General features: G+C 37.4%; 3 protein-coding genes across 5 annotated transcripts in view; 2 read left to right on the top strand and 1 right to left on the bottom strand.

Moving 5' to 3' along the window:
- The first annotated feature begins 5,510 nt into the window (after positions 1-5,510).
- On the top strand, positions 5,511-52,872 carry ITGB1 (integrin subunit beta 1). 3 transcript variants are annotated; one of them, XM_062568929.1, is made up of 18 exons: positions 5,511-5,838; positions 22,145-22,342; positions 26,690-26,759; positions 27,013-27,098; positions 28,366-28,588; positions 31,083-31,253; positions 31,562-31,800; positions 32,368-32,523; positions 33,801-33,896; positions 34,723-34,812; positions 37,331-37,471; positions 37,589-37,791; positions 39,793-40,031; positions 40,690-40,912; positions 42,117-42,349; positions 44,479-44,645; positions 45,462-45,542; positions 51,644-52,872. In XM_062568929.1, exons 2-17 carry the CDS (start codon positions 22,313-22,315, stop codon positions 45,534-45,536), a joined length of 2,442 nt encoding a protein of 813 aa, XP_062424913.1. In that variant the 5' UTR covers positions 5,511-5,838; positions 22,145-22,312; the 3' UTR covers positions 45,537-45,542; positions 51,644-52,872. The 3 variants fall into 3 exon arrangements, with proteins under 3 accessions (XP_062424913.1, XP_062424914.1, XP_062424915.1); XM_062568930.1 differs by lacking the exon at positions 45,462-45,542; XM_062568931.1 differs by lacking the exon at positions 22,145-22,342.
- Positions 52,873-54,214: 1,342 nt separating this feature from the next.
- Positions 54,215-118,381, bottom strand: LOC134137641 (uncharacterized). The gene is made up of 21 exons (XM_062570861.1): positions 117,839-118,381; positions 113,355-113,603; positions 113,164-113,238; positions 108,134-108,166; positions 107,448-107,626; positions 93,065-93,146; positions 90,581-90,646; positions 80,479-80,554; positions 80,076-80,156; positions 76,658-76,765; positions 75,709-75,825; positions 73,446-73,565; positions 70,515-70,640; positions 67,988-68,107; positions 64,665-64,793; positions 63,333-63,467; positions 62,236-62,325; positions 58,250-58,366; positions 57,673-57,759; positions 56,384-56,421; positions 54,215-54,371 (listed from the first exon to the last, which is right to left on the bottom strand). The coding sequence occupies exons 1-21, from the start codon at positions 118,379-118,381 to the stop codon at positions 54,300-54,302; spliced, it is 2,643 nt and encodes an 880-aa protein (XP_062426845.1). The 3' UTR covers positions 54,215-54,299.
- A 16,350-nt stretch (positions 118,382-134,731) lies between these two features.
- EPC1 (enhancer of polycomb homolog 1) overlaps positions 134,732-144,179 on the top strand; it is a 64,491-nt gene continuing 55,043 nt past the window's right edge. Inside the window, exon 1 of the mRNA XM_062568934.1 lies at positions 134,732-134,845. The gene's annotated coding sequence lies outside the window, so the exon portion shown is untranslated. The remainder of the gene's footprint in view (positions 134,846-144,179) is intronic.

Raw genomic sequence — 144,179 nt, forward strand, 5'->3', positions numbered from 1 at the left:
TAAGAATTAAACTAACTGCTGAATATCAGAAAGTTATTGTACATTCAGAATTACTATCCTTTGGGAATATTTCTAATCCCTCCTAGGCAACTCTTCTTGTATAATTAAATACTGAACTATCTTCTGTGATGTGCAGTCCATCCTGATGTTTTTAAACCAAGTTCTCTAAAATACATATTTTCATTCAAACAACATATGGAGCTGATGCAGAAACTCTCTGGCCTGGGTTATCATCATTGTGTGCCTCCTCTGAACATAAATCTAAAAAATCTTACTCTCTTCACTTAACTCCTCTGCTTGCTTCCTTATTCTGGAATATGAAGTGCCCAAGAATGAAAAAGGATTCCTATATTTTTACCTTGTTTCCCGAGACACAAAATGTTTTACAGAATGTCTACATAGAATAAATAAATAACAATTTATGATATTTACAATGACATAAGATTTCAGGGCAATGGCTTTGGAAGAAGTGTTTGCAGGTGACAAACAACAGTGAATGTGTATGCTGATGGTGGCATACAAATAGAAGCAGCTTGGCTTACCCAAACGTGCTCACAAAAAGAGGAGAGGCAAGCTTTCTGAGTGAAGGAAATGCAGAGAAATACTCAGAGAAAGGAAAGAAGAGCTGCAAGTCCCAGAGGATCTCTAATGAAAGCCACCCTTCAGCCTCCACCATAGCAATACCCTCTCCACTCCTGCAGTGCCCCCAGCTCGCTGCCTTCTCCTCCGCGCCGACGGCCTGGCTCCGGCCGATGTCCGGGAACACGCGCGCAGGCTGCGCGGGCACATCAGCATGCTGTGACTGCCTGCCATAAGGTGCAGGTGCTCCAGCTGCCCTCTCCTGCCCTCTTGGCTGCCAGACAGCCAAACAGGGACAAATTGATTTCTGAACACTGGCAAGCTGAAGGAAGGTCTTGGTGGACTCTGAGCTTGTTAGGGTCATGCTAGATACCAGACTGTTGATTAAACAAAACAGAGAGATCCAAGTGTTGATCGTAAAGCAGGTGTTAACGTATGATGCTCATTGTGGCTATGTGCTGAATGCTGAACGGTCCCCCCAAATGGGATGCAAGTCCAAGGGCTCATTCAGCGCCTGCAAGCAGACACTCTCGGCAAGCAAATGCTTGTCAACAGAGCGCAATCTGCAGCAACCTTCCAGCATGAAATGTCCATGACTCACTTCACTCCAGCCCTTGTTTAAGGCCAGGGAGCCTCGCTCCAATGTAAATGCAAGGCTCTGCATAATGGACACATTGTATGTTGTTGACAAGCTGCCAGGTTAATTGAGGGCTACATCCAGAGAAGTGCTATTTGTGAAAAGAGGAGACAAACAGAGGCTGTTTTCAAAAGTAATTACTGCAGCCATTGAGCACTATCACTTCCTGTTCTAAGTGACCCTACTTTGTAATAATACTTTATATTAATTTTGTGTTTACACCTAACATCTCCTTCAGTCTCTATATTGGAAGACATAGTCCCAGTGCAGGCAAACAGGCAGAGAGGCCACCCGAACCCACGGTGTACCTCCACAGATACACAGGCTCTGTGGGAATAAAATAGCAGCAATTGCTGCCGTTTGGCTCTCAAGGACAGAAAAGGAAAACAAGCATGTTTACAGAGGCTGCACAGTCCAGGTGGCAGCAGCCTGGTGAGGTCCTAGGAGGTTCCTGCCTCTGTTACAGACCTTGGAAAAATTACTTTGGCATTCTGTCCCACCCTTCATCTGTCATTTGTATTTAAACTATGATCCTTCACTTTTTTCCCCCCTAGTTCAGACAGACCAAAAAAAAAAAAAAAAAAAAAAAAAAAAAAAAAAAAAACTTAGTCCAGGAGCATTTTGAAGAGGGAGGGGGAGTGAAGAATAGGGGAGAAAAGACAGTTCTCAGTAATAAAGGATGTTGGGAAAAAAGTAGTAGTACAGATAAATATGCACTGAGGCAGAGTTGGGCTGAGATGCTATCTAGTGCAATATCGAAAAGCAAAAGGGAAAGACTTGTGTTAGTAAGTGGTGAGGTTACAAAGCCGCCAAGTGTAGTAGGAAGCCGTGGTGCATGGAGATGAGTTTGCCCGGTAGTGGGCGTTTGGGGGCTAATGTGCAGCACACCATGCTCCTCACTGTGGCCCTGCTTGCAAAGCATCTTCTTTTAAACCTTTTGCTGAGCTTCAAGGTGGAGGAAACACCAAGATTTTGGTAGGAGCTGGGGCCATGACAGCCTCAGGCACGTGGGCTTTGCTACCCATCGAAACAAATCTGACAGACGTCAGTGTGCTTCCGCTGGGAAACTGCAGCCAAATAAATACCCAATGACACAGACGCTGCAGAAGCTTCTCCAACCAACCAGTTCCTACTCCCCAGGGGCGCAGCAGTCCCTGGGGCACGTGAATGATCCCCCTGTGCTGAGGTTGCTAGCAGGGCTCCAGGAGGGAATGCAGCACTGCAGGGACACTTGGCTACAGCTGACAACCCCCAGTTTAGACAGCTGGCCCATGGGATAGATGCTACCTCTTAACACATCCAACATTGGACAAAGCAAAATCTGATTTGGGATTTTTAAATACATCTATTAAAATTGTAATAAAACCTGTACCCTCAAGGCAAGCTGTAGATACAGACTGATCCTGTATCCACAACACTGCTTGGTCCAGCTGATAATTTCTGTATATTAAAAAAAAAGAATTGACAATAGGACAAAGATTCTCAAATCGTGACCTACAGACCACTGGTGCTCCGCAAAGCACTTGCTGGTGTTCTGTGACACTACGTCCTAATTGTTTGGATTAAAAGATTGCTAGACAGAATGAAAGTGTGCAGAACTTCAAGGTGCTTTTACAGCAAAACTCTTGCTTGTATAAAAGATAATTCCATCTAATTAAATCAGCTGTACCCATTAAATAATTTAATGTGAAAAATACACTGCAGATATTTTCAAAGGAATAACTAAAATACTAAAATATTTTATTTTCATGAGTACTTAAGAAGTCTGAATTTTTCAATAATATGGTATGCAATTAATCATAAAAATATTTTGCTATTTTTACTGATATCTCTGCACACATCACTTTGACAATTCTCCTGGGATGGTATATTAGACAACACAGGAATTTATTTCTTACAGTGTTTACAGAAAATGAACATAGGCTACACATGAATTGAAAGGCATTACTACCAAATTATGGGCTTTGTTGTTTTCTAAATATAACCCAAGTACAAAATACATATAAAAGAAGGAAATGGAATGGTATTTTAATAAATTTAAGTTAATTAAACTCACTGAAAATATTTTCATTCTGGTATTTTTCAATTATTAAGTATTTCAATTATTTAAGTATATTTACTGTAAGAATATATATCCTTTCGTAATCCTGTCCCCAGCGTCTTATTTCCTCGTCCATCGTCCATGAGATGCAAGGATGTGGATAACCAGAACATGCCATTTGGGCTAGTACTAACAAACCCAGCCTAAAAATGACTAGCACACTTCCTAGCTGCTTGCACAAGCCATGAAAACCTGTGGTTTTTTGAGCCCCTTCATGCAAAAAATGTTCAGTCACTCTCACAGATGTCATGTATACCATAACACAGAGGCACTGCAATAAACATTTTGACATCATCTGCAATCGTGTCTGCTGGCTCAGATATCCCAAGCACTTTTTTCTGACATCTTTAGTACTTGTGTTAGGAAATAACAAATGGCACTCATATGCATTTGTACTCTCAAAAAGGAGTCCAGAAAGCAGCCAAATAATTCACTCATCTTTTCAGCAGTTTAGGAGATTTTTCTTGCCAATTTCTTATTGCACAGCACAGGCAGCCGCTGTCAGTTTGACACACCAATGCTTGAGCTCCAGTTGTGAGCAAGTATCTTTGCTAAACATTTTTATTTACACCTCACAGTCCCAGCAATCCACGGCAGTGAGAATGAGCAACATTTCTATCTCTACTTGCTTGCAGTATACTAAAGTACATTTTTACTCACCATTTGCATATTCTGGCAAAGCTTTTTCTTCTTTTTTTTTTTTTTTTCCTCAAATACAGGAGCACAGAAGGAGGCTTTGGCTGTTATTTTTCTCCCCCCCAGTACTTAAATTTCTTTTTTGCAGATCACTGTCTCTCCTGCATTTGCCTTTATTTTGTGTTACATACACTCCACCATTTTAAAGTTTGGCTTTACAGCAGCTTCTTTCCTTATTCCTGGCAGTATTTACGCTGATCTAACTGCAACACATGTACTCTGGCTTCTTTATCTTTGATTCAGAAATCTCTCTCTTTTCCACTTCATTTGTTGTGCTTAGCTTTGATGAAGCTGCTTTGAAGAGCAGCCTATCAATTTCATTTTATACTACTACTAAAACAGTTTTAAAATCACAGTTGTACCAGCATTAAAAGCTTCTGCTAATGCAGCTGCATTAAGAGACTACATCCTGAACAACTGCACTGGACAATGTGAACATGCATTTGAACCACAAGCTGTGCTTGAATGAGATAGAAGTACTATTTTTCAGTGAAACTAATAATAAAACAGAGGAAAAGCTGTAAAATTATTATCGGCTTGCAGCCTGGCTTTAGTTAACCATGCTGAAACAAGAGCAGACACATGCTCAGGTGGTGGGTCAGCTGTAAAGACACGCTCTGCCTGTCCACTGTGGAGGCCACAGATTACATTTCCATTGAGATTTTACATCCAAATAAATATGAATACCGCTGCTTTATTTTTTTTTTACCAGTATATGCCCCAAGAATGTATTTTAAAGTGTGTTTAAGGATTGTTAACAGTACGTGTCCATCAGCAGCAAGCACTGGCCAAGCAGTTCAAGCGTTTCACTTCTTAGTCTTCTGACAGAGCAGCAGCACGATACACATGGAGCGTAACGCCAGAGACGCTGATCAGTTTATTAACTTTCATTCATTTTGAAAATAATTACTGGTTGGTTGGTGATGAACCAAAAGCTCCGCCACGCCGCGGTTCTCCCGGGCGCCTGCAGGCCCGCGACCAGCGAGCCCCACCGCCCCGGTCCCCGGCAGCGCGCCCCGCTCCCGGCGAGCCCCGCCGCGGGGAGACAGGCCCCACGGCGGGCTCCTCGCCGGGCCGCACGCCGGGCAGCGCCCAGCCATGGCGGCCCGCAGCCCCCGGGCGGCCCCTCACGGCTCCCCCGAGGGGCGGGAAAGCGCCTTCCACGCGGAGCCGCCGACCGCCCGCCACGTCCCGAAGCCAGGAGCGGAGCGCTAATAAAAACGCCACCAAATAAGGTGATGAAGGTTGGCACGGAATGGGGAGGGAAGGGGGAAATATATATTTTTTTAAGAAAGAAAGAAAAAAAAAAAGAAAAAAAAAAAAAAAAAGGAAAAGCCCGGAAGGCGCCGCCGCGGAGGTGCGGGCGGCGGCGGCGGCGGGCCCGGCCCCCGCGCCGGGAGAGCCCTTCCCTCCGCCCCTCCTTGCCCGCCGCCAGCCGCGGCCCAGGGCGCCGCCCCCGCGCCCCCGCCCGAGGCTTGACGGCAGCGGGGAGGAATGTGTTTCCGGGGCGGGGGAACAGCGGCCGAGCGCGGCGCGGCGCCTCCTCCCGCTCCGCTCCCCTCCGCCTCCGCTCCCGTCCCGACCCGTCCCGTCGCGTCCCCCGCGGCGCCGCGCTCCCCGCGAGCGGCCCAGAGGCGAGGGAGCGGCGCCGGAGCGGGCGGACGGACGCACGGACCGGCGCGAGGACGCACGGACGGGGAGCCGCGCCGCGCCGCCGCGCCCAGCCCGCGCTGCCGGGACAGAGCCGCGCAGCGGAGGCGCCTCCGCCGGGCGGGCCGCAGCGCGCCCCCTGCCAGGAGCAGGCAGCGCCGCGGCCATGGCCGAGGTAGCGGGAGGACGGGGCGGGGGCGGCGGCGGGCGAAGCGGAGCCTCCGCGGAGCCTCCGCGGAGCCTCGGGGCGGGCGGGGGCGGCTCCGCGCCGGGCCTTTGTCCGCGCGCGGCCCCTCCGCGCCCCGCGCCCGAGTTTCAGGCAACTTCGGGTGCGGGCGCCGCTGCCGCGGAGGGCAGGGCTGGCGCCCCGGGAGCAGCGGTCGGGGCCGGCTTGGGAAGAGATGCGAGCTACGGGAGTAAGCCCGTGGAGGGTGACTCAGTGCAGGAGCTCGCCGCCGCGCCGTCGTCCGATATTTTTTTTTTTTCTTTCGCGACCTGAACTCGAGTATTAAAACGAGCCGTTTAAAGCAGGCTCCTGTAGCAGCTGCAGGATCATGCTGCGCCATCCCGCTTGCTGCCCCTGAATGCCTGCGCGGTGCTGGGAGCTGGCCCGAGCCCTCCCGGCTCGCTGCGCGCTTGCGGGGGAGAGCGGGGCGCGGGGGGCTCGCCAGGCCGCTGCGCGCAGTCCGGCCGCCGTGATCATTTCTGGAGTAGCTTACAGCGGTAGGAGCGCAGCGTTTGCTCTTGGTCCAGCTGATAATTTCTGTATATTAAAAAAAAAAAAAAGAATGGACATGGGAGGGGGAAGAACAGCAGGTTTGTTTTTTTTTCTGGATTTGCCTTTCGTATAATATGACAGTCCATTCATGCCAACATATGCGTATGTGCTTGTCAGGTGAAAATGAAGATTTTTCTGCTAGATTTGCCCTTGTTGTGGTGTTACAGTCCTGTTCGTGCCAACGCACGCGTGTCTTTGGGAGCGAGGCCCATCCCTGTTCCGATCAGTGAAACCGTTCATGGCTGATGCTGAGCACGGGCTTAGGTGTTGAAGTGGAGTAGGACTTTACGTACATGTGAATAGTTGTAGATAATCTGTGCTCAAGGTACATCGGTCGTTCAATAAATGATGGTGGTAGTGTAATAAAAACAGTTTGCTACCGTGATATGAGAAGACTTGGTAGCAACTTACTTTTTTAAAGAAATAATTTGCTACTAGAAAGATGTAAATTAGGTAAATTATCCAGATTTCCAAAGTAATGAAGACATTTTAGCAGAGGCACAAGGTTCACAACCACACTGATGATGAAACTGGTGATACATTCTGTTGTCACAAAAAAAATTACTTGCCTCTGGCAAGTGATTAAATAGCTTTTTGCAAGCTTGCCTAAGGCGATATTATAAGAATCATAAAAACAGTGAGCCGTTGGCAATGTGTAGGCAAGATGAGGCAAGTTTACGATGAAGACGTCTTAAACTTTTGCCCTTTTCAAATATGTTTAATAAAGTCAAAGGTGCAGACTTGACAACCATGGAGAATAGAATTCTATTCATCAAATTTAGGACTGGTAAGTGCTGTACCTGTTGGCCATCCATGTGATAAATCAGTCCTTTTTAAAAATGAAATTTGAACAGTTAAACTGCTGTTCATTTTATTGCTGCTATGGATTTTCTCTCTGCAGCTGGGGAGATCGGTCTGCTTTTTTGTATATTTGAGAATATGATTTGCATAATGCTCCTAGTTATGCCCCCCCTTTATGAAGAACTGATTCAGAAGGATGCAAGTTTCTCTAGAGAATTCATGAATTTCTGATACGAGAGCATACTTTTACTGTTTGTCTTGTCTAGTTCTAAGTGACTCAAGTGGGTTAATCTTCCACCACTTCCTTTGGGAAGTGATTCCCACAGCTGAATACAAACTGTCCGGAAGCTTTTCCTGCTGTTCTTTCTTCCCGGTTCATGATTTCAGCCCTCTGCTCTTAGCCATCCCCCCTATACTTCTTTTAGGGTAAACCTGCGAGGACGCGGATTTACAAAGAGCACAGTGCTATAACAAGCAGTTCAGGCAGTAGATAGGTAGCAAAAAGGCAAGTTCAGAAGGAGCTGCACAAATACAGAGTTGATGCGTGCTCTATTTTATGTTGACCTGAATGTAATTCCCTTGCTGCCTTTGGTATGAATGCTTTTCAGTTGTTTGTAAATATCTGTCATGCCTGCCTTTCCACCAGTCTTGATTTAGTTAACTGATGCGATGCACATCCAACTCTTAAGTCTTCACCAAGAAGGCAGTTCTTCCAGCCCTGCACTCAGCCTGTTACAGCCTTCCTGGCTGTCAAACGTCTTGGTAGTAACGTGGCCTTTAGAAATAGTTCGACTGAAATATCTGCTCTGCGATGAGACCCCTTCTGTAAGTCATGAAAGCTTGTCATTTTGAGCAGGCTCTTCTGTTTTTCCTTTCTTTCGGAAATACTGACGATTCCCTGGTATTCCTCTTCCTGCAGGCCTGAGCTTCCTCAGGAAAGGCAGATGCAGGCCTGCTCGTGATGCCCGGGTGCAGCTTTTGCTCGTGTCACCGTGGCAGATAGGGAGTGGTGGCTGACCTGCACTGCATCTTTTCCCTGTTAGTTCAGAGAGTGTCGCGCTCATCACGTGGTTTGGGATTTTTATTTTTTTTAAGGAAGGAGCAGAGGCTGAATGAGGCTTTGCTGCCAGTGGGTATACCCTCACCTCTTCCCTCCGCCTCACCCTTTCCTCACGTATTTTGTGCTCCTTCTTTGTGCGTACCTCTGTTACTACCACTCCTGCACTACAGAATTGGTGTTAGAACAGGAAATTTTTTTTTGTTACCCATATTAAGTGTGGCAAGCTAACTAGCTTTAAGATGCATTGTTCCTTCTCACATGGCACTTGGAAGGGGCATTGGTTAGACCAAGAAAAAAAGAGAATGCAGGCTTGGTGGTAGTGGAGCCTCTTATACTGTTGTTTTCTTTTCTGGAACTTCAAGTGTGTGTTTGTTTAATTTAAGGGTGGCTAATTCTCCCAGGCTTGGGCATCTTCCTAGATGATGCAGTCTGTCTTTTTTTCTCTGATAGGGAATAAGTGCTTTTTATGTATGTGTGTATGTGTTTAAGTGTATATTTTACACACCAACGTGAGCTTCTCAGAATCTATTGGCAGAGCTCATAAAGCAATTGTAAAAATTAAATAAATCTTTAAAATGTTACTAAGACAGCATGTGATCAATTTTTTTTGTTGTTCTTTTGGAAGTGTTGTTAAAAAGTACTTGTCAGCGTGTGTAGTGTTGCCTGATATCTAGATTTTTACACCATCCACCACATTTTCTGCCCTTCAGAAATTTGCTTGTCTCTCAGTAGCAGAAAGCTCAGAGTTAATCAGTTATAGAGTGTTTTTTTTTTTTTTTTTTTTTTTTGGTACATCCTTGGGCCTCACCTTTATCAGGGACTTAAAAAAACAAAACAAAACAAAAAATGGCTGTTAGCAAATAAAAGAATTAGAGCCTAGACCTTACACCATCCTTTGCTACCACTGATCTCCCATCTGTTCTTATATTGCTGGTTCACCTTCTGCTTCTGTCCTATAGCATTCTGATTAGCAGTTTTGACATTACAAGTTGGACAGTTTTTCAGCTTCTTTCAGGCTTTTCACTCAGGCTTCTGCTGGTGTCTTTTTGTATGTACTTTTTACACAGACAGCTGTTTGTGTACAGGCTTTACAGGAAAATGAGACTCTAGCATGAGGGAATGTAGCTGTTATTTCCGAAGAGAATACTTACTATTTTTCAAGAATGAGTGTCACATCATGAACTTCCAAGAGAATGGTACATAAACAGCTCTGCAGCATGTCTTTTGGACAATGGCAATATCTCTGTCTGATGTAAGATAGCCTTTGCAACAAAAAGCTGAAATTAGTTGGCTTGTTTTTATGCTGGATAATGCTTGTAAGTGGCCAGTATTGTCTCCTTGCTTCTTTCAAGTTCTTCTCTCTGTGTTATTCTGTTGTTGTGTGTTCTGTTGTCAACTTTCTGAAAAAAAGGATAATGTTACTGGCTATGCAATACCCACAGCCAACCACAGTATTGATCACTGTTGTCTCTCAACTTTTGTGGTTATGGAGATGATGGGGTGGCCTGCAGAGTCGAGTCGTTCGCATGTTTACCCAGAAATGGGAGGAGAAACTCTGTCCTCCGCCCCTTCGCAATTTGTCCTTCATGGGCAGGATTGGTAACCTAAACTGTTACAGTTGTAAATCAGGATTTGTCTATGATGAGACCTCTGTCTGAACTTTCTTTCCACCCCCCGATGCATCCCCATAGCTGTATAAGTCCCAGTAAAATGTAGGCGTCAAGGGGAGGGGGACAAGCTCTTTTCAGTTGTCCCATGTGACAGGACAAGAGGTGATGGGCAGAAATTGAAGCCCAGGAAGTTCTGCCTGACCGTGAGGGGGAATTTCTTCACTGTGAGAGTGACAGAGCACTGGACCAGGTTGCCCAGAGAGGTTGTGGAGTCTCCTTCTCTGGAGATCTTCAAGGCCTGCCTGGATGCAACCCTGTCTACCATTCTCTAGGTGACCCTGCTGAGCAGGGAGGCTGGACTAGATGATCTCCAGAGGTTCCTTCCAACCTTACCCATTCTGTGATTCTGTATATAATTTCATTGTAAGGAAATGAAATTCTTAACAAGGATGTTAAGAACATCTTTGTCATCGTATACTCTTAACAGATTGTATGGCTTTCTAGCCTAATTTAATATGTGTATAAGGGCATATTTAAGCTCATATTGAAAATGTCATGCAGAGAAAATAAAAATTCTGACTTCTGTAAATGAGACAATTCCATTATGTATCACTAAATAGTAAGGATGTATTTTTTTAGTACTATAGGTGTTCTATTACACAGAATATTGTTATTTAACACACTGAACTTTTATAATAGCCACTTTGTTTTGTTTTTCTATCTAAATGATCAGAGTGGTTCTTGTAGACTTTCTAGTCTATTTTATTCTCCCATTAATAACTTAAAGATGTTTTAAATCCACAAAGTTGGAGAAGCTACCAATTCAGTGCAAAATTTGCAGTTATCCAAGCAAGTGGTAGGGAAATTGTCCTGGTGAGTCTGTAATATTAATGTTTTATGTTGGGAAAAGTAGTGGGATTCCTACCTGACTCTGTTAACCTGTTTGAGATATCACTGAGTAGAGGCAATTTAGTACATTAGAGTAATCTTTAGTCATATCTTTCTCAGGTGAAGAAAGGGTTATGAAATATATTTTCTATTTTGAAAGCAGTTTTGTTTGTTTTCTTTCTTCACCAACAGCAGCAGTGAAATATTGTTAGTATTCTTGTGTTTTTTATTAGAGGAGGAAGTTTTAAGGAATAAAATCAGAGATTGGAAAACCTTTAGCATTGCTAAGAACAGCTATGACAGCAGTTGGCTGTTCTGTAAAGATTGGTGGCTTCTTACTATCCTTTCCCTCCTTTTCTTTCTCCCAAAGAAAAATATCTGTATCACTGATGAATGAATGCAGTTCTCAAATTCTGCTGTAAATCAGTATTTCTCTGTCTACAGTCATTTTCCCTAAACTGTTATGATTTGTGAGACAATGTTTAAGATTCTTCTTAATCATGAACTGTAATGTATTAAATATCCAGTCCAGTATTTAATCAATGTATCTTCAGCTTATTTTTTTCTGATTAGTGTACAGGATTTTTTTAAATGTTCAACTTAGTTCTAGTTTTGACTTAGCTATCTTAAATTTAACTTTATTCTTGATAGTTACTGCATAAGCAGGAAGGAGATCATTATTGATATGGATTCTTAATGTACTAAATTATAAATTTCTGTGTAACATATATTCTGAGTATTCACATGTAGTCATTTTTTGTTATGACTATTGACAAATAAATTTTTTACCTACAAAGTTATGCAAATAATTGCACTTCTGATGTGGGATCTGAGCTGAAAAAGTGAAAGCTTGTTTTTTTTTGTGGTGAAATGAAAAACAGAAATTGTATATTGGACAAAACTGAAACATTGAACTTGCCCTCAAGAAAAAATGACTGATCTGTGGTTAATTAAAAGAGAAGAAAAATACTTCTATTAGATCAATTTAGAAAGAGTCAGTACTTAATTTAGAAAATTGTAGTATTGTGAGTCAGAGGTAGTATCTTGGGTATTCTGCATATGAGTGTGGTTTTGAAAAACAAACCTGGGACTGAGAGGGCTGGTCTGCTAGAACCTTGACCTCCAAGTAAATATTGAGATCAGGATGCAAAGCCAACCTTTGGAGAAAAGGAAAAAGAAGGATGAATTGTCATTCTGTAGTTTGTTAATTTTCTTTAATGGAATTGTGGTTAAATGCTTCTTAACATATTGTTAATTTAAGACATTGACATCAAGACATCTTTCTTCCATGCAGCTAGCTACACTGTGAAGCTACTTGTTTTGTCCTCCTCTGTTCTGTGTCTTTGTATGACTCCTGGGGGGATATTCTCTGGTCTTGTACTGGCCTGAACTAGGTTACTGTATGATTCTCCCAAAGGTAGCATTGAGATAACTTGAGTGTCACGAGTGTGTTAGGAGCTATACAAAGTCACTTGAAGGACCTGGCATTCGGATAGTTTGGCCTGTGCCTTTGCAAATTCAGTTGCTCAAGTATTAAATTGGGCGCCATCCAAGCAGCTATCTAATTTTATTGATCTTAGGTAGAAAGGATTATTGTGAAGACAAGGGTACAGGTGAAAAGGAAAGTTTATTTCTGAAATGAAGATGGATACAAAAATGTAATCTTAAAATAAAAAGCAGTCTCCCAAGGATCTAAAAATGACATCTAAGCAGTTGTTTATTGTTAAATTTAGATTAAATTCTGCAGCAAGATGAGTTCTCTTATTATTACCAGATCTTTGATAGTGGGATGGCTGAAGACTTTGCACTTGTCTAGTGGGCAGGCAATACATTGCTGCATTGTATGATAAAATGGAGGAGTAGGAAGAAGTTTTTGTTAATAATGAGCAACAGGATTAACTAGAGTAAGAGATTCTGCTAGCTGCCTTTGCAATAGTGTGTGTTGGGGTTTTTTTGTTGCTTTTGTTTTTTGGACTAATAGTCTGTTTTTCTGTCTGTTAGCAAATTACTTGTGATGGGCTATGACATAGCATAAAGTCAGAATTATCTTCTCTGAGGTTCTTACATAGGAACATAGATTGGTAGAATTTAAGATGCTAAAGAGATACTGAAAAAACTTTTGCAAAATTAGTTTTTGCAAAGGATGTATTTAGTGAAGGGCTCTCCTTCACTTTTCTTCTAGTATTTGTTGAAGATTGCCTAGATACTGAGGGAATGATGTAGCTCATCTCCATAAAATGCAATAATTGAACATTTTAAAAATGTTAATTTGCCGGTTTTGAGATAGAAATTTACCCTTTAGCTGTGCATGAATATAACTTACATGCATTTACAAAGCATTATAATCTGCAAGTACAGTATTCTGAAAGAACATTGGTTCTTTGCTTTTATTGCATGGTTCAGAAATGGAGCATAATTTTTGTGTCAATCATTGTTAATTATTCACTAATTAATGACTAACTCATTAATCACTGTTTTAGTCAGTTCTATGCAAATCTGTGGAAGAAGTGGGTGTTCAAGGATTTCAGTGTTTAATTTTTCTTGGGTGTGGACTTCACACCCAAGAGTGTATGTAGAAAGGAAATGAGTGTGGAAGGGAAATAGCAAATTTCCTTTTTCAGAAGAATGTGCTATACATATCAGCTTTAGGTTGTTTATCAATTTTATAATGCAGTTTGAACAGTGATGAACATCTTTTTTTCCTGTATGTTCCCTCCCTCCAGGTATGTGGTGGCCAGTTGCTTAAATAACTTTTCAAAGGTAAACTAAAATGGTATATATGATATTGCTGATATCAGCAGGTTTTGTGGAAAAACTCTTATTATTAAAGAGTAACTATATTGTGCAAGATTGCTGCCAGAATTTTTATCACTGCCAACTGACCATTTTGGAGACTGTTTAAGTAGTAATAAAAAAGATAGCACAGATACTGCCTCTTTGGTGCATAATTTACAATGTAGTTTTACTTTCTCAGTGAATGATATCTATACTTAATGTTTGTAGCTGTGAGCAGTTTTAGCAGTTTGTCTCTACAGAGTTTTTTTCATCTCATTAATGGTATCTTAATACAGGAGACAAATATTTTTGAAATTTCTGAATTTCATATTTCTTAGAATGTTCTGGTAGACATTGATCCACGAATTCAACTAAAATTACGTTTTCTTTTCTTTGGAGCATGGCTCTGCAGAAGTTTATGCCGATATAAGTCATGGCTGGTATTGGTCATATGCTACTTCCCAGTCTTGCCATTCTCCTTTCATCAGTGGTGGAAAGCATAGTGTTGTGCAGGTTTTTTTGATCTGGTTGAAAAATAGCTTGGTCAAAAAGATTGTCCACAGTTGGTGCTCAGTAGAGAAGGGTGGGCAGTGGGGCCGGGAGAAGTGGAACCATCTCTGTTCAGTAGCAGCAGTCCAGTAGATCTGCTCAGCTCCTTTGAGAAACTTCATCTTTTGTTATTTATTGAAAATCCCTTAGAAGTAGGGTGTGAACCCCAGGCTTAAAATCCTGCTCTAGTAACCTGCATAAGTATATGAATAAATAGCTGGACAACTTTGTTTTTGTTGATGTTTTAACAAAGCACCTTGTGATACAAAAATGTTGTAAAAATAACTTATTTTAAGGCTGAAGTTGGTTTTCCCTGTGACTGTTTTTTTTTGCAAGTGCTCAGATTGCCCAGGATTGAAATCTGGGAGGAGTCTGCTGTTTCACTGCGTATTTAAAACTGGCCAGTTACCACCACTGCGTTAGTTACTGTCATTAGACATTACTTTTAGAATATGAGCAGCAGTTTCACATGCTAATTAAAATTAGGAAGCTGAGTGTCATTTACTGACAAGGTTATTCTGAGGTTTATATATATGCTTTATAGGTCTGAATCTATCTATTGATGTTTATATGTAGATGATTTTTCTATTATATTTCTGCATGTTCATTTTTCAGGCAATTTGCCTGATAATGTGTTGGGAATGAGTGTTTTTTCAATACAAACGTCATTCTAAATGATGTTAGAATGGTGACTCTTTAAAAAGTAGCAATTAAATATATAGGTCGTACGTACGAACCTTATGCTATGTACTTGTCATTAGAATCTTAAAGAAATAATGGGTTAAATAATTTCAGTGCTTTGTTCTTCTCAACTGTCTTAATTTTTTAACCAACTAATTTAGTCTAACAACTGATTAAAGAAAACCAGCTTACTGTTTAACAAAACAGAACCATTACATAATCAAATGTGCTTTTTCTTAACATCCTTCATTGTACTTTGCTCCCTACTCAGAGGCTGCCTCCACTGTACTGGATGCTGGGCAAATACACAGTTGAGCAGGCTTGCTATATTACGGGCTTCAAGTATTTGTACTCTAGTATGAAAACCTTTGTAGACCTTTTCTAATCTTTTGTTTGGAAGCTAGATATATGTGCTAGTTAGGGTTTAAGAATCATTTTAAGACCGGTAATTTAAAAATACTTAAAATAGATTTTCAGTTCCAGAAATTCCTGTTAACATGCTTCGTAATTTCAGGACTAAAGTTCGGCAGAGATGGTGGTCAAGTGTTCTCTGAAATTACATGGAGTTTCTGCAAACTGTAGCTGAACTTGCTGACTGCCATCAGTGGAATTTGTAGTTCACATTGTGTGTATTTTTAAGTTTAAAAGTTGGTTAAAATCTAGTATGTTACATCAGCTGGAAAGAGGGAGAATATGGATTCTGCAGCAGATTAAATCAGCCTAAGTTGGGTGGTTCTGGTCCTGCTCTACTTGCACATTCTCTTTCCCTTCCGTTTTGCGTTAATGTTTGTGCTTGTGCAGGTGTATGATAACTAACCAGCTCTAGGAGCTAATCTGTCTGAAAATGAATTACTGTTGTTTCGGCTTGCTTTTGAACAAGATTAGCTCTGCAAACTGGGTCACTGTTTTACAGTGCAACTGCAAGCAATTTGTCTAAGGACAGCAGAGGAGGCAGGTGGGTCCAGGACAGCCTGGATTTAGATTGCTTTAGCAGTGCCAAAAGAGAACAGTTTAGTTTCATAGCTCTGAAAACCAGCTGTGACTTTTTAAAAATTGTTTCTCTGCCACTTGCCTGCCCCTTTGGAGGTCTGGTTCAGCTCGCTGAAGCTTACGAAAAACTGATTTAAGTCATGAGAGGGAAGAAAGATTTAAGTTATCCTTTGGCCAGACCAGGAAGCTGCACTGACTTTCAGTGTTGGTTGGGATCCAAGAGTGGGAGCATGGGGCAGAGGTTGCTTTTGGGGGTGAAGATACTATAGCAGTCCCATCGCTTTCAGTAGCAGTTAGCCTTTTAGTTCAGTTTTAGTTGTTGAATCTGCGCCTTGAGAGGACACGTAACTGTTAATAGTAGTTACTGGTGAGTGAACGCTGCCATGTAAAAACTTAAGTTTCTGTTGGGTTTGTTTGTGGTATGCCAGCCTGTGGCTTCCTGTAGCATCTGCAGTAATACTGAGTGAAAGGTTTTCAAATATGTTCTCTTAAAGAAATAGACAGCTAATAAATCTTATTCACTGAAATTCTCTAGCTTCTTACTTTAAGAATGTACATACCCCTGTCCTGCTTTTCTTTTAAATCAAAACCTTGAACTAACGTAAGCTTCGCTAGTCATTATGACAGTTGTGGAATATTACTAAGGCAATACAGTCTCAGAAGCAACAGTTGTGGTCAGCTGTGTAAGAGCTATATTTATATGTTTAACTAAACTTTTCCCCATGTTTATGGATAAATGTGAGGTTTAAGTTGCACAAAATTAAATAACTTCTTTATGGGAGAAGTAAATGCAGAAATACAGAGTATATGGAAATTTAATACTACCACAAAGAGCAGACACCCATGCTCTTTACTAGAATACGTAAATTGTTATGTAGCATTCCTAATTTTAATCTGTTGGAGATAGAAATGCTAAATTAAGCTGAGAAGTCTAGCAGACTAGTAAAGACCTATGTAACAAGCTAAATATTTAATTCAGACATCCCACTGCCAGAAAAAGAGTGCCATATTTAAACAACAACATAGACTACCATTTTGGAACATTTCCTTAGGAGGAAAGGCTAGTAATGCTACAATGAATGGCTGTGGTTTAAATTCACATAGCAAGTTCCTTTCTGAACTGTGATTGAGTATATAGTATTGTAGTCTTACAGAAGAGGTTAAACTATTATGGCAAAAATGATGGGTCTAAAAGCATTTGAAAAGTGATGCAAAAGCAATTTTTTTTGTCTCTTTTAATTACTGTGTGTAGCAGTACTTGTAACAGTGAAATTTTAAAGTATATTTTGGAAGAATGGCTACTGATAACAGTGGAAATGTGTACAGTGAGATTCTTGTAAAATGAAAAGTTCATGCTTTGAGTCATTGAAGCTGTAATAGACTTGAACTGTTAGAAACTTCTGTTGGCAAGAGTATGGAAAACAGATATTTATGGCAGTAAAGCTTTTTATGAAAAAAATATTTGGAAAGAAAGGAAGTGTGTTTTGGTTCTTAACACATTGATGTGCTTGTTAATATTGACATGTTATAAATATATTTATCCTTTCTTTGTCCTATCTAGGTCTGCAGGTATACAATTGGTACTGATAAAGAAAATATTAGTTTCATCTGCAGTGTCTAAACATGTGGGTTTGATGTTAGTGTTTAGCACTAAAGAAGCACTGTTTGTGGTGTGCTTGCATGTTCTGGAAGAAGCATATGAATGGGTTTTATTTCTTTGTACTTAAAATCTGAGGAGATTCAAAATGTCTTCCTCATAATCTCATTTTTTGCAGACAGAATTCACCAACACAGTGTTTATTAGAGAAGGAGAGAAGAAGGGAGAGAGGGAAGTTCAATGTTTTTATTCCATATTTTAGTAACACAATAGTTGTAGAATAGCACAGTAAAGTTATAAACTGGCTTTTCAGGAAAAAAAAAAAAAAAGCAAATGTACTAGATGAAACAAGGCATAAGCCGTAAGTAAGGAAGAGTAAAAGGATATCACTAGTATTTTAATTAAATATAGCTGCGGGCCTCTGCCTGCCATGCTGAAGAACATGAGAAGCTGTATTTTTCAATTTAATATAGAACTGTAAGCACAGTGCACATTTGTTAGTCTGATTTTCCAAGGTAAAGTTTTCAGAGTTTATCCTTTAAACTGCCACCTGTGGATAATTTCCTTGTAAAAATGTCTGAATAAGCATATGTGGAAAAAACAGCATTCTCATGAGGAAAAGCTTGGCAAGTTAACTTGGCAGTTAACAAAGTATTTTCTATATGTGGTGACCATGCAGAGGTTGTTTGTTTACATGAACTGTGTCTAAGTAGTACTTACCTTACTAACATCAAGATGTTTTCCAAAAAAACTCTTAATTGTAGTATCTTGGCTTAAAAGTATTTTCCAACAGTGCAAGAAAGCATCATACAGGTAGGCTGTCTGTCTACATTAGGACAAAGCGAAGGCCAAGGCTGGTTAATGTAGTAAAAATTATTTGTAATTTTTGTAATGTAGTAAAAAATTATGTAGTAAACTAGTAGTTAGTAGTAGTATGGCAGTTGTAACAAGGTCTGCCTGTGCGTGGCACTGCATACGCACGCTATTTAAAAGAGCACCCCACTTCAAAGCTGGTGCTGCCTAACCACCCGTAGGCCTGCCCCTACTTCTGTGCCCTGCAAAGGGAAGAGATCGAGGTTGCTCTTTGGCTTTGCTGGTTTCACAGGTGAAGTCTCTTTTTCAGTGGCAGCATTTTAACTTGTCCCAGTGCTCTTTGCTCATTCTTTTGCTTCCTGTCACCATCTGCAGTGTGAAATCTGGACTCATTTGTCTTCTTAATTTGTCTTTTCATAACATATTTCTATTTAAGTAGGCTTTGGCTGCACTAGAAACGTCCTTTCCAATTATTTTAGTGCTAGACGACTTATTTTAAAAGCTCCTCTGGTTTGTGGTGAATATTATTTAGGTTAGAGCTGGTTGTGGGAGATTTTATCATTAAGTGAAAGTATCAATGGGCTGTGTTAGTGAAAAGATATATGGAAATACAGTGCAAATACAAGCAAAACTTGTCATCTGATCCATCCTGCCTTGATAGGACTGCCGTGCCCCATAGGAGTCTTACCTTCAGTAGATCCCAGGGAGCTTTTGGTAAGCAGAGAGGGTATTTTTAGTAGCTTCTTATGGTCTGGAGTTGGAAGATGAATATTCACCTTAGCTTACTTAAGTCCACAGAGAAATTTATATAGTTTGGTATGATCAGGTCTGCAGTTAGTGATTTCAGCTTAAAGTCGCCATGCATGATACAGGAGGTTTGAAGTTTAGGCTTTCTTCTGTGTCAGTGTGAACATACATGTGTTTTCCCTCAGCTTTCCTACTAGTTAGGGCATTTGATGAGAAAGGGATAAAGTTGGTACTCTGAACAGTGGTCTCAAGATTCTTTTTGTTTTTATCCATCAACAGTGTGATGTAAAATACATAAGTATTATAAGGAACAGGATCTGCAACTCCATTTTAATGTCTTTCCTTCACTTCTCACCATTCAAGTGCTTCAATAGATAAACCAGAGTTAAATGTTATCTGCTCATCTTCTCTTTCAGTGCATTTTGTTCCTGGCTGCACAACAGTTTTAGTTTGATAAGAACTGGGGTGAGTGCTTGCTAGAATCTCCTATAGAGTGATAGAAATTCCCTAGATACGTGAAGTCAAACTCTTTGAGGCTCAAGAGCCACTAAATCCCAGTTATCTTACTGCCTAGGTATATCTTAGTACTATTAAAAATTATGGGAAGTGTTGCTGACCCTTTGCGATAAAAGCAGCATCACAGATGTCTTCTGGTTTTCATCTTAAGTTGGAGAGATGTACGAAAAATGTATTTTTATATCTCAAATATAAGAAAACCAAACTGCCATCTGCTACTGTTTTGAAATATGTATCTCCTTTTACTGCTTATAGAGGAAATGTAGGTGTTCTATCAAGAAAAATCCACACAACCCACCTTCTTACAGCCAAGCATCTGATTTGGGCAGATTTGTCTCCATTCAATGATTCGAAGTCAAGACCCATAATTAATTTTAAGTAAAATACTTAATTGCTGTTCCACTGTTTGAAACTTTCAATAAGTTGAAGCGTGCCTTGAAATCAAGGAACAAGTATCAATAAATACTACTTAATAGGAATAATATGCTCAAATTGCGAGTGCCTGTAATTTAGCTGTGCTGTTTGGTAGCAGCTGTCTCATTTATAAACTAAAAAAAAAAAAAATAGGAGGATAAGCAGACAAATAAGGCCTTTTTCTAAATCTCTTCTCATAAGCTGTGGTCTCAGCCTGCTTGTATTTGTACCTGACTGTTTTCTGACATATGCAGCTGAGGACAGTGTGACACAGGTGCCCATACTTGGTTTTCAAAAGTGATGTAGGTCCCACAAATGTCTTACTGGAGCTTAACAACTATTGATTTCCCATGAAATCCAATCCTTGTTGGTGAATCTTAAGCCACCTGCCCTCTAGGGAACTTTTCTACCGTTGTTACGTATCAGTAAGCTATGGAGAACGGCTCTGTAAAACAACGCTGAGTCTTTTCAAACCAGTCGTGCTATCATGTGTACTTGCTAAACCTAACATAACAGTTCCCTAGCAGAATCTGCCAAATTGTGGTGTGTTTCCCCATGATTCTGGCATGCAGAAAAGCCTAAGCAGTGTATTCATTTCGGTTTTTGGACTCCTAACTCTGCAGAGGGATTTTCTGAACTAAACATTGGCATATGATCATTAGGATCCCTCAGATATTTGTATCAGAGGACTTGTCTCCCTAACCTGAGCAGAAGATTAGTTTCCTGTAGATTTTTATCTCTTTACAGCTAAAATTTATGTCCTAACTGTTTCGTTTTATATTATTTTAGTGTATTACACACTACAAAAATGAAGTGGTTATCCATGATAGTTTATTTGACTGTGCTTGTTTTATTCCGTTGATACAGAGATAATAGCTGATAGAAATGAAGTCCAGTATGAACTGTTGCTGATCATTTTATCTTGTAGCTTCACAGCAGGTGCAGCACTTGTGCCCTAACTTAAAGCTTTTCCAGAAGACATCTTGAGTAAGCATCCTTGATATGGTGAAATTTTGTATAAAAGCTGTTTTAGTGTGAAAGAATTTGTTATTTTGCAAATTAATCTGGGATAATGTCTCACTCTTTACATGTTACTGCAAACAGTTCAAAACCTGCTCTGTTAATGTCTGTTAACCAGGGAGAGAGTATCTTGGTCTTTATGAAGCATACACTAGGCTTTGTGAAAGCAGACTCGCTTCTAGATTCCTGTTTGAATTGTGTTGCTGTGAAATCCTGCTCTTGAACCTGTGCTTTCATTGTCCACGTTGAGAATTCCCATTTAGTTCATTACCTGCATACCTGGATGCTTCATTAGCTAATCTCTGATGGTGCAAGGTCAGGATCTGTGAAAGGGCGCACTAACAGCGCTGTGCATAAAGTTAACTCTGCGTTTGGAAAACCCTAATAGTTTTGCAGGGTAAGATTTCTGGTCCTTTGCTTAAGGATTTCCTGCTTTTCAGCTGTTAATTCTCACCCCAAATCTCCACTTCTGTCAAGAGAAATACTCTTAGCCTTGCAGTCTTAGAGTTTATTCTGCAAGCAGTGTAACTCCCAACTAGGATTCAGTATCTTTTATATTATAACATTTATATTGATTAAGTAAATAAGATAGCTGCTAAGGTCTCCAATGGAGAATTACCTGTTTAAGAAATACCAGAAAATCTATATCAAAAACTTTGAATTTTTAATCAAAAGTAACTCCTTGATGTGAAATGCTGCAATTCTTGTAGGTGTGCCTTTCTGAGTAATATACTTCTCTGAAGTCAAAGCAAAAAGATGCTGTTTTTCCACTTTATTAGAATTCTTGCTTCATAATGAATTTTTATACAAACGAAGTGGTATATGCTTACAGTTGTTGCAGGCAACCCAGGCAAATATGGGTTTGTAGGTAATGCTTATTGCAGGAGTTTGAGCCACAGAGGTGTGAATCGTTAGTGTTAGAGGTTTGTAGCGTATGTGCAATGGCTGTCCCTTGTTATTAAGGTTGTTATTAAGGTTGTTTGATTTCTCCAGTTAAGAAAATGGCCGTGATGCTGTGTTCTCCTCTTCCTTTGGCAAATTATGAATGAGATTCATCTTGCCAGTCTCTAAAATTCACCCTGAAAAATTCTAGTTAAAGCAAGTTACCTAAACCATCTTCTGAAGTGAGTGAGGAAAGATAGACCCCTTTTAGCTGGGGACCCATGAAATCCTGAAATGGGCATCTCCAGAGAGTTTAATACTGCTTATTTTAGAAACCTTTCTCTTTCTGCTCTTTTGCAGCTGTGAGGGCCAGAAGAGGGGCTGATGATGTGACCACCGCAGGCCAGCGTGTAGGGGTGCTGTGGCTGAAAAGCAGTGTCCTGTGCTTTTTCCTGTTGTCTTCTCCTCCCTCCCCAGCTGACGTTTCCCACCACTCCCTTGTGTCAGGGCAAGCATTTATGTACCCAGATGGCTGAAACTAACCACTTTCTTTTCGAGGTAATTTTTTCAGGCAGATCAGTTCTCTGCTCCAGCTCTCCTTGGTGGCTACATCAGTGCTAGTAGTTGTCACAGAGGGGAGCAGTGCGAATAATTGGCCAGGGAGGGCAGGAGGGGACAGCTCTTCTCGGTGGCTTCCTGACCCTGTGCTGGAGTCAAGTGGCTGTGTACACATCCTCTGAAGGCTAGAAATGATTAGTTCTAGACAGCATTTCTGACTCCAGCTTCACACACATAAAAGCGGAGCTGATCTAAGAAGATGCCAGTTTGCAGGAAGCACAGACGCTCGTCTGAAAGTGTGTTGCTTATTCATTTCTAGGCATATATGTTTAATTAGTGTAGTCTGCAGGGATATGAATAAGCAGGCTGTCTGGTTATTGTCTCAAAATGTGGCTCCTGCCCAGCAATTCAAGTTTTACTCTGTATCTGCCCTTTAAGTATTTCCCCTGTGTTCTTAAGTGTGGTTACGTATATTCAGTCTAAAGCTTTGCAGCAAGGACAGTTGGTTACGGAGTAGAGGCAGACCCCTGGTAGTCCTTCCATCGCTTCATGTTGGCTTCATTGATATTGGCATACCAGGTCAGATGAGGAGCTGCTTGACTGAATGGGAAAACACTGTTTCTTCAGCAGCCTGCCATCTTCTGCAACTTCCTGCCCAAAATTATGTGGCTTTTTTGCAGGCAGGATACATGCTCCCTGGGCAACTGATAGGTAGGGAATGGTTAGACATTACAGCCGAACTGGTTTAATGGCTCTCTGTTAACAACTGCAGCTCTTTGTGCTTCGATCAGACCCGGTTTTTGCTAGCAATGGCTTGCAGTGCAGCCAGGTGTGTTGGAGCCTGTGCAGAGGGGACGCCGGGCCTGGGCCGCGTGGGGCAGTGGTGGGACGTGGCAGCCACCCGAAGGCAGTGCGGGGGGACGTGGTCCAGTTCTCCCCCTTTCTCCGGCGGGAGGGTGCACGGTAACGGGCAGCACAGCACAAGGAACATGGGGGTGATTTCTTTTGGCAGTCGTTCTGGCTTCTGCTGTCCTAATGTTGGTCTGAAACGGGAGTGGAAGTTAGAGGGGACGAAAGTGGTGAGAGGCGAGCTGAAGAGTGGCAAGAGGCAGGCAGCTTAGCCCCTGGTGTTTGATATCAAAGCAGTAATGTTTCCAAAACTGCTGTCCTTTTTTGATCCCACTTGCCTAGATAATTCTCTATATAGTTGCTATTGCTGTTATAATAATAATAAAAACCCTTTAAATGGCTTTAGTGTTTTGGGGGAACAAATTTAGTTTCTAAATTTCTGATGATTAGCACAATACATAGGTGCTGATTCTTGATTTGCAAATTCAAAAATTTGTCTCACTAGAGAGAACACTTAATCCTCTTTTACTTACTGTCAGTCTCTTGCTTCAAATTAAAAGCTTCTGTCAAAGCTAAATATTACAGTTTGTAGAGACAGCAAAAAAAAAAAAAAAAAAACTTGGAAAGCAGTAAGTTCAGACGTTCAAGGTTATATCCATATTTGTCTGCATAAAATATTTAACAAAGATTATTGTTAATGAACATGGAATTTTTTTTCTCAGAAGCACACCATTTACAGCCTTTTAAAAAAGGATCAAATGGTGATTTAGCTGTTAAACAAAGATATTTCGGTTCCTGGCAAGCATACCTTTGAACTGCTACTTCGGGGGTTAAAAATATACTTTTTTCAAGACTTTATTATTAAAAAGGGGGAGGAAGAGTGTCATAGAAAATCTGTAAATGTTGTGCAAAAGGTTTCATTTATTTCCTGTAACAATGTATGATTTTCTGTTCGCATGTTGGGTGGTTACTGACACAGGATTTAGTTACCCATCCACAAATGGTTTCCAAAGGATTCTTTTGGCTTTCTAATGTAGTTAGGCATTTTTTTTGATTGTTTGTTTTGCTTTATGTTTTCTCCTTAATATAAAAATCTGCAGCAGGGCAACCTGAAATACTAACCAATGACTTTTAGAGAAAATGTATTTGACGTTACTGTGCCCAGTGTGTTGCAGGGGCTGGGAGGAGGTTTGGAGCCCGCCTCACTCTGCTTGCATTAAAGAACGTTCCGAGTTGAATCCAAATTAGCAATTCTTAACTGAGGTTTTGAAAAACCTCAGCAGATGGAAAAACTATTAAGGAGTCGAGGTGAAGGAAGTGAACTAGCGTGTCCTGGCGGGCAGGCTCATTGTTTCAGGAGAGGCCTTGGCTTAGCCATATATGGAAGAGGACATTTTAGTTGTTAACTTTAGGTGGAATCTGTGCCCAGAACTGTATTCATCATGCAGATGCATTTCCACAGGAACGTTTCTTTTCCAAGATGCCTTAGTCATAGTTTTAGCACTGTGTCACATCTTTGCTGACTTGTTTATATAGTCTGCATGGGCTTGCTGTGCGTCCACTGTCAGTCTGCCCTAAAAAGGTGAACTGTTTGTAATTTTCTCATTTTGGCTAGCAGAAGAGACAGTCCTAAGCCACCACCAGCAGCTTCATCTCTTTCTTACAGAAAAGACGACCCCTTTCTGGGCTGCACCTAATGTGAAACTTTTTGTAAAGTAATAAAATAATGCCTTCATGTGGAGGATGTAGAGAATGATTGTGTCTGCAGTCGTGGCAGAAAGAGAAATCAGTTAGATGCATGCAATAGGTAATGTTCAGAAGTTACAGAAAGGTATCATTTACAGTACAATTTTATATCTTTGGAGTTCTTTCTGTCAGTAGTTTCTTCTGTGTGTATGCGTAACATCTAACCAGCTATTCCAGTACAGATTCTCTTATGTCTACGCTTCTCCCCTTCTTTTTTTTTTTCTTTTCCCCCTGGCTGCAGGGTGCACTGGAGGTACAAGCAGCCTGAAATGATTTGACAGAAAAATGTGGAAACATCTAGTATTATTCTTGGATAAAATTTGTTAGCAAAGGGTTGGACTCTGTTTTAAGCCTTCTCCATGAGATTTTAGAGGACCTGCTCCCTCTGTGTTATGTCTGGATGTGGAAAATAACAATTATGAATGACCTTAAATCAATGTGGGAAAAGCAAAGCTCAACTGCAGTGCTAATTTAGGGATTGCTGTCTTTGCTACTGGTTTATATGAATAATAGTCCATTTTCTAGAAGATAAAATGAGATAGTAATATCTCAGGTATTATGCAGGAGAAGATTCTGCTGTCAAACGTACTTTTCCATGGCTAAATTCCAAAATATTTTTCAGAACTCAAATGTATTCTGGTATTTTCAGGATACCTGGGAAGACTTTTTAATTTGCAGTAACAGTCTAGGGCTACCAAGGAGATTGGCAGTGTGAGTCCAAGGTCTCAGAATTCTAATAATGAGTAAAAGAGAAGTGGAATTTAACACTCAAGTTTTGAAGAAGTTTTGCAAACTGACACTGGTTCACTAGCTGCTGTTAGAGTTGAAGAAAAACTAAAAGAAGAATGAATGGTCTGTTTGAAATCTATTCTTAGACTGTAATCCTAACACTGGAGTACTCAGGGAAGGTTCGACAATAAAAAGGGAAAATAACAATTCAGTAACCCTAAGCAATGGTTCATAAGCATTCATATCCTGTCTGCATAAAATATATTGATTATATAGTTTGCATGTAGTTATTTTTCATTAAGATCTATAACATTTAGAAAACATGGAAGTATTTTAACTTTATATTTTTATAAAGAAGCTATTACTCATTAGTTCTTTGAAGAAGGAAAAAAAAATGTCTGACTATATCAGTTGGCTTTAGGTTTGAGGGGAAGGGAGAAACTTTGGAGTACAAGACCCAGAAGCAGGCTGGAAAATTCTCCTTTGCAGATTTCTAGGAGAAGTTTTTGGAAAGGGCCTTCAGTTTTTTCTTAGTTTAGAATGGAGACTTGTAGAGAGAAGCTCTATTTCTGACTTGCATATCTATGTTTTTGTTTTTGTTTTTTTTTTATTTTGAAGTCTCTGATAACATTCAGAGCATATGTAATTTTTGGACAGGATGTTAACAGATTGTTCCTTTTATTTTGTCTTCCTCCATGATTGAACAGTATTTTAAAATTTCTTGTGACATGATAGTTTACCTAACCTAAGAGTATTCAAAAGAGTTAAAGAAGAAGCTACCTGTAAGATGCCCTCTAAATATAAAATTCAGTCTACAAATGTGGTTATATTAGATAAAAAAACGTATCTGTCCAATGGGCAAGAATAAGATCTTAATCATCAACATAGTGTATCTACACTGTATTCTTTGTCTCCTCTGAAATATAGTTATATGCCTATACTTTCATAGTTTGGTTTGGTTTGGTTTTTTTACTTATTAGTTACAATAAACATACAATTTGATACTCTGTTTTTATTTTTCAGACTAATTTAAAATTGTTCACTTGGGCTGGATTCCTATATTGCTTGTTATGGAGTGGATTTGCTCAACAAGGTAAATGAGTTGATTTCTTTGCACTGCTTTGGTTAGTGTTGCTTTAAAACAATATATATTTAGCAGCTGTTTGTGTAGTTAAATATGTTGTTATTAGAGTGCTAGTGCTAGTAGCAATATATTACTCATTTCTATTAGTAATATGTTTATAGTTAGAAGTTGACTTACAAGGCTAGAATAAAACAAACTTAAAATTATATTTTTATTAGCGTCCTTTTTAAAAATGAAGTGATTGATCTGTGTTCCTTTGTAGGTGGTAGTGACTGCATAAAAGCCAATGCAAAATCATGTGGTGAATGTATACAAGCAGGACCAAACTGTGGTTGGTGTAAAAAAACAGTAAGTATTACTGCAGAATTCTTTTTATAGTTTGTTTTTTCCTTAGTTTCAAATTTAAACAAATGCACTAACTGCGTGGAAATGTCTGTTTTCACCGGTAATAGTTTCCTGCAGCTCTTTAAATTAATATGTGTACTTAAAAGTTCAGATACCGTGGATTTAATGAATACCTGATTTTAGTTGAGTGGCCATTCATAATGTGTTTACTTTTCTGTTCCTAAATGTTAAGTCTATACAGACCCTAAAGGCTGTCTCGTAGTTACTTAAAATCATTCCAGCGTGGAGTCTGTCTGGGTACATTTAATTATATTCTTTCAGTGACGTAAGAGTGGAGGTAATTTTAGACAGACATACATGGGGTAGGGGAAGAGATTGAGGGTTTGCTTTTAAAAGGAAAAGCTGTTCAAATTTTAGTATTCTTTTGTTGGTGGGCTGGGGTGTGATAGGTTGGTTTGTGGAGATGGGTTGTTTTAGTTTGAAACACAAAGAGAATGAGTAATTAAAGATTAAATTCAGGAAATACAGTGATGAAGACAGACTGCGACTTAATCAGTATATGCTGAATTGTTTTCTCTAGAAACAAGAAAATCTTTAGAACATATTTATTTATAAGTAAATATTTATTGAAAAAATACGTTTCAGAGTTTGAAGCTTCTCTCTTAGAAGCCGTATTTATTCTTATTTGAGGTTAAAGTTTTTATGGGTTTGAGATAATGGTAATTTGTGTTCAGGGCAAAGTAATCCTTTTTTTTACATATGGATCTTGCTTTTGTATTGAACTTTTCCAAAATAAGAGTTGTTGTCTGTCTTTCCCCTGCCTTGTCAGCATACTGCTGGTTTTTGATGTGTACTACCCATGTACTCTTCTGTAATCTTTAATTAAAGCCTTTACCAAAAAAAAAAAAAAAGTAGTTGCAAAGTAGGCTGAACAAGTAGGTTCACATTATTTGTTGGTGATACTGGAAGATACAAGCTTTTTCTATCTGCTGGCACTTCTAGAGTAGCTGATTTAAAAGGACGTCCTGTTTCTGTCAGAGATGACGTTGGACATTTTTTTCATTCCTCCTACTTGTACAAATGCAAACTGCTGGACTAGTAGTCACTGCTTTATTTAACAAAATTTAATGTACTTCACAATTGTATGTTTTATCATTGGACTTCAACACAAAAAAAAACAGATGGGGTCGTTGTAGAATGTGTTTTAGTATGTAGGGTATAACAAATTGCAAATAGCTGTAAACTTGATACTCTTGCCCGTGTTTTCTAGGACTTCTTGCAAGAAGGAGAACCAACGTCTGCCCGATGTGATGACTTGGCAGCACTAAAGAGTAAAGGCTGCCCTATAGAAGATATAGAAAATCCCCGAGGTAGTAAACAGGTGCTTGAAGATAGAGAGGTAACAAATCGTAAGATAGGTGCTGCAGAGAAGCTGAAACCAGAGGCCATTACGCAGATCCAGCCACAGAAATTAGTACTGAAGCTAAGAGTTGGTAAGGAAGGTTTCATCCTAGTCTTTGTATGATTTTGTGGGGAGGGCACATCTACATTTTATGTTTTGATTGTTTTATTCATTTTGTTTCAGAAATTATTATTTTTCAGATACCTGAATGAGAACAGAGCTATTCAGGTTATCCCCATATGTTCAGATAGTCCAATGTCTGATTTTTATGAAAGCTTAGATACAGATTTTTATCACTTATATGAATCTAGCTCATAAAAGTGCGAGCATGGATTGGTAGATATATTTGAAAGATAAAATGTTTTTGTTTTCAAATATTTTGCAGTTGATTTTCTATAGTGTGGCTTCTTGGAATGAGAGTAAAAGAGCATGCAAAAGCTTAAAGATGTTATTTAGGATTTCCTATTTCTTGAAATATCCTTGTTCCCCAGAGTCTGAATGGTTTTGCAGTCATGCAACTAGATTGTCAGATTGCTATATGAAATATTTTGTTTTCAGAGGCTAGAGGTGTGGACACAGGACGATGGTAATGAGAGCAAGACAGTTGTGTACCATTTCTCATGCATAAAGACAATTTCATTCAATTGGGGAGGATAAGACATATGAACAGGAGAAATCAAGAAAAATGATAGACAGTCTTTGAGTCGTGTTTTACAGGTATATTGAAAAAATGTATCATAGCTTGCTAATATTCAGAGTTTAATCATGTTCTGAGCCTGAGGGAGGGTCAGATTATTAGCAATTGAAATGAAGATGTCAAGAAGAGTAGAGAAACTTTGTGGAAGTTTTAAAAGTGATCATATATGATCCTGCCCTTAGAGGGGAAAATTTTGTGAGGCTTCAGGTCCAACATAACTCCTGGGCAAAATGGAAGGTAATGCAGTCAGAGAGATTTTCCTGCCAGGTCAGAGCCCCTGAAACTGATGGTTTGCTTGTGATTAATGAATTAAAATAACCAAAATCATCTTCTCAATTTTTATTTAAATTTTTCAAGCCAAATCACTCCCTTGAAATTGGAAATAATTCATTTTTTTCAGTGTGCTTTAAGGTGATTTCAGGGTAGAATCTTCAAAGCCTTCTTAATTACATACCCTAGAGTAGACATTAATTGTGGTTATCAGTTTTTCAGTTCAGAGCAGAAATACTCACACTAGCAGGGACTAGGCAGGAGATTGCTAAAGCCTGTTTACAGAAACCAATGAAGATAACTACTGGCACCAAGCTGCCACCTGTGACAGTCTTGGAATGAGTATTTCCACCTCCTGGGCATGGAAAGCTGTTGGGTGGATTTCAAAGGCAATAGTATTCTTCAGCCACATGTCCTGTAATGAGACAGACTTCTCTGAGAGCTTTTTTATCATTATTTTAAAGAGTCGGGGGGGGGGGCGGTTATGGCATTTTGATCCAGCATCTGATGGTATTAAAGCACATAGCAGCAGAGAGATGAGTCAGTTCTGCATTGTATGGTGTTTTTTGCTTTTTGGGGGGAGGGGGGTAATTTTTGTTTCTTAAACTCTGGTGTTCGTAATAGGTTGTACATTACTTAAGCGTAATGGAGACTTTGTCCCTGAGTAGCGTTCCTAGGGACTGCATTAGAAAAATTACCTTGCGTTTACTTGGTTGAAGAACCTGCACTAGGAGTCAGCTATTTGGTGGTGGCTGCTTTAATAAATGCAAGATGATCTGAGGCAACTTAGCACAAGAGGGAAGGAGAAGAATGGAAGTTACTTTGCAATTTGGATGTTTGACGTTATCCCAGTTTAGTTCTAATAGGAACTTTACAGCTTCCAGAGGCCAAATTATTGTCCTTCTGTCAAGGCAGAGGTTTATTTAGCAGAGCGAGGGATCGGAGCAACCGAAACATAATTTCCCAAAAGATCATTGCCTTGTTTGTAAGTGCTTCTTTTGGTCACAAGGTCTCTGTACCCTTGAGTAGTTAGGAACCGCATACATGTCAAGGGAGATGTTTGTTTTCTGTGCATAGTCTTTGAAAGACAGCTCAGGAAAATACAAAGCTTTGGGCCCCCCCTTTTTTTTTTTTTTTTTTTTTTTACTGCTAATGCATAGCTGAATTCATGTCTTTTCCACTGTTTGCTATTTTGTTGAATATTAAGGAAATATTTTCTAAGTATTAAGCAGACTTAAGCAACAGCAGTATTACTGTTTAGCACCCAGAAAGGAGGAGGGAAAACATGCCTTATAATTCCAATCCTTACTTCACACATAATAGGCAAGAGAGTACTTTCTTCACTTTACGAAGAAGCAATTCTTTTGCAGTGTTTTTCAAGGTAGAGTTTCAGTGGGTGAGACTACATATTTCTGTCATAAGGCTCAGGGTTTAGTCTTACAGTTCAGACAGATACTAACTCATCTCCCTGCTGTGTGTGTACTCTCACCCTATATATGATGCAAAGTGATTTGAAATACCCTATCCAGGATTTTTTTTTTTTTTTTCAACTGATTCAACACTATTTTTCCTACACATTCTGGAATGTTTAATGGCTTCTGTTCAATCTCTGAAACAGGGGAACCCCAAACATTTTCATTAAAATTTAAGAGAGCTGAAGATTACCCTATAGATCTTTATTATCTTATGGACCTCTCCTATTCCATGAAGGACGATTTAGAGAATGTGAAGAGTCTTGGAACTGCCCTGATGTTTGAAATGGAAAAAATAACTTCAGACTTTCGAATTGGTAAGACAGATGCACATATTCCAAATAAATGAAACTTCATTCCTGATGTTTTTCACATGATTACATATGAAGTTTTTTTTTTTTTTTTTTTTTTTAACTAGCAGTGTTATGGCAGGTATTCTTCTGAGAAATAGATCCTGTTGAGTATTATAACAATACTTGGTGTTGATGGAGAAAGTGGAGTATAAACAAGTATGAGGACTATTTTTGAAGTCAGTTCAGCTATAATGAATTTGTATTCTTTTATATCGTGATATAAATAAGAATTCTCTTCCTCAGCTTACAGGGTTTTTGTTGTTCTGTTGTAGGCTTTGGCTCTTTTGTGGAGAAAACTGTGATGCCATATATAAGTACAACACCAGCCAAACTCAGAAATCCTTGTACAGGTGACCAGAACTGTACAAGTCCATTTAGCTACAAAAATGTGCTCAGCCTTACCAGTGAAGGAAATAAATTCAATGAGCTTGTAGGTAAACAACACATTTCTGGCAATTTGGATTCTCCTGAAGGTGGATTTGATGCAATAATGCAAGTTGCAGTTTGTGGAGTAAGTGTGTCTTGGTTTTCTTTACTGCACTATTAAATAAAATTATTTTAGTACAGCCTTAGTGTTTTATGATGGCAATTCCCTGACAAATACTCTGCTGGGGATATGGACCTGGACCAAACTGGCAAAGCCTGATAGTTCTTCAGAGCCTAACATTTTCCACTTGAAGATTGCTGCAGTGCTGCACACGCTCATGTTGTGCTATATAATTGAGCTGCGTGGTAGTGACAGAAGTGGGCTTGGGGAAATTAGAGACCTGGACTGATGAACGTGATTTTTAAAGCCCTGTCACTCTTCATTTCTCTTTTCAATACCTGAACAGACCAAAGTAAATCTCAGAAAGAAAGTTTCTTGCCTTTGGTGAAAATCCTACAACAAATGTTTTAGAACAGACATTTAATTAAATGCAAGCACTTTTAAGGTTTGAGCAAAGTATGTAAGTTAGAGAGTGGTGTTTTTGCAGTATTGTTGCTTGTAAGTGTGTCCAGTTTTTCATGCGTTTTTCTGTTGATCTCCGTTACTTTAAATAAGGTGCAAAATACTGAAAATCTGTGTTTGTGTCCTAAGGAACAAATTGGCTGGAGAAATGTTACAAGACTATTAGTGTTTTCCACGGATGCTGGATTTCACTTTGCAGGAGATGGTAAACTTGGTGGAATTGTTTTACCAAATGATGGGAAATGTCATCTGGAAAATAATATGTACACAATGAGCCACTATTATGTAAGTCTTTACATCATCTTCCAGGGAAATTAATGTTTTGTGGTGCTTAAGCTCAGAGAAGTCATTAAGTCATCTAGTGTAGTTTCAGAAAACTACATCTGATGAACTTTACACTTCTTTAAGATTAATTACCCATTCTGTTCACTGGCAAACCGTGGTGGCTCTGGCCTTTTTTTTTTAATCATTTCATTAGGCTTTTTCATACTTATTTCTGTTCTTCCTTTGGGACTCAACTGATAGAAGTACCTTTAGTTAGTCTCCATTTGAAAGTTTTTTGTTGTTTGTTTTTTTAAAGTCTGTTAGCTGTTTTGAATCATTTTAGCATGAATTCTGTTAAGAGCGTGTTCTGTTTGGGTTTTTATTTGTTCTTTGTTTTTATCAATTTTGTGTAAATTTTAACTGTCATGCGGTCCTGAGTTCACCTGTGCAATTAAGCAGGAAAGCATGAAACCATAGTTACTGCCATTTGTTTGATTAGTTATAGTTTATTTCTACTCCCCAGTTATTTGCCTTTTAAAAACAAAAAAATTATGAGGATCATCTCATTTCTACTTCTTGAATATTGACATCTTATTAGCATTTTTGAAGTCCTCTGAAAAGTTCTGAGTATTTCAGGGTGTATTGAAGAACATCACTGAGTTACAGAGCTCTTCAAGCCAGGTCTTTGAAGACTGCTTGAAATTTTATGATGCAAAGTTTTTGATAAAAGTGTGCTTACCATCAGTTAAGCACAAAAGTGTGCTTAACAGCAAACTCAACTTTCTTGTTTATTGGTAAGTAGATAGGTGTAAAGAAATTAATTCAGTGGATGGGGTAAATACAGTAAGCTTTGCAAAGTTTGTGTGTTCGTGTATTCTTAAAATTAAGAGAGTGTTGTTCAATAAAAAACAAATTCAGCTTTTGTTTACGAAACAGTGCAAAAGGTAGTAGTTTTGATTAAGATGAGTTTTATGGAAAACTTAAAAGTTGTTTTCTGAGAACATTGAGGCTAGGAATTTTATCTGGGAATTTTAAAGGACAAGGAATTGTAGTTCCTTCTTTTTAAAAATAAATAAACAAATATATTCATATGGGTATATATGGAACATTTTCAAAGCATATTTGTTTGCAGGGATTGTTTTGTTTTAGAGTTTGATTTTTCTAACTTAAGATTTATAACTAGCCAGCTTATGCCGTTTGTGTTTATAAAGTTGATTTGTATTTATAATGTAAAAATATTTTTGGTTGTTTTCTAATCCATGCCCCAAATTTGAATTGTTTTATGCTTGATTTTATAGGATTATCCCTCTATTGCTCATTTGGTACAGAAGCTTAGCGAGAACAATATTCAGACAATTTTTGCTGTTACTGAAGAATTTCAAGCAGTTTACAAGGTAAAGCTAAATAATACATCTTTCTTTTCACTGTACTTTCTCCTTTTCCCCTCTACTTTCTGTCCAGACTGATCCTTAGTGTGCATGTGCTTTCCAAGTAGAAGGTGATGTTGTCCTCCTTAGGTTCTCTGCAGGTCTTTATAAGTAGGAGGGATTGGAGAGCAGCTTTGCAGTGCTACTTTTTGTGAACACTTAGAGCAAAATAGCTGAGGGGAATGCGGACACTGAATCAGAAGAGACAGTTATGAAATAATGTGTTTTGTCCTTTGCACTCTATTTATATTCCTGATATTTAAAATCAGATAGACTACTGGATGTGATTGTGAAATAAAAAATGATTGAGTAAAGAAGGTGGATATTTTTTCCTCCTTTTTTTTCTAATGATAGTTTTCTTTTTTAGCTGTATTTTGGAATCATGATGGAGGTTGTTTGTTTTCCCATCCATTAGAAATTATCTTTTACCTGCCTCTTTCTAATGCACTAGATGCACTATGCTTTTATGTATGATCTTGAAGTATATGTGGTTAACTTGTGCAAGAGAAAGTTTTATTATGAAAACATGAATGCTTTCCTTAATTACCAAATATAAAGTGAAAATGCAGAGGGGGTGGAAAAAGAGGTTGGATATCTTCCTTTAATCTAGTAATGCTTTGTATGATTTCAAAAATCATGAAGACCACTGATAACATTTAAGCCTTGTTTTTGAAGTAGTTAATTCTGACTCCACTATAGTATTACATTGCTGTGTAGGTATTTATAGTACAGTTTTGTAGTTTCTTCTGAGGAAAGATTGTAATTTTCCTTTTCTCTTTGTGAATATTGAAAGGAACTGAAAAATCTAATACCAAAATCAGCAGTGGGAACACTGTCTTCAAACTCCAGCAATGTGATTCAGCTGATCATAGATGCGTACAATGTAAGTTCAGATTTTTGTGTGTGTAGTATTTATTTTTCTTGCTTAGAAGCTGTTGTGGCAGTAGGAGGGAGGGAGGCACGCCTCACCTCAGGCAGTCCTGCAGGCCAGCAGTGAATGCAGTAGCCTAGGAAGATGTTTGTAGTGGATTTCTGAGCAAGTACCCTGATAGCAGGATTGCAGCCCTGGACTTTAGAGAGCGAACTTCAGACTCTTCAGAGACCTAATTGGTGGAGTCTCATGGGTTAAGGCACTAGAAGGAAGGAGGGTCCAGGAGAGCTGGCTAATATTCAAACGTTACTTCCTCCAAGCTCAAGAGCGGTGCATCCCTATGAGTAAGAAGTGCAGCAAAAGGGGCAGGAGACCTGCATGGGTGAGCAAGGAGCTCTTGGTCAAATTCACACAGAAGAAGAAAATACACAGACTGTGGAAGAGGGGACAGGCAAATTGGGAGAATTACAGGAATGCAGCCAGAGTATGTAGAGATACAGCGAGGAAGGCTAAGGCCCAGCTGGAATTGAGTCTTGCAAGGGATGTTAAGGACAACAGGAAGGGCTTCTTCAAGTACATCAGCAGCAAGAGGAAAACCAGGGAAAATGTGAGCCCACTACTGAATGGGGCAGGGGCCCTGGTGACAAGGGATACAGAGAAGGCAGAATTGCTGAATGCCTTCTTTGCTTCAGTCTTCACTGCTAGGGGCAGCCCTCAGGAATCCTGGAGCCTGGACGTGAGGGGAAAAAGTCCAGAGAAGGGAAGACTTTCCTTTGGTGTAGGAGGATAGGATTAGAGACCTTCTGGGCAGGCTAGACATCCACAAATCCATGGGCCCAGATGGGATGCACCCACGGGTACTGAGGGAGCTGGCGGATTTGCCAAGCCTTTCTCCATTATCTTTGAAAAGTCATGGAGAGCTGGAGAGGTGCCTGAGGACTGGAAGAAAGCCAATGTCACTCCAATCTTCAAAAAGGACAAGAAGGAGGACCCAGGCAACTATAGGCCAGTCAGCTTCACCTCCATCCCTGGAAAGGTGATGGAACAGCTCATTCTGAATGTCATCTCCAGACATATGGAGGAAAAGACGGTGATCAGGAGTAGTCAGCATGGATTTACCAAGGGGAAATCCTGCTTAACCAATCTGATAGCCTTCTAGGATGTAGTGACTGGCTGGGTAGATGAGGGGAGAGCAGTGGACGTTGTGTACCTTGACTTCAGCAAGGCTTTGGACACGGTCTCCCATAACGTCGTCCTAGATAAGCTCAGGAAGTGTGGGCTAGACGAGTGGACAGTGAGGTGGATTGAGAACTGGCTGAAAGGCAGAGCTCAGAGGGTCGTGATCAGTGGTGTAGAGTCTAGTTGGAGGCCTGTGGCTAGTGGTGTCCCCCAGGGTTCAGTCCTGGGTCCCATCCTGTTCAGCTGCTTCATCAGTGACCTGGATGAGGGGACAGAGTGCATCCTCAGCAAGTTTGACGATGACACCAAGCTGGGAGGAGTGGCTGACACACCCGAGGCTGTGCTGCCATTCAGAGAGACCTGGACAGGCTGTAGAGGTGGGCGGAGAGGAACCTCATGAGGTTCAACAAGGGCAAGTGTAGGGCCCTGCATCTGGGGAAGAATAACCCTAGGCACCAGTACAAGCTGAGAGCTGACCTTGTGGAGAGCAGCTCTGCAGAGAAGGACCTGGGAGTGCTGGTGGATGACAGATTGACCATAAGCGAGAAATGTGCCCTTGTGGCCAAGAAGGCCAGTGGTCTCCTGGGGTGCATTGGGAAGAGTGTTGCCAGCAGGTCAAGGGAGGTGATCCTGCCCCTCTACTCAGCCCTCGTGAGACCTCATCTCAAGGACTGTGTCCAGTTCTGGGCTCCCCAGGACAAGAGAGACATGGAGCTAGTGGAGAGAGCCCAGCATAGGGCTATGAAGGTGATTAGAGGACTGGAGCATCTGCCCTATGAGGAACGGCTGTGAGAGCTGGGCCTGTTCAGCCTGGGGAAGAGAAGGCTGAGGGGGGATCTTATCAATGTGTACAAGTACCTGAAGGGAGGGTGTCAAGGGGACGGGGACAAACTCTTTTCAGTTGCCCCGTGTGACAGGACAAGAGGCAATGGGCAGAAACTGAAGCACAGGAAGTTCCGCCTGACCGTGAGGGGGAATTTCTTCCCTGTGAGAGTGACGGAGCACTGGCACAGGTTGCCCAGAGAGGTTGTGGAGTCTCCTTCTCTGGAGATCTTCAAGGCCCGCCTGGATGCAACCCTGTCTAACATGCTCTCGGTGACCCTGCTGAGCGGGGAGGTTGGACTAGATGATCTCCAGAGGTCCCTTTCAGCCTTACTAGTTCTGTGATTCTATTCTATGAATTCCAAGGCAAATGCATCCTCATTTCTGCTTGTAGCAGAATTGGTGTTCTTAATTCCAGTATGTGCTTGCAATTGGTACCTAGACTGTGCATAGTTGTAAAATGTCTTTCTTCAGCAGAACACTTCTACAACTCCATTTTAAGTTAGCTAATAACTAACCTTTGTTTTAGTCCCTTTCTTCAGAGGTTATCCTAGAGAACAGTAAGTTACCAAAAGGAGTGACAATCAGTTATAAATCTTACTGCAAGAATGGTGTGAATGACACACAAGAAGACGGAAGAAAATGCTCTAACATTTCAATTGGAGATGAGGTAACTTGAAGTATATTACTGCTTTCAAAAATAAAATTCACAGAAAATATGTAACACTTTTTAATAGTATAGAAAAAACTTTTTAATAATGTGGTGCTGGATTAATTTTGTTTGCAGGTTAAATTTGAGATTAGTGTAACAGCTAATGAATGTCCAAAGAAAGGACAAAATGAAACAATTAAAATTAAACCACTGGGTTTCACTGAAGAAGTGGAAATCAATCTTCAGTTCGTCTGTGAATGTCTGTGTCAAAGCGAAGGAGAAGCTAATAGTCCAGCCTGCCATGAGGGAAACGGAACATTTGAATGTGGTGCATGCAGGTAAGTAAGCAGACATTTTTTTGTTTGTTTGTTTTTGAAAAGGGGAAATATGAGCAAAACCTTTGTTTCCTTAGTTAATTTGTTTTGTTTTAATATTTGTGAGTGAGAGGACAAGAATTAGTGTTATGACTCTATTTACATTAGGATGTTTTGCTGTTGTGTTTTACTTCTGTAAGGAATCCATATGTCTAAATTGAAAGGATTGTTCATTAGTTTGGTACTATTGTACAAGTCAGAATTAGAATGTGCTTTTGAGCCTGTCCTTTAAAGGACATACCTTCTACTGATTTTCTGTTTCCTGGTTTAATTTTAAGATCCATGTAGTATGGAAAAATTATGGCATTATGAATGGATGCAGTTTATGATATTTTTGCAAGTGTTAGTATTGATCTAATTTTGTCCTTCAAATATGAAGGTTGCTGATCTCAAGAAAATTGAAAGCTTCCTAGTTTTTTGGTAGGAAATCCTATTCAGAGTCTCACCAATCGTTTCATACCAGGGAAGAGTCAACGGTAGTAAAACGAAAACCTTTTAATTTGAATTACTTCTGTAATCTTTTTTCCTTGCTTTATTTGTAATCTTTTGGGGCCATACTACAATGTTCCTTGTAATTGTATATAGCTTTAAATCCTTCAGAATATATAAAATTTTTCTATACTTAGCATTTGAAATTTCCAACCAAGAATTATTTTCATTACTGCCTATCACAGGCATTAGATTAAAAATATACTCCTCATTATATATTTGAAAATAAAGTAAAATGATACTGGATTTCTGGAATAACACACAAAGAAAGTAAAGCAAAATCTTAGAATTTCAGAAGACTGAAGATCAACCTAGTAAGTCCAGGTTGAAGCCGTTATTTTCCAAGAAAGTTACAGCAAAAATAAAAACTTGTTTCTTCTTGGAAACCCTTGAGAATGAGAATGGTAAGAGCAGATTGAAATGTAGTACTTCTCTAAGAAAACTAAATCCAGATTTTTAGAAAGCTGTATTTGTCCTGCTCACTGAACTGTAATTGAAAAATAAAACCATAGATCTTGTTTCTCATGTTTTAATACATGACTTTATTAAAGATAGAGCAAAAGATGCTGACTTTAAACTTGCAGGGTTTCTAGAATTGGACTGACTAACATCTATCTAGTGAAGCTGATGGCAGGAGTTAATTGAATGTTGGAAGGCCTTGAGAGTAAGGCTCCCTACCTTCCTATTATTCAGTAAATTGAGGAGTAAGCCATTTGGGGCCATAAACACTGCTTAAATTGCTTCATTTTACTGTCTTTTTTTTGTACTCCGCTGAAATAAAGAAAGCAAAATTATCTTTGCCCATAGAAGAATTATTGAGCTCTGTATCACTGTCCCTAGTGTCCCTGTGGTTTCACATAAGGCCTAAGACCTGTGGATAAGAACAGCTTTTTGCAACAATAGCAGCTTCCTGATGGAAGCGTTACCTCTGATTGACACCTGACAATAACTTCAGTCAGTTGTTTCTGATGATGCCAATTGATTTGTAATATTTTAACCTTAATAATGAGACCCATCTAAGCAGAGCCCCAGAGATGCCATCTGAATTTGCTGGTGCTCAGCAACTCTGAAGATCATCATCTCCCATGCCTAACTGCTGCTCAGGAGGAATTTTTTTCCTTGAGAGATGACAGCAGCTACAATGTAAAGTCACTGCTGCTTAAAAGTAATTGTTGTTTTGTCACATTAGAGAGCCCATTAGTATTGCTTATATGGCAATTTAGTTAGAGGTGGTGGCACTTAGCCTCTCACCTGGAACAAATAATCAGCATAGGAACAACTTAGTCCAGTTATCTCCAGCAGCTCCAAGAACTGCTAGGTAGATATCTGCTAGGAATCTGCTTTAAAATTGAACTCAAAAATTCCTTGTGAAAATAGTCACTGTTGCTCTTGTTACCTGCACTGTTTTTGCAGTCTTTTTATTATATGCAATACAATACTTGTATTTACACTTTCAGTTGTGTTTCTACCTTGCAGATGTAATGAAGGACGTATTGGAAGACTTTGTGAGTGTAGTACAGATGAAGTGAATAGTGAGGATATGGATGCTTACTGTAGGAGGGAGAACAGTACGGAAATATGCAGTAACAATGGAGAATGCATTTGTGGGCAATGTGTATGCAAGAAAAGAGAAAACACCAATGAAGTGTATTCTGGCAAATACTGCGAATGTGATAACTTCAACTGTGATCGATCGAATGGTTTGATTTGTGGAGGTAAGAAATTATTTCCATTTTCAGCAGGAAAAACTGACCAGCAATTTACAAGTCTGTCTGTAGCTCAAAAATACATAGCTACTTGATAACAGAGAAAGGAGAATATGCTCAGATTTATAGTAATTGAAAACACTTGCCTAGTGGTAGAACACTCATTTGTCTTTGGTCATGAGAATATAGAATGTTAATTCAAATTTCATCTTCCTCAAATCACAGCTCTAAGGTATGACATCAATGAACTTGACTTCTGCTGTTTATTACAAAGCATAAAGTTTTGTGGGGTGAATGAGGTCATAGTAATTACAGCAGCAGAATAATAGTGTTTTAGGGAGACCAAGGTGGTTCATTTTTCTGTGTTGTGAAGTTAAGTTGGTACTGCATTCGCTACCTTTTTGGATCTTGTTTTATAAGCTTATGTCGTGGTATGTTCAAAGACACCATCAATCAGGGCCTCTGTGTGAGTATAACTGAAGCTGTACTTCGATGCGGTCTACTCCTAGGGAATGGCCATCACAGTATACTGTTCTTGATCAGCTTTCCTTAGTGTTGTTTTCTTTCCATGTTTCTATCTTAAAACAATAAGCATTTGTTTCTTACTGTCACAGATTGCATGTTTTATGTTAAGCTTCATTCATTGAAATACCTTTCTAATACACAGGAAATGGTATCTGCAAGTGTAGAGTGTGTGAATGTTTCCCCAACTTCACTGGCAGTGCTTGTGATTGCTCTTTGGATACTCTTCCATGTATGGCATCTAATGGGCAGATTTGCAACGGAAGAGGAACCTGTGAATGTGGAACTTGTAACTGTACAGATCCCAAATTCCAAGGCCCCACGTGTGAAATGTGTCAGACTTGCCTTGGTGTCTGTGCAGAGCACAAGTAAGTACCTGTAAAGTCAAGTCTGTAGTTTCCCAAGTGCTTTATATTGGGGCTTGTGATACTTATGTATGCACAGTTTTGAAAATGAAGGCCTTGATACTGGGCTTTATTCTGCTCTGAAATGTAGAGATACCGTATCATACCTTTGGACAATAGAAGTGATTGGATGATAATTAAGAATTACAAACTAAACATTACTAATACAGAATTTTGATTAGTTCCAGGTAGACTAATTACTACTAAAATTCTTCCCCCTGCCCTTTTTTGTTACACACAGAAGTGTGTACTTTATGTTAAATCAGTTTTAGGCATTCAGATTTACTGGGGCAGGTTTCAGTCTTCCCCTATTCATATATGATTGTCAGCAGCCAACATTCTGCGGAGTTTGAGGGGACACTGGTCTGTAATATGACAGACTGTAAGTAGTATCTTGGCCTTTTGAAATGAATGTAGCAAGAGTAAGTATAGCTATATCACGTTAATTTTTTTTCAGACTATTTAAAATTTCAACTAAGCTTTTTTTTAAAAAACTCCTGTTCTATATTGCTTCAAAACTTACATTCTAAAAACCTATTGAAAGAAGTCATGATTGTGAAAGTTGAACATTAAATCTAGATGTGGGCCAATAAAGTTGGAATGCCAGGCTTTTGGAAACTAGGGATATTCTGCATGGAAACGTTTTGAAATAAGTTTGTGATTAGCAACTGCAGTGACTGCTAGCTCTGTGCAGCTGCCTTTCAGGGCCCTTTCCTTTTTACTATAAAAATCCTGCTCAGTCTGCTTTACTTCGGTGATACCGCACTGTAAGGTTTGTTACTCAGTTTGTTCTTCTTAACTCACCAGTCTCTCAGATATCTTTTCATTGTGTATCACCTGTTCCTATACTTCCGTCTTTGAGACAGTATTCATATTTTAGCTGGTGAATGTTGTGAATTTTAGTATTCTTTGCTTTGCAGATTTCGATCTATCTTTGAAGTTTGTGGGTTCTTTAGTGAAAGAGACTTTTAGTAAAAGGGTTTTGTTTTGCTTTGTTTTTTGTTAATCTTAGGGTGCATAAACATTCTGGCTTGCAAAAGCCATATGTTGCTTTATTTACTCATTTTTCTGACCTTTATGGCAATAGGATTTTTATTTCTTTAAATTAAATATTACACATCTATTGTGCACATATTTAAAAGCATTGCTCTGGTTTTTATTTCCACAGGGACTGTGTTCAATGCAGAGCCTTCAATAAGGGAGAAAAGAAGGAAACATGTTCTCAGGAATGTATGTATTTCAACATGACACGGGTAGAAAGTCGAGACAAGTTGCCACAGCCTGGACAGCCTGATCCGTTGTCTCACTGCAAAGAGAAGGATGTCGATGACTGCTGGTTCTACTTCACGTACTCTGTCAACTCGAACGGTGAAGCCAATGTCCATGTGGTGGAAACCCCAGGTATAAATGTGATGTTTGTCTATGTTCCCTTCACCATTGTTGTTAATTCTTCCAGTTGCCGTGTTCTACAAGGTAGCTCTGGTTGATGTGGTTAGATACAGTCCAGGTGAGGTACTAACTCTGAATGTGAGTTGTGGATGTCTGGACTTGAGTAGCTTTATAAAAACTTTCAGGTCTAGGGTTTTTTAATTCTTTAGATCCATTTTTTTGAAGCCTGTTAGACTGACAGAAACAGATTTTGTTTAAAGTAAATTTAAAAAATCAGATATGTAAACTTGAACGAGTATTTCATGTTTCCATTTTGTTTTCCATGTATACTTTTGCTTGTTTTACATATCCTGTAACAAATCCTAGATACCTAAGTTTTGATACCTTTTTTTGTCTGGGATTGTTTTACAGGTTTAAAGCAGTGGGGTGTGTTGGGGGTGGGGGTGTCAATTTTTTTTTTCAGTTTTCTTTTTGTCCTTTAATAAAATGGAACCAGCCTTGCACAGGAAAATAAAATTGCCTGTGGTGCAGACTGCTTGACTTCAAAAGCCTTTGCTTTTACGTAGCTCAGTTACTTTCAAGAATAGGTCTGAAAAGCCTTTTGCTTAGTTAATATTAAGCCCTTAATAGTCAGCTCTCCTTGAGTATGTTGTATTAAAAGACTCTACAAGAGTAGACAAACCTATAGTTTGATCAACAATTTCCCACTTATTTACCAGAAATTTTGCTAATTCAGATCCCTGGACATTGCATCTAATGATGCAGAAGCTCTGTTCTTGCACATTAGTAATGTGTGGTTTTCTGACTTTTATAAGCCTGATATGAAATATACACCTTATTAGTGTGTGAGAAGGCTAGAGCTGTATTCTATTCATGGGATTTCAGGAACTGGTCATTTAGGTGATCAGCTTAGTACAAGTCTGGTAGTTAGTATCTCTTAAAAATAGATATGGCTTCTTTTAAGAATGTTTTAAATTCTGAAGTTCTGAAAAAATGTAGTCCAAAACATAAAAAGCAGATGGGTCTCAAGATCTTTAGGACAAGCCAGCACATACACTATCCATTTGGAGTTGATTCTGCTTCACGTATAAACGTCTGTTGGCTTAGTCGAGTTGAATGAAGCCTTTATGCACCAGGAGGCGCCAGCATTTAGTGCGATGCAGATCTCACCAAAGAGGTGGAGCTGTTCATACAGCGATGGAGCCCGTCTTTGCTCCTCACGGGCTCCCCAAGGATTGCAGGCAGATCCTTCCCCACTTGAGGCAGCTGCCAAGGTTAAGAGTCTACAGCCTGTGTGGCAGCAGCGTTCGTACTGACAGTGCAGGAGGTACATTTATTTGCTTCCGATTGCTTCATTCTGTGCATTGAGTGCCACAAAAGTCCTCGCTCCATTCGTGATTGTTGAGAACTTTATATTAATGAAAGATTTGGGGGTTATTTTAGAGAACTATTACTTCTATCTGCCAGTCGCTTTAAATTGCTTTTCCTCTGTATTATTTTTGAACATGTACTTTGTTTATTTTGAAGGCATATGATACTTTTACCGAAGTGCTTTTCTTTTTTAAATTTAGCAGAGATCAATTCTCAAGATGAGGAAATATCATAAAAATCTTATCTCACAGAAGCAAAGTGCTAGTTGTTAATATATAGAGATAAGTAATAAATACAGCTGTCTGAAGTAAAACTAAGCATCCTTTTTCTGTAAAGCTATTCATATGGTATGTGAGGACTATTTTGTTAATCTGCATTTGTAGTCTTAACTAGTTTATCCCTCCAGCACCATCTTGACTAAGAGCTCTTGCTTGTTGAAAATATAATTGCTAGTTATTTTATCCTGAAGTAACCTAGATGAATAGCTTAAGGGGTTAGCTCTGTGGAAACTTTATCATCAGAACATGAATAGCATTGCTGATAAGGTAAAACATTAAAAGAATTGAAAAATAAGCTGGAAAAATAACTACAGGATGTATCAATTCCAGTATTTATATTATTTGAGCCTTATTCGTGATGTGAAAATGGTATTAGCATATCTCCGGTGCTTCAAATACTGCCTTTAGTACAAAATACAATTTTAAAAGCATCTGGATATGTATTGCCTGTACCATTTTGTAAAATCATGTTTCACTTGCTTTTCTCCCTAGAATGCCCCAGTGGCCCTGACATCATCCCCATTGTAGCTGGTGTGGTTGCAGGAATTGTTCTTATTGGACTTGCATTATTACTGATTTGGAAACTATTAATGATCATTCATGACAGAAGAGAGTTTGCTAAATTTGAAAAGGAGAAGATGAATGCCAAGTGGGACACGGTAAGTCAACAGGCTTTTACTTGTATGAAAGTTACAGTAGTTAAGGAAAAATATAAGACTTTTGTTCATGTGCCTTAAGTATTTCAGATTGTTTCTCTATAGGGCAAAAAACTGGAATACAGAAATAACCTTATTTTAAGCTGTTTTTAAACATATGCCATTTGTTACCAATCGCAAAAAATCCTCCTCTTTGAGAAGTACATCTTTGGTGATAAAAGTGAGTAGTAATTTACGTTGAAATAAAATACCAGGGAGAAAATGTGATGAAGACAGAATAGTTGAGCTTTGCAGTTGCATCACACTCTACAACATACAATTAAAATACATACAGCTTCTGTCAGAAGGTAAGTTACTCTGTAAGAAAGGAAGAAGAAAATTTCATGCTTGTGAAAGAGATCTTGTACATATTCATATAAATTTGGTTGGGAGATTTCAGTAATTGGTCACAAAATCATAGATAGTACTGGTGTGTTGAAATCTTCCCAACCCCTTGTCAACAGAAAATTGCCTAAGAAAGATAAGCCTATAGTCCTTAGACTTACATACACTGACAGGCTCTCTCCCTCCATGGGCAAATTTTAGGAATCTGCTAATCAAAACCCTTCCCTGCTGTTCTGTAGAAATCAAAGCCCATGTGTGCTTCATACAAATATTTTTTATTTATTCTCTTAAGCTTAAATTAATTCATTCTATACTAGGAAAAAAAATACTAACACTTTTGTGTACATATAGCATGATTTTTTTAGTGATAGTTGACAATGTTACTTTCTTTTTTCCTGTTGAATTATTCGACACTGACCATCTTTTTTACTTCAGCAAGAAAATCCAATATACAAGAGCCCTATTAACAATTTCAAGAATCCAAACTATGGACGTAAAGCTGGTCTCTAAGTCTCAGTTTGTATTTTCTTTCATTTTCTTCCTTTTTTTTTTTTTTTTTTCCTTTGCATGTTACTTTTCAAACTCACTGTATGTCACAGTCTGTTAATCACAGTTTGAGTCTTGCTCAGTTTATCTACTGCTGCTTTGATTCTGGGGTTTTACAGAATGCAGCTTGAAAATTTTTCATTTGTTTTGACAGCAAGATTGCTTGCTTACTAATATCACAAGTAGCATCTTAAAAATTATTGTACAAGTGTGGGGTTTTTTAATGAGCTACCTGAAGATATATATATTTTACGTATATAAAAATCTCTTTGAATTAGAAAAGCTCTTTGGATTGAGAAGCCCAGAGGTGGCAGGTGAGGGGAGGTTGTCAGTGACTTCTTCAAACTGGCAGTCAGTTTGCTTGAAGTTGGTATGTTTGCAAAGCTGCTTTAGATGCTCCTTAGATTTCCTAGCCTATAAATATATTCATTAGCCTAACTTTGGAAACACTCAGAGCAGCATTACAGATTTCTATTAACTGCTTTGTCATACTAACCTAGCACAGAACAAGCTTATATTTAAACTGTGAAGTGCATATACCTTACTGATTTGATACTTCATCTTACTCTTCCATCCAGTTTTAGTGAAACTGGCAATGTCATCGTCCTTGTATCTCAGTCAGCTTGGGGGGCCTTCGCAGGGTACGAGAGGAAGTATTCCCATCCCCTCCAGTTACATTTTCCTCTGATTTCTTAGTCCCTTCTAAACTGACTGAGTACCTCACAGTTCTTGAGGAAATGCTGGCTTCTGTTCTCATCACACACAGCAAGGAGAAACCACACCATGCAGAGGAGCAAGTCTGTAAACCAGAGGGAATGGGTATCTTCGGTGGTCTTGGCGAGGGATTTCTTGTGTGCTTTAGGTTAGGTATTCTCCCTGTCCCCTGGACTTCTCAGTTGATGGGGAAGGAGTGAGGAAGGGAGGATGAGTAGGGGAAAAGGTGTCAGAAGAGTATCAAGAGATACGGAAGATCACGGTGGGAAGTGGGATCTGAGAAAGTGAAGAAGGCAACACATCTGTTTAAATTTCAAAGGGTTTTTTGTAGGGGCCAGTGAAAGGCAAGGATCTGAACCTCCATTTTTATTCTGTCTGCTATCTCAGTGTTTTACTCAAAAATTGATTTTGTAAAGGAAAAATGAGTGGAGAAAGCAGGAGTTAAGGATATTTGAACTCCTTATCTGTCTTCATTGTGATTAACATTGCCAAGCATTCTGAGCTCTTGGTTAATGAAATATCCTTCCTTTTCTTTCTACAGTCACCTCACTTACCAGTCTCTCCAGAACTGATTGTAAAAATGTTTATTTTGCTTGTCACTCTGACCACATTCAGGTCCTTTACATTTTTCTTCTCAGAGCTGATTATTTTGGAGAGAAAATTAAGCTTTTTCCATCCTAACATTTTACATAGTCTATCTGGTTAAGGGTCTGTTATCTTTTTTTCTGCTTTTCACTTGCTTATTTTCTGCTACATGTAGGACCAGCATCTTAACAGCCCAGCTGGTGTGTAACTTCCATTCTGTGTTCTTTCCTCCTCCCTCATGACTCTTCCAGGGTCTAGTGTCTTCAGTGCTGCCATTTCACCGCAAAATGTACTTTTTCCAGAAAGGTTTTCCCCCTTTCCTCCTATTTCACTCATTGTGAAGATTGTATCCAGGTTTGTGTGTATACACAAAACCCGACTGCAGTTTCTGTAACCCTCTCTGTGCCTGGTCGCAGTCAGACGTGTATGTGGCATGGTTATTACCATGAGTGGAACTGCTGCGGCACGGAGCGTGCGATGGACAAGGTCCTGAATACTTGGCCGGTGTCGGGTGTGCCATGGGGAGGGAGCCGTTACCACAACTTCCTTGCAGTTGATGCTCAAGCTGGCTAGCTTCAACTGGAGTCAGTTTGTTCTAGGCCTGCAGCACAGATGCTCTTTGGTGTCATTCCACTGCTCTCTGACCTTACGGTCTTCACTGCCTGCCCGGTTGAGGTTTGAACTGTTAATAAACTTCCTTAATAGTGGGTTAGCTCCCCTGTAGTCTTGTAGTAGCAGTAATGACATCCTGTCATTTCTGTTGCCCTTAAGCTGAGTCTTTGTTTTATCCTCTGATGCAATTGCCATATTTACATGTTGACAGATGACTTGTATTATATTGGTGAAAAATAATGATGACCATTTATGAGAGCTGAAATTAGTAAGATACAGCTCTTGAACAATATATTTGTACAAATTTAAATATTCTAGAATGCAGTTTCTTATGGTGACATAGGACTTAAACCCACAATATAGGTAGTTTAGGTGACTGTTGAAACAGACCACTGAAAAAATGATAAGCAAAAATCCTATGTAGTAGTCTTTTATAGTATGTCTTTACCCAGCAGTAGGCTAAACTTACCCTCTAAGCAGCCCAGTCTAGTTAAATACTGTTGCAAGAATGTAGTTTTTTATTCTTTGTAGGTACTTTTTTAATACCTCTAGCTTTATTCTAATGTATTCAACTCTTTGTATCTTGCCTATAGCTGTGGTTTGTCAATTCCATTTTGGTTCAAGTATGCACGATACTTTCATTTATAAGGGCATGTGGCAAAAGTGTTTTCCCTAACTTTGCATGCTTAAACCTGAGTATTTTCTGCATTGACATGAAGGAAACAGATATATTTAAAAAAAACTATAGTATTTGTCTTTGACAGGAAGTTTAGAACACTATATTTTAATCTCCAATTAAAAATCTTGAAGATTGTTAATTTCTGAAAGTTCTTTGCATGTGATAGCTGTGAGATGACCTAAGTGAAGCCAGATTGGTGTTAGACTAGTAGATGTTTAGACTCAATTTCCTTATTACTTTTAATGATAAGCTATCTGTAGACAACGTCTCCAAGCCAGAGCTGAGATCCGGTGACCAACTTCTGTTGGAAAAGCTAGCGCTCTCACTGCCCATCTGACAGAAGATACCAGGGTGGACTTGCAAACTGGTTGGGTGACAATATTCTGATTATAGCCAGTAGAGCCGAAAGTGTTATTTAGCTGAACAAGTGTAAGGTTAGGTTAAGCTGAATAGCTTTGACTGTATTGGTGGATCTCCATTACTTACAGTGGAAACTGAGATACTTCAGTGTCTTACAGAGTGACCTAACTCCCACCCTGTGCTTCTAACAGTGACATAAAGTGCAAATGAGAGAAAAGACAGAACAGCATTTTACTTTCCTTATAAATAGGACGTGCTAAATAAAGATTATGCAAGTTTCAAATTCTGATTTACTCTTGAAAAGCACTGTAATAAATATTCAGTCATAACATGCAGATTGCATTTCTAACCTGGTTCCAAATGTAAAATTAATTGTATGAACTGCACCCTGCAAACTTTCGAGTTTTAATCCTGAGCTTCAGACTGGTTCCTGCACTGCATGATAAAAGTTATCTCGCTTTATAAATCAGAACATCCAAATCTATACCTCCTTATATGTGCTGGAGGTGGTCTGTTTGGTAAAATGCTGAAGATTAAGAACTATGTATATGTTGAAGATTAAAATATAACATATTACATAATATATGATGTACATGCTCTAGATAGAGCAGTAGGAGTCTCAGCATCAAGCACTCCTCTGTTACATGTAACGCCTTACCGTTCAAAAGCTACCTGCAGTCTTTTCTAATCTGCATGGAATATAGCCTATTGAGATTTCAGCATTTCTCTAACAGAAGTCTTTATTAAAACTTCTGTTCCTCGTTGCGCTCAGCTCTGGGGAGCAATGTGACCAAGAAGTTGGAGGCAGAATGAAGTATTTCTGTTACAGCATGTCACTCTGTAATACATTCTCTAGTATTCCCAGTTGATTTTCCAGGTTTGTGGCCCTGGAAAAACAGACAAGCCTCATCTCTTGATGTCCCTTTAAATATATGATCTACAGTTTCTGAGAACTAAAATAAATATTCAGAACAGCAGCTCACTTAAGGCAAAATGCAACTCATTTTAATGGGAAATAATAGTTACTTGGTTTTTGAGACTTTACATCAGCTATCTGCCATCTAAAGTTAAGTGCTGTGGGGCATGCTGCAAAATGAAGGGGACAACTGTGGCGTACTCAAATTGCACATCCTGAAATGTTACTGAGTCTTGGATCTCATTAATTCATTATTGTTTATTTTTGTAGAAAAGATCAAAACTATAAGGTTTGAATGAAGTCACTACTGCTTTTCTAGATCCTGTGAAGAAGTGAATAAATAGAAGTTTCTGAAATAGGTCGTATAATTACCCTGTAAAGGGAAATAAAGGGAGATAGAACCAAGATGTTTGTATTGGCATTAAAAATGTACCTGTGAATAAGGCTCTTCCGTAGAACAACTCTGCTGAGTCATGACATACCAAGATCAGACTTACGTATGTCTTGCAGTTTTAACTGTGCTAAGTATTATAATGCCTTCTGCTTAAATTTATACTTTGAAGGACTACCTCTAAGAAAAGTGAAAGGAAAACTTTCTCATCTGGGATTCAGTTGAGAATACTCCTTTCAGTTCTCCTGTCACTGAATCCTCATGTGAGCTCAAGACACAGTCTTCCTTTGGTTAAGCAACAAAATTCCAGGTAGAAAATGTTATACTGAGCTTTCTTAAATAGCAGCATAATACAAAATGGAAGGAAAAAAAAAAAAAAAAAAGCCACAAACCTCTCTTCTACCAATGCTGCTGTTACAAAACATGGTGTCTCCATTTAACAGAGAAGGTGGGTAACTTTTTTTAAAATAATCTAGTTTTGGTTTAAAATTCAACCTTAGTTCCCAGTAAAAGTCCTTTTTGAAGATTCAGTCTTCTGACTCTAGCAAGAAGGATAAGGAACAAAACTATGGGAATTCTATTTTATTAAAGCTGCAAGTTCGACAGACCCAATTTGCTCTATACTCAAAACAGACTATCAAAAGCTGGCATCCAGAGTTGGGGGATAGGAGGAGGAAGAAGATTTTCTTCAATTGACTGTGGGAAAAAATTGTTTCAACCTGAAATATTTATAAATGCTTTATAATTTAATAGAGCAAAATTAACGTGCTATAAGTCATCTTAACTGGATAGTACTTCAGAGGGAGAAGTGCTCCCTTCTCGCTGACGAGGGCAAGATACAGTTCTGGGCAGAACTACATTCAGGCTGACAGTAGCACTGAATTTTCTCGAGAAATATTCTGTATATTCACTGAAGAACTTTTACGTTGGCGAACAACATTTATTTAGGTTAATATATATAGCACTGAAGATCCACGCTGTATCAACAGAAATGTAGTGGCAACTCTTCTTTCTAATAAAATTTATCTGTTCATTTTGAGTTTAAATCAATCACTTATCTTAGCTTTACAAGGACTTGCCATAACCTGAGTAAGATTTACTGAGGTAAAAGTCATACAGAAAGCTTCGGAACAAAGGAAGCTTAAAATAAACTTATTCTAGAGGTTTTTCAAATGTCAGTAAGAAAGAAAGATGGAATTATTCAGTAAGCGTACCTTACATCAGTAGAAATAATGATTTTACTACCGTATTTGCACCAGTCTTAGTTTTAGCTGCGTTTTATGCATATCAGAAAAAAAAAATGCAGGAACAAAATGAGAATGACAAGTGCTAAACACTCAACATAATACTGAATGTGTATTATTAAAATACTGCAAGCCTTTCTCCTTTATTTATAAAGTATTACAAAGTAGGTTATTTACATGTTTATTACAGCAGAATGTGGTCTGTAAGTGTCGGTCATGGTTTCCAACATTCTTTGTTTGCGATTTTGTTCGTCTCTAAAAGTCTGAGGGGCTGCAGCGTTGAGCTGACTGCTCAGCCCTCCAGTGAGCGTACGCAGTTCATCAGCTCGGAGGGAACCTGGGGCATCAGCTGAGTAGGATCGTGCCCTAACCGCTTGCTTTAGTAGCTGAGCATGCCTTTGTTAAAGTTGCTACAGAGAAACCTGGTTTGATTTAAGCTGTTTGTTTGTGTGTAAGAGCAAAACATTAATGGGTAATTTCTTAATCTATTCTTGTTTTACACTTTGCACAAATGCCATGCTTTTTTCAGATCTTTCTTTAAAAGCTAATATAAATATTTTTCTTTTCTAGGGTGAAAATCCTATTTACAAGAGTGCAGTGACAACTGTGGTCAATCCTAAATACGAGGGAAAATGAGCACTGCTTGTGTAACTTCACAACACTGTATGCAGCATAGCAATTTTTTTGTAGTCACAGTAAGATAGATTTAGGGCAAACTGCAGTGATTTTACTAATTCATTACATATAGGTTTGTTTTCCTGTGCAGGTTTTGAAAATGTACCATATGTAATTTTTATTTTTATTTTTTTTGCAAATAATCAGTGCCAGGGTCTGACAAAAAAAACTTGAGACTGCATAGCTTAGTCAGCTACGGTCACATGGTGCCTTCTTGATATTTTTTTTCCTCCTGTGCTGTGAATCTAGGTCTTCTACAGGATGTGATACTGCTATGACATGACTGGGAGGGAAATGGTTAAAGCAATCAGTATGAGGGCTCTGCCTAGCCATTTAGTATTAAAATTTTAAACTTTACAGGGAAATCAGGGCTTGAGTTTGCAGATATAATTAAACTCACTCAATACGGAGCTGATGAATAACTGGTCTTCTACTTGCTAGACATGTGATTAAGTGTATAGGAAGTTGAGTAAGTTGGAAATGAGCAGTGTAAATGACTGAAAAGTGTGTACTTACTTAAATTGTTTAATGCTAGATTATGATTAAGAGGAATGGTGGTGGGAAGAATTTTAAGACAGAAAAAACAGCTTTAAAACACATGACATCACTGAAAAAGTTGTTGACTGGTAACTTTTTTTTTTTTTTTGTGTGTGTGTATGTTTTTGTTTTGTTTTGTTTTTTTGGGAAATTCAAGTCCTGGGTGGCAGTATCATGAAGTAGTTTACCAAGACATCCTCAAAACAAATAAGGGCCTTATGTCATACCATGTCTTTCTTCTGTAATATTTCCTTGGTTTGAAGCCTGGTGCTTTGTCACCATTCTAGTAACTTTTAACGTATGTGGTTGCAATTCTTTTTGTAAAATTTTGTATCAACACAAGCTCTTTCTTCTTTGGCAGTCTTAGCTGTAAATTTGCCTTTACCCTGTAGCTAAGATTGCATAGTTTGTCATGTGACGTGAGTCACACACCATTTTTGACATGTGCCATGTATATTTGCCTTTGACCATTCAGGTTGCCTCATAGTCATAGCCTTGTTTTAAGTGCCTTTTTATTTTAACAGATGTTCACTTTTTACCGTGCTCTTACTGAAGTTATTTATTAAATAAAAGTATCTTAAAATACATGAATGTCATCTCTTTATCTTGTATACAGATACTTCTCAGCAAACAGATTTAAGTCTGTTTGGGCCAGTGCCATAAAAGACTTTCTTACGCTCATGCCCGCACTGTCCCATCACCCTGAGTCAAGAGGAGGAGCTCATCAAGGGATGCAGGGGAAGAGGTGCTGGGGATTGTGCAGGACTCACAATGTGCTGTTCAGGGTGGAAGCAAGGGGGGGGGGGTGTCAAGGTGGGTTCAGGAGGAACAAGGCACTGGGAAAATACAGGGATAAGGGGATAAAAGGGGCCAGTCACATAACAAGAGTTTGCTGGTTAGGATGCTTCTCTGGCCATAACCCTTTGCCTGATCAACAGTTTGTCCTAGCCTCTTTCTAAACTTCATTTTAAACTATTTTCCTGGGTGAGGGGCTCTAGTTTGTGACTATAGAAATTCTGGCACCAGCAACTGCAGTGAACAGTTAGAGCAAGAACAGCTACCTTACAGTCTCAGACTCAAGTCACATGGTTCACAGAAATCCTCAATTTACTTTTAATCAGTACTGGATGGTCCAGCAAAGGAAGGAAAACTATACAGTGTACTCATTTCTCAGTCCACTAATGACTCCAGTGTAAGTATCTCCACCTCTTACATTGTAGATGCTGTGGTTTACAGTTCACCTTTCAAAGAGGTAGGTTAGTTGCAACAAATAGTACCTTGCTTTGGGAAATTTTGTGTCTATTTTAATTAGTTTGTATGTGTATATAGCTATGGACAGTGAGATATATTTGTGTATTTTGCATTAGTATTCTTAACACTTTTAAACTCAGCTAGGATATAGTCCTGAAGATGCCTAAATCTTTCTTTCCTCCCAAAAAAAGCAGTCCATTCCCTTGTCAGCCCCCTTCAGGCTCCTGCCCATTCTTTCTTTAATGAAGAATCCTTTATTTTATATTCTTCCCGCAAACCTGCGTCCCTTATATGACACACAGATCTACTGCCTGTTAGCACTGGTGACAATCAGTGTGCTTGATTTGGCTGTAACTTCCAGTCTATCTTGTAATGCCTATGGTGCCTTTTCAGAGGTCAACAGTTTGTCATAGTCCATTCAATACAAACAGCTCCATAAATACTAACACATCTCAATCTTGCGGGAGAGGCTTTTGTCAGAAGTTACTGCTCTGAAATGTGATAAAAAGTACTAAGTAGATAATCATTATTCATAAAAGGACTGAATTGCAGAGCTTTACAGCACAGCAGGAATTAGCAGTCTGAGTGGTCCAACTGTAACTGTCATACACCACTTATATACCCAAATATAGATTGGCTATAAAATATGAAGTGTCCAGGCTATAGGAGAGTGACAGAGTGGTATTTTTTTTATTAATGCTGTAAGTTTACCATCACAAGTATTCTATTAAGAGGCATATGAGAGAATCCTATCAGAGATGTTTCACCTCCTTTTTGCCTCTTGACTCCTTGAGCTCAGCAAAGGGTAACTCTTCCCAGAAATAAACAATGCTTCCTGGAAATTAAAATAAATAAATAAATAAATTTGTTTGCATTGCACGACAATACTGTATAAAATATCCGATTATACCTCTTCAATTCCGTTGTTTGGTTACTCACAGAAAAAATCTTAGTAACAAAAGCTTTTGTAGCAAATAATAGTATAATGATACAAGACAGCAGAAATTAACTTCGTACATACCAAAAAGAACATATACATGCAATCTTTGTCTTCAGAGTCTAGATGGTATTAAGATAAATAGCTGTGCATGTGGGTGCAAGGTAAGTAATACGGAGCGAGATTCATTTGGTTTATTCTAAGACATTTTTAAGTTAAATATCTAAGCCCAGGTTGGTCATTCTTGGTCCTTTTCAGTTAATGGAGAAGAAGAAGAAACATAGACAACAGAGATTACTTCTTTCAACTGATACTAAAAGCACTTAGAATGACCAGCACAAATTTAGGCATCTAAAGGTTAGATACCTAAAGTGAGGGCAAATTAATCCTATGATAGGAATTCCATTTAAACAAAGCACTTCTATCAAAAAAAATCTGGAAGCTAAACCTTATTAAGTCATCTTGTAAACGCAAGTACGCATCTACTCAGCTTCCCTAGAAGCTGAAGAGACAGGATGATTCTTCTCACAGGCAATAAAAAGTTCTCAAGATAAGCAGTATGATGGGTGTGTAAAATACATTTCTGAAATACTGCCATTATAGAGTGAGGAAATAATGGCTTATTTGCAAATCTTGCTGCTTCATGGGCCCTTACAGAACTCAAAGAAAATAATATACATTACTGCAAGGCTAATATGGGGCCCCTTTCAACCTGAAAAATTCTCAGATTATTTAAATGACTGATGGTAAAGTACTGAAACAGAGATCCCAGTTAGTTTTCTAAGCTGAAAATCAAAGTGAAACTTCACCACTTGGAAGCAGAATAGTTTTTAGTAAATTTCTCAGATTAAGTTAGTGAGACAAGACAGGATCCTGATAGTTAAAGTCCTGATATGTCCAGGTTAACATCTGACTGTTGCTCTTGAAGACTGTTAAGCAGAAAAAGCTGGTTTTGAGAGGATTCTCAAATACCGTGACAGCTTGTGTCATGCCAGTAACGATAATCAGTTAAACATTAGTGTTTTTTAAAATCGTTGTAAGGAGGGAAGCTGACAGCTGCTACAGGGAATTATGTCTCGCTGCCAGGAGTAACTATAATGAATTGGGAATTTTGGGTTCACCATGCTATAGGAAAAAAACAGAACACTATCCAGGGAAAAGTCATGATCTCCGTAAGTAACTGCTAGCAAAGAATCTTGCCCTGCCCAGTAAGGGCACATGAACATCAAGTTACAACAGGGATAGCATTCAAACCTACAACAAATTTAACTTCAATTTCAAAAGAATTTTTTGTAAACAAAAGCAGGCATATTGTGGTTTACACACAGAAAATGTTTAAACTTTCATTTCTCTATTTTGACAGAAAGGGAAAACAAGTGTTCCCCATTACTTGTTAAGGCTAGAACTACAAAAGAGCTAAGTTGAAGAGAAACAATGTTTGCATGTACTTGTCCTTATCAGGAAGAATTTTGCTCAAATACAAAGATATTTAGAAAGAAAACGTTTTAACAGTTAAGTCTTTTTTTTACGCTATTTTAATTTCTCCACAAAGACTCTTGATGCAGTCCTTTGTTTATATGACCAGTTCACAGCTCTTTTCCACTCAGGCCGTGTTTCCTATTAGGTAGTGAGCTCTCCATTATCAATTGTGTATATAAATATGCACAACCTAGACATTACTTCCAGCTCCACAGCAGCTGTCATAAAGGAAGCACTGTGACTCCCTACAGCCCATAATTAAGGCTAGTTATACTTTGTAAAACACTCTTAAATTTCATAAAACACCTCCTTGCGTGACTGAATCTGTTCTTCGAGAATTTCATTTCAATTCAGTTAATTTGTTGGAAAGCTCTGCTGGAAAGAATTCAAGTGAATGATGATATGTTTTTGAAAAAAATGTATTTACTTACCCATTTTCTCTGGTAAGGAGTTGAGGCATCAGAGTCTCCTAAAACCAAAACCAGTACTTCTATCAGATCCAGCATGAAAGCTTATTTAGGCTTTTTGATGTTTAACATAATAAGGTCAACATAGTAAAATATAATGTTTTATATAATATAGTTTTTAAGATACTCTAATACACTAAAATACATTTACATTAGTTACATAATCTGCTACAAATTTTAATTTTGTAGAATGAAAATTATACAATACAGCCAACTACAGAGATCCTATCCTACCCCATTATCCAGAGTATGTGCACACTGCTTGACTTCTGGTCACTACACACCCCCACGGAGAAGGAGAAAACTTCTGTCTTCGGAACCCACCTACCTCACACTCATCATGGGTCTTTCCCTCACTATCTTCATTCATTCCAGATGCTCCTTTTACTTCTTTTAGACTCATGGTCATACAACAGTGGTGCACGGAAGAAGAAACAGCCAGCCACACTCACAGGAAAACAGATTCCCTTTTCCCCCGGAAAAGCCCTGACAAACAGGGATCTTGACAGTTCATCAAATAGGTATTTTCATAAAATATTTTGATTTTGACATATCAGCATTTTGGACCAATTTTCCTGAAAAAATCCTAGCTCAACCTAGGAATAGCTCTTTGGGCAACAGGTCAAACCAATGCCATTAGGAACTTGTATATATATATATACAAGTTTAAATAAATTATATAAATATAAACTCTCTATGTCATATCATCCAATGCATAACTGTTTGAGAACACCACCACTAAATTCTAACACTGATGTAAGTAACTTAGTATATAGTATTCCGACAAGTGAACTCTTAACACGTGACCTGACAGGCTTAGCAGCCAGAGTTTAAGACACTGTTGATCCAGCTTCTCTCTTCATTCCCTTACCGAAAGTTAAAATTTTCACAGAGAAGACACCAGCATTAACCTCTGCCTAGATCCGCACCCATAATTCACAGACTCCTATGTATTAATTGTCATCAATAATTTAGGCAATAAACCAGCTTTTGCATTGCAGCTGAAGAGCTAACCTGTGCTACCCCTGTCCTCAAGGAGCAAGCCTATACATTGGAACAGTAACTTCTTAAACCTCCATAGCAAAGTCAGTAGCACAATTTCATGGTGGTATAAGAAAAGGAAGTAAAACATTTTCAGATAAATAGAAATACTATATTTGTACTGACTAAAACACTGGATAGATTTAGATTTTTTGTAAATATATTAGAATGTATATATATAACGATTTTGTAAATATAAATAAAAATATTACTTTTATTCTCAGAAATGTCTGTGGTTTTTTTCACCAGCTTTCTCTTCTGAGGAAGTTCAATTTCTGATGCCTTCTGAACTCTCCCTTCTGTACATCGTATGTAAAAGCAGATAATCAGAACACAGTATATGGCACATCATTTAATAGTTAAAAAAAAAAAAAAAAGTAAATTCTCAATTCTTTAGGACCAATTTTGGTTTTAATAGTCATAAAATTAAGAACAGAAAATATAAATACTGCCTTGAGAACATGTGGACTCCCCTTGTTAAAAATATATATGAAATTAAAAGTCACAAAAATGTAAAATCTGCCTGAAACTAGTATTATTTTGTATCAGTGATCCAGTTTGCCCAGGACCAGTAAACACAGGGTCTGAAACGTCAATCCTACATCAAGCCACATGGTAGTCACAAGATACTTCTGTTTAGTTTAGAGACCCACCATCCTCTGCAGACTGAAAGGGTACAGACCAACTGCAGCCTCTTCACCCCACAGAACTGATCCTGACAATCACTGTGTTCAGCAAACACTGAATTACTTTCTAAGTTTCACACACAGCGCTGACTTTCTGAGTTACCTGGTATTAAGGCTGGAAGTACAGAAAAGTCAAAATGTATACTGGATACAACTTTGGATGGCATCATTTGCTGAACAGGTGATGTAGTCTCTCTGTCGTAGGTTGGCTGCGTAGCTGCTTCCAAAACATAATATATAAAAAATTAAGTTTTCAGAGGCAAAACAGTCATTCAAAATCACACTATTTCTACTAAGAAAAAACAATCAAGAAGACAGCATCTCCATGTAAAAAAGACAAGAAAGAAGCAATGGTAACTAGTAAAAATAAGCACAAGGATTGCAATTAAAATTAGCTCTATTGGCTAATTTCAAACAACTTGTGCCTCATATTCTTCACAGTATATGCAACTTAATGTTATAATAATTCCAAAATCCATTATGATCTATGTTTATTTTGCTCAGTGTCAATCACATCACTAAGAAATGTGTCAAGCAAACAGAATACTCTTTTGGATCTGAATTGTAAATGAAATATCTAAAACAGGTGATTTTGTGAGGAGATAATCTCTAATAGTATCTGCATCAGCTACCAAATGTGTTTTCAGAAAAACAGGCTTGACAAGAAATTTTATTTAATCAGAAAATCTATTCATGAATATATGTATTTGATTTTTTTTTCTTTTTACAAACTGAGTGCTGCCTATGACTATGAATCAGTAACACTATCAGCATTTACAAGGGGTAAATGGATAATTGCAAAAACAAAAGCATACAACTGTCTGACTGAAATCTTGAATGCATCAGGTGTTTTAAAAACTACAAATATAGATCAAATATGCCCACTGTTTTTTATTTTCATATACATACACACCTATCAGTATCTGAAAGGGATATAAAATATAGAAAGATAAAACTTATATTTGCTTAAGTAATGAAATTGCATTTCTTCCTTTCAGGAATAATTGAATTCTACATTCTACACAAGACTGTCTACTAAGTTAGCTTTTAAGTAAATCACTTATTTAATAAGATATAATGGAAATTATTTCAATATTTGGATTTTTAAGAATAATATTATGTATGTATAACAACAATACAGCTTAAAAAGTGGAATGATGAGAAGGGGGGGGTCACAATTTCACCTTGTACATGCATTTTTAAGTGTTGATATAAATAGTTGAGAGTAATTAGAATATAGACATGAAATAGCACTATTTGGTTAAATGGTGACACAAATGATTGTACTGAATTCACTGTTTGTGGAAAATATAGAGAAAGATGGAGTTCTCTGTGCCAATTCTCTATTGCCAATTGCACAGTTGTCCCCTGCTGAGATGACTTGCTGAATTGTTTTGAGTACCTGCAGGATGCACAGTAATAGGAATAATTTAGGATTGGATAATCCCATAGTTGTACTACAAAATACCAAAACCTGTTGCAGACAAGGGAACAAGGACTGCAAGGGTGTGATGGCACAGGGACACCTTAATGTGAGCACACGTGGATAATGGAACAGGAAGAAGAGTTAACAGCAAAACTTACTGGAAACAATTTTACACCTTTTGGCGTGACAGTAGAGAATGACAGCTTGCAGTAGCAAAGAGGTTCACAGAATATTGTAATTTGTGGTTACGTCTACCTCCTGGTCTGTTAATTTTTTTAAACAAGTTCTGCTATGGTTTGGACTTTTTAAGAGAGAAACCCCGGCTGACATCAGACTCAAACTGAAGAATGACATCTTCCAAGTGGGAAGAAAGGTTCAATCTCCAGTTAGCATGAATCTGTGACTGCGAACTGGAATTTGAAAATTATTCGTTTGAAGATCATTTGCTAATGAAACGTGCATTGGATTAGCTGACTGTTGACACACTGGAGGATGGGAAAGATAGTCTTCCCTTAAGTGACAGGAACTCAGTACACATTCACAGCACTCTGAAATGTCCAAAGAATTTCTGCATTTCTTGCAATAGTGTTACATTAATCTTGAAAGTCAAGTGCACAAGCCTACCTTGGGAATAAAGGTATCTAGGGTGACCACATTGAATTTAAAATTAAATTACCATATATCAAACCTAAGGATAATTGTTTGCCTTTTCCATGGGCTAAACATGAATAAACTGTCAGCTGAAGCTTAGGTGTTATGAAGTTACTCATTAACCTTCAATAATTTAGTCATTTGTCTAGGTTCTTAACTATCAATTAGTCCTGTGAGAAAACAGTCCCAAATTAATCTTGCAAAACCTGTGGCAGTTCATCCATCCCTGGGAAGCTTTGCACAGAATTGTGTTTTGCACAAAATTGTACTTGGCTAGCAATGCTTGCTCATTTACTATACAATCCTGGAGTCTATAGCAGAGAAGATCCTTCTCTACAAAATTTCACCTTTTAAGATCTCTTTCTCCCTGCCCCCCCCCCCCAACTTACTGCCATCTTAGGAGTTACCTGCTTTGAATTACCATGCTAAGACAAATAGCAGTTAACCAAAATTTAAATCAAAACTGTTTAGGATTGCAGTTGTGACCTAGCAACAGTAGCTATCTCATTTAGATATGGAAAAAAAATAAAGGCTTGTATCAGCCAGCTCAAAGTTATTCATATATTCATATTAATGAATATATGGAATTTCTTTTGAACTAAGCCTTAAAGGAGATGTAATACATCTGCTAAGTATTTCAGAAGAAACCAAGTACTTCAGAAGAAGTTCAAACATCTTAAATCTGCAAAAGAATGGAATTAACATTCTTTCGGGGTGAATCGTGATAATCACCATGAGGTCTGGATAATCTATTATCTTCCATTGCTTTTACTTTGACTCTTACAATGTTCTAAATTACATTAAGATATTCAAAAAGACTGATTTATGTTATCACATAAATAACATGCTACATCCAGGAGAGACAAAGACCAGTCAACACTGGTCTCCCTCAGCTCAGAAGGTAACTGTGTTCTCCTTTTGGCAGTCACAAGAATATAGAAGATAGCAACATGAAACATCTCTCTATTCAGGTGTGAGAGGAAAGAAAAAAAGGCACTAATGCTCTTCAAAAAGTAGAACTGTTCTATCATCAAGTCATCTATCGTTATAGAGTATCTCATATGAAGATTTTCCATTTAGTAACATGTTTTTCAGTACTAGTAGGTTAGGACTGTCTGCCTGGCACCAGATGAAGTATTTTTTTTTTTTTGTTTTAGTTTATTCATACATCCGCAAACATCATAAATCTGAAAGGCTGGCAATAAGGCTACTCAGAGCCGAGGATACCAAACCCAACAATTCAGAGTGAAAAATAAGGAGAGCAATTATTCCGGGCATGTAGTGGCTCTTGAACGTCCCAGAGTTTAACCTTTGGAGTCATTTCAATGTTTCAGCTGTAGTGGAGCTAGAATTCTGACTTTTTTGCCTCTTTTTCTGGTATCAGGGATGATAACTATCAGTTTCTTTAGTTCTTCCTGTAATGACCAGCATACAATAGATGCTAATCTGTCACTGAGGTTCTTTGCCAGAGGTAAAAACTTTGTATCTAAATATTCTTTACAGATATATTTCAAATACAGATTTTAAAAGATAAAAATACAAGGTATATGGCAGGAATCTTTGCATACTGCTCAAGAAGCAATTAGACTCAGGGTATGCAGCATGATATTTCTCCTCCTCCTGCATTCAATAATTTGGTCAGCTAGCTAATTTAGCCATCTACCTTTCCTTTCCTTTCTTTTTGTACAGTCCAATGCATTCTGTACAAGTCTTACTCAAATATTATAGCCTTACAGACCCCCCTTTTAGCACCTGGACCACACACATTCCCAAGCTATTGCATTAGGGCCCTTCTCTCCTCGCCAGACCAGCTGTGCTGGCTGGATAGGACTGGAACGCGGGGAAATGGCTGTGACACGCCAGAGTATGTAGGACACATGCACTAAACAGAGCCACAGAAGTTACCTGTAAGATTTAAAAGGTAAATTAATGTTCAAGAAAACTGTCCCAAAACAACAACCAAAAATGTAGAAATCTACACCATTCAGTACCTGGAACTGTCCCTTTCTTACCAATGGATTTGTCAGTACTTTGAACAGATGACAGAGCTGATGGAAGATTTGGAAGCAGAATTCTATTTTTCTGTGCTAACAATTCATTTTCTGCAAACAGGTTATATAACAGACAACAAATGAAGTGAATTACAATTAAAGAGTGTCTCACCAAATGACAGACTAAAATCCATGAACAGTATTCTAATTTAGTTATTTTATTTGTATACATTATCACAAGTTACATCTAAACTGATAAACATTCTTTAGGATTCTGCTCTTTCTCTCTCTTTTTCTGTACAACTGCAGTATTATACAATCTGACCTTTCTTTTTTTTTTTTTTTTTTCCCTTTCCATCACAAATAAATATTCATTATCACAAAATCACAGAGCAGTTGGGGTTGGAAGAAACCTCTGGAGCACATCTAATTCAACCTCTTGCTCAAATCAGTATCAACTAGAGCAGGTAGCCTGGGGCCACATCCGGGTAGGATACAAATCTCTCTAAGAATAGACTCCACAGCCTCTCTGGCAACTATTCCAGTGTTTTACAACCCTCATAGTAGAAAATAAATTTTATGTTTGAATTTCTTGTATTTGTGTCCATTGACTCTTATCCTTTCACTGGATACCCTCATAAGAGGGTATAAATGCCCAACCTTTCTCTTCTCAATGCTAAACTCCAGCTCTCCGGAAGTATAAAAAATATAAAAAACTAAAATTTATATTATTATATTTCTCATTACTAATACGAAGAAGAGACTGAAGAAAAAGATACATGAAAGGCATATAGAATGGGGCAAAGGACAGCATTTGAAAAATGCTATTAATTAGACTGATTTTGCAAAAATCAATCATCTTTGGTCAAAATATTGTTATTTCTCCATTTTTACCCATTTCCCCTAAATGAAGATGTCAACGTGTGACATCTCAACTCAGTCATCAACTAGTGCTTTCACATTTTTCTTTGTTAAGTAGCACTCTTTTGTCCTCTTTTTAGATAAAAGGATCACACTAACCAAACCTGTCCAAAACACATCACTGTCTTAGTTTTCTATGTGAATAGAAAACAATGAATAAATAATTATATGGTTTCAAAGTAAAATTCTTTACTTACCAGAGCTTCTGTCTTGATCAAGTGGAAGTGCTGAAAGAATACGTTCTAGCTGCAAAGTTCTACTATTTAGAGGCCATTTTCTGGGCACTTCTGATTTTCTTTCAAAAAGATCAGAATTGTTGCCTAAGCAATTATCTAGCAGAAAGAAAATATTTAGAAGCAACCATGAATATATGTACCAGAACACTGAGTACTGGAAAGTAACTCAAGTGAATGCTCATGTAACAAATATATCAGCACCATGGGATTATCTCATTAGAAGGGAAAAATTACAACTAGAAAAAACGTGTAGGGCAGAATTTTAAATAATTTAAGAATATTTAGATTAAATATTAAATAAACATCAAAGGTAAGATTTTCTTAAAAAGACAGATTAACAATAAATGGAAGAGTGAGAGACAGGAATGTAAGAAAATTTTTAAAATACTGAGGATCCAAAAAAATAAGTCTTACATATTCTGTCAATGGAAATGGATCAAAAATATTGTTTTTATTTAAAAATATTTATTTGTTGATTCCTCATAAGAAGAATCACAACTTGCTTTAACACTGCCTTACACAAAACATAAAGCAAGTTAATTATTTTGATCTAAAACAGAAATTTGAAAATACTATACTGTAAATTCTTTGCTATGTTAAATTCTCAAGTACACACCAAGAGACAGCCTTTCAAACTCTTGCTTCTGTGCTTAATTTTATGTACATGATTAGGATTGCCTAAAGAGACAGTCATGCATACTTAGACATTCTTAAGTGATTTAAAGAGCAACTCTCCTATTATAAATGTCTCGCACTGCAAACTATTAAATTTTCTTTTACACAATAGAGATTTTTACTTATTTTTGTTTGAAATTTTCAAGATATATCTTTTCATCAGAACATTCATCATCAGTTAAAGATATCTCACTGTAAAGAATGAGCCAATATTCAGGTGAAAGTGTAGATTACTTTCCACATATACTAGATCTTGTGGTCACTCTCTATTCATTTCTATACACCAACTAGTACTACTAATCACAGCCTGCTTTTTTATTTTGTTTTGTGCTTACTGATGACATGAAATACCAAGGGGAAGGATAGAGCTAACAGAGGGCATTTCTGGCAGCATGGTATGTTGGCTAGTGGTTGTGAGAGTTGCAGAGTCATGGATGAATGTGAGTAATCTGGAATGCCTGAAGTATGGAAGCAGTGCACAGAATGAAAGGGTAAATAGGCAGAGAAAGAGTTGGAGCAATGGCAAATGTAGAGGGAAATCCAGCTGTTTCCAGTAAGCCACCACATTCATCTATCTACATGTTTACTTTCAAGCCACTTTTACTACTTTGCACTTACCAATTAATCTGTTTGTGACTAAATGGTTTGTTACCACATTCTCAACTTCCTGCAGGCTCTTTAGATTTTCTTCTATTTCAGTAACCAAAGTCTCTCTTTCCTTGATGAGGTCCTTTACTTTGTTTCCTACTGAAAGGGGATGATTTTGGTGTATTTATTTGAGAAAGTAATTTACAGAATATCTCTACAGAATGAAAAATCAAGATTCAGAACATGGAAACAGAATGCCTGTATTTCTCCTAAAACACTATTGTGGCAATACAAAAATGTCTATGCAGATTAATAAAACTATTGCATTTCATCAGATAAAGTATTTACGTGTTGTAAAATGAGCACTGAAAATGTATGAACTATTTCTTTAATGCTATCTGTTATCTAATTTACCTAGTATATTAGCACAGTCCAAAGGTAGGTAACAAATAAAACATACATGTATATCTGAAGCGTCATATTTTTTATCTCAGAAATATTTCCTAACCAAAGCACAGCCCTAAGAATAATTAGTCACACAATCACACCTTTTCTTCCTAAGAAAGAAGTACAGAATTAGGATCAAGGCTTGCTTCAGACTCCCATATAAAGAAGACACATAAGTAAGGTAGATCAAACTTATCCATGCTTCTACTGAAGTGCTAGCAGTCTAAGAAGATGGGGGGAAGGGTAGAATACCTTTCTTTTCTGATGAGGATACTGACATGACATAATAGGCATATCAAAAACTCTGCAGATGGGTAATAACAGACAGGGCATTATAATTGCAGGACTGAAAAAAAAGTAAAATCTACTTCAGTAATTGTTTATTTTTGAAAAAGGAAAATACAAAAAATGAAAAATTTCAAAGAGCTAGAAGGATAACATGCTTGCAGGAGGCATCAAAATATTCTTGAGCACCATATAATCTGTTCAAAGAAATACTTTAGAAAGATCACAAAAACAGAAAAAGCACTGATTAAACAGTCAGTAAAATAAGGTATTTCAAACAAGAGGACATCTTTGAAAAAGTTGATGTCATAGTTAAATCAAGAGAACAGAAATGAACAGAAAGTTAAACACTAAATTATGCCATAAAAGAATCTGGTGAGTAATTTACAGAAGGGATAAAAATAATAAACACATTTTAACAAAATACAAGAAGAATAATTACAGTAAAGAAATAGGACTATGTAAATTCATTCTCTGCCTCTATATTCACTATGGAGAAGTTTCAGGAGGCTGTCAACTTAAAATCTCCCATCATGAGGCATATATTAGAGAAATTATTCAAAATGAAATATCAACAGAAAATACTTTAATCAATGAAAGGAATAGCAACGAACTTGCCAGGAGCCAACAATAATCATTTAGGAAGGCTACAGAAATTCAGAGATGAATACCAGATCTCTGTACCAATAGAACGGAACACAGCTAACATGGTCTCAATTTCTGGGAGGTTTAAAAGGGTTTTCTGGGAGACTTAAAAAAATATAGAAGAATTAGGCAGATATTTTTGTTGCTAATTGGTACAAATGATAAGATCTAGTGGTACATGGATAAGTATAATGTACTGGGGAAAAGTCAACACAGGCAAAGTGAAGTAATGCCTCACAAATCTGCTGGACTTCTTTGAGGGAGACAGTAAATGTGTAAACAAAAACAGATCATTTCATACAGATGGACTTCCAAAGGCTTTCAACAATGCCTTTCAAAAAAGACCTTTAAGAAACTTCCAGAGGATATGAGGAAGGTCTTCAAATGAATAAATAACTATTTAAAGATGGAAGATAGGAAATAAATCGTAAGAATTAATTATCAGTTTTCTAGTTCGAGAGAGGTCATGGATGGAGTCCTAGAGTGATCGACAGTAGGGTCTGTACTGTTCAACACACTTATAAGTGTTCTGGAAAAGGGGTGAATAATAGGGTGACAATAATATTGATAATCAAGCTAGTCAAGTAAATGTTCAGGGACTACATGAGAAGACAGATAAATTAAATATTCATAAATAAAAACCAAGGGAAATGTACAAATCAGTCATAGTTGTACATAGTCAATGGTGATCTCTGAACTACCTTTTGCCTAGTCCAGAAACAAAGCACAGAGTCAGCTTCATGCTCAGCATCAGTCAGTAAAACAAACAGAATACTAGAAATAATGGAAAAACTGTAGAAAACAAAACCAAAAACACTGTCATCCATACATATTTATGTATTTATATAAGACAGGCATGTCTGCATTTCAAATATCACTTTGGTCTCAGCGATCTCAGAAAAGATACAATAAAACTAGAAAAGACACTGAGAAGGATGACACAGATATCAAATTTGCCTAACAGATTCTGTACAGAGAACGCCTAAATACAATGGGATTTTCATCGTGAAAAAGGCTTCTCAATTGGGATCGGGTGACTTACCATGACAGACAATGGAGAAGGTGAATAGGGGAAGAATGAACTAGGAGCTATCAAAAAAAAATGATGCCAGGTTCAAAACAAACGAAAGATACTTCTTTCCTACACAGCTAGATGAAAAAAAAAAGACTTCGATATACTGTGGATACTGTGGATTTAAATTTGTTTAATGCATGTTTGAAAAATCAATAGACAAATTCATGGAAAAAATTAATCACAGGATATTAATAGAGAATGTATCAACCACGACTCAGAAACTGGACAATATTTTGGGAAGAATCATATACTGTTCACAGAATCATAGAATGGCTGCCGTTGGAGGGGACCTCTAGAGATCACCTAGTCCAACGCCCTTGCTCAAGCAGGGTCACCTAGAGCATGTTGCACAGGATTGTGCCCGGGTGGGTTTTTGTGTATCTCCAGAGAAGGAGACTCCACAACCTCTCTGGGCAACCTGGTCCAGCACTCTGTCACTCTCACAGGAAAGAAGTTTCTTCCTCATATTCAGATGGAACTTCCTGTGTTTCAGTCTGTGCCCATTGCCTCTTTTCCTGCCACTGGGCACCACTGAAAATAGTCCATCCGCATCCTCTCTGCACCCTCCCTCAAGATATTTGTATACACTGGTAAGATCCCCCCCTTAGTCTTCTCTTCTCCAGGCTAAACAAGCCCAGCTCTCGCAGCCTTTCCTCGTAAGGGAGATGCTCCAGCCCTCTGATCATTTTTGTAGTCATACACTGGACTCTCTCCAGTAGCTCCATGTCTCTCTTGTACTGGGGAGCCCAGAATTGGACACAGTACGCCAGATGTGGCCTCATCAGGGCTGAGTAGTTACCTACATATTTGCTTTTGAATGCAGCTGGAGATAGGACACTGGGCTATATGGACCTTTAATCTGACCCAGAATAGCTAGAAGCTGATGTTCTTTAATACTTACCATTCATGCCATGAAGTTGGCTGGCAGCCAAAGCCCGAGTCTGTTGCAGATCTTTCCAATTTGATGCTAGGTTGGTAAGCAAAAGCTTTCTTTTTTCTGTTAAGTCCTGTATTTTTTTCTCTGCCACAAGAGAAATACTTAGTAACAGTAACTAGAAGTAAATTATATTTACTATTTTAAAATATGATTCAAAAGAGATAATAGACTTTTTTCAGTATGTTTTTCTGGTCTGTTACTTTGTGTCACACTAATAGGTCCATTTAAACCTCATGTTGCCTGGAGCAGAGGCAACAAATTCTATTTCAAGATCTTCACTGATAAAAAAAACTAGAACATTTTTCCACAAGTCTCTCAAACAGCCATAGGAAAAGAGTGTACATCAAGAGTTCTGGGAGCTACTGCAGGAGGAAAGAGGCCTGGAAAAATGAGCTGAGAGAGTCAGAAACCTTAATACATCAGAAAAAAATACGCTTGCACTTAGCAATACGTGAGTAGGCAGATACCACCAGTCACCTCTTTCATATTCTCTTCTTTCACTTGGTGAATGAATTCTTTTACCAGTACAGAAAATCTAACTAATTTGGATGGTATATAGCGTCTGGGATTTTCAAAATGACCTAAAACTTTGAAGTATCCAAATTCATCTGCATTTCTATAATAACTGGCGTTTTGGAGTGAAATGAACCAAGCGCCAAGCCATTTAATCCAAAAACTAAAATGTGACAAAGTAGTGCTCCTGTTTGAAGCATAATCTACAGTCAGCAAGTAGGAATTTGGTGAATCTATAAATGGCCAACTACTATTTTATGGTTTTTCCCAAGACACCGTGGAAAACACTAACTAGTCAAAACTCAAGTATTAATCTCTGCAGAAAACCACTTGATGATGTTTCCTGTTTATGCCACCATTTTGAAAGCTACCAAATACTCAGCTTGGTTTTATTTGACAGGACAGATGATTTCATATTTATCTAATTTCTTAGTAAAAATATCTTTCTGTAGAACTCAATAACTTTTAGAAGTCTGTTATACCAACATTATAACTGCTATTAATCAACAGGGCAATTTTAATACTCCCCCCCCCCCCCAAAAAAAAAGAGCTGGTTTGCATGGATCTTCCATAAAACAGCATTGACTGACATCAGTTCTATTTCCTTCCTTCAGTTTTCTATTAATATACTCCTGTCAAATTATTCTGTCCATGATCATTGTCAAACTGCTGTTGCCCCATACATCCTTTGAAAATATCCGCATATCATTAGCCTCATTGCAGCTTTCTGGAAATTTACCAGCATTTCAGGAATTACTATCAACTGACATTCACCATCCAGACAACTCCTTAATAACAGCATTTTTTGAGTATCCTTATTAGACAGTTTTCAGCTCACACACATGTAATCAGCTAATGTACAGGCAGACTAGAACATTGCCTATACCCCTATGGTGCAAAATTCTAATAAAGAGCTCACTATTTCTTTCCCTTATATAGTACATGTTCTGAAATATCACATCAGTTCCATTAAAGTTTAATAAAATCTGAAATTCCCACAAATTTGTACAAATACCTTTCTGAATAAAGTTCTTCCTGTTCTCAGAAAAGCTTTTAAAATATATATATATATATATATATATATATATATATATATAAAGGATTCTGAATTTCAAGTCTATCAACATATTTATACTAAAATGGTTTCTTATCATTACAATATTATGGCATTAAATTTTCTTGTTAAAATTATAAAAATGTCACTAACCGCGTAACAGTAGTGTTAAGTAGTTATTAAAGCATGATTTGTACATAGATTCAAACATATTCAACCTAACACCTCAAACCATAATATCGTTCCTCAGATTCTTGTATAAACAAGATAGAATCCTATTGGATAGTTGAGTAGAAAAGAGAACTACAAACTATAAGAAAAATTTCAAAATGTATTGAGAATTTTAAAGGTAAATTTGCTTATTGTTAATATTACTTTAAAATATATTTGGACCTATAACTATATTCTTCAGTTCTATTAAGTACTGAATTGAAAAGTTACAATCGTGCTGAAGTATTTTATGCATGACCCTTCCTTTAATTCCAGATAAAGTTTTTGACTGATTAAAACATAATTAACTACAAAGTTGCAGCTTTCCAGAGAGTAATATTTCATTTAAAGTATAGATTCAAAAACTTGTAATGTTACAGCACTTCTGGTTTTTTGAACTTTGACCATGTATTTGTTACTCTTCTTCTCTGATGCCTCTGAAGTATTCTGTATCATTAACATACCATACTCTGCTTCATATTTATAGAAAATGGTAGACTTTTACTAGTTCATATAACAAATCTTAATTCAGAACTAAAAGAAAATTAAGCAGAAAGGAGACAGAGACAAACAAGAAGAACGAACACAGTTACAGAGACAAATCTTCTGTCTATAGAAACCTACTGTACAGTCTTCTATCTATAGAAACCTACTGGACAGTCAATAGGGAATAAGCAAAACTGTGTATTCATATGCTATTAAATCTGCACTCACCAAAAAATCTGAATTGGTCTTCTTGGTCTACTACAGTAGTCTGTGCTTGTTGCAAACGTTGTGAATTTGCTTCCTGAGCTGACAGTAGAATATTTTTTTGGTTGATGAATTCCTTCAATCTGTCCTCTACAGAGATATACTTTAGTAAATAAAAGGTATTTATATTTTGATAGACTTTTAGCATGAAACAGAAGATATTTAACACGGAAAATGGCTTTAACATAACTTCACTAACAATTTTAAATACATTTGTTTAACATCTTCAGTAGATGTTTGAAAAGAACATTCAGGTTATAAACTGATAGTACTTCAGAAAAACTGCTGTGTTCTACCACACTTACAATACAGTATTTAAAGAATTCCTCTAATATAACTATGATTTTAAAATATATTGTGTGTGTGCAGGCACACTTATGTGTGTAATTATTTCATCACTGTGCGAAAGAGGCAGTAAATACTCCAAAGCATATTAATTATCCAGCTAGCTTGTTGTTGTTGTTATCTCATTTTCAGTCATTTGTAGGAATATGTAACCGGAGAACTAAAGTACCTCACTGATGTCAGCCTGCTTTTTCAAAAAGACCAAGCTGTCTCCCAACCAACAGTGCAAGCTCTTAGTGCCTGATACATTGCTTCCATTTCAGATTACTCTATTTTCTTTCACAGTTACTGCCATTACAATCCCCATCATCTGGGCTCATAAAAAATAACTGTAGCCTATTTACACAATGACAGGGTTTTTTGTATTAATTAGAAATAACCTACTCACATGGTATGGAATTTTATGCAGCCAGGCAGAATATCTGCCTTAATTTAACTCACTTACAACAAAAAATACAACAGTAAAATCATCTAGGACAGGAACTTCCATCACCACGCATATCACAGCTTAGAAAACCAAAAACAAAACCGAAGTTTTGAGTTTTATACTGTACTTATCAGCCTAAATACCTTCATTTATGCTTGACAAATGACTAAAATCAGGCAAGTTAGTAACATCTTTGACCCTATGATTATCTTCTAGTAAGGAAATAATTTCAGGTTTTGAAAGGTCTCACAAAAGACACTTTTTTTCCTCTAAGTTCTTCTTTTGCAAACCAAGCAGATGGTAGTGGTCTCTCTCTTCTTCTCTCTCTCTTTTTTTTTTTTTTTTTTTTTAATAACTCTTTATTAAAAACTGCCATGACATGAAGATACCCAAGATATCCAAGATTAGATTCAAAAGAATGATTTGCTGACAGTTGACTAAGTTATGACACAGATTGCATCTACATTGGCAAGAAATGCAGCATAATAGAAGCAGCAATGTATGACCTAAATAGTTGTAATGACCAGAGTTCCACACCCTACATATTTCAGTGGATTTAATTCAGATGAGCTCAAGTCCGATTCCACAGTTTAAAAGTCTATTAGCAGCTGGAATACATTAGGTGCACTCCTGCAACACATCTTTTAGCTTAGTTTCTTCTGGAAAGAATCAAGTTTATACTCTGAGATCATTCGATGATGTGAACCAAGGCACAGTAAACTGAGGGTGACTGGAAGATTCACCCTACCAGCACACTCCTGATCTGAACTTAAATGCAAATGTAGGTATGCCTGTTATTAACAATAGGGATCTGATTAGGCCAAGCCAAGCCATGTACCATCAGATCCCAAACTGCAATAAGAGAAAATAAGTACGCAATCCTTCTAATTCCACATCTATAAAGAAACATTACTAAACCTGTAATTGCATCACTGCGTTTCTTTACTTAAAATCAGATAACCACACAACTCTGTTTACTCCAGGCAGGCAAAATGAGACAGAATAGGATGCAGCTGCTCATTGCTTCTGAGGAAAATGTTACCCATTAAGAGAGTTAATTGTAGAGTTAGCACAGAAATAGTTGAGTATTCTCCTGTAAGAAATTATACAAGTCTTGGAGACATGTTTAAATCAAAGATCTCAGCTCAGTAAATTATATGTGGAAAGTTCCAACTGTACCGAGAACATCAAAAACCCAAATTGGAATGATCCACGATTTTTAAGAGAAAATTAGCATAGATTTTCAATTTGAAAGTTAAATTAATAATTTTATGACTAAATTATTAACTTCACACTTGCTAGAAACCCTTCTCTTTTCTATTTGACTTTCAGCAAGATTCTGCTGCAAGCTTTGTAGATTTGGCTTCAGATTCATTGCTAAGTTCTTTAACTTACTTTGTGCATAAAGCTTATCTTCTTCAGAAAAAGAAAATATTTAATTGTTCTCTTTAACAGGCAATGCAGAAAAAAACCAAAACAGATTTTGCTTTTACACTAATTACACTATATACACTTTTACAGAAAATGTCTGAAGGATCAGTTGATTTATAGAATTAAGTAACTCCGAAGAAATTCCTGTGGTATGTCAGATAAAAGCACCACATATAGCATATCAAAGATACAATGTATTGTCAGAAATTTAAAAACAAAATCCATTCTTATTTTTGCTTTTATGTTTTAATGACACCATGGCAAGGCAAGCAATGAACAAGGTAATGTAATGAATTGTGACTAAATAATCCTGAACCTAGAAAAGCTTATTAATAAAGGGTTCCCTGAACTTAAAATAAATTAATTCTTTCATTTTATTTTCAAGTAATGTATACGTAGTTGTAATCAATTATAATGGTAAAAGTCTGCTACGAGTATCATTTGCAACTTCACACCTAAGTGAGAAAAGATAGAGATATTATTTTCATACAATTTATTATAGAAAACTTTTAAAGAAACAATTCCAGAAATTATTTTGGATTAATTGATCTTTAACATTATAGAAGTTTGATTCTCTTATTCTGCTACTAAACTCCTCAGTAGAATGTGCAATTTCCAACAAGCTGAACAGAAAGACCTCAGAAGTTTATCCAAATTACACACACAGGCTCAAGTTTTAACTCCATCCTCACCATTTATGCTGTCTGGCAGGCTAATTATATTAGCTTCTGCCATTTGCAGGTCTTTCAGAGTTGGTTCCAAACTTGACAACAGAAGTCTTCTTGTTTGTGGGATGTCATATACTTGCTTTTCTATGCAAATGAAAGTATTTGATAACCAACCATATAAAATGTTAATTCCAACTTGCAAAACATGTAAGATAAAAACTTGAATTAAGAACACTATTTATGCTATTTTTACAGTAAATAATTATTTCTTTTACTATGTAAGATACAATTTTAATCTCTAGTGTAAGGAGAGAAAAAAACAGCATGTAAACTTCCAGCAGTGTAGCAGGTTGGGGAGATGAATTTTTTTCATGCTTTCTCATACACACAGTTTTACTGAGAAACTACTGAAAGGTTTTTTAGTTGTTGTTGTTGTTTAATTTCACCTTGGTACTTGATTTGCAATAATTCCATATTCTCCATTTTCTTTCCGTCTCTTCCTCCTGTTACTTTCTACTCCTTTTTCTAACATCTCAAGTTCCTCTTATTTTTGTCTACGTTCTACTGAGGTTCTTTTGTCTCAGCTTCATTCTCTCTGTTCACTATGCTGTCCTACAGAATTTCCTTTGTCAGCACAAATACCAAAACATCTAAAAAATCTTCATCCACTGAAGACTGTTATCTCAAATCCTCTCTATTATATTAATTTTCCTTTTATTCGTAGTGTACTGAACTTTGAATGATCTCTTACCTTTCCCTAGGCCCTCCCTTCTTTTAACTCTTCTTTTATGGCTACAGAATTCTTTCTTTCTCTATAATCCCACAATTTCCCAATTACTCCCCTTTAGTTCTCTGCCAGTTTCTACCCCCTCTACTTATGAAGAGCATAAGCAGCAGCTTTGTGAAAAATTAGCCAGGGAACCTTCTTCCTTGCTTCAGAGCAGCAGAATGTAAGAAATAAAACTGCAGAGATGTTTCCCCTTGGCTATCAGTAACAGGTTACATGTATATCCAAAAGATAGCTCTTCAGAAATGAGTGGCTCAAAAAAGAGGAGGAATTACTTGCAGGTGATGTGGATGTTACTTTTCACAGCAAGCCGGTTTGACATCTAAACTCTACCATCTGGCTAGGTGGGCCTTGGTAGCAGTTTAGAGAGCTTCAGAAGCATAACATCAGCAGATGTAGGTGGTCCTTTTTAAGGCAAGGCGTTCTGTTCACTGAATTCCACTTACTGTAGCTATCTAGTTCAAACAAAAACATCTACACACTATCAGACCAAATAAGCCACCGATGTGGTATTGCCAACTAGACCAGTAGTATGGCTGAACGGTTATTACAGTGTTATTAGCTATTATTTTTCTTCTTCTTCAAGTTAAGTGAAAAGTTAAAGTCCTCTGCAAGCTATATGAAAGCATGCAAGTCAATTACAGCCAACGACAGTTAGCATATGTTGTGCCTCTCATAAATGCTTGGGTTCTACTAACAGAAGCTCACATCAGCAGTGTACAGAAGTCCAGACAACCTCAGAGGTAAGAAAGATGATGACAGCACCAAGAGATCATCATCAAGAAATCAACATCTTCTGATGAAAAATTAGCTTATTGCCATGAGGTCTCACCCAAGGAAGACCAGTTATTGACCTTTAGAATCTACAAGTACTTGAGAACATGCAAGGGCATAGGAATAGCTTGCTCTTTATTGTTTGTGTATTGCTGCATTCTCAGAAAATTCTTGGATCCTCAGAGTATGTCAGTTCCTCTGGGTTTGGTGAGTATCCTGTTAGGTATTTTACTCTGCAGACATATTTGTGCCCTTATTGTCTTCCCTTATGCTATGTGAAAGAAAATTAGTCACATTTTACTTTCAGTTACTAGACCAGATTGTCCATTAAAGTTAAGATTTGCTCAGCAGTGAGGGTGTGTGTAAGTACAGGAAAAAAAGAAAGAGGTTGAGGGATTTATCAACTAAACAAACTGTACATTATTTCTTATTTATTTATTTATCTAGCCTGGATAGAGCAGAAGATTCTTAAGGTCAAGTCTCCTTTCTAGGGTATAGGTCAGTTCAGAATATTTGCTCATATATCTTCCATGACTAGGAAATATGATAGTTTTAATATATTCCAAATCAGACTACTCTTCTCAATTGACAGACACAAATGCTAACGTATGTCAGTTTTCAGTAAAAAATTAGTACAAGTTTTCAGTACAAAATTCAAAAATACAAGATTCATCCTAGGACTGCTTATCAAAGTTATAGCTACATATAAATAAAATTTCTTCTTACCATCAGACCCACGTATGCCTAGTTGATCTGCTATGAAAGTCTCTATTTGCTGTAGGTCTTTCAGTTTTGATTCCAGACTTGCAGCTAAAATTCTTTTTAGCTCATATCCACAGCTTTCTATAGAAAAAGGAAGATATTTTTTAACTCATAAAATAGAGAAAGATAAATTATGTAAAGTTTTACAAGTTCTTCTAATAGAAAAATTTAAGCTCTCATATTTACTGCTGAAAGGTTGCCTTTGCATTCTCATAGTAAATACATACTAAATATCATACAGAGCAACTACTCAAAATATTTTTTTAATGTTTTAAAAGTATTTAAATTGAGGAATAATTAAATCATTCTGTAAATTGCTATGGACTATCACATATGAAATAATGCATATATATTAAAACCCTGTCTTTGTACAGCTTAAGAAATAACACCAAATAATTTCTGTCTGAGGAAATATTTATCTTATAATAAGACCTCTGATAACATTTAACAATTATAACATTTAACAATTATAGAGAAATCTACTATGGTAGACCTAGATTAGAAGAATATTTCTTATGTATCGTAAACCATTGTGTGATGGTTTATTTATAACTATAACCAGAGTTATACATCACTTAAAATATGTTCTCTTTTAAAGTACCAAAGTCACATTCAATTGGCTTATGACATCACACACTAATGTGAGACCAGCCCTTTCCTTTTGTTGATGATCTTTTTCACATATGTAAGAAGAAATATTGCTTTCAATTCCTTAACTTTTTTCACACAGGTCTCAAAAGAATTCCAAATATTAAAATTGGCTATAGTCATTTCCTTGTTTATAAAAATCCAGTCTTGCATTGTTACTCTAGGAAGATTCCTGGTAAGATGGTTCCAATGATTATACTATATGGACATACAAAAATTGTTACTGAATAAACAATTTCATATCAGACTTCAGCTCTGTACTTACCACTTACATTGCTTTTTTGGTCATCTGTCAGAGCCAGTTCTTCCTGCAGGTCTTTCAGATTTGACTCCAAGCTTTCAAGAAGTTTTGGTACCTTATTTAATCTATCCTCTGCAGTAAGTGCGAAATATTAATCATCAGTCAGAAAACCACATTTATATATTTCTTTTTAAAATTATATCCTATCAGATGGATCTTATGGAATTAAAATGTGTAACACATAGAAACAATGGTACTTGATTATCATCATCTTTTTCAATCCTGTCCTCCTAAATATGTTATATTTTAAGATTTAAGATCTTCAAAACAAAGACTATCTTTCTGTTTGTAGCATAATGTAACTGTGATTCTCATTCCAGTCTCTAGATCATATTATCTTATTCTCCTTGCTATTGAAACACATAAGATGGGAAAAATTATGGTCAGATATAAGACTGAGTTCCTGATCCTAATTAAACAAAATTATCATTAACTGCAGTGCAGTCCATCATTTTAATCTAGTCATTAAATTACATTAATCATCTGAGCCCTCCTCTTCTGGGTTCAGCTACCTGTGCTTAAGGACAGCTCTGATGTGGTGCAGCTGGGTAACATGGTGTGAGATTGCTATAAGATCTGTGTGAGAAAGTGCTGTGAGAAGCTTCTTTGGCAGGTCTCCCTGCTTAGCCTGGGAGTTGTACAAGCTTTCAAGACCTTACTCTTGGATCTTTGCCTGAGCTACATTGCAGGCATGCCATGAACATCACTAATCCTGACGTGCTGCCTTGATTTCCTGGCTTGACCTTAGACTTGCCTTGTTGCTATAAATTTGCCCGGCAGTCACTAAGCTGCTGGTTGACCTGGTTGCTGTCACTAGACCTAATTTCAACCTTGAGGTGCTGACTTGACTTTCTGACTTGACTTCTAGCCCTTTCTCATTGTTTTGGACTTGTCTTGAGATCTGGACTGTTAGCAGACTGTAATTATCATCAGATCTGCTCTGACTGCCTTGCTCAGCAGCCACAGAATTGTGCCCTTGTCAGAGAGGACATTGCTCCCTGTCTGCCTTGCTGTCAGCCACATCTCCCAACTGGCTTTCCTTTGTGAGGCAGCCTGCTCTTGCTGCCTAGCATATATAATCTCATTGCTTTTCATCTCTCATCTTCTCTTTCACTTTCTTCCTATATTTGATGACATTAGTCATTCTTGCCTACACTTTGAAGACCCCTTTTTCTCTCCAGAACTTTCTACAGAGTTCTTTTCCAGATTGTTCTTTTAGCTCATTTTTTGATGAGTCTTTTCTCTCTTTCTCTCTCCACTCTCTTCTTTTCCCATTCCCTCTACAGGGGCTGTGCCCAAAGTCTTTGGCTCATCTTCCATTAAGTTCTGTCTCTAAGTAATTTTATCAGCTGACACATCTTCAGTTTTCATTTCCATGCTGATGACTAACAAATCGTGCTCAGCACCATTAATTGCTAATTTTGTAAAATTCACCATCTGTCCTTTTCTCATTTCAAGGTTTTTATTAGCTTAAACTAAACTTGTGAAAAAGAGCTAATACCTTTTTTTCCCTGAAAACTCTGTATCTCTACTTTTCGCTACTAGCTTTCCTGATACTCAGGCCTATATCCTCAGAATAATTTTTAAGTTTTCTCTCACAATGTTAAAAAAAACAAAAACAACAAAAAACAACAAACAAAACAAACCATTGGGATCCTACTGTTTTTTTCAACATTTTTCCATTTTATCTTAAATCTCCAAAGCCTAATCTCCACTCAACATCCTCTCTACCTATTTGCCTAAATGTAGAAGTTGCCTCCTTTCAGTCCTTATAACACAATTTTTTGCTTTGTCCATTTAACACCCTTGCCTCAACACTGTCCCATCTGAATTCTTCCACCAGCTTCCAGTTCTCCTTTATATCAAATGTAATGTTTTCAGTACTGTTTTTGTCTATGTGATACATAAATCTTACCAAAAAAAAAATCTATTATGCAGAACATCTATACTAGCTACCAAGTTAAAGAGGTATCTGAGCTAGTTTTAAACTAGCCAGGTATTGAAGAAGCCTAGCAACAGTGGTACTGAGATTTTTGGCAGGATGTATTAGCTCATACTCAACTTCATGAAGTTGTGGATAAATATTCTTTCTATTCTTCCATATAGTTTTGCAGTTCCCAATATATTCTCTCATTAACTTTATGATGATTTTGATGCTGTACATTCTGCCAGTATTCCTGTTTTGTTTAATTCAATAGTCTCATCTATATAACAAATAATTAAAAATCTTTCAGCCTATTTGTATTTAAGTTCCTCTTAAAATAATTCTGCTTTTCATCATGTGTCCAGAAATTCTCAATAATGTGCTTTCTTGTCTTTAGACTTGGAGTTGCTAGAGTAGTAACACTTCTTAAATAAGTGCAAATGAGGTGTTAAAGTAAAACAAACAAGTACCTAAACAACAGAATACAGATCTCTGTATTATTCTGTATTTACCAGTAATGCTGTCTATTTCACTGTCTTCAAAAGGTTCCATATCTCGCAAATTTTCTACAGCTGGTGACAGCTTAGCAAGCATACTATGCAAAAGCTCAGTTGTTTTCTTCCCTAAAGATAAAAGCTATTCAGAAAGACATTCTATAGACAAAACTTCTAGACAGTTTCTAATGAGTTTCCTCTAGAAACTGACGCAGAGTATTTTCTAAAGAGAATAAATGTAAACTTTCTATAACTCTAAGAATCAGCTATTATCATTCTGCAGGAAGGTCCTGTGATAACTCGGTGAAAAAAGAGAGAACAGATTGAAACACATGATTTTTACTTACCATTAATCAAGCAAAGTATGATGACTGTGTGCAGCCAATGCTGGGGTCCAAAAAATAATTACTGCCTATTTTACTCACACTATGCCCTGAACAGCATGGTTGTAATTACAGAGTTGCAGGTAAGGAAGAGTGAAGGTATTTGCAGCTTCCCAGCACAATCATTACCCTATGCCCTCTGATGTCTTAAGTAAGGTCTCTTGAGTTCTCTTTTGTGTAGCTAACATTGTTTGAAGCGACTTTCTGGATCCTGCATCTCTGAAATGCTGTTGGGTAGGTAAGCATTCAAAACAGTTTCATACAGCAATGAAGACAATGTATATACCCATCTGGACAGGACATTTTGGCTCTTTTGGAAAGCATGTGGCACAGATTCTTCCCCACATGAGGATTTTAGATTTGGCTATACTGCATTCTTTATTATATCATCCTTATTAGCCGTTTTATGTCAATAAATGAAGAAACAGCAAAAACTCAATGGTCTCTGGGATTTCTTGAAGTTGGTAAAGCTTTACTAAAAGTTATTAACAAAAACACTTCACTCAGAGGAAAATGTCAACGTTATTAAGAAATTTGTAAGTTTTCTTACTAGATTCCTAAATTTTTAGCTTTCCACTTACCAGTGTTGAGGCCAGCTTCTGCCAGTGAAAGTGTTGATACTTGTGGCACTTTATTCATGTGAATTATTAACGGAAGTCTTTCTGCATTTGAACAAAAAGTTTTATCTCATTGGGAATGTAACAAAAGCAAAAAAGTTATTTAATTAAAACACATAATTTTTAATCTAAGACTGAGAAACAGAGTAACACATTTTACTTCCTAATATATTATAGCCTAATATAATATAGATATACTATCTTTCACATTAAACTCACTGCTTATTCTCCTGTTAATGTAATCTATCTTCTATACATACTCAACTCAGTTAAAAATATATTAATTGATGTAAGAATGTCCAAGTGTTTAAGAGAAAAATGCTTCTCAACACATTTAAAATAATGAATTCAGGAAGAAAATAGTTACCTTTATCATCTACTACTTCTTTTTGAGTCCATGGAAGATTTTTTTTCTCAAGTAAGTGAGTTTCCAAAGTCCCATTCTATAAATAAAAGTAATACATTATGTTATATTGCTAATAATAATACTTACCACTTGCCTGTTGTATTACTGTAATATATCCAAGTCCTGATTAAACACAATCAAACTGTAAATGAAAAAAAATATCTTTGAGAACTCAGAAGTAATTAGTTCATTAATAAAATGAATTTCTAAATAGATAAATGCAATACTATTTTTCCTCTTTCTCTCATTTTTTGTCCATTATTAAATTTACAGAACTTTATGCAGATATGGAGTTCCATCTTTTTTTCCTTCCACCTTCTCAAGACTGGAAAGTATTCAGTGGTGAAAATAAAAATTAACTAATGAGACGTTGGCATTTGACAAAAAAATCAGTATTTGAAAAAGTTACAGAACATATGTTATCTTTATATGAAGTCTTAGAAGACATGTATTTTGAACTGCTGAACTGTAGGACAGTGCTAGACCAAAGAAAGCGCTCTCATACTCTGGTGCTGGAGAGAAGCACCCTTCTTATACATTTTGATGTACAAAGGAAAACATAGATGCTAGAGGTTTGCTGTAGAATATTGCTGCTTTCATACTGTAGTCTTGCAGCTTTGTTCTACTGCATTAAAAGCCATTAAAGTCATCATTACTATATGGATGGCAAACATTACGGTATTTTATGCAAAAATGTTATTGGCTGTATTTTAACACATTTACAGAATAATCTTATAGATGCCAGGTTCGAGGTCAGTTGTTTAACTCATTCCTTCCTGATATTCTTGTTCATTGCTGTCAAATCAAAATGTTACATGTAAACATGACATATTGTAACACTCAAATAAATCCTAATATATTCTCTGCACTACTATCGTCATACAGAGGTACTGGAATGATCAAGTCTAACTTAGAAAATCTTCTCATGCACATGACCACAGAAGTCTAACATGTTGTCTTCACTGCTGAACATCAGCTATAATTTAGGTAAACACAAGTAATGAACACATTCAAACACAGCAGCTTACAGGACCCAAGAGCCCATGAATAATTTTGAAAAAATATAAAGCAAGTATTTCACCTTTTTCTCTTGATTTTGTTCTTTTATATTTGTATTGTCATCCCCCAAACAATGAGAGATAACAGAAGTGAAACACTTTACAGTGCTAATAGGAATAAAACAACACTACAAAAATAGGTCAGTTAAGAAAACAAGGGAATTCCTTCTACTGCAATTCATTTCTCCATTTTTAAACAGCTACAGTTGAGATTAAAAGCAAAATGGTTTTCCCCATGCAATGAAGCTATGCTAAGTGTCAATTGTTAACACAGGGAGAGTACTGACACAGCAATACTGAAGTGAAAAAAAAAATATTAAATTCACCTGTAAGGTGTACAAGAGAAATAAATAAACTATCCTTCTCATTTGCTTCTGCTTCTTCTCAGATATAACACTAAGTTCACAAAACAGACTTGAAGATTAAAACAGACAAAATGTGCATGTAAATTTGCAGGGACTGTGGTGAGCAGTATTTTGGGAAATAAATACTTAAAAGTATTTAGATATTTCTTCTCAAAATCATCTTTTGTTATCTTGGGACTGCAGTTCAGTGAAACATTTTATTTGGTATCAAAATTGATTTTGGAAGTTTCTACTATCCCACACTCTCAGCCACTATTCCCTCCACTGTAGAGCAGTTTGCTCCCTTTTCAGCTGAATTAATTATTTTGCAAGACAGCAGTCTAAACTCATCTATACTAAAGATAAAATCTGATAGTTATACTTTTTAATACTGCACTGAACTGTGACTAGTCCCCAGACACTGCAGAAACCCTAGAATCTGGCTCCTTCAGACTAAAAAAAAAAGAAAGAAGAAAAAAAAAGGAAAAAAAGGAAAAAAAAGAAAAAAAAAGAAAAAAAAAGAAAAAAAGAAAAAAAAAAGAAAAAAAAAGAAAAAAAAAAGAAAAAAAAAGAAAAAAAAGAAAAAAAAAAGAAAAAAAAAAGAAAACAAACCACACACAGAACAAGTCTTTCTGGACTATCAGAAATTACTAATTACTGAACTAAGTAATTCCTCCTCAATCTTTCCTGTACTGAGTTTCTATTTATTGTAAGATAAGGGGAGTTAAAATTGATACTTGATAATATATAAGCCAAACAAACATAAAAGGAGTCTCCTAGAGCGTAAGACTATTTTTATGGAAAGTGAGAAGCATAAATACCCTACCCTACCCTCCTCCAGAAGCACTGTTTTCTCAAGAACATGAACAAAGCCTGCCTGAAAGTTGGACAGAGTTGGAGTTTCATGACTAAAACACAAGGCTTTCTATTCAGATAGAGAGTAAAGAAATAAACTATCCCCTGAATGCTGATACAACTCAGAGCAATCATTAGAGATGCTCTCAATTATACTGAAATAATGTAGTGAGTTAATGCACAGAAATTAGAAGTTTCATGACAGAAACTAAAGTACTGTTTTTATTTCAGTAGCACTAAAAGCAGTTACACCAAAAGTAGATCTGATTTTTTTCCCTCAACATTGCATAGCTGCCTATGAGATTCTAGGAAAACAATTATCACTTTGCATCACAGATCTCATCTGAAATGAGTAAGAGCATTTACCAATATTTGTAAGTAACTATAATGTGTGATGAAAATTATTGTATGAATTAGTGCAGTATTATAAAAGCCAAAGAACCGGGTTATTGCCACAGTATCACAGTCTTGACAAACGACTCATTATGGTATAAAACATGCATGACAACAGGATAGTACATTGTCTTTACTAGAGTTGTATTTGCATAACCTCCTTGATCTCTTAATCTCAGATATGCATCACTCTTTACAATACTGTTTGCAGGAAGTTGTATCCACTGTGTTAATCTCATCAAAACTCAATGTTCTGACAAAGTACAGGTTTTACAATGCATTTTGCCTTACAAACTTTTGGAGAATCTTGAATATTATAAATAAAAAAAATCAGAATGTAATATGAAACAGTTACATTCTATTGCAAAAAAAAACAACTAAATTGAAAAGTCTATTATCCTATTTAATCACAGAAAACAGAACATCAGGGTACCTGCATTCCATCTAAGTTTTGACATAAGCAGTACTCAACTGACCAACTCTGAGATGTGTTAAAATAGTCTTATTGTCCAGTATCTCTTAGTACTAGAGACATCTCAGATTGAGAAGAGCTTCCACAGCGACGCAAAGTTTTCTGTATACATGAAGCTTCTGAAAATCTGAATACCTGAATTCTATCTAAGTATTGTCATTAAAAGGAGGAGACAACAAAATGCTGCTGTTATGCTGCTAGAGGACAAAACTCTAGACTGGCCATATCTAGTAGCTCTCTCTCTATCTAAAACACAGTCTTTGAGTTAAACACAAAATCCAGCAGTGATTTCCATACAGAAATGAAGAGAATAATGGTATCTTTCTCTTGCATAACTGTATAGTGGATTAGAGTTCTCACTCAGGAAGTTTAACACATTCCCTTCATAAACTTAAAACTTTGCTTCCCAGGAGTATTATCTCACATCTGCACTGTAGGATGCCTGGAACAATGACACTTTGAACCCTCCTGCTTTGCTGGGTTTTCTTCAGAATAGTACGAAAGAATTAAAATGTCTGAAAGAAAATAAATATCTAAAATAACAAAATCAAGAGAAGTCTCAGATCAGACAGCCAAGTCAGGACAGTGACTAAAACTACATGGTTGGAGAAGTTCTCTTTCAATTATCTTAATATAAATGAGAATGCTCGATAGTTTTTAGTGGATCTGTGTATATTTGAGACATATCCAGGGGAAAAAGAAAAAATGAAAAAAAAAAAAAAAAGAAGAAGATATCAACGAGAGAGGAAAAAAAATAACCAAAAACCTTCAGTTTTTGAGCATAAGGGTAGCTAGGGATAACCTGGAACCTGAACCAGTTTCCTTCCTTTCCTTCCTTTCTTTGAATTTCCTAATGTGTGTAGGGTAAGATGATTTTCTGTATTTATTTTTGTTAATAAATTCCACATTGTATCAAAGGAATACTTAACTATAATCAGTAATTGTGCATATTACACTGGGGATTAACTCAGCGCTAATGATGATCCAGGTAGTTATTCTATTGTTGATTATTAAATCAAAACATATAAATATCTACTCACTAGTACTGAAGTAGTAAAATCTGCTCAAAATTACTGTAAAGTATATAAAATGAAAAATAAACAATACTGTACTGTAGTGTGTGTGACAGGAAGAACTGGCATAGGTTCCTTTTTATCTTCTTGAGTAATAACTGCAGGCATTTTTTCTTGGGTCTCCAAAGTGGTTATCTTTTCAGCAGGCAAAACAGGAACAACTTCAGCATTCTGAGATTCAGAAGATGTTTTATGACTGGTCAGGGAGCTTTTCAGAGGAGCCACATCTTGATATTTGGGAGGTAAAACTGATGGTAACATATTGTTTTCATATAATGGTAAAGAATGATCTTGTCCTCGGATACTTGTACTCAGTTTAGCAGATGTAGCAGTCTTCTGTCTTTCTGAGATTAGTTGGGGTGAATCTTCGTGTACATTTGAAGACTTTGGCAATAATTGCTCTTGATAATTTAAGGAGAAATGTGACTCTGACTCTTCTCGGATTTTTGGAAGGTTCATGAAATCTGCATGTGGCACCACTGATTCATCTTCCCCTGTGCTGCAGGGTTTTAAAATAGTCAGCATTAGCTAAAAGCTCACAGAAGGTACATTCTTATTTGAAAGAAATGTATCAGCATGAAATGCATTAAGCTTTAAGCTGCTCTACATGTAAAATTAAGATTTTTTTTTTCAGTACCATTTAAGTTTTCTTTCCTCTTTCTTACTTGCTTCTACAACCAGGATGCCAGGAAACAGCTGAGCCCTGCTCTCAGTAGGAAAAAACTGTAAGGGACAGAAAAGCACGCATACTCTAGAGGGCAGGAGTTTCAACTCCTGTTGTCTCAGAGTGGCAGGAGTACAGGTACCAGCTTCTGCTTCAAAAAGATGGTCCTTAACAACTTCCTGACCATCTCTCTGCAACAACAGTGCAATAGAAAGCTACTCAATTAAAAGACAAGGATCATTTGTTTAATTTAGAAGATGTAATTCCTGTCTTCAGCTGTATAACTAAATATGTCCAATCCCCATTGCTTCTAGCTCCCTTTCTTTCCATAAGGCTATTCTCACTTCCTTGCCACTACCCCATACAGATCAGAAATACGTTAACACTACTTCATGCCACGTAACTACCCTTGGTAGGACTAATGGGTTCCTGTGATGAGCTAATCTCAGAAAGACATTTTCAGGAAGAGATGAAGAAAGGTACAAGCGGCAAGAGTCTTGCTACAATACTATATATCATTTTTCCTAGCACAAGTAATATAATTTAATATAAAAATCTTTCTGAACTACATTAGTTTCACCGCCAAAGGGTGAGGAAGAACGGGGTTAGCAGTGAGGGTTGCACAACACTTTATACCAAATATATGAATGAATACGCATACTCTGGGTTCATGTACGCCTTAACAGAAGTCTACAAGAAAGACAACTCCAGACTCAAGCACAAGTGCTAAAGGTAAAATATATTTACATATATATAGCTCTCCATATATATAAAAAAACTCTCCTTATATAAAAATATCTATATCTATATAGCTATCTATACATCTAGATAAACAAAGAGACAGGGAGACGAAGAAGCACTAAAGCATAATGCTTTTTCTATTACAAGATATTTAAAAGATGCCTAGAACTCTAGGTTTGCATAGGGATTGTTATGAAATAAAAAGAATACTAACATCTGGGATCTGAAACTGATGACCACATGCGACTGCATTGTATCTACTGAAATATTTAAAATTTCTACAAATTATTTTTTTTAGCTGTTAGTCGCTGTAACCTTGCTCATCTTCTACCCTGTTAATACAATACTAAAGATTTTCCCCACTCTAAGCCACTAAATATCTTCTATGCAAATTAAAATTTCAGAATCCTTATATTGGTAATTTCAGATCTATTCAAAAAATATTGAAAAATGGAAATACTATAGGCCATAAAGCTATACTTTTCATTCTCTAAACTACTTCTACCTGTTATCCAGGGAAACGCCTTCGTTTGCTCCTGTGGTTTTTTTAGATGCAACCAGTCCTTCAGAGTCTAACTTCAAAGGCTGTAGGAAAACAATATATTTAAATAAGAGGAAAATACCCGACACATTTTCTATATTAAGATAACTGGGAAATTGTATTAGCGCCTTTTTTTTTCTTTTTTTTTCTTTCTTTTTTCTTTCTTTCTTTTTTTTTTTTTTTTTTTTTACAGGCATTACTTTATGAAAAGAATGAAAAAGAAAACTGGTAAGTGGCTTACACAAAGCTATTTCAGGGCCTACGTCAGATAAATTTAAATGAATAAAAAGGAAATCAGTGAAGCAACACAATCTGAAGTGATCGATAGGGCTCAATTATTTTGAACAGCTTGGAAAGGAATGGTATTTTTAAAGTTACGCTGCTAGTGCAAGAGTTAATAAAATCATGGCTGTAGTCATTTAGAGTATTTTGGTACTGCTTTTGTGCACAGTGAGGAATGAAACACGGTTCCTGGACCATCTCAGCTTAAGCTTAGAATCCTGCAGAACACATTGGCTTCATTCATACTTCCTCAGAAACAGAGTGCACTCTGCCCCCACATAACCATAAATACGTACCACATTCACCATGTATTTGCCTCGTGCACAATAAAACACCATGTCAATATTCTCAATACAAGGAGTTTACGCTTGACGCATGCCCTCAGCTACTGTTTCTCACTTGAGAGTATGTTCTACTTCATGAGAACATGACCAGACTCATGGGCCAGACTAATCCTCCAGGAAGGATCATCTAAATTACTACTAAGTGGACAGCGAGACATACCTTGGAAGAACTAGTACTACTAAACCTGCAGGAATTAGAAGAGATACTACCAGTGGCATCTCCCAGCATCTCGTGTTTCTGGTGGTATCCCAAGATGTGAATATGACCCTCTGGTCAGCTTCCCTCTATTTAGAGGAGATTTTGAATCCCAGAAGAATAGCACCCCATTGCCAACACTATAATGCTATATCTCTCATAAGATCAAGAGCAAGAATAATTTGGTGCAAAGAACACATTTAGAGAAGAGAAGCCCCATGGAGCTTCAAAAGCCTTGATTTCTACCAGCCGGCAGATCACCCAGGAAAGGCCATTATGAGCTAGCTGGTGATTTCCAAAATGAGCAGAATGTCAACTCTGCATTCATTAGTAACACCAGTTAGGGCGTGTGGGAATGCCCAGTGCGGACTGAAGACAACTGCAGAGAGACAGTCTATGATTCATGCCTCCCACGGAGAAGCATGCTCACACTTCCTCTGTCTTCAGGATGAAGAACAAGAATTAATTGACAGACAAGTAGAAAGATAATCAAGGATAAACAAAGATAAATAACACGTCAAATGTGGAACACTTCAGCCTGCCTCATCTCATTAAAGCTCATGCCAGGAGAATGGCAAACCAGCACTTTCAGAATAGGATCTCTGTGCCCTGCCTACTACTGCCATTACAAGCATCCTAGGCCCCTAGACAAGCAGTTAAGCACACAATTTCTCTATGTATCTGCAACGTAGAAGTAGTTCTGCCCAACAACAACAGACAGGTCTCCAAAGGTAAAGAATATGCTTATTCTTTACACTGTTATTTAGAATTATCATTCCTGAAAAATAAATAATGAAATAGAATTTTCTATCAATTCATCCTGCTCTTAAGGGAAAAAAAAAAACACTTAAGTATAAACACAGAAGAAGATACAAAAACGTTCTTACAGACTTTGATTTTCCACTTGCTCTGGTATCTGTTGACATTTGCTGAGTTTTACCAGATATCAGTGATGTTGGCTTCTCATCAGTATGTTTAGAAGAATACTGTATGTTTTCTTGTCCAGATGGGTAAGCAGTAAGTCTTGGAGCCTCTTCCACGCTAGAAAGTAATTCTTTAGGTTTATATGGCTCTCTCTGCTCCTGAAAAAGGTATTTTTCTTTTAGCTTGCTTGCTGAAACACCATGATCTTCAGACTTCTTCCCCTCTGTTAATCCTTTATTTCCTAATTTAACATCCTTCTTTTGAGATGGTGTTGCAACTTCTTCAGTTTCCTCTGTTTCTCCAGGACTTTTCCCTATTGCTTGTCTCACCTGGTTCTTTGCTAGCAATTTGCGTACTAATTCATCAGCTTCACCAGTGGACTTGGATGGTGACACTACACAATCTTCTCTGCTGCCTTCAATTTTAGTTGCTTTTTGGCCTTTCTTAGCTGCATCTTTAGCATATTTTTTCATATCAACGTCAGAACCACCACTTCTACTCTTTTCTGTATTTTTGTAACTGATGTGTGCATCTTGAACAATTTCTGCGTCTTGAATAGGGACAGATGTTGCTAAGTTTGTAAGTTGCTTATTAGCATATTCAGCTTCCTATATGATAAAAAATATATTCACTAAAATTAGTGTTCCTGTTTGGGTTCATTTCAACGCATTTAAATGCTTCCTTAAATCCTTTCCAACTCAAGCATGTTCTCAAATACATTAAATTTAAAAAATAAGTTTCCAGTCAAATATACACTTAAATAATAGCTGTAGCACAGCTACACCAAAGCATCTTTTAAAATAGAAGTAATATGTAACAAGTGGTTAAACCATTATTTAAAGCTTTTCATGCTCAAATAAGTCAGAAATATAAAAGCTGAATTAAGTTTTTACAAGAAACTACTGAAAAATTCCCTAAGAGCTCAAGGGGAACTCTAAAAAAGTTAAAAATTCTCTCATATATTAAAATGTAGCAGCTTCCCTAAAACATATTACATCATGAAATAGAAGTTTAAAAGCAAAAATCACAAATTAATGTTTCAGTAAAAACAAATTTCATGAGAATGGAAAAAGTGAATGTAATTCACTGTGTAATTTCTATATTGTTAAACTTACACCATTAAGTACAGAATATAAAGTCTGATCAAATCAATTTCCTGCTTCCTAGGGTTTTTTAGATTGCTGCATTTTAGTGCCCTATTATTGTTTTCAGTATGCGGGTGGGGGGAGGGCCCCACAATATCCCAATTCATAATATGGACAAGTTATAATCTTGGGCAAGATGGCAGAACTTGTAAAATCTATCTCATTTAACCCCCATGTCTACATTTGGATTAGTCTCATATTAACCTTGCTCATCCTTTCAGTCAGTGGAAATAAATGGACATTTGCTAGAAAACAACCTTATTCCAAGATAAAGATCTAAAATAGTTCAGATAAACGGATTTTTCTGAACTGGCTACTAAAGCTCAATTCTCTGCTAACTATAAAAAGAGCCTAGTAGACTGGCTACCTCAGATGCAAACACCTGTGTGACATTAGCTGAAATTAATCTCATGCTAGTTTTCCCTATTCTCTGAAAAAAGATTAAAAAAAAAAAAAAGATCACTACAGTGATTTTAGTACCTTCTAAGAATTTCTCTTCAATCCCCCCCCCTTTTTTTTTTTTAAGTTTTTCCTTATAAGGAAATAAGGAGATCATTAAAGCAAGAAGTCCAAACCAAAAATAGGGCAATTTACGGAGAAAATAAGGAAAGTTAATTTCCTTTTCTCAATTACTACTTTCCCAGAAACATATATCTTTTCCATTGCCTTATCCATGACATACTTAAATCTACCCATTGCAGAATATTTTGGGAAAAATTATCCTTTATTTCCTGGAAGTATCTGGTATTATTATGATTTCTTAAGGATACAAGACTAACAGAAGACTAATCTGAACTAAGATGGTAGTTAAGTTTCCTCTAGAATCCGTAAGCAAACGCTTTTAAATTAAATACATTGTATTTTATAGTCTTGCAGATGCTGAAGTGGACAGAAGAGAGCTTTTTAAATGAAAGTAGCTGATTTCTATCTCAAACACACATTATGAATTATTTTCCTGGCATAAAGGGAACCTAAAAAAAACCAAATAAACAAAAAACCCACCCCACAAAGTATGTTTTCTAAATCAGTACCTGTAAAGCTTTTTTCAGCTTTTCTTCAAGGATTACTTTCTCTCTTTGAAGAACATGCAGATGTTCCTGTGATGTACAAAAAGGATCTGTCAGATACTAATTCTTCCATGTTTACCTTTTGAATCTAAGACACTAACCTTGGAGTATTTTCATAGATAGCAAACATAAGTTTAAAAAATACTTTTTATTTCCACTATAACATACTATAGTAAGTTAAATATCATTCTGTAAAAGTACCAATTACAACAACATTTTGACAAACAAATTTATTTTGAAGTATCTAGATTAGGGTTTGCAGCAATATACGCAGGCAGTTTTGTCTAAAGCACTTAGACATTTTAATTTGGCTTGAAGAGCTTTGCAGTGAAATGTATCAATAAGGATTAATATCTGAACATATACCAGCACTAGTCTATACTTGTCCTCACATAAAAGTAACAGCTATGCTGCTGTAGAGATATACACTGATCCTGTATTCTCAGATTTCCTAAATTACCTCAGGTAATTCATAAGAACTCTCCATGCCTCAGGCTCCTCCATCTGTAAAATGAGCATAATATTCTCCTCCTTCACCAGGACGTAGAAACATTTTAATCATATTTGTAAAGTACTCAAATACTCCATAAGTCATAAATAAAATACACTCTAGTTTAGTATTACAATGTTCATAAACTGACAAGAATGAAAAAAAATGTTGCATTCACAGATAAACAGTAAAAGACAGTGAATGACTTATTCACAAGCTCACTATGCAAAATCATCTATGTTACTGTACAAACACAATTCAAGAAAAATACTACATATATAAATCTTAATGATAAATACAATTACACACTATAAATTAAAAGCATACTTAAAATATATGCAGAACATCAACAGATGGAATGAAAGGATCCACTGGATACATGAACACACTTTTTCATGGTAAGAGTGATTCTGTCAAGAACCTAACAGTAACTGCAGAATCTTCAGGCTGTGCTGCTTACACCCAATAGCCATACAGGAGGTGTCTAAGCACAAAAACACTTAAACCTAACAAGAATCAGATAATACCTATTTTTACCTCTTTCTGTGCTTCATGCATATGATATAAGGGAGAGTACACCAAATTTTTGATGTGCTCCTACCTTGTGATTCTCTTGTTTGAGCAAAACTTTACTATATATTGCCACAAATGGCTACATAAAAGGAAGAAAGGTATGAAGGTTGTGAACATGTATATATGAACAACACATATGAGGATCTTTCAGATGCTGGAAGACAACCCTCCCTTCCTCTCCTCAAGGGATTGCCCATATGCTTATTAACAATGTGGATGCTTCCAAGTACCACCTTCATACATGCAGGTTACCAGAAAGAAGGGCTCAAATTCTTAGGGAAAATGTAAGCAGAGAACTTCTAGGACAATAGTTTGCTTTCTCTCTAAAAGCCTCAGTTATGGCTTAGTCTGTGACTAGAGCTTTGAGTACTAGCTCCATAGATCTCATCAGAAGGAGAATCTAAGTAAAAAATTCCATTGGGCTGGCTAAATTTCAAAAGGGGTCTACAGAGAAGGTCAAATACCAAAATTTTCAGACCTCTCTTTAGTGGCTACAGAGAGGAGAACTGAGGAAGCCCTGTGAAGTTTTCTAACATCTCTATAAACTAAACCTGTGGTAGGTAGAGGCATAAAACTGGTGAGAAAGGATTACAAGAATGCCCATTTATTTTCAAGTAATAATAAAGACCCTGCTCAGGGGCAGGAAACAGTCTCAAGACAGATTATTCTTGATTAAACTATGAGACACTGTCCTGTATATCTGAAGGAATCATTTACTGTTCTTCTTGTCTTTGCTCATTTTCTTCGGATTATATATTCACACTTGGAACTAGGATCGCTGGAGCTGATCAGGGGCCTCCAAAACTCTCTCCTCTCTCCTTCAGACGAGAAGATCTCAGTCTCCAAGATCTTCCAATTCTAATACATGTTCATGTCTATACTTCACAAGATACAGTTACCTACTCATTCAGCAAAAGTATTTCTTGGCATCATATTTCACTTTCAGTGTGTGTACCTAGCTCCTATACTTACTAGCAGTGGTTCAGCAGTGGTAATCCAGTAGGTGGATTAGCAGTTTCAAGTGGTACATACGCTGTTAACATCTCCACCTCAGTAGCCCAGTTTATAAGGGCAGTAAACACTTCAGTGAACTCTTAGTTCTTTTGACACTGAAAATGATGATGCCAGCCTCTGGAGTAATAGCGAAGGCAGCAAGCCATGGAGTACAAATGCTCAAAACATTGAAGAACTACATCCTTTGTACAAGGTAAGAAATGGTCTGTTGGTACTTCTTATCTATCTTTCTTTTTTCTTGTGATTTGACTTTTAATTTAGTGCCTGATCCTTGGATATGACTCTTGGATAGAACTCCTGGACAGAAGACTACAACACCCATCCCGCTTCTTCTATTTTTTTTTCCAGCACTGTATTTGGTATAGAGTTACCTGAGCTTTAAGTAAATCTTCTTGCATTTTCAATTTTTCACTTTCTTTTTTAGTTTGACTGGAAGAAACTTTCTTTGATTGTCTGCAATTAATAAGAAATTTTTATATAATCACTGTTTAATGTTGAACCTTGCTAATATAAATAACAAAAGAATTTTAATAACAAAGTTCTCAATAAGAATCAATTCCAGTTCCATTGTTTTTTTATTTCAAATCCCATTACTTAAATAGGGATGTGGTGAACATGTAATATTCATGAAACATGAGGCTAGGGAATGATAAAAAATGGAACATCTTACGAAACAGTAAGTTCTGTATTCATAGTAACGTTTGAATAACACATTAAATATGGTCTAAGACCACCATGATCAATAAAGAAAAAATACTGTATGCTTATTCATCAACTAGAATATCTGCCTCTGCATAAAATGGATTCAAAGAAAAGTTACATAATCATGTAATTAAAGATTAAGTCATAATACATGCACATACAGAGGTCAAATTACAAACTGAAATGCAGTCTTATTTCACTCTTTCCCCCAATTTTGAATGCTTGCAAACTTTAATGATTTTAACAAAATTTAATATGATTTATGCTTAACAATATTCAATTGATAGACTTTCTTCTTCCTCGGCCTTCTCTACCAACCTATTCACTTTCAGTGGCTAGGCAAAGCACATTAGTCCCTCCCCATCCCAAGCTATTAGTAAACTAAGATCCTAGAAATCAACAGTGTTGTTTGGAAAATCTGCCCCAGTACTGTGTAGAAGTTTGAAGGAGATTAATAATTCTTAATATAGAGCTCTTTTAACAGTTTGATAACCTAATTAATCTAATTTAGTAAGGTATCTGTCTTCACAATGTCAGTTCAGTGCTACTTGCTGTTCCTTGCCTACTTAAAAAGACATAGATACAGTCAAAAATATTCAACAGTTCCACACAGGAACTTCCTGGTGCCTGAGATCTTCCTTAAAAAGACAGTATTCTGTCCTGATATATCCTACTTTCAGCCCAGCTGCCCATCACTGACTGAAATTGAGTGTATTAGTAAAGCCACTAACACGAGACACGCTTTAAGTACATCTATGCCAGCATTTTACTTCGGATCAAAAGTGTGTTTTTGAAGCTAATCTCTCTGTTCTCCTATTTTACTGCATTTCAGTTTACATCATGTAAATGTTTCAAAAAATATAGGCTTGATTCTTTTTGGAGAAAACTAAATCAAAACATGAACTCTGGGAGCATACATAATGCACTCAGAACACTAATGGTCATTCAGACCATGGAACTAGACTGTAACTAGTCCAAATCGCCTCCAAATTGCATAAGGAGTCAGATCCTTTGCATAACCTATTTTGTTTTGCAGATCCAAACCTACTATGTAGCATTACTTACAAATGCAGACACAGCTTTCAAGATTGCTTTAGAAAGTAGTATTATGGACTTGAACAATGCCTGACTCTTACCAGTTCTTCAACAATCAGCCTGTTGTAAAGAAGTCAACAGACTGTGCCTTGTAAGATTGAGATCTCCCCTTAAATATCATGGACAGTTTTGTATGAAAAGCTTCTCTGCCAAATAAAGGAGATAGATGAACCATAACATTTCTAATCCTTACACCCTTCCTCACTTTCCATTAAAAGAAAAAGGTGGGGGGGAGGTAGTGGGAAGGGTCTTAGTCAGTCTTCAGAGTTAATAAAGAGCCCTTCACCTTAGAATTGGATGATCTAGAAAAAAAAAAAAGAATAAATGTGTGTTCTACAGTTCAGTCTTGATATTCTTAATGATGCACATAACCTTTGCCACTTAGCAATTAATAGGGTCAACACAAAAGAACGTATTACTGACATGCAGTAATTCTATTTAATCGTCACTGTCAAGAGTTTTAAGACTATGAGCTTCATATCTTAATCATCACAAGGGTCTATCCAAGTATTTACTTAGGAGTTGCCGAATGACTACTGAAGGACTGCAGGGTCTAGCTTAAGATCAGTGAAGAGTAATGCTGTCTACCAATCACCTCTTATATAGTATCTGGAAGAGTAATAGTGAATGTTTGATGAATGGCTACACAAAGGAAGCAGAGACTCACTTGATATTCTGAATAGCTCCAGCTTTTATCCAGTAGCAAAAAAATGTCATGGTATCTTTTCTGAATATTTTCAGAAATGTATTTCACTATCCATCAGTCTGTATAGATAGAGTACTAGCATCTACAGTCCCCACTGAGGAAGTTGGATGGAATTCTCTTATGTGGAAATAAAATGCTACTGTTTAGTCTTCACAAAGAAGATGAGGAGGGGAAAAAAAGAGATAGACACAGAGAGAGAGGAAAACAGGACAGCAATCAAAACTTCTGTGCAAAAACTGTACGAAATCCAAGCCTCTAGCCAAATTAATAAGAGGTAACAAAGAAATGGTCAGAATAAAACTTCTAGAAAATACTCACTCAGCTGATATCTAAAAAAGCACTTGCTTCTTCCTAAAAATTCAAGCTGATTCTTAGTCTTACTTCTTCCAGCCCGAGATCTCTGTCTCAAGAGCTAGGCTTTGCCATGGAGCTATCTCTGTGCCCAAGTTCACTAACATGAGATGTACCTCAGAGATCCTGGTGCTAAGAAGAAGGAAGTGAGATCACCTGCACAGTTCTGGATTTAATGGACATTTTCAGGAGAACTAGACTTTCTCAACTTTTTCCTCAATGACATTACATTAATGTAACTGAGGTGAGTGGTCTTAAAAGATGAATGCAATGCAAGGACAAAGTTTGTAAATGACTTAGAAAGCCTTATGATACAAACTGTTTTCAATCTCTAAAATTGTATTTTGCTACAATATAAATTTTCATAGTCTAGTTTAAATCTGGAAAATTGAGAACTGCTGGATGAGACAGATTAAATAAAGGCAGCAAAAAAATCAATTGTATTAACACTATTTTCTTAGATGACAGATATCTTCCATCCTTTTTCCTGTCCAGTAACTTTCAGTAGCTTTTTGAGTAGAATAAAAAGGTTCACAGTTTCTTCCTAGAAAAGTGACTTTCTTCTGTCATCTTTGAAGCCTGTTGAAAGTCAAACCCTCCTCTTCCCTGTTGCAAGCAGAACTCCTGCTCTTCTTAGGCATTCCCAGGTTTCAGTCTTGCTACAAGCTCTGTATCTGGTCTATCTTCCTGTTTGCTGCAACATGAATTGCATTGGCTCTCACAGAGGGACTAGTCTTCTACACCTCTAAGAGCACAGTTTTTATCAAGAGCGCAGAAGCCTTAACAAAGTAAATAGACTGTTGTCTTCTCTGCTGTCCAGCAATCTTCTTTTTAACAGAATATATAACACATACTACTTAGGATAAACAAGTTTAATAACTTAAGAAAATTAGAAGCAACTCTTCAGAGAAAACAGCTCAGGACTAATTTAAATTTCTTACTATTATTTCAGCAATACTTATCAACTATAGCTAAACTGCAAGACAGGAACTTGAAACTGAAATACATGTTGTTAAGCTTACAGCAGGGACAGTTCCCATTCAGAAACAGACATGATACTAACTAATTACAAAGGCTTTTTTTTTTATTTGCTTTCTTCATATTGATTTAGGCTAAACTGAGAGTATGGTCAGATTAAGCTACATTTATCAGTATTATAACTTAATTAAGGAACTTGGCTCTTACCGTTTAGACCGCCCTTTTGGAGCAGGGGCGGCAGCAGCAGGGGCGGCAGCAGCAGGGGCGGCAGCAGCAGGGGCGGCAGCAGCAGGGGCGGCAGCAGCAGGGGCGGCAGCAGCAGGGGCGGCAGCAGCAGGGGCGGCAGCAGCAGGGGCGGCAGCAGCAGGGGCGGCAGCAGCAGGGGCGGCAGCAGCAGGGGCGGCCTCTTTTTCACTAGCATTTTTCATTTCCGACTTTGCCACAAAGGTATCCCTGTATGCTGCTATTATTTCTTGCTGTAAAATTTACATATAATTAGGTCTATTTTTATATTTTAAAATACTTTAAAAATCATGCAATTAAATCATCACATAATGGCAATAAAGAACAATGTATTATTTATACTACAAACATGTCAGTAGGACAGAAAAAAATGCCAGAAAAAATAGAAATATTCTATTCCATTTCTCTATCACATCTCCCAGTGAAAAAATGATTTGTTTATGCAGTCTGAGTTTCTCTCCTTGCTCCATTTATCTGTATTAAAGAATAAAAATTGCTGTCATTCTAAATCTACCTCTAAAAAACAACATTCTTTGTCTTTGGTCCACATTCTCTCACTCTTGTTCCTACTTCTCTTCACCTGAACAAACTCTAAATAAAAATCTCAGTATTTCTCAGTTTCCTCCAATGTTGTGTGTCCTGTAATTCAGAGGTTCAGTTCCATTCACGTTCCAGTTGCAGAACTGTTTCCAGTTTGCCAGACCATAACTATCTGTATTGTGACCAATCTGGATATTTGACATCAGTGAGGTCTTGACTGAGCGTTTACTAAAAAAGGCCTGTTAATAAACAAAGTCCAAACTTTTTAAGAAGTTCTTTGAGCTAAACAAAAACTAAGGGCTACATAGTTCAGGCTACAGAAACAGACTTTGTCAAGCCACCAGAGTGATGACACCGTAACATAGAGGGCATTACCTGGTCACATATGGTAAACAAAATGGATCAGAATTTATCTTCTAGCTTGTAGCATACACAACCTGCATCATATGCAATCTTTAACCTGAAAGGGTGAGTGGGACCACCTGTAGGAGAAAAATATCTTTCCTTTTCATAAGGTCCATGTATGTTGCAGAAGTCCTGAGCTTCAATAATGCACTTCTCCAGCTCATTTTTGTCAGACATAAGAGGCAAGGCACTCAATAGTAAAGGATTCTGAAGAATACAGAACCTAAAACATCCAAATCTGATAAACCCATTCTGAACGACAGCCTATTCCATCATAAGACATAAAAATTTTTCTTCTACTACGTTTGCCTTTTAATTTTCTCAGGTCAGAATTGTGACACACAGAACATCCACCAGCCATCAAACCTTCATGGCTTCATATAAAAATGCCCATACTGGGTCAGAGCAAGGGTCTGTTTAACTCAGTATCCTGCTTGGATAAATGGGTACCAAGGAAAGAGTAAGAACAACGTACACACACACACGTGTGTGCATACTCATGCGTATATACACACACACACACTAAATATATATGTATTTCTTCCAAGTACTTTTTATTTTCTCTGGAACATTTCATATGATTAAAACAATTTCAGTTATACTTACTCCTAGGTTTTCTCCCTCTTTCCTTTTTTTAAGTTCAGTCTCCATTATCTGTTTCTCTTCTGCTAGCAACTGATACTCATTTTTTATCTTCTCATATTTCTAAACACAGATACAGTGAGTTATTTCATAACAAGAAACAAACTGATCTAATTTCAGCTTAAAATCTACACAAATAGATTTCCAAATATTTAAATGCTTCGTAAACTGGAAAATTTCAAAGGTTTTGGAAAAATTGCTGTGGTCTCTGAAACTAGGGAAAACAAAGGACACACAGCACTAGTATGGAGTAGTCAGCACTCAATGAGTTCAAGGCCTTAATTCTGTCCCAGAAAGGATTTATTTGTAGACTGCCATGTGTTGGATGTATGAACTCTGTTCCATGTTTTCATGTGGAGTTTTTTGTCTTACAATGGAAAAAAAATTCACTTTAGATTAGGGGTAGGATTCATCTCATGGACTAATACAGCTGAATGCAGGTATCTACATATGATAAAGTCTTAAGTTAAACTGTTAACAATACAGTACACTTACAGCTTCCAGGAGATCTTGCTCATTTGAAATTCTGAAAAAGCATAACATTCTTTTGACTTTTTACATTATTTTTCATCATTATTTTTTAATTGAGAATGAACTGCATGCAATCTAAACTATTAAAAATGGATTTTATAAAACATTCTATAGGTATTTGCTTGTATTTTTACATTAAAAATACTGCATTTCCTGATCAGACAGCTTACATGAGTTCTAACCCAGCATAACTGCTTTAAAGAGTAACTTGCCAGTCCCATGTTTTCTGTATACAAACAGCTTTTTTCCTTGGATGGGGGTGGAGCAGTATTAAGTACTACAATGAGAAAATCCAGGACCTTTTGATACAAGATATCCACAAAAGAAAAAACATATTAGAATTCTTCATTTTTAACATTTTCATTTCAATTCGAAGTAGCAAGCAGCATCAAAATAGGTTCTCTCAATCATTAAGATTGTCATACTTTTCATTCTGTGTTTGTAAATCCATATTAAGGTATCTGTCGTCTTAAGATTTCTTCCTCTAAAGGGAAGTTTGAGTAAGTTTTCCTAAGGTTTGACACAAAATGTTCAGTAACAATGAGTTAAATAACTTAATAGTGTGTAAAGTAACACTAGAGTTCTCATTCTCCCCCACTCTCTCCCTCTCTCTATTGCCTACACCCACACGCTCCCTTAAGAAAAATCTTTGGTAACTGATCTTAGAACTGGCTAAATCTCCTGACAGGCCAGGTGTCCATCATGATCAACAGAGAGAAGCTATTAAAATGTAAATTTATAAAAGTAAAATCTTTTTAACTAGGCTAAAACAATGAGATCACATGAAATTTCAACATTTCAATTCCACAGAACAGAAACTTAAGTTTTTTTGCCATTTCTAATTCTTATAAACTAGATTAAGTATCTCAGGTTCTGCACCATTCATTTGGAAACTTCTATAAATTGTCATCAGTAGCCTTTGGAATCTTAAATAGCAAGCCCTGCTCTTTCAGATCTGAAAAATATGCAACGTGTAAAATACACTAAAATATCTATAATGATTTGGAACAAACAATGCACTACTACTACCATTCCAAGGCCCAGTAACACTCACAGCCATCTGTTTCGAAAGCATTCTTACCGCTGTAATTTATTTGTTTGTCTTTCAAATACTTTCACTATTTCTAATATGCGTGTATTCATTGATCCAGAAGTTTCTGCAGATAAAAAAGATTTCTGTATCAAGGATATATATACACATATATAAACATTATTGAAATTTAAATCAAATCAGATTTGAGTACGTATGTCAGAGATGCTTTGTAGCAGCCAAATGGTCAGAAATTTTCTTGGCATACTCTGGTATCAGTTTAGTAAGGTTTGGGAGCAAAAGGCTCCAGAGAGGAGGCAGTTCCTGCAGGCTTTCCATCTCTCTCCAGGGTTGCCAAACTATGCTCCCAGGCATCTGATCTGATGGATCAGATGAGGAAAAATAAAGTTGGTCCAGTCCTCAGGAAGGCCTCTGCCCTTTACACCTGAACTGTATAGCAGTAGTCAAGTGACTCTCTCCAAGTCACACTAGGACCAAGTCACACTGGGAGAACATGCTGTGGCAGTAGGTTCTAGCTCCCATTATCTCAGTCACTGCGCCTGCCCTTTTAACAAAATTCGGCCAATACTGCCTATCTGAAGTTAATTCCTGGTTCAAAGAGCGATGCTGTCATCACACTGGTCATCCTATGCCTCTGAATCTTCATCTCCTAATAAGCTGAAAGCAGTTCCTCTCAGTCAATATGACTCAGAATTTGAACATTTCTGCTATCAGTTTCTGTTTAGCTGAAGGTATTCCCCCCATCCAGATTATCTGTCTTTGCCTAAATCTAAATGCCTTCCTAGCTGATCGCTTTCTTGAGTTGGAAGAGAATCTGGGTCATGTGGCACTGGTAGCCCACAGTAAGGCTGGAAGGGTACAGGTCACTTATGAAAAGCCACGTTTAGCCTTTGTGCTATGAAAAGGCATGCACAGCACATGTGCCCCTGAGCACTTTATGCGCAGATGGCAGGGCGAACTTCAAGAACCATGATACATGAAATTCTGGGTTGTGGTCCACGGCTCATTGTTGCCCAAAATGAGGCTGGAAAGGTATGGTCACTATCTTAACAGCTTCAATCAAAAACTGTTTTCCTAAGCACAGGAAAATAAGGAGGATTTCACTTGAAAGCTAAAAACGGGAAGAAATGAACAGGACATAAGTTATTTTCTGAGGCAGAAGAGAAGGTTTCTTGGTGAGGGAGTTCTTGTGGGCCGTATCAGCTGACTCTGTCCTTGTCCGTCTGGCCCTTATCAAGTCTAACATAACCAAGCTGTGGCAACTGCTTACACATCCCTTAGCGAGCATCTATTCCTATCACCATTTCCTAGAAAAGCAGAAAGCAAGTAAAATCTCTAATTCCCACTCAGCTGCCTGTCAGCTTCACTCTAACATGCTCATGCCAAGGCCTGTGAGCTTTCCAGACAGCTTGGCAGCAGGAGACAAAGCTGCACATTAAAACAATAAAAAACACAACCACACAAACAGACAGAAAGCGCCAGGGAATCACATTTGCCGAAAAGTGGAAAAACAGCCAAAGGGGATCAAGCACTGCTGGGTTTGAGCACATGAAGCTGGCAAGCCTCAGAGGCCATGGTAGAGCAAAAAGATGAAAGATGTTCCCACTGGGATATAAAGAAATGACACAGGCACAGGGCACAATCCTCTGTATTCTCCCCACTGCAGTCCCACACTGGAAAAAGGCTGTCCCAGTTAATCCATATTCCTGTTTCACTCAGTCCATGCCTGGAGCCTCAAAGTGTGCACAGTCCTCAACAACAAGAGACAGTATCCCAGAAATGAGCTCCTTAAATATTTGCAGAGGATGCAAGTAAAAGAATCTGTTCCTCACTATTTGAGACTGGAGGGAAGGGCTCATCTTATATCCTTGCTGAGGTTCTACAGAACACAGCAGACATACATAATCTGAAAAGCAGTGGGAATATTTGCATCCACCCAGGGCCCACTATCTTGCAGTGAAACAACCTCTGACTCTACTGCCATATTGGTAAGAATACAGTGAAATCTGTCATGGGCTCCATCATTGATTTGAGTTTCATGACCCAGCAGCACAGTAGATTTGCAACCTTTCCAACCATAGACACTGCCACCCAAACACTGCAGATTTCTGACCCTCATTTCAAAGAAGGTATCAGCATCCCTTTTCATTAGGGGGCCAGAGTGGTGGAAGACACAGGCATCATGAATTCTTCAGGCAAAGCCTGCTGAGATGTCTGGAAGTCTGCACTGAAGGTCCACCAAGCCCTTCTAGACAGCTTAGTGGATGCCATTATGAAACAGACACAAAGTGAGAATGTGAATTTTGTCAACAGTTTACATGTATTCTGAGACTCCATGAAGAATAAAGACCCAGATCTCCTACATGCTCTGTGCAAAGGAACTGGGTTTGGAAGATGTTCTCAAAGATCTTCTTTACCACATAGCCCATGGCAGACTTACACATCCCAAACTGCTTAACCACTGACTACCAGTTGTCAAGAGTCAAACGGCTTTAAAAGGTAATAGTCAATCTCCCAAAACTACTTCTTTTGACATATATGGTCCCAATGTGTTAACAGATTATAACATATAGTATCTAAGCAGCCACAGCAATCTGCTTGTTTTGCATCGAGTTACTTTCTAATGTAGACATAGCAATGGTGTCCAAAATTATTCCAGTTAACTTAATGAGCTGTACAGAATGGATGTATACTTCTAATCATTTGAGTACTAGAAAGAAGAGTTAGAGCACTGTATCCACGAACTAAGCATCTTGCTCTGTGAAGGATCTCAGTATTAGCCAGTAATACAGATAATGAAAAGGGAGACTGCTGTCTAAGAAAACTTCTGCTCCAAACGACACTTCCTTAAAAATTTTAAGTGCAATTGGGGAAACACTGTACTGGTACTAGTCCCAGCCTACCTTTTCATATTTATCAGATATATTTTCTGTGTCACATCACTCTCAGGGCATCAAAGTAAATGTCAATATAGTTATAAAGCATGAAATAATTTTCTTCATGCACTCAGTGCAAGTGTTGCTAGATTTACCTAGATCACTCACACTTCTTCAGTTGAGAACAGGTTACTAATCACCTTTCTTCAAAGACTCCTGACTAACAGACCCTCCTGAAAAAATGGTTCTTGAAACAAAGTGGCAGAAGAAGAGGGGAGGAAGGGGAGAGAAAGAAAGAGAAATAGTAGTACAGGATAGTCGCCAAGTCAGCTCTATCAAAGAAACTTCCTAAAAATCCAATTAAAATGGAATAATCCCACTGAAAACAGAGCATGCCTGCCTGTGAACCATGTGTTGGTGGAAGAGTGGAGGGCAAAGGAAGGTGAGAATTCTAAGGAGAGAAGTTCAAATATATCTACAAAGATGCTCCTAAAAGGATGAGCCGTAGGTCATGAGATCTTTGGAACAGCTAAAATGCTGACACTTCCTCTGATTTGAAGTATCTAACAAATGAAAACAAAGCAACAAGGATGATGCAGGAAGCATCATTCTCTTGAGCTGGATTGAAACCTGGCTAAGACTTGCCAGGTTTCAATGTTGCCAACCCAAGGATCAAACTCAATCTCAAAAGCCATTACAGTCTCTGAAAAAGAGTTTTAAAGATAAAATCTGTAGCTAGTTCTATTTTATATACATATATATGTGTGTGTATAAATATATATATATATTTGCTGTTTCATCTTGTTAATCCCCTTCTCTGTCTCTACCCTCTTCAGCTAAAAAGATCTAAAACTTTCTGCCTTGAACATCACTTATCTCTTTGGGATTCAGCTGAATGATAAATAGCGTTACAGGACAGAACTTAAATTTTCTTTATATAAACCAGTTTGACTGACATGTGCATGTTAGTAAAACTTTAGGAGATTCAGCCTTACGTGTTGGTGCATCCTCATCAAAGATCTGTGTCATACTAATCACATCCTCAGTTCCATGTTTCATTACGAGATCTGAAAAACAGTACTTTTATCACTGTCCACTTTGTTTTTAAAAGAAATTTGGTATCATTTCTTCAGAATTCAGAGAAAATAAAAGAAGATCAGGCATTTAATTTTTATCACTAACTCATAAAACTGAAAACAAGTTTACTATCTGTAACAGACAAACTGGTAGCATTACATTAATGTTCCACCTTCTTGCAGAAGTTTATAATCTGGCATTAAGTTTTTGAATAAATTCTACTCACTGGTTGTGACAGACTGGCTTATAAAGCTTCAGACAACTGGAAGGAACCTCATGTTCCCCGGCCCTGGTCCACATGGAGGACTTTAGTCATCCCGGTATCTACCAGAAAGGCAACACAAAGCACAAGCAGTCCAGGCAATTTCTGGAGTGAATTGATGACAGCTTCCTGACACAGGAAGCCAAAGAGGGAGCACAGCCAAAGAGGGCTGTGCTGGACCTTGTAATTGTAAACAAGGAAGAACTGTACAGGATGCTGAGGAAGCTTTGGCTGCAGTGACCAAGAGACAGTGGAGTTCAGGATTCTGAGAGAAGGGTTCAGTATCAGGATCATAATCTCAGACTTCAGGAGAGTGGACTTCAGGGAGCTGTTTAGAAAAATCCCATGGGATCTGGTCCCAGAGAGAAGAGGAGTCCAAAAAAGCTGAATGATTGTCAAGGATATCTCCTACAAGCTCAAGAATGGCCAATAGGCAGAAAGTCAGGGAAAGGTGGCAGAAAGCCTGCCTGAGAGCTCCTGACAAAAGTCAAAGATAACAAGAAAATATGAAAAGGTGGAAGCTGGGTCAGATGACCTGGAAGGAACACAGAGACAGTGTCTGAGTACATGCAGGATTAGGTAAACCAAAGCCCACCTTAAGTTGAATGTGTCAAGAAATGAAGGGCAGGCAAGAAGGGCTTCTAGTGATATATCAGCAGCAAAAGGAGGACTAGGAAAAATGCGAGCCTACTGCTAAATGAAGCAGAGGATCTGGTGACAAAGGACACGGAAAAGGCGGAGGTACTAAAGGCCTTCTTCACTTCAGTTGTTACTGGCAAGATTTACCTTCAGGAATCCCAAGTGCCCAGAACTGAGGGAAAATTCTGCAGCAAGAATAACTTCCTCTCAGGGAAGGAGATTAGGGAACATTTAAACAGACTGGACATGTACGTGTCCATGGGACCTGATGGGATGCAGTCACGAGTGCTGAGGAAGCTAGCCAATGTCCTGCAAGGCCACTACTATCTTTGAAACATCATGACAACCAGTGGAGGTTTCTGAGGACTGGCAGAAAGTGAGCACCACTCCTATCTTCAAGGAGAGCAAGAAGAAGGATCTGGGCAACTACAGGCTAGTCAGCCTCACCTCAAATCCCTGGGAAGGTGATGGTGCAAATTATCCTGGAAACCATTTCCAAACATATTAAGGACAAAAAGGTGATTCTGAATAGTTAGCATGGATTTACAAAGAGAAAGTCACGCCTAACCAGTTTGATAGCCTTCTACAATGAAATGACTAGCTCAGTGGATGAGAGAAGAATAGTGAATGCTGTTTACTTTGACCTCAGGAAGGCTTTTGACACTGTCTCCCCTAACATCCTCATAGGCAGGCCTAAGTATGGCCTAGATAAGGGGTCAGTGGACTGAAAATTGGCTGAACTGCTGAGGTCGAAGGTTGCCATCAAAGGCCAGCTGGAGGCCAGTCACTAGCCATGTATGCTAGCGACTGATACAGGGGCAAATGCCGTTTATTATCTTCATTAATGACCTGGATTGATGGGACAATGCACAATCAGCAGGTTTGCAGATGGTACAAAACTAGGAGGAATTGTTGATGCACCAGATGGTTGTACTGCCATTCAGAGGGACCTCAGCAAGCTGGAGAATTGGGCCAGCAGTAGTCTCATGAAAGTCAACAAAGAGAAGTGCAGAGTTCTGCCCCTGAAGGAGGACCCTATGTACCAGTACAAGCTGAGGGCTGACTGGCTGGAAAGCAGCTTTGCAGAAAAAGATCTGGAGGTCCTATGGCACAAGCTGAACATGAACCAGCCATGTGCCCTTGCAGCAAAGATAACCAACATCATTAGGAAGGGCTGCATTAGGAAGAGTATCATCAGCAGACAGAGGAAGGTTATTATCCCTCCTCTACTCAGCACTGGTGAGACCACGACTACAGTCCTGTGTCCAATTCTGGTCTCTCCAGTACAAGACAGACATGGACATACTGGGACAAGTTCAGTGAAGGGGTGTATAGATGATTAAGGGCTTGAAGCATCTGACACATAAGGAGAGACTGAGAACACTAGGATTGTTCAGCCTTGAGAAAACGGGGGAATTTTATCAAGTTGTATAAATGCACATGGGAGGGAGTAAAAAAGATGGAGCCAGACTGTTCTCAATGGTATCCAGTGAAAGAACAAGAGACTTCAGATAAAAACACAGGTCAGAAGAAATTAGTGTTGGGACAGGAGTTTGCGTAAGAAGCATCTGCTAAAAATGCCAAATCTTGGATAACAGCTTTATATGCAAATTAGTGCTACAGTTCTACCTACCATCATGGTCAAATCTCAAGATCTGTGCACACACACCACAACTTTGTATATTCTGCTTTTTTTCCAAATAACAACACAGACATCTTGTTTCATTTGTTATTATCAGCATCTTATTTGAGTACGATCACTGCCTTAAAATATTCTGCTTTTCAAAACTTCAGCGATAACATTCTCACCTTCTAAGATAGTCTTCGGGTCTTTATGACTTGACACTACAGTACTCAATTTTCTTCTCTTTTCCCTGTTAAAATGTACATTACTTCAAAATGAGTATTGAGAGGACAGTTACTTTACAAGAAACATAATGAGGAACTTCTAGAGATAAAAGCACAAGCTGTTGTATCATGAGCTAAAAATACAATGCTCCAAGAACTTGCAGTGTTTTCCATTTCTTTCCTTCACGCACAGAACCTTCCAAAGCCATGCTGGAATTAATAGCATTGGGTCTGTGTGGCTCAGACTTTCAGTGTAGCCTACACACTCACTTCTTCTGTTTTATGTATTCCCTTATCTATTACCCTGTGTTTGCTCACAGAAACCCCAGGAAACCAGTCAGAAGCTAAGAGATTTCCAACAAATACGCTCAGCACATTCCTCCTCATACAAAAAAATAGGCCTGAAGTCCAATTATTTTAAATTCTCATTCCTATCACAATATTTTTAATATCCAGAAGCAATCAGGACTTTGTTTTTACTTCAAAGAGGGTATCTACACACTATTTACAGCAATTAAGTAGCATTCTTCAAAGTATTTAATTTCCTCTTCAATTTCTCCTCTATACAAATAGCATTAATTACACAATTATGAAGCATTCTTACTATTTCTGCTTTTTATATAACCTAAAACTAATATTCTCTCTAACAAGGTAATTCTATCATTTCTCTGGATTCATTCCAGGAAAAAATGTTTTTCCCCTTGGTATTTGTACATTCGCTATTGCATAAGTTTGTTAAGATCTTTCTTTTTAACTTATGCCACATACATACATTTTAGATTTGGATTTAATCTAAATGTGATCTTACTGGTCTTTCTTAAGTTCTTGCTTAACTACAGAAGGAGGGGCATGTCCTGGAAGATTCTGAATACAACTCTTCAGTTTTTCAAGCCTCTGGATACATAGAGTCAGTTTAGAAATGCCTTCCACTATACTTTTGTCAGCCATAGGAAGTACAGAATCTGCAGCATGTTCTTCTTCTCCTAGCTAAAATATAATCAGATACGGAAACAATCAAGTACTTAGGTATATACTGGCTATTCAGTGAAGTTGCAGAATTAAGTGTTTTTTTTCTTCATACCTATCAAAAGCATAAACTTTTGGCATACCAGTATTTTACTGCAAAGCTATTAGACAACTTCCATCAGCTTTCAAGCTGTTTTTGTAATTAGCAGTAAATAACCACAAGTCCTCAGATTTCAGCTCATGTTCACCATAAAGATAAATAGATTAATGAATGACTTTATTGCTACAGTCAGTGTTATTGATAAAATAACATGGAAATAAATTATAAATTATGCAAGATTAACTTAATACATTAACTTTTCACATAAAACATGGTTTTATAATCTTTTTAGAGAAAGGTTTAACACCTAGTAAAATACATGATCAATAGCATTAACAATATGAATAAATATCAAAAAATTATTTAGACTCTCTTTGTCTTCCAGTTATTACTTATCAAAACAGAGACAAAGTCACAGTTTAACTTACTTCTTCCATCAGTTGAGCTTCTTTTCCAAACCACTTAAAAACAACAAAAAATATGATCATCAGTCACTGAAAAATTAAGCTCCTAGTCCAAAACAGAAGTATGAAAATATTTTTTTACATAGCAAATAAATTCTTACCTTAGCCAAAGATTCTAATATCTGAAAGGAGTGGCATGGGGAACAGAATGAAAAAAAAAAAAAAAGAAGAATCAAGAACTGATACTAAGTACTTTAAATAAACCTTATATAGTTACACATTTACCATTTATACAATTTTTTTGTAATTTATCATTAGACAATGTCCTCATTTGTGTTAGAATCAGACATCTATCTACTAAAACAACTAAATTCAATGTTAGCTTACTGCAATATATGAAAAGAGAAACTGTTTTTCTAAAACAAAAAACACAATCCTACCCCTTTCCCCCCCCCAAAAAAAAAAAAAAAATCAACAGACTGCTTTGCTCTAAAGGAGCAAAGTACATACTACAGATAACATTTCAATGTTTTAATCCACATCTTCATGCTCAAGCTTTCAATACCAAGTTTTGTGTTTTTTAAAATTAATGAAAAAATGAATACAGAATACAGCCCTAGGGTTCAGGAAGGCATAAGGTAACGTCTACTTAGACGATTAAAAAAAAAGAGAAAGGTAAAGAATACTGAAAAATTAAAGATGCTCTTCTTTATCTTTTTTTTTTAAGAAAAAACATATTCTCTCACTTATTTTAACAGTTAAATATGAAGCATGCCCTAGATCCCCAGTCTCCCAATTATTAATCAAAACACAGACATAAGGTAAATAGCTTTATAGGTGTTAGACTTACCACTTTTATCAACCTACATACTATGAGAAGGTGAGACGAGTTCATCAAAAACCCACCTCTAAATCCAAAACCTTTTATCACTCAGAAAGGACAAAAAGTCAAATTCATCCCTGTATAAAGCTATGGAAAGGTTTATGAAGCTGTGAAGATCAGTGTTAATTACAAGCTTTCATTTCATAATGTACTATTGTGTCACTGCTTTGACAGCACTAATAAGAACTGACTCAGTCCATCAACCACAGGATTTCGTAATGGGATATCCCAACCAAGGCAATACAGTATAGAACGCTGAATGACAGGTAGGGCTACCAGACCAGGTTGGGCAGTGCAGATAAACCACTTGGGCCATATCCATGCTCCCTAGCTGGAAGAAGGGCTGAATTCAAGCTTATTCCACATGCTGACCCAAAAGACATTCTCCAGAATAAAACCAGAAAGTAAGTAGAACTATGAGCAGCATGGACAATCACTCAGTTTTGATTTGATTCAACTGTGACAGGCCCCCACGGCAGGCAGGTTTGAGACAGAACTGCTTTCACCTTTTTTCTTATAACAGTAATTCCAAAAACACAAAAGGGCTTCTAAACTTTAGACATAAGCTTTATATGAACAAAAATAAGAAGAGGTAACAAAAAAGAAAAAAAGAAAAAGAAAAGGCTTAGAGCAAGACCTAATAAGAGATTTATTATTTTAACAACCTTTAACAACCCTCATACTTTTTGTCCGTGAGAAACAAGTCTTTTCCCCGAGGCTCAGGTCAGCGGCTTTCTGGACTATAAAAACTCCATGTAATTCTCACTCTGCCTCCAGAAAATGTCTTCCTTTCTGACACTTGTGAGGCCTGGCTGTGCAATAGTCCGTCCATGCCTCAAAAATCTCCTAGAGTAAGTGTACTGTCTGTATTTTGATGTCTTAGATTAAGAACAATGTCTTTCTGGAAGGTACACAATAGTCAAAGACTACTGTGTAGGAGGAAAATCTTAGTCTGCATCTTCAAGAAAGTCAGGCTAGAATAAATAATAATCTCTTCCCTTTTGGTATGTGGAGAAATAGATATATTAGGGAAAAGAAGAAGTAAATATTGTTGTATTTTTAAGTTAGATAACTTAGATAACTCATGCTTCACAGGAAACTGGATGATACAGTCAGAAAAGTAAAAATTATAGATAAGAAATTTATGCTTTTCTGTTATTTCTGTTATGAATTTTCACTCTACCAAAACACTTGACATAAAAAAGGTCCTGATTGCAGAACTGTGAACACTTTCCACAACTAAAAACCTGCAGACACAATTCTTTAAACCTCTTTACAATGTAATGAAGATAAATTTAAGTAGTAAGTTTCACACTACATACTTCTCTTTCTTCGTCAAATGATGCTTCTAGCTGTGATGAGACTGTTGAGAAACACAACAGTGACTCAGTCATATCCTCATGACCTTTCTGCTGTTAAAAGAAAAAAGCAATACTTTTTTCTGTTCTACAGAGTCTTAGAATCCACACACACATACACAGTTAAAGCAGACTTTACATAGGCTTACAGTTCATCTCCTCCGGCAACCCATCACACCCCTTTTATATCCTATGCCACAGAAATACCACAGGCTCCCAAACTGACCCAAACCTATTCAGTCACCCACAGAAGAACCACTAAGGCCTTTACCATCCTTTGCAGTTCTTACTACTTTGTTGCCTACCAGCTTGACTTGGCAAGTGGACAGATTAACAGTTTAGGTAGTTTGAATTTTCATACTGTAAGAGAGTTCACAGCTGTAGAAGCTCTAGAAGAGCAATTCTGGAAGTGCTACTGGCCAGCAAGTAACAGACGACACTGTCACTGCAGATTTCATTCACGTGGACTTCCCCAGACACATCATCACAGAACACACCTCTGCTCTGCCTCCTGAGAGTTCTATATCAATCAGGAATCTTGCAATACAATGAGAAAAATAAATCAGTGGGGACACTTTACTCCCATTATCACACTTATGCCTGGCCTAAGTACCAGGTATATCATATTTACGCCTACTGTGACATCTGTTTTTGCTACATTTGCCCAGTTAAAGCTGCAGAGGGTAAGTCAGTACATCTCCGGGGCAATTAGCAGCAAGACGAATGGATTGACACCCCCACTCACTACAACCAAAAATAACAAGTTTTGCTGTTCAAAGAAGCTTTCAAACACCTTCAGGCAACAAAAGCAGGAATTTTTGTGGGCATCTATTCTGCTCTTCTCTGGCCACAACAAAGTGTTCTTCATTGAAGTGAACACTGAACTTCACTGCTGAGGCCACCTTTTAAGTATGTGACTCTAACACTCAACTTCTTACCTGTTCATTCTATTCATAGTAACTCACACGACGTGAACAAAATTGTAACATCTTTCCAAGGAGCAACAGGCTTGAAAATCACCATTTAGGGAAGTTTCCAGGCTTGTGGGCATTAGGCTTCAGGTCTTAAATACTTACAGACACAGAATGCCTAAATACACTTCATACCAACATCAGCCTCAGCTATTAGATTCTGAGTCCATTCAACTTAATTGCTAATATAGTAGAAAGCAATTTATTTTTTTAATAAGCACTTTACAGCCCTGTGCCTTATTGACCATCCAGATTACTTTCAAGCAGACACAAATAGTCCTAACAAGGAACTCAAAAGTCAGAACAGCACTCTCTTCTTCTTGACACCACCTTTCACTAGTCACTTTGCCATTAGAAAACACTATCTTGTCTCCCAGAACTTTTATTAGTTACATAAATTACCGTATACACACAATTAAAGTGTATAATTAACTTCTTATCTACCATTCCAGTCCAACCATGGCCACCAACTCTGAAACTTCACAGTTGTGAAGTTCAACTTCACTTCACTGTGAAATAACCTGAATCTGCATATAATACAGCTATCCTTGCTACTAGAGACAAAATCACTGCATTCCATATAAAACCATTCCATGATGAATGTACTTTTTTAACAGAATAAAGATCACAGACCGCTATCAGTATTACCTAAGACTTACAATTTATGCCTCACTTCTGCTGAGATCTTTTATCCTGTTCCTAGCCTCTTCTATTCATCTTCCACACAGATCAATGGCCAAGTGAAATAACGAACTAAATTCTGGAACAATTCCTTGATTTATCAATCACTATAAAGAGCATTGGACAGTGACTCCACCTTTGGCACAGTTTGTCATCAACAAATCCAATCATATATCCACAAACTATTTCTATTTTTGTTTTTTCTTCATCTGTCATAATTACTATTTCTGTGTCTCTGCTATTTGTTTTTACAGATTTTATGTTTTTCACATTAACAAAGATCTAAAAATTCATCACAGAAACCCCTAATATATTCCTCTGGATTATCTAAATTAAAGCATGACTTCTGGTGCAAAACCCTTCTACTGCTTGGCTTGATCACTACTACCTGAAACCACTGGTTTCTCGCTTTGCAAACTTAAAATAACACACATTAATTAATATATGTACTGAATCAGGAAACACTGACTGAAATAAACTTCCTGATATCTGAATCTGTAGTTCCAGAGGCATTAAATAATTCAAACATGAGATCTGAATCCATGCTTAGATATGGAAGAATATATGCATAAAGAATTCAAGGCCAATGACAATGACTTCAACAATGTAACAAATTACAGTACAGCTCCCAGCAACTATAAATTCAGATTCAAGAATGGAATTCATAATACTGACTTAAGTGTCTAAATTTTTTAAACAACAAATTGGGCAGAATCAGGTGTTTAACTCGTGATTCCCAAAAGTGAATTCTTTTAATTGCTAGAATGGCCAAATAAGCCAATCAGACACATTTACTTTGGTACTTAAGCATCTATTTCAGGTGCAACAATATAAATATACAAAAGGTAGTTATATCAGTGCAAAAACTGTATTTAGAAACCAACTGTAGTTTCAGGGAGAAAGTCTTAGTGGTTAGAACCATGTAGAATTACGTCCTCAATATTTAATCCATCGATTTCTAGGGCACACAATTTTATTAATTATATCAGTATTTATTGTTCCTGACTAAAGATCTACTCATGTTGGCAATTTTATCAAAAAAATATTTCTATTAATAGATGTAAATAGTTTTGTGAGCTATGAATAGTATTAGAACTGCAATATTACAATTCTAAGTACGGTTACAAAATCTCCCACTTATCAAAATATTACTACACATACACTTGAGTCTTCTTGTGCATCTTCCTCTTTCACATCAACATCTTTTTTATAAATATTTTCCAATGAGTTTATAATCTGCAAGAAAATAGTAACTACATTAAAAGAAAAATCCCTTAAACTAAGAAATATCTTTTTAAAATGCATATATTTTAATTAGAACTTTATAATTATAATTTGATGAAAAACACTACCTGATTAAGATGTTTAGTGATATCACCTAGCATCTGCAGTTCATCCAGCATACCATCTTTATTTAAAGATGAAATCTGTAAGGACTGATCTAAGTAAGATTCCACTAGACTTGTTGGTTTTAAAACCATAGGTTCATTTACATTTTCTGAGAACTGCTTTTTACTTTTTCTCTTCACATGCCTAGAAGATAAACCTTTCTTTGTTTCTACATTAGTGCTGGAGTTCATTTCCTTTCTTGCTTTCCAAACCTAGAGGAAATAAGCTGGATGTGACCCTAGGAGTTAAAGAACATAATAATTAGGAGAAAATATATGTAATTGCAAATTAAGATTTAACTTATTTGTAATTATTTTGCTTCAAGGCAAGTAGTTAATTTACAGTAAAAATTACAGTATTCACATGACATTTAACAGATCTGATCACTGATCTAGCAATACACATATTGCCTACTGTATCAGCTGTTGTTCTGGTAAAAAGCTACAAGGTAAGAACCTGAAGCTTTTACTGAAGAATTATAAAAATGATACAGTGAACAACATGTAATGACTGCTTTCAGAGGCAATTATGATAAAACATTCAAACAAAACAGGGATCAAAACCAATCAAAAATGTATATAATACTGGTCACCAGACATCAAAGGATTCTACAAGTAGACTCCTGAAATTCTGCTGAGCCCAAGGGAATTTCCTCAAGTATAAAACTACTCATGTTTAAATTCACTTCCTTTCTAGTTTTTCCAATATGAAGACATAAATATTTTCTTTAATTGGTATCATTATGGTATGATCTTCTAGCCATTTAGCTTCTAGGTTCTTCTACTTTTAATTAAAAAACCTTCTTTAGCTCCTTACATTTGCTCAATCAAAATAAATATGCCTGCAAAGCTCAAACGGAGGGGGGGGGGTGGAGGAAAGGAGAAGAAAAAGATGAGAAAACAGTCCTCACTGACCTTGTAATAAAAAAAGTTTTCCTAAGATAGAAGAAAAGTCTTAGTGGTTAGAAGTGGTTAGCAAAAATTTAACTGTGAATTGTAAAGGTGGCATTTTTCACAATGGCAATCAAAATATTACACTGAAAATAGTGAGTATCTATTGTCAGCTACCTTTGATCCAAAAGATAGATCTAATTTAAATTACAGGTGTGCCAACTACAGTCCTCCAGGTTCAAGCCATGAAATAATTAGGCCTTTATTTCTTGAAAAACACTTTAGGTAGCTCTCAGCTACCACCTGAGGCCTTAAAATTGCCTTGTCAGGACCCACAAGTAAATAAAACTAGCTGGAGGGGTTTTTTTGTTTTTTGGTTTCTTTTTGTTTTTTGTTTTTTGCTTTATTTGCAAGAGGTATTATGTTCATTTATAGTCCGTATTGAAGACAGAAAGTCAGGCAGCAAAGCAAATCTCACTAGCATAAACAAACAAAAAAGTTGACTTTTGTTGTTTCTCCTACATTTAGCCAGATGGGAGTACTGTCTTCATAAATGAACAAGATGACAGTGAAACTATAACTTAGTAGCATTGGTTTGCAAGAAGATACAATAATTTGAGGAAAACTAAAGATGCAATAAGGATGATAATTTTGTTTATAATTTTTTTTTCCTAAAGGAGTACCACATACCAGAAGTCCTATGGTAAAGCACACTGACATAGCCACTAATGTATTAATTCTGTGCTGTTAAGAATTGCTTAAAGATGTTAAAAAAAAAATAAAAAAGAAAGAAAGAAAGAAAAACATGTACAAAATGAAGGAAAAACAAGGAAGAAAAGATGCGACTACAATCACATTCCCTATAGCAACAGTCAGCTCTTTCCTGTTATCTTCACAGTGTACTATACATTTATAAAGGACCCCTCCTGTGACTGGCTAAAATGCTTTAGTATATAAGTTCCACATGCAAATACAACAAAACAGCTTCTGATCTCTGCAATGTACTCTATTGAGTACATTGCAATTCTGTCAATTTTCATCATAGACAAATCTCTTTATTTTTGTTTTCATTCAAACCTGTCCAAAGAGATATATATTCTGAGATATGACAAGTGCTGTCAAAAACTATGAAACTTTCAGAAACACACACACTACTAAATTTCAGGGGGAGCACTAATTATGTAAATCCTCTAATTCTTCAGAAGTGTCAAGGTGATGCTGCCCTTTTCTTGTAAAGAACACTAGTAACACTCTTAGTTAGGTTTGGACTAACAGACCTGTTTAACATTAGTACCCCAAACTGATATCGCAGTACTCCTCACGCACTGCAAATGAGTTTCAGGGAAATAGATATACTACCCATAAATGAGAAAACCCAAGTTCTTTCAAGCTCTTTTTTCTTAGCAATTCTAAGCACGTTCTTTTCTCAACTTTGGCTTCCCTAGACATATAGCATTAGCTGGTATCTTCCTTACCCTTTTGCATCACCTTCAGCATGAGGAAGAAGGACAAAATAACATACTACTTTGCCTGGCTAGCTAAGACAGAGGAAAACATTGCTCCCACTGTTTATTTTCTCAGTAGAATAAACAAATAAATAAATAAAATTGTGAAAAGCTATATGCTGCTCCATTAATACTGCTTCTTATGTCCAGGTAAATTGTATAACAAATGGCCAATACGGCAAATATCAGTGAGAATGGGGTAGGTCTTTAGGTCAAAAAAGAAAAAGGTTAGAAAAAAACTAAATGGAAGACTGCAAATCAACTGAGCCTTCCAAAATTAGATCATAACTGCTATACTGCATATAATCACTACTATGTTACACCTTCAATAATGGCTAGTAGAAAATAAATGAGGAAAAATGCAAAACTGGTATATACAGAATTTCTTCTGACACATATCTCCATCCCAAAAGACAAAAAGATAAAAACAAACAAAAAAGCCAAAAAGACTAAACATAGAACATTTTAGGAAAGCACAGAATGTAGGAAAATCATATACTTTGGTTCGAAATAACTTCTGGCATGTTCGAAAGCAAGTATTTTCACAGCTCTAGGTAAAAATAATAATAATAATAATAATGCTATGGTAGTAATAAAAAGGGTTCAGTACACTTGAGAATACATACAGATCTTTTCCTATAACCAAGTCAAAAAATAAAAGCTAAAATACAATTCCAGAATGATCAGAGACAAAATGTTGCAAGACAATCACATTTCCTAAAGTGCTAAAAACAAGCAGGCTTTTCTAGGCTTTCCTCATTTGGTTGAACAATACCAGCTTTAAGCTACCTTCTCCATAGCATAAAAACACCTTTGGGCTTATGTCTCCCATGTCCAGGATGCAACTAATAGAGTATTAAGGTTTCTATCCCTATTTTTTGTCTTCTTTAGAAGATCAGATTTTTTAATCTCAGTGTTATTGAATATTTATACTGATTTTTAGTCTAAAAATCATTATATATCTTAAATTAACCAAAGGAACACAATAGGAAAGAAGGGGTTAGTCCTTTTATACAGTACCAGCATGGGTCTTTAGTGTGACTGTAACTGCCACTACTGCATTCATGATTTCTGTATTTGTGGAAAACCTTCCTGTAAGTTGTAAGTGTTCATGAATTTTAAAATATGATTCTATTAATGGAAAGTTGGAGACACCCTGACATTACAGTACAACAAAATACTTATGACACAAAAAAATGTATTTTAAAACTTTCATTTCATGTGACCATTTCTCAGCGGATGGAAGCTCCTTCATACTTAAAAGAGTAATAAATGCATTCAAATCTTACATAAAATGAGGTAATGGCTGAACTAACTAAATCAACTTCTACCTTTCTGTAGCTTGCCAAAATTCTCTTCTATTTAATCTAAATGTTGAACTTTCAGTTCTGACATTGTCAGTCTGGCTCGTGAGATGACCATACCAGAGTAAAAAAATATTATTCTTCACTTCAATTGTTTTAATAAAGTATTAACAATATAACCTCAGTCAATAAAAACAAAACTGACTCATACTTGAAAAGAAAGCCTCTCTCAGTATTTTTAAGGGTGGGCAAGAAAAAAAAAATATTTTCTGACCTTTCCCAAAACAAGTTCCACACATCACACCCAATGCATTCCCTGGCACATTCCCAGGAGTTATTAACAAAATGCCTTTTAACTGCTGTAGTTCACAAGCTTAAACAAGCAGAGTCTGAGAGAAGTTGCCATTGTCCTGTCTCATAGTAGTACCTGCATCAGGAAAGTTTCTTAAATGTTTCTCAGTGGTTCTTCAGGTTGTATCTGATCCAGAACTAAGAAAACAAAAAGAGCATATGAGCATACTGCTTATTTGAGACACTCAACAGAGCACCTGCTCTGGGGCAGTCACCAACCCTCAGACAAGGTCAGCAACCACCTTCGCAATTCTTCTGGTTAGACAATCTCACATCACTTGTTTTTGTAATTTACTGATGGGGCTCCAATGCCTGCACAACACCAGGAGCAGCAGACTCCCCCACCATGACTGGAGCACTAACTATGGCATTATCAGCATAGTAAGTAATAATTAACGTTGAAAAAGCCCTTGGAGCTTTGACGATACCGCCAGCTAAAGCACCAAGGCAATTCAATGTGGCCCGACAGCACTTTAACGGTTTTACGAGGGGCTGCAAGCGCTGTGACGACGCCAAGCCGCTCGGGGCAGGCAGCGAAGGCAGAGGAGAGGAAGGGCAGAGGCGCAGACACACAGCCCAGCAGCAGCGGGAAGCCCCGGAAGGAAGCCCAACCTCCGCAGCGCGGCAGGCTCGGCGGGAGGAGGCGCTGGGTGTTCACTGACGCGGCCGCGTCGCCTTGCCCCGCCCGCCGCTGCGCCTGGCTCTGCGCGGAGGCGGGGCGGGGAGCGGGCGCGCGGGCGCCCCCCGCTAACGGCAGCCGGCGGTTCAAACGGGCGCGCGGGTGCCCCCTGCTAACGGCAGCCGGCGGTTCAAACGGTTGCCGCCGGGCGGGCGGGAAGCCGGGCGCGGCCTCCGCGGCGGCGGACTTTAGTTTAGCCGGCGGCCGGCTTGTCGTCTGCGGCGGTTGAAAAGAAAGTACCGTTAACAAAGCAACCGGCATGCTCATTAGGACGGCAAGGAAACTTGGAAAAGCTTTCTTGATGGAGGATGTGCTTATTTATCTATTTAGTACTGTAGTAAAAATGCTAAAGTATTATGTTGATTTTATGGTTGTGCTGTATTTTTAAATGTAGAGTAACAAAATACAACCCAGATATTACAATATCCTGCATACAGTCAAATCAGTAGCAAGCAGTCTGGGCACTAGCATCAGACGACCCCAGTTTATGCTATGTAATTAGGAAATGAACAATGTAGGATATCAAAAAGTGATTTAGTAATTTAAATTCTTCATTGTTACTGGAGATTCAGGTTTTAATTAAAATAATCCAAGATCAAAGTGCAATTGTATGTTGCTTCCAATGCCAATACTATCAGTTTTTATACTGAGAACAGGTGGTGTATTAATACTGAATAAAACCAAAACCTAGACATGTTCCTTTCAAGCAGAAAAGCCGTTTCAATTTTTTTTTTCTTTTAACAAGTGAAAGGAGAATCTCCTTCTCTTCCAGTGAAAAGGGAAAATTTTTCAATACACAGGACTTAAGACAGAATTCTGTTTTGGGGCTTTATTAAAACGTGCATGTACAGGAAGAGTATTAAGCCCACAAGGGAACTTCTATAATGGAAAATTCTCCAGTTACAAAGAACCTGCTTAGATCAAATATAAATTCAGGGAGACACTTAAGATGCAACAATATAGTGCAATGAATTTACTAACTGAAACAAAATTAAAATAGTGTTCGTTGATATGTACATGTAATTTTCACTGGAGTGCACAACTCCAGTAGGAGAAATGCATCCTTGAACAAGATACTCTATCCCTGTTATAACACACATAGTAAAACAGAGTAAAATGTACACAATAAGTTGGGTAAGTATTTGCAAATAAGGGTAGCTAATTTTTAGAAATAAAACATTTGTAAACATCTACAGCAGTATACATTTATGTCACCCATCCTCTCTTTGTTATTCTTTATCTTTCCTTAAGATAGATCATGCAACCAGGCAAATGGATGAATGTGATTATTCAGTCTAAGAAAAGATACTTGTGCAGAACAGCTTGTAAAAAAACGTGAAATATGGACTATAGTATAAGTATTGATTTTGTATATAAAATAAATGTCAATGTTTATTGTTGCACAGTAAAGTACTTGCAGGTTAGGAAAGGCTGTAACTAAGTCCAACCTGAGCTAGTAAAGGTTTTAATGTTATAGTGTTAGCACTTTGTGTGTTCTGAACAGGGTTTCCACTTGACTTCACGTGCACAGATGAATGTTACGGCACTCAACAAGTTGTAACACTTCCAAATTGCTCCTGCCACCGTTTTTCCAGGTTTATTGAAGTAACTCGACCAGGATCAAAAAGGAACAGAGAAATTCAATCCTATTCAGGCACTATGCAGCTGCTTTGGTTCTTTCTTTTTCTGAGTCATTCTGAAGCATTTTTCTACTTCATTCACTGCATAGTTTACATCTTCCGAAAACAAGTGAACTGGGAATATCAGAGACAACTTCATTCCCTAAGGATCATCTGCTTCATGCACTGAAGTGGGGATGTTGTGGAAAAAGTACAAAGTGACCATGTATTTAAGACCCACACTCCAGTGTGTGCACAAAGGTTCCCAAGTGAAGATTGCACAGACAACACTTTTTTAGAATATGAATCCTTAACTTTGCAACATTAGCATTCCATTAAAATAGAGCTTCTGTATTTTTGTTTGCTTTAATATGAATGTAACTTCTCAAACATTTAAAAAGAGAGAGACAAACATGTATTCTCTCTCTGTTCCATCTCTCCAGAAATTTCCTCATGTGAAAATACATTTACCTCACATAGCTTCTGAACAATGTTGGAACATTTAGATCTACAGCACAAAAAATTGCCCTGTCATTTGTTGGTATCTTCTGTGCAGAACAGGCAGGGAAGTCATACAGAATAAGCTGTTTGCTGGTGGCAGACACACACGCATTGACTCCAAGAATTATGGGTTTAATGACAGGCTCCTGGAGAAGTTTCTCCTTCTTTTTAGTCATTCTATATTTGTTTTCTCCTTCTAATCAAGTTCTCTTTGTCTTCATTAATATGCAGCTGCCCAGCAGATTTGTATTCCAGTTAGACTGTATTTGAAAACTATCCACATGCTCATGGTTGAAGAACAAAAACCTCAGCGAGACATTAACCTTAGTCTCAGTTTTCTGTTAGCCAGCAGTGAGGAGCAGTAAGAGCAGAGCTACAAAAGCAGTTATTGTACACCACCTGCAAGATACAGCAGAATAAGAATCTAATTAATGTACAGGAGCTATGTGGCAATAGAGAATTCTACATGTAAATGGAATCTTTGTAAAATTTAAAAGCCAGACAAGATCTGCATATAGAAGTAGCAAAAATCAAATAGGACAGTTTACAGGTAGGTAAGAGAAACCTAACTATTTACCAAACTGTTAGAAATTGTTCTTCAAAGGCTTACTTGACCAAAATTTGATGATTCTGATAAAAATAGCAAATTCATAGCACTAATATCAGAGGAGTTTTGCTGCCAAATTGCGGGTCTGTGCTCCAAAATGGAGTGATACTGGACCTGATAGTTCCAAAAGAGTTTCAGTACCAGGGAAGTTAAACATGACAATTTTACAATTCTTTCATAACAGCTCCCAAGGTGATCCTTGGGACTACAAGCCACTAAGACTGATGTTCATATTGGAAAAACAAGTAGAAACTATTATAATATTGGAAGATAGGTGGATAAATATGGTAGAGTGGGGAAGAGTCACCATTGCCTCTTTAAGTACAAAATAACAAATGTTGGGAAAAGTAAGTGCAATTACACATATACAGAAATGGATTATTTTTTCCTCTTTTTCCTGAAAATAAAAAAAAGAGAGAGACTTGAAAGTTGTTATAATTAGTCCTCTAACGAGAACTAACTCTCAGTTAGTTGTTAAGTAAGTATGTTAAACATTTTCTAGAAAGGAAAATGCATGTATGCATGGATGATATGCCCACATCCTGATTACTACATCTATTTCTGGCAATGCTACTTGAGAAAGAATAAAGAAGTAGTAGAAAAGATACAGAGAAAGGTGACAAAGATAAACTTAGGCATGAGCTACTTCAATTAAAGCATTTGCTTCTAGTTTCCCCCAAAATACAGTAGACTCCTCCTTATTAGATATAATAAAGCCATAGAATTATGAATGATATAATGTGAGCTGGAAATTATTATTTGTTATTTCCCAGAGGAAATGGGACACAATGTTAGATGAGCAATCAGCCACTCACAAGTAAAATTGCAGTGGAAATCACTGGATATTATAGAAAGTGAAAATATGAATGGATTTTAAAAATACTGCTCAAAATTATGGAGTGTATGTCTGGTAGTTAATAAGCATAATGGACCAGATGCAAATACAAGCTTAAGAAATCCCTAAATCACCAGCTGTCAGCAGCTAAGCATGTATACTAATGGAAGGATCACTCTGTATTTGACTACTTCCTATATTCTTCCCTAGGTATCTGCTATGGTTAGCAGCAGCAGCCTGACATTTGGTTTCACTCTATGCCTGCTCTTACTTTCTCGCATTATTAAACAAGGTTAGTATAGCCAGCCTACATCAAATAAACAAGGAAAAGCATTCACCTGTCTGCATGTAGCCTAGATTTCTGTGCTTTTTTCAGCTTCTACCAGTCATACGTTTGCTAAAATATTTTTGCAGAAAATATTTCACTGATAATATGAAAACTCTCCCTAACCACTCAGAACTACCCATTTTCTGAGGTGCCTTACTCCCCAATATCTGTTTAAATTATACTTTATTTTCCTATGTTATTTTAAATTATAAATAGTTGAAATAGTAGGATTACCTTGTCAGAAAATAGTCATTATTTCTCCAAGTAATAGAACTGGGCTTTCTACTAAATATGTGCAGGTCTGTCTAAGTCCTAAATGCTGATTTGTCTAATTTCACAAATCAGGTGAAACACTTATGAAAAAATATTAGTTTTATGCAAACCCTTTAGTTGCCCAGGATACAATCACGACCAGACAAGTGAACTGTTAACGTAATGGAGGAGCAGAAAACAATCAAAAAAATTGCTGGAACATAGTTAAAAATAATTTAAATAATAGAACTTTAGAATCCTGGAATAGTGGAATGATAGAAGCCTAGTCTCCACTATAGTACTTTTTTGTGCATTTAATTTTAAGCTTTTCTTTAGTGGGAACACTAACATGGTTTCTCTCTATTTTAATGAAATCAGTAGGAGTTTAATATATTTAAATACACAAATATCACTGGTAGGTGGCAGAACTCTGACTGTAGCTAGACCTGAATTATACATACCAAAGTAGACTGACATAAACATGTTTTGTTCCTCTGTCAAGTATTACTGAAATTGGTCAGCAGGTTCAAAAATTATTAGAAGAGGAATCACATATCTCATTGTACAAGCTCAATTTCTTTATGAAACCTGCTACAAACCCCTATGAGAATTTTAAAGGAAGAGCTGTACAGAAGGCAATAAATTCTGTAATCTATTGTAATAGAGATGAGTGAAGTAACAGGAATGAAAAGAATTTATGAACCAAGTAAACAAAAATTCACAGCAGTATTTTAAGAAACATAATGCTGAAGGATATCTCAAAATGGCATTACTCCGAATGGGGAAAAAAATGCTGAAATAATGCATGTTTCTGAAATTCAGAAGAGAGCTAAGCTGCTTTATTTCATTGTGACAGAAACATTTATCTACCTAAAATAAAGGTCTATGATGAAGTTTGATAAAGAGTAACCAGAAAGAGTGTGTGGGAGCTCAGATCTACCTTGTGAGTTCAGCTCAGTTACGAGTTCAAAATGCTTGTGAAATACTTTGCATAAGGGTATTAATCCTCTTATAAAGTACTTTCCAAACAATATGAACTATCTAGTTCACAGCTCACTCTCACAGTTTATAAGAATTATGAAGAGATGCAAACAGTGATGAAACTACCTAATATTTTTGTCCAAAGTTTCACCATCATTATTTCTTCATGCTTAAACAAAAACAACCAGCTCCTCACTTGTGTCTGTTCATTTAACTTGTTAGCTAACACTAGACCCTAAAGCTTCACTGCTGATTCTTCCAGTACTTCCTCTAACCATAGAAATTGTCTCTCTGTATGTAAGTGTTCTGGCATTAATTAGTTTTAGATATCTCACGTGGCAAATACACAAAAGGTACTTCACTGCTTTTTTAACAATTTGTGATCAAATTAAGTAACTATGCTATGCATATGGCTACCATCATCCACTTCCACAAGGCTGCAGAACTCTCATATGCAAGTTTTTTGTATCATTCGAATTTGAAATATTGCTACTATGCCTCTGCTGCTAAATACAACAGAATGGACATCAGGGCTCATGTTAAAATCTAAGGGGATAACAAAGCTCTAGTCCAGTTACAACTCAATAGTCAAAACCTTGGCAGAGGGGTTAGAGCAGTCATTGTATAAAAGGGCTAAGAAATGGAAGTTTTGAACTTGTTAATCATGACCAGGACTACACATATTGCACAGGGCTACAGATCTCTTAGCATCTTCAGTAAATTAACATGCAATTACTGTGATGCATATTGAAAGAGTAAAGAAATTAACTCAGAAGAGAGCGTCTCACCAATCAGTGATAGAATTAAAAGGTCTTATATATAATTTCGTTACAATCTGAGTCAGAAGTCAAGTGTTTAGGACTAGAGGGGGTACCAGCTTCTGATGAAATAAGACTATGTTCTAAGGCACGAGCCACTCTCAGTCATTAACTGTGCCAGATGCCAAACCATCCTTTAGCAACATCAGTATTGATTCCAACTCAGTACTATATAAATGGAATGGGGAGGGGAAACCATTACAAAAGCTGGGACATAACACAAAGCCACAAATTCTTATCCTTGACCCAATGGTTCTCTTGTTACAGTCAGCTGCCAAAAAGACTAGAAAGTTATGGTATTTTTAATAACTCCATCAAGGGGGTTTCACTATATGAAACATTAATTACAAAACTAAGCATGCATAGCGTGCTGAAAAATACTGTATTATAGTTTAGGAAATGTATTCAGCAAGCACAAGTTTCATTGTTACTTTGGATTAATAAAACATGATATTATTACAGTAAAGTAGATGTTCTTTTCATAGCTTTTTTACACGGCAAATACCAAAAAGACTTTGTAACCAGTTATCTTTAATACCTAGAGCCTGTCCTTGGCATTGTGAAACACTGAAGTAGAATTGAATAATGACTTCAGAGCTATTAAGCAATGAAATAGTCTAAAACATATGTAATGCCTTACCTGTCCTTTAAAAAGAGTCAACATGAACTATATTTACACTGCAGGATTAAGTCTAAACCTTACTGAGATGCACTTGTATCTCAAGGTAGACTCTCTGAGATTGTTTTGTACAGTTTTTGCATGCCTACAGACATGGGAGAATTTTAGCCTATTCTTTCCAAACATTACTGATTTAAAGAGTCTGTAGCAGAAGGAACAGATAACAGTTACAGTATAGTGTCTATTTTCAGGACTGCTTTTTGATCTATTGTGGTTCAGATGATGACTTTCTAAGACAAAATACAACAGTGCTGCTAGATAATTTTTATTTTGATTCTTGCCTTGATATTTTTTAGAAGATACTGTTCCTGGACCCTTCCCTAGATTGCCAGTATTCCTCACCTCTTCACTTTGAGCTATAGAAAAGTTTTATAAGGTTTATTTGGGTATTTGTTTCTTCTTTCCATTAAAACCAGTAGTCACAAAGGCAAATTTTAGCCACTAGAAAAACTCATTTTCCTTCAAGTTTTGGTGCAGCTGTGGAAAAATTAGTAAGCACTTCAAGGAGTTATAAGACTTGGCCTTTCAAATATCAATTCTGTGGAAAGCTGCTACCTGTAAAATAGTACAAGAAGAAGGTTCCATAGTAAAGACACTAACCTTGTGCTTTTTGAGCTGCTCTTAAGGCAAGATCCAAGGTACATGCAAGGAAGATACAACAACTAAGACCGAACTCAGACAAAGATATAAGTTAAAGTAACTTCAGGGTGTTTCTAGCTGTTGGCAAAGGTTGCAATTATGCTGCTGTGCCACCTAGGGATCACGAGAGTGCAGAACTCAGGGGCTTGTTCCAACAAATCAGGTCCTGGAAAAGCCTGGTCCTATTTTGCACAAGCCTGGACTACCTTTATTTCCAGGATAATTATGGTCAACAGTCATATTTACCTTTCTTCCTCCTACTTTGAGTAACACAAAGAAGGTACCAAGTCTGACCCAAAAGATGTTGTTGATTTATGAAGTATAATTACTCACTGTTTGAGAGCTGTACTCCAGAACAAATGAGAATCTTTCAGAGTTAGGTTGAAATACCACACTACTATTTATTTCTCTTTCTCCCTAAAATTTGAAGCACTGAACATAACGTTATCCTACATTTTAGATCTGCTGATTTGACAAATACAATTTTAAAATTCTAGTAGTTTGAAAGTCTTATCTTTTGGATGGAAGGAAAAGAAGTAAGAGTGACAAGGGAATAAAAGATACAGGCATGCAGCTGCAAATGGAGAAAAAGAGAAAACTGTCCTGAGGAGAGAACAGAAGGCACACAGTGCCTATGGAATGGGGAGAAAGAGAGGAATGAAGGTCATGACAGGAAGAGAAAAATAAAAAGCTACGTAAGAGAGAAAAAGAATAGCAAACTTTGATATAAGGACAAACAAGGTGCGTGGTAGCCCTGCAAAGGACTAAAAGCACCAAGAGAATCTGGGTGGCAACAGAGGATGTTAGATACCACAGGAGAAATAAGGGGCACCTACATCATCTGATAGATTGCAAATGGAGGAACAAATAGCAAAGAAACCTAGGCATGTGAAAGGGGCTATAAGATTCCTGAGAGAAATAAATATGGAGCTCACTTGAGTGAGGACTGGGAAAATGTATCAGTCCTTTGCATGCACACCATGCTCAACTCACAGAGCAGCGAAAGATCTTTCATGAGGCAGGCCAGCTAGAGTCCTGACCCAGGAGACAGCATCTCAATCAAAGTTAGCCAACATTAGAAGCATATGGATGAACCTTGTCCAAAGAACAAGGTAAGAATACAGTCCCAGGCAAGCCCAAAAGTCAGGAAGGAAGGGAGTACTTGAAATAAAGTATGACAGAGCATCAGGTCAAGATTGATAGATCTGTCAAGTAGCAGAAATCAAACATTAGGAGCATAAATATAGCCCAGAAGTACATTACACCCTAAAGGACTGCTATTACCTTACACTAACTTGAAGAAAATGCTAAATCACTGGCCAGTTCCTAGTTAATGGGGATTATATAATGGGGCTCCCCTCAGTCACTGGGGAGGCAGATTGCAGCTAGTCTTTCAGGATTTGCCTCAGCAAAATCAAAAGTAGTCAGCTGTGTGATCTTCTAATGCTATATATTTCAGTATATGCTTAGGTCTCATCTCCAGGAGGTTCAGGTGTAGTGGGAACCTAGTTACGTTTTGTATTTCACTATTTTAGTTTGACAGTTGAATAACAAAAACTGGAGTGATTTTAAGACAAGAAACTTCAATACCTAATGAACGTGTACTGGAATAGACACTTTTGTTGGACTGTCAATATCTTGTCATTTGCTCACTTTAAAAAGCTCTAGTGATAAAACAGCAATGACTAGAAATAACTTTTAAACTATAAACTATTGAGACTACTAAAAGATTTTTTAAACTGAGCTATTAGGTCTTCCAGGTTTCAACAGTATTCAATCACAACTAATTGGCTTCTCTTTTCAGAAAATACGTATTGTTAAAAATACACATTTTCATTCTCAAAAATTAATTATAAACTAAAAACTTTTAAAGAAATTTACATCAGGAGAAATGTGAATGGCTATTAATAAAGAAAAAAGCTAAAGTTAGAAAACATAAAGCTATAGCATCACAAAATAAATTCCATGCTAGTTTTTAAAAGTGAAAAGGAACCTTACATGGAAAGGAAGTAAGTGACTATGAAAATAAAATATATATTTGTGAACTATTAATTGCCCTGTTCTTCCATTTGTTGATTAATAACATACCTATAATAAGATAGCTTTTGTATGCAAAGGCTTTTACCTGCCTTATACCAGTAGTCTGAAATGTAGCAGCTGATAATAACAAAGAGCAGGGATGTCAGATAGTTCCAGACTGGAGCATGTGGTGTAATAATATCAGAAATGGTATATGAACTATATTGTTTTCCAACAGTAATTAATAATGATATCAAACAACAGCTATTATATTCTGATATCTTAAAATAATTAGTCCCTTATCATTTGCATTATGGAATTTTTGATGTGCTGACCAATGAATGCATTGAGCTTGCTACCCAGAATTCGTCCTCTCTGATTCTAGATACTCAGTGAAAAGTACCCAAGCTGAAATAGGATAATAAAAGGCTAAACTTTGTAAGAAACAAGAAGAAAAAGCTAAAGCTCTTACGACTGCAGTTCACAGTCTTGCTGAATCTGGAATCATAAAGGACTTTGGTTCAGTCACTGCAGACCTAAATATTCTCAAAGTTGTATGCAACTGTAAGCTTTTCTTAAATTCCCCTTGCTATACTCATACTATGTTCATCAAACTTCTGCTGACTAAACTGGCTTCCATTCAGTATATCATCAGCATCAGAACATTTCAAAAAGAAAACTGTATTGTGACAGTGTTGCCTTTGCCAACAGATGATGCATTTGTTTGCAGCAGCAGTGAAAATGAACACTGTGAGTGACTCTGAACAGTTCTGAGATGTTTTCAACAGTGGCCCTTTATTCTGAATGACAAATGTGAATTCAGAAAGGAACAGATAAAATCTGCTGAACACATAAAACAGTCAACAGGCAAGTCAGCTGAACACAGATGGACTGAAGCCATTATTCACCTTCTCTGAATCCATGACATTTCTGCTGAAATTTCCTAGGTACAATAAATCATCTGGGAAAATTATCTGCAGTACAGCTCTTCTAATAAAATCCATAAGAGATCCCCTCTCTTACATATAAGAAGATGAAAACCTGAGAGAAAAGACAACAAACCACATTTAATAAAGCAGAAGAACCACTCGCATATTCCCTTGTTTTGGCACAGCACACTGTAAACAATTCAAGAGCAGTAGCGACAGCTGTATCTTATGGTCCAGGAACAATACTCACAGAAGAAGCACTGCAGATGTAAAAAGGAAAAAAAAAAAAAAAAAAAGGAATACATTCAAGTGAAGGAGATGCTTTAACATGTTTGTGCTTGCAAACATCTCAATGAATATTTATTCTGCTCCAATTTTAATAAAAGGCTAAAAACAAGGCCTTTGTGCCTTACTGGATTCAAAAGCACTAAATAACCTCCCACCTACAGTTCCAAGACCTGGAAAAAGGCTGGTGTGATTGTCTTTCAAACACCAGCGCATAACAGAGAGAGTATGCAGAACAATCCCAATCAAGCTACTGCCTTGTTGAAAGTTTCACTGCAAGCTTTAAATTTTTTTCTGAATTTGTTCTGAAATGAAATCCAATTAATTAATGACACACAACTAAAAATTAAATACAGGCAGCTGGAGGACCAGGAGCTTTTGAAATACATCTATGCCAACACAGTGTGGCCAAAATATTCTTTTAATAGCTATATTACCATAGAGGACCTTTCTTAGGAACAATGTGTTAATTTTGAAAGAATGATGCATGTTGACTCCTACAATAGTTGAACACAAGATACTTTCCAAAAGTCATGAAGGTTGTCACGGCATACATAGGTGTAGAGCACAAGCAGAACAACGTGTCCATTTGGTCTGAGTAAATACTTTCAGACCTTCATAGAAATAACAGTGGCGAGGGGCGGGCGGTAGGGAAGCTATCTTTAGGGCTGTGCGGCAGACTTTGGCAACCAACAGCAACAGATGTTTTGGAGGTTTGCTTTTGTTTTTTTTTTTTTAAGACTCCCATGCATTTTTGTAACCAATTACTTTTCCACCTGTATTTATTTGGCTCTTGTTCTGCAGCTTTCATCACTGAATATTATCCTGAAACCAGCAGAATTTCTGATATGAAAAATATAAGTGACATATCTACCCATGATGCTTCTGTAATTTAAATCATAAATACATTGATCATAAAGTGTTTGAAAATGTGATCCTGGCAAAAAGAAAGAAATTCAGCAATGGAACATCAGCATTTGATATGAAGCAAAAACACTGTCTGAAATGAGGTTAGTAAGAAAATAAAACCTCACTGATACAGCTCTCATTACTTAAGAGTTTGGATGAGAGGAAAATAGCAGAGGATGGGACATTGATAAAAAACAACTTTATTAAGGTGGACACAACTCAACAGTATAAATCTGCATACAGGCAAAAAGCAAAATTCCAAAAACAACATTACATCACATTGGCAGAAGTGAGAAGCTGTGGCTGAAAAGGGACTGATTCTGCAAAGATACAAAAATTAGGACAGTTTTCTGAACACAAGTGCCTATGATGATAGTGTAGCAAGAAAGCTACTAAACCTTTAGGATACGCAGAAATGAGATCAGGAGTAACTTCACTTCAGTATTTGGCACATAGTATGACAGTTTAACAGGTATGTTGTGCCTGTTTCCCATGTCCATGATTCACAAATTATGAAGGTTACTGAAACTGGAGACAAATCAGAGAAGCATTATGATCAAATCTATTTGACAAAGAGACACATTTTATGAGTCATACACTCACATAAAAACAGAACTTGAGCAGAGAGAGATGGATAAAGAGGTTTAAAAAGTTACAAAGCCGTAAGTTAAAGTTAAATTTTGAGTGTGCCAAGTAATCACTGCAATGATTTACTGAAGATTATAGTGGATTTTTCATCACCATACATTTTCAGTCAAGACAGGATGCTTTGAAAAACTGTGTGACCTTTGTCACATAAGAATTAAGCCAAGGGTGTCTTATGCCTTTTACTACAATATAGGCAGGCATCAGTGATCCATTCTTAATTTATAATCTGTGAATTTTTCATACTGCAGCACATCAGTGTCTTGAATTCTTCAAGAGCAATTATGCAGATATGTGAATCTTATCTATTGAATTAAAATGCAAAATATTTATACATCTGGTAATCTTTCAACTGAAAAGCATTTAATGTCATTCTTTTCCAAAGGAAAACAAATGGTCATTTAAATTACCAGCTGTAAAAGCTCTCTGATATCCTTCAGCTATTGCTGTCCACCTAATGATTTACTGACTGAAAAGGACTGATAATCTAGTTTCTAAAGACATCAAGAAGAGATTGTCAAAAGGATACGTATACAATTTCTTTATTGCAAGTGTAGAGACAGAGACCTACTTGGAAACTATGCAGTTAGAGTTAAATCTTTATGGTCAAGAAAGAGATTAATAAAAGAGAATATTCAAAATAACTATATCATAAGTAGACTGTTAAAATTAATTTTATTGATGAGTAAGAAGATGCTATTTGATTTTTTTTAACTTTTTGGGCACTTGTTTGTGCTAGTCTAAACCCTAAAACAGAGCTAGTTTGTTTCATGCTTTCATACAGGTATTCTGTTGTGTGGCTTTTGAGTAAAGTCCCAGGATGAGCTTTCCCACTGAATAATGGCCAAAACGTCAAAAGAAAAAAAAAAGGGGGAAAAAAAGTGCAGAATGGATACAGCATGGTAGTGCTCTGAGCAACGAGAAATTTGACTTGAATAAGGGCAGCTCTCAAAGCATAAGAACATATTGTTCAGCTTTTCTTAGAAAACTTATTCAGAAAAAAAGAAGCTGAAATGTAAATTTCATTCATCTTCTCAGTTCTCAACTTTTAGCACTTGATACACACTATTTTTAGTTAAATCTGGTGATGAAATCAAACCTAGGATAAAATTACCATGCATAACAGTTGCCATACATACATCAGCTGATCTACAGTGGTAGTAAGCTTTAAATCAGGAGGAAATTTGTGATAGTTCAGTTTAATTTAGCTTGTAACAAAAGAGCTCAGTCAAATTATTTCACGTTTTCCACATCATAATACTCCCAGACATTTACGAAGGCCTAGCTCATTTGAGGTAATTTACTGAGTTGCATTAACTTGATACATCTAGCCCCGAAATACATAATGACTAGCCAACACACTTACAAGCTCCTCACGTAATTGCTGTAGTAAACATAATCATATCTGAGGTATTTAATGCAAAAGAATTACTGAAAAAAATGCAAATGTGCAGCTGCTACCATTACAATACAGCTACTAAATGTAGATAAGAAAGAAAAAAAAGTTTAGAAACCGAAAACAACATTACGTAAGAAAGAATTCAATGGCAAGGGTGTGAGCCTACGGACCATCCCTCTCCCCCAAACCACGATTTGCTCTCACGACGTAGCTGCTCTCCCCCGTGCAGGACTGTGGGGCCCTTCTCGTACCCCCACTGTTCAGATTACTTAGTTCAGGGCAAAAGGCGATGAATATTTAATTTACAAGAAAACACAAGGAAATGAGATCTTCTTCAAAAACAAGTTAACAGGAAAAGAAACATTTTCAGTGTGCCTGGTCATTCTGGTGCCCATCACACTTGTGCTTATCTACTTGTATTAGCTAGTTTCAGGTGGCACTCTAGTGAGCAGATGTTCATATAATAAACACTGCCACCATATGCAGTACTAAACACAATTTTATGAATTCATTAAATACAATTTAGGAGGGAAGTTCAGGTAATCAACATGTAGTCCTCAAACTAATGCTTAAGAACACCTTCACTCCTATAAAGAGCATGCTGAGCTTTTAAATAAAATAATTAATCTGAGCAGCTATATCTCCTTAGGCACATACAATTTAAAGTGCCATATATCTTTTTTTTCCAGGACTTGTTAATTGCTAGCAGGCCTGGCTTGCGCTTTTTTTCATGTCACTCCGCCTTTTGGATCCTTTCATTGCCTCCCTTTCTTTCTTATACTAAACGTAAGCTTTACGTCTTTGTTTTCCAGGCTTTTATAGCCTACCTCCCCCTTATCAACTTTCTGTCATTTAAAAAAAGGATAATGCCATTTTTTTAGACTTTTGTTGTTCATCTGCTGCTTTTTCCAACAAACATATTTGTGCTGTCTTCTATGCTGTACCTCTTGTTGAAGTTTTCTTTAAACATCCACAAAAGCAATTCATTTTCTTCATCATATCCCACCTTCAGCTGTTTCTGAGATGATGTGCACACAGAAACAAGTGTTGGGCTGGTGGTAGGCTGGAAACGGTGACTTTCCTGCAGATCAATACAGTCTCATTGTTTCCCTCATCTGCCTGTAGCCATCTGTTGTCTTTTGTCTTAGACTTCTGAGCTCTTCAGGGTAGGAATTATCTTTTTGCCCTATATTTCTCTATGGTTTAGTATTGTAATCATAGTCCAGTATTAAGACTGCTAGATACCACGATGATGCAAACAAGCAATAATAGTGACAAAATTTGCTTTAAGTTCATTGCAGATAAACATTTGGAATTTAAGACCTAGAAAGAGGAAGGAGTTCAGGAAAAAAAATAATCAATTTCACTGATTTTTCAGTGCTTCTGAAAAAGATTTAGAATAGCAGTGAATGGGAATATTAATTCATATCTTTTTATATAGCAATGGATCAGGCTCAGCAGGTCTGACAGCCTGTCTCCATCGTAACTCCTACTAAAGGCAGTGAAAAGACTCCCATGGGAAATACATCAGGCCCTATGGAGCCCGGGAAAGTGTATACTAAAGGAGCTGTGCTCTTGCCTAACAAGATTGGGTGGTTCAGATAGAGGAGCACATATTGACATTTTTATGATCAATTCTAATATAAATATGCCATATTTTCCTGTTTATTTTTTAAAGAATGAATGTCAAAAAAGTTAATGGCTGCCAAACAGCACAAGGTCATAAAAAAAAGAGACAAGCCAAGATTATTTCCACAGAAGCCATAATTCAGCCGGTTGACTTTGACAAACACAAAAATATAAATACTACAAAATGACTATTTAGGTGCAAGAGGCCTAGAGGGCAGTTTATGCCGAGGATCCTCATTTGAACGCCCTGTCCGTCTCTACATGCTCATTTGCAACACTAACATACGTTCCAGGGCGGGGGGAGTAATTTTATCTTGCACCGAGCACTAAAAGCGTGAGAATTTGCCTGCACTTCCACAGCGCAGCTACAGCAGCGACTACCTGACTCAGCTCACAAACTAGAGGCACGGCATCAAATTTCCCAACCCACTTAATCTGAAAGCCTGCCAAGATAGGTGAAAGACCTTATAAATATGTAAAGCAGGAAGTTGGGATTGCGCCGCGAGGTGACTCCGCAGCCGCGGATGCCCCTCTCCAGCGCAACGCGCCCCCCCCGCCACCGCGAGGGCGCCGCGGCCGCGGGGCCGCGCCGGGCGCGGGGGCGTGCGGGGCCGCGCCGCGGCATTGTACTTTTCGTGCCGATTTTATTTTGGATTTCTACCACTTCCTGGAGGCCCGGGGGGAGGCACAGTGGGAGGAACCAAAAAACTCGGTGCCACAGCCATTTTGTTTGTGGGCAGCATGGTAGAATTCTGTCAGTCAGTATAAGGAGGGGTTTTTAAACCAGTTTTTATAGGAAAAAAAAAAACTATTCCTGCCGTTACGGATGTATCTGTTGAATTTAGTATTAATTTAGTTCTTTCGTAAGGTAGGTATTTATCTTTGTAAGTAAATTGAGTGCTGGTTGGGATTCAAGCCGCCCAGTTTCAGGGAATCCTGGATTTTGTTTCAGGCATGACTGGCTTTTTCAGCTGCTGCGAGGCTGCCGAGCTGCAGCAAGGCTGGCGCGGGGGGCGCCTGATGCCGCGGGGGGGGGGGGGGGGGGGAAGGGATGCGCTTATCGGGGGAAACTTGCTTCAGGGATTGGAGCGGGGGGTGCTGGTGGTGGCAAAGTGTCCGAATATTTTTCTTCGGCTGTCTTTAATCATTCTCAGGAGGCGGCTGCTCTCACTGAAGGGAGAAAAGGGGGGGGGGGTGAAGCGAGCCGTAGTTTTGCAGTGTCACCGAAAACCAGCGCTAGACTTTGGTCCTGTGCGTTTCAAAGGCGGGTGTAAAATGGCACACTGCATTTTTCCAGGCGGCGGCGGCGGGGGGAGCGGCGGGGGCGGCGGGGCCGCCGCCCGCGGAGCCCATCGCCGCCACCTCCGGCCCCGGCAAAGTTGTGACCCCGACGGCGCCCGGCGCGGCCCGGCCCCCCCGGCTTGGCAGCCCCGGGGGAAGCCGTCGCCTCCGCCCGGCCATCCTGGGGGGCGTCGGGGGAGGGGAGGGGAGGAAAAAAAAAAAAGCGAAAAGTCTCACTTTTTGCATTTGCGAAATATTTTAAGGATGTTCCGAGAGCGCTTTGCAGCATGGAGGTGGCTGGCTGCCGCGGAGCGAGCGTGCAGCCCGTATTGTCACCGCCGTTTGGCAAGGACTGCCGCCTTCTCCGAAGGTAAGTTTGTGATTTTAACCAAAAATATCCGTGGCTGCGTTTTCTTGCCGTGTATTCGTGCTCTAGAAGGTTTTCGTTGTGTTGGCGAACAAAACAGCCTTGTATTTGTCTTAGCTTTGCTCTCGTGTGTATTCCAGCCAGCGATGTCTCCTTAATTTCGACAATTGCCGAAGTCAGTTTTGTTTCCTCTTTAAAATTTAATACACGCGAAGCTTAACAACAATTTAAGTTCGATTTAAGAGTATAAGAGCTCGGATATTTCGAGATGGGCTTGCTTTTTTGCTGCTGTCTTTTTGTTTCGGGATTTTTTTTCCCGAGTGACAAACATGTTCATGGACCAAATATTTTAGAGTCTTTATAAATATAATGCGGCTCCGCGATATGAAGAAGTATATTACGTTGCTGTATAGTCTGGTCGTGGCTAAAAGAGTTTACAATGCCATTTGTGATGGCTCTTGATGGATTACTTTGGTCTCAAGTAAGGGGGGAAAACTGCCCTTGGTATGATGAAGGTGGAGATTAACATAACAGGGTTTATATTAAGTTATGTCTGTTACTAAACAGTGACCTTTTTATTTGCAAATTAGCGCTCTTATGGAAATTAGCTTAAAGCATTAATTATATAAAGGTCCTTATTTACCACGCTCCATTTAGGCGTCTCGGGGGTGGGGAGAAGGGGGGGGTGTTGTTTGTTTGTTCTTTTTTTCCGCCAAGAAGGTACATTTGGGAGACATTTTGTAATTTTGGCATTTTTCTAGGTGCTTTTTTTTTTTTTTTTTTTTTTTCCTTCACACGGTGGGAGATCTTTTTTGTTTTGCCTTGATCCGGGTTGGTGGCGCTGTGGCGCTCCGGCGGCGGCGAGGGCGCAGGCAGGAGGGCGAGGTCTCCTCCATTGTAGCTTGGCCTTTTCTCTGTATCAAAAGTCACCGCAGATCGCTTGGAGCAGAGGGTTAAACTGTATCTTTGGGGGGAAAAAAAATGTAGTATTGCGTGAACTGTGGACCGGAAAAGGCATGACCTCACCCTTTTGCTGTTTTGTGGAATGAGGCAATTCCCCCCCCCCCCTTTTTAATCCTATACCTAGAGATCAGTTTTCTTCAGTAATGAGATTTTCCAGCTCCACCCCCAAAATGATTTTGCGGTGGCTACGAATGAAACGTTTCTAAATGATTTTTTGCGTGCAATATGGAAGGCTTTGGTATACGTTTGTCGTGCGACTAGTCCATTGTCTGCTTGTTGTGGAGTTAAATGTTATATCCATTGTGGGTTATTAAATCTTAAGGTCCCTATTTTTTGTGCACTTGCACGTGCAAATTTCCTGTTGAGGTCTCAGGGAGTTCAGACTGTGTATAATAAAGATGGGATTGTAAAGAATGTGAAACATAACATGTTCCTTCAGATTGTAAATAGGATTCATTAGGTTTCTTCTTTCCTGTTTCTAATTGGAGCATAAGTTTGTATGTGTGTATGTACATACATATTTTATATAGATACAGTTATATTTTAAATATGTATTGTTTTCTTTGTTGCATCTTGGCTTGTTACTGATCACCTCTGTTGAAAGTGCAAATGTTTTGGAAGGCTTTATGCTGACATCCATATTAGGAATATAAGGGAACAGAAGTGATTAATGTTCTGAAATGATGGGTGGGAAGGCAGAGTCAAACAGATCATGGTGTGTGTGTATTAAAAAACTTTACAGGTTCAGGAATACATTCTAATATTAAATCTAACATTTTTGTGAATCTGTGTGCCTGTTATTCTAGAGTGCTGTGAAGCTGGCAATTTCACAAACTTTTGCATCTATTTTGTATTTTAATACTTATTACTTTTAAAGAACACATTTGACAAAGATTGTACTATTTGAAAACTGTTTCTAAACTTTTCATGAGCATTTTGACCATCAAAAACACATTTAGATATTGTTTTAAAGTTTGCTGCTGGTTAAGTTGCAATTATTTAGTTTTATGGAAACTGATACAGGACTGATTCAGTAGTTCTGTGTAGTGGCCATGTAAAAACAACAAGAAAAGGAAGGTTAAATCTACTTCTTTTGGATAAATATATTCTGTGACCTCCCACCAGTAAGAGGCATTGGTATCCAAGACAGCAGTGAACTTTCAGCATCTCTCCTCTCTCTGAGACAAGATCTGCTTTTATGAAGTCTCATCTGCTGCATAGAGTCCCTTTGGCCTAGGAAAGCGCAATTCAGTGCCCCAGAACAACACTTAGGTCTAAGAAAACTCCTAAGCAAGCTTGGGCCTTCTGTGAAAGTGAGAATTCTGTACAGTTTCTGTCACTGAGATCTGATCTTCACATCATAAGGGTGGCAATTTGGGTTATACCAGTGGAAGTAGAGATAACCTGTTGAATCTGTTAAAATAATTATAAGTCTTAGAGAATCACTGGAATATTCACATCTTAGTAATTCTGATACAGCTTTCATTAGCTTCTTTGCATCATGCAGACCAATGAATGGTCAGCCTGCTGGTCTATGGACAACAATATTGAGCAAATGAGAAACTGCAGGCAATTTCATGCTTCTGCTCTTCTTGTCGTCCTGGGCTACGAAAGTGGTAAATTCCTATGACTACAGCCTGCTGGCCATGAATGAACTGCTTTCTAGTGATCTTGCTGCTGTTGTGTTGCTCTCTGCCCAGAAAAGGCAGCAAGAACACAGATTATGAGTAGAAATCTGCTTTCCATTAGCTCTTCTTTCTCCTATTCAGTCAGTTATTCTTTAACGTTGATTAAGTTTTTGTAGCTTTGATGTTGCCTCTCATGAACGTGACAATTCTCGTTCCTATGAAAAAATCTGAATCACACAATATCAGTACTCCACTCCTTCTCTCACCTCAGAAGTTTCCTCGCTTCTCTCCAATTTCTTATTTTGAACCATTATTGAACAAGCAGCAGCAGTTCCCAGCAGATATGGTGCCAGCAAGGAATAAGAGTTGATTAAGAGTTCTTTCAGAGCTAAGTTGCAACCAATTTATCTTCTACAGAAATGGCTGGAAGAATCATTACTAGGGACGGGTTTGTCTTATGGCTGTGTTTCTCCATCCCCTCCTTTCTGTATGCTGTCTATGCAACACCAGGATCTAAATCATAAGAGGTTTTCTTTCTTTTCTGCCTTTTTTAACTGTGGGTTTCTTACTTTCCTCCCCTATATACCTCCCCATTTCTAAGATAGCAAAGCTAATCCATTTTTCTATTAATACACCTTCCATCTTATCTAGAAGTTCTGTATAGACTCCGTAACCCTTTCAAGCTATTTGGCTTTCCTGGCCTAAAATTGTTTAATGTGTAAGCATCCCACTGTAAACCACATAGTCTTTTCCAAGACATTAACTCATTCTGAATGATTTATTGGATGGCCCTCTTTACAACTGTCATTGAGATGCAGATGTACAGATCCCGGTTGAATTTAAAATTTGAAATTTAACCAGCTTTCAATGTTAACCGATAAAAAAATGAAGACATTTCCTCAGATCTGTGCTAGTGGCATAAAAGAACATAGGTTGGGATTCAGTTCAGATAAAAGGTATACCCCCACTTCTATTCACTCATATACATTACCCTCCTGCCTCGCCCAGTATTCCTCCATCTCACTCCCACACACACCTTTTTCTATGTGTGGTAGTATGCCCCAGCAGCTAGGATTTCTAGCTCGCTCTTTTTGACAGCTCTAAACTATCCATTGATTTCTGGATGCAACACTCAAAAAGGTTTCAGGAGGGAGGAAAAATCACTTTACTCCATAACAGCATTTGACATAGAATCTGCTTTTTCATCTTTTTCATTTTGTGACTTCTTTATCTGTTGTTCTCCATGCCATACATGCCAGCATCAAGTTGCAATAATGAATCCTTGGAAGTAAAAACTTCCTTCAAGGGTAATGTTTTCCAGCTGTGAATAAAGGATTTGTATTTCTCTCTTGCTTTGGATTTTCTTATACGAGGAAGTTACGTTCCTCCTCACCCATACAAATGCCAGTTTGGAAGAGATCTTCAGTGTTAGGAAATAATCTTCTCTACCTTTCATATGGCAGAGGATAATGCTATGGCTAAAGCATCCTACCATCTTATAGCATTCTTCATGTTTTCATTCTTCGTGTTTCCTCTTTTATCATCAAATATTTCAGAAAGCTAGATTATCTTGTAGTGAAGAGATTCAAATCTGAGGCAATCCTAGATTTTAAAGTGCTTTAATAAATATATGGAAAAACAAAATCAGTGCTTTGAAATTTAATTTCTCTGGTTTGCTGTTGTGATCGATCGAGAAACTCGTATGCCTTTGACACGTATGACCACATACCAGGGGGCTTCAGTCACAAGGGCTTCGTTAGTGCCTTTGCTTTGTCATGTTTCCAATATATCGTGTTACCACTGGATTGTCCTCTGGGTCCTAGGAAGAGGGCAATATCGGTACTGCATATTTCCTTTATATGATGTTTTGTTCATAAGTCTAGTCTCCGTATGAGTAAGATACTAGTTAAAGTCTAAAATTGGTGGTCAGAATTTGACCATTAAGGTAGGCATTGCAGTGTTTAAAAAGTAAGTAAATTTTGCAAAAATGATTCTTACTACCTAATTTTAATATTCCCTATAAAAACAGTGGAGAGAGATGGCAACTGCCAATTAACAGGAGTGCTCATCTTCACTAGTCGTGCAGGGAGTTGAGATATAGAGGTCCCAGATGATAAATGAAAGTTGCTCAGAGCTGTAAACTGCCAGATAGTAGAGAGCAGTAGGTACAGAAGCCATTGCCTATTGGTTTGACCACCAGCACAGATACAAAGAGCTCTAAGTGATCTAAGGCTTTTCCATAGTCTTGAGAGAAATCAAACTCGGAAGAATGGTCTCAAATGAAGGGATGTGGACTATCCAAACTTCTGGGCTGCTCTGCAGAGGAATGGGACAGGAAGGAGTTGGATTTCAGTGTGTTAAGCACTGGAATTCCCATGGGAAGAGGGAAAGAAAGAATGGGGTGGAACTCACTCCTGCTCCTGGGGCTGCTTCATAGATGTTGTTCAATAACATTTAAATGCAAAATGTAGGAAGTCCTAGGAACTGCAATCCAGGACTTGTTCCTCCCAGAGGAGTCTCCTTTTTGTCAGGTTTCATCTTGCTTCCACTCTTGGATCTCTGCCTACAAGTACCTGGTTAGATGGATCTAGATAACAAGGCTATAAAATGAAGGTGCTAACTAACTGGTGCTTCAACAGATTAAAAGTAAGTTATGCTTCTGAATAAACTGAAATCACTGTATATTAAGCACTCAGTGTGGAACTCACTTCTAACTTTAGACAGATACCGTTAAATCTGTCACCCTACCTATTAAAAAGAAATGAGTCAAATTGCATATTTAAAAAATTCAATTTGGGATATCTACTTGGAGATGAACCATATTTTAAGCTTTACAGATCATCCTGATAGGATCTCCACATACCTAGTATGACTAGCTCAGATGTGAGTGTCCTCACTTAATGAGATAAATCCCACTCAGAATTTTTCTACACTGACTTGTGCACAATTTAAGTAATGAAAGGTTAGTTCTTAATCCTTTTTCCCATTCAAAGTTTTAAGAAACTTAGTAAATGTAAGCAAGAGTTCCCTGGCCCTGTCATGTCTCATGCAGCTATATACATTAATGCAAATAGGAGAGACTTCTACATACTCATTCAAACAGGCTAAAAAGCAAGCAATTCAGATCTGGGCCTCTCAGCATTACAGATATCCATTAGGACCTTTATAGGACTAGGAATCTTGGTATTGCCATAATATGATGGATAAAAACATAATTTCCTCCAAGTGTCTTTTTTATTTCACAACTTGTAATGCCAGGCAGAGACACAGTAACCAGGGGAATCAGTTCGAGTTTTTTCTTAAGAAAAAATAAAGTTAAATTTCAAAATGCTATAATGCAGAGCAGTTACGTTATCTCTGATGACCTTAAAGGTATCCCGCAGAAGGTAGTGTGTTTTAATGCTGCTGGGCAATGTGAATGTGGCGTTTTCTTTGAATTGTGAATAAACCGCCAGCATCTTTTAAAGAGAAACTGCTGAACAACAAACAGAAAACAAGTTCATATTTCTGATGCTATGTATGCACATTCTGTTTGGTCTGTTTCTGTTTAGAAATCACTCAAAGAACAAGAATTCCATGCAAAAGCGTTTGGATTTCTTTTGTCAGCTCTGAAGCAGCTTCCACCTAACAATCTGCTACTGCGGCAGTTTGTGGGACTTGGGTGTTGTAATCAAGCAGGCTTTCAGATCAGCTGCCTTAGTATGAGAGACTGTTTTCCTTCATTTCTTCTATGTTCTCCACTGAAAAGTCCTTTTCTTTCCCCCACTTTTTTTTTTTTTTTTTTTTTTTTTTTTTTTTAATTAGGGTATATCCTTTCGTGTTAAGCCCCTTCTTGAGTTGCTCACAAATCAGGTGGATTTCTGCAGGCCGGGCACTTGCATCAATACCTGCCTTGGCCCCTGCATCAGCGACCGGGACCTGGCTTCTCCTGGAAGGACTGACAGAGTGGGAGGCCAAACAAAAATAAAACAAAAACATTATTCAGTAAGAATATGACAATGGAGTATCTGGGGAAGAAGGAGGGGGGGAAGCCATGACTACTTATATGTAAATGATTTGAAAAAGCTACTCTCCATTAAACTGTTCTCTGTTTAGTTGTGTTTCTCAGGATGGCCTTACATTAGACTTAGGGATTTGGCATGGTATGTGTGTGGTTTCCTAGTCTGTGTCTGAAGACCTTGTATTACCTAGTCTGTAAATTCAGTATTGTGCTTCTTTTTTTTTTTTTTTTTTTTTTTTGGGGGGGGGGGGGCCACCACTTAGCCCAGTATACTGGCGAATCAGCTTGGTTTTGTGAGCTCTCCTATCTTTTTTTCTCAGGGCAGCTTAATTTTTCTGTCTAAACCAGAACACTTCTCTCAACATCTGCAGAATTTACTCAGGTCTCATGCATTCTTTAAATGTCAAAAATGATTTATTCTGATAATTGATTTTCTTCATTCTAAATCTTATCACACTTTTCCTTTTTTATGCTTCTGTTGATGCTGATATTAAAAAAAAAAGTCTCATCAGTTTCTGCATTTGGATCTAGCCTCCTCTGCTGGATATATATTCAAACTTGGTTCTACATCTTTTTCTCACTAATATAGTGGTATTAATTGAGTCTTTGAAAGTGTGTAAATATATATTTGCATATAAATGTGATTACAGTTAGTGTGTATCCCAGAAATGATATCTCTCTAATGCTCCCTTGTGCTTAATTTAGAAGTACAAATCAAACTGCAGTGTGTAGTGCAAAGCTGAAAGAGTTTTTGCATTCTCAAAAAAATAAAATTCAGAAGAGCTATACAGATCTTCAGTTCTGAGACTGCAGAGACAAAGGCAAGTCAAGGTACATAACAGTTTAAAATGACTTCTACGTGGTGTAGGATTCGGTTTCGTTATGTAAAACATCCCTCAGTGTACAAATATTTTAACATTGACTTTAGACTTTTTAAATCCAAAACCTGAGTTATTTGGGGAGGATTTTTTTTCCTCTTTGTTTTGAAATACTCAAAAATGATTTTAATACTAACTTGTGAGATAGGATGCCTATCAGAGGAGTGATAGTAAAATTAATGATTTATCTTAAAAACAAAACAGTTTAAAATCATGCTTTATCTGGATAAATCTGGATTTAATTTATCTGGATTTGCTGTATCTTGGCACATATAGAGCCATACAGTTAAAACAGTAGATTTTTCTGAAGTTAAACAAAAGAATGTAGCTTGGCCCCAGTATACTCACCCATCCCAGGTCATTCTCTGAACACTATGGCAGCCTAAGGTTTAATGTAGTGTGTGTTTTTTACGTAATAGTTAAGGGTTCAGGACATTGTGCATCACCACACCTACTGTTAGAGCTGTCTATAGTCATCATTTCTACCTGTCTGCACATGTTCTACATTTTTAGTCTTTTGCCTTTTGTCTTAGAATGTCAGACTAATCTATACTTTTAGTTTCTCTTAGCTGTTCGACTAATAAATTATGTTCTCTTGCCAACCCAGGTGCATTTTTTGTAAGCCCAGTCCTCTGCACGTCCAGAAAAAGATAGGATTTTTGCCTTTTTACTGTCAATACATAATTATGAGATTAAGTTCACTTGACTCAGAAATTATTCATGTGTTAGAAACCAATGTTTGCAAAAGTCCATGCCTAAATAAAGGGTGGGTAGCTTGTCTGCCAACTTCAGATTTTTATTTACCATCACGTTTCAGAGTAGTTGGTGTGACAGAAGAATGAATAGTGATTTTAATAATGTTATTATGCGCGGTACTTCAGAATACAAAATATTATGGATAAAAGTCTTTATTTTTTAATAAGGTCCTACTAAAGCTCACAATCTTTTTGCTTGTATGACAGGGTTAGTACCTGATTACAAATATCTACTTAGTTGGAGAAAAATACAGAAGTTTCTTTTTGTTTCTGTACACGTATAGAAACCTAATTCATGGATGATAATCATGCCTCTGTAAATGTCCAAAAAAATTGAGGAAATTCAGTGACTGCTGTGATACAGCCTTTAGTTAGAAGCTTCTCAAAACTTCCTAAAAAAAGTCTTTTTTTAAATTTATTTATTTTTTTTTAATGACTGCATAGAAAAGGGAGCTTGCCCACTGAAAGTGCTGTCTTCACAAGCTCAGACTAGGATCCCACTGGTGAACTCTCTAGCTCCTCCTGTAAACTACAGTGGATGTCATAGGGGCAGTCGAATGTAGAGGTTCATGAGATCATGATGGCCACTGAAGATGTTTTCTACAGACACACATAAATGAAGTGTTTCACTTTGGAACTTTGTCACTCCTTAAAATGAATTGCTAATGGAAGATGAGGAATTAAGGTGAAAAATAAACTCATTTTGTGTTAAAAGATTTAAGAATATCTGGAATATATGCAAAACCAAGCTGGAGATCTGTCAGAAACTAATCATGAAACCAGCTGTAAAACCCCATACCAGTAGTTCTTTTAAGTCTGCAAATAATTCCAGAATAATTATTTAAAATATAATTATAATAGTGCTGGACAGAAATGGATACCTAGAAGCAGTTATCTTCTAAGACTGAAGCAAAGGAAATGCTGGTGAAGAGATTTGAAACAAGCTTACTCTGGGTAAGACCTTTGAGTCATTATTCACTACAGTAACTTTTAAAACAGTAAGGGAGCTGTATGTGAAGTAGTAATACAGAGTTCTAAATAGAGCAATCTGGCAAGAAAGATGCAGTGTAGCCACAGTCCAGACTTTAAAGGCTATAGATGTTAAAAGTAGAA

This window comes from Rhea pennata, chromosome 2 (assembly GCF_028389875.1).
Source record: "Rhea pennata isolate bPtePen1 chromosome 2, bPtePen1.pri, whole genome shotgun sequence".
Taxonomy (NCBI): domain Eukaryota; kingdom Metazoa; phylum Chordata; class Aves; order Rheiformes; family Rheidae; genus Rhea; species Rhea pennata.

Coding starts and splice junctions, on each gene's coding strand:
- LOC134137641 (XM_062570861.1), bottom strand. CDS start 118,381: ATGCCGGTTGCTTTGTTAACGGTACTTTCTTTTCAACCGCCGCAGACG. Junction 113,239..113,354: donor TCACTAAACATCTTAATCAG/GTAGTGTTTTTC, acceptor ATTTTCTTGCAG/ATTATAAACTCATTGGAAAA. Junction 57,760..58,249: donor ACTTCCAGCCTTAATACCAG/GTAACTCAGAAA, acceptor TACGATGTACAG/AAGGGAGAGTTCAGAAGGCA.
- ITGB1 (XM_062568929.1), top strand. CDS start 22,313: ATGGCTGAAACTAACCACTTTCTTTTCGAG. Junction 26,760..27,012: donor GAGTGGATTTGCTCAACAAG/GTAAATGAGTTG, acceptor GTTCCTTTGTAG/GTGGTAGTGACTGCATAAAA. Junction 44,646..45,461: donor TGAATGCCAAGTGGGACACG/GTAAGTCAACAG, acceptor TTTTTACTTCAG/CAAGAAAATCCAATATACAA.